Here is a 144,179-nt window from a genome sequence, read left to right on the forward strand (position 1 = left end):
TGGGAGCAAGCCTGTCAGATAATGGCTCCTGCAGGAGCTGCATGACAAGAAATATCGGACCTAACCTCCGAATTTTCCAACTAAATATTGAAGGACTAAGCAGATCCAAATGCGAAACTCTGTCTCGAATTCTCAGTGAGAGGAACATTGATGCTAAAACTTCCTGGCAGATCAAAACTGTGTGCCGGACCGAGACTCGAACTCGGGACCTTTGCCTTTCGCGGGCAAGTGCTCTACCAACTGAGCTACCCAAGCACGACTAACGCCCCGTCCTCACAGCTTTACTTCTGCCAGTACCTCGTCTCCTACCTTCCAAACTTTACAGAAGCTCTCCTGCGAACGTTGCAGAACTAGCACTCCTGAAAGAAAGGATATTGCGGAGACATGGCTTAGCCACAGCCTGGGGGATGTTCCCAGAATGAGATTTTCACTCTGCAGCGGAGTGTGCGCTGATATGAAACTTCCTGGCAGATCAAAACTGTGTGGTAGAGCACTTGCCCGCGAAAGGCAAAGGTCCCGAGTTCGAGTCTCGGTCCAGCACAGTTTTTTCGGGCGCAGGGTATTGTGCTTTAGTTTGGTCTAATAGTTGCCATACCAGCCTCATTAATGGGTATCTCAACAACACGATACGCATGATTACTGGGACATTCAGATCAACTCGTGCCTACTGGCTTCCCCTGCTAAGCAATATCTACCTATCACAGGTTCGCAGAACTGAGGTCCTGCTCAGAGATTAGCATAATATACAAGGGAATAAGGAACTATCCATTAATTACGAAAGGGGTTTCGTTAGAGACACCCGCCACTATTGTACGCTGAACAGCTAGCTACGAGTAACACCAAAGTAAGAGATCTCTGAAACAAGAACTATCAACACAGTGGAAATTACGAAGAATGGAAACAGTTCGAGAAATATAACTGTAATACTGTGGGTGTCGAATTTGAAAGTAAGCTTTGGGTCACAAACAATCTAACAGACATATAGGAGTGGAGTGCGTCAGACGATGCTATAAGGGAACATGAAATGATTTGATGAATGCCAATGTCACAGCGGTGGCTTGGATTAGAGACCTAGATATTAATATGTAGTAGGTTTATTTTCTATACAGTGGTGTTCATTACATAATATAAAAGTACTGGGTCATACAAATGATGATGATGTTGCCCCTGTACTCATTTGAGACCAGTGATAGTCTTTTGTTGTACTACGCCAGATTTTTGTAAGTTCACGTTGATTCTCAATGAATCATTTAAAAGATAGATAGGTATTACAAAGTACATTGGCTGAAAGGGTGGTTTCAGACTATATGCACAAATTTAATTCCATGATACGGCTTTTATTTGACTGAACGACGTATGTGATAGTACGGTGAACCTAAGTTGAAGCTATTGCAGTGTAAATTTCTTTTCTATTAATAAATATTAACGTTTTAAGAGACAGATAATTGTGCTTTGATTGTTATGATTACTCCTTTGAACTGATATTCGCTCCAAACGGTGGGACTTATTATTGTAGAACAAACGTAAGAACAGACAGTCAGATCCAAATCTGGGGACTCCTTACGACGTTATGTACTGGTTACTTTGAGTTAATCGGGGATTTGCATGTTACGCCTCTTTTAAGGGGCGATTTAGTCAAGCCAGAGTAGCAGAACTGATATTAAATAGGAAGTGAGCGCTCTGGAGAACCGCCACAAGGTGTATTTTGAGCCAACCGTTATTCTCTGTAGTCATTGCCACTCAAAAAGGCGTAACGAAAACCGAATGAAGATACCTCTTAAACTTATGAATAGTAGGAAGTGGCACAAATGTGGAAGTTAGATCAAGACTCTTTTCTTTAGAAGAACAGAATTGCAGCTATAAAATATGAGGGGAGGAGATGGGAGAGGAGTATACACGTAGTGTTTGCACTAAGTAAGAGGGGACCGATGAAGGATTTACTGGTACAGATGGATGTGTTTCCTTAACAGGTTCAGTCAAACGCTCATTTCTTTGGAACATTGGACAAGCGAATCTCATTACTTTATCAGGAGAGATAAAGAACGCGACAACAATATAACGTGTCCTTTGGAAGTAGGGACTCTCACAAACATGAGCTGCTAAAGTTTTCTGTGTCTACGTTTGTCAAAGCTCCCCTGATTCCATTATTCATGGCGGTAAAAGAGATGCTGGAAGAGAAAGAGTAAACAGATTCATAAATATTAATGGTTTCGGTAGTCTTTGTCCCTTGTCTCTAAGGCTCAGTGTAACGGGAGCTCTTGCTCTGTTTCTTTCGCTTTGTAGTGGCCGCTATCGCGAACTTAAGACGAGTATTTAATCTTATTCTATGTTTTGAGATTTCTCTGATGTTCACAGAACAGCAGTAAGTTTGTGTCGAACAGAGCACAGCCCGTGACGCACTTTCAGATCGGTTGTGTGGAGGCGGTAAGTGAAGAACTAGAAGACAGTAAAGTTGTTTCAAAAACCAGAATAATTGTTTGTCAGTTTGTTGCAAACTACAATGACTGTAATTTTATGATTGTGATTCCACGTAGAATTTTCTCGTATATATTTAATTTTTTGCTTCTAGAGCACAGTAGAATCGATCGTCGTTTTTCGTGACAATGGAACATCAGACCACTGAATCAACGGTATTTAGCACGGTGAACTACACTTTTCGGCTGATCTGCCTAAGCAGCAATAAGCATTTGTAATTTATATACTTGTGTTACAGTTAAACCGAGAAAAAGTTGAGTAAATACATCAGTTAGGTATTTAGCCTTATTGGAAAAATTATTTTATTATATGTGTTGTAATTGCTTTCCATTATGCACTTATAATGACTTCCATTAATTACTGAGAACTTTTTTACTTGTAACTGAGTGAATACGTGTTCCTGTATTTTATGATTTTATACCAAAGGTAAATTGATACTCTCTAGCTTTTCAGTAATAGTGGCATTTATAGCTTGACTTATTCGATGTCTTCTTTTAGTGGAATCCAGAAGAATGGGAGCCTCTGTATGTTTTTTTTGTGACAAATATCCGGAAAAGGCTTTATTGTAGACACAGGACCAGCGAAGGGTTAGGAATACATAATTCCTGAGAGCCGTATATCAGTTCCCACCCCCACATTGTTGTATGCAGTGTGAACGTATGAAAGTTGTGTAGTCGTGTGTACTGGTGGAACACATACCTCTAGGCACTGTGTTCCCACGAAGGTAGTGTGGTGTGTGTGTGTGTGTGTGTGTGTCTGTGTGTGTGTGTGAGTGTGTATGTGTGTGTGTGTGTGTGTGTTTGTGTGTGTAGCAGCACCGGCGGGAGAACGTTTGCCTAGAGACTGAATCGCTGTGTTTTCAGAGAGAGCGACAGACAGATCTTCAAATTGGTCTGTCATGTGTAAGACTTTTGTTACTGCTTTGTAGGTCGTACCTGCAATACTGACAACAAAGACTGTGCAGCTCCATGCTGCTCTTTTCGAAATGACTCATGCAAGAAGCAGAAGACTATAGTCCTGAGGCTCTAGGGATTTTCCACGTTCCAATGATTATAGTCTTATATCAGAAATATGACTCAGACTACCCTAAATGGCTTGTGACTCAAGCAAATAAATTTTATTGTGATGGCGTGGACTGCAGATAATAGATGCACTGGATTGAAATTATACACAGGGTTATTCTTAAAACCCTCCAGGGTTCTAGAGGTCGAATATGCAGAAACTACAGCCATATAGAAGTTAGACACATCAGTGAATAGAGCGTCTCTCCGATTTTCACTTACATTACAAGTGCTAGTACTGGCACCATTTGTGACGCAACAAACTTCAATATGTGCATGTAATACACACATATCATCAAAAAGGAGACGCACTCAGAAGGACCCGACTGATCCACTACAATCTGGGTTGGTGAGTTGCACGTCATTAGCTATGCCAATGATTACTTTTACTCGGGGAGTGTGTGTGGTGCTGTGACGTCATGCTCACCGGTTGACATAAAACCTGATTAAGAAGGTTAAAAATTATTCGTCGGCTGAGGGCCAGCAGAAATTTCAGATTAAACAAAGGCTGAAGGCCTGAATTATAAATGAGGAAGGCAGTTACATATTAAAAAATACTAAGATATTTTCTTCTTAATAATCAAAACGGTAACAAGCTATAGTAACGGCTGAAGGCCTTATTAAAAAAAATTGCAGATTATTGGTCGGCTGAAGGCCACAAAGAATGTTACACACAATCAACGGCTGCAGGTCTGATTAAGAAGGTTGAAAATTATTCGTGGGCTGAAGGCCACAAGCAATTTCAGAATACACAAGGGCTGAAGACCTGAATTACAAATAAGGTGGACAATTACATCTTAAAAATACTAAAACCCTTTCTAATAACCTTAATAACTTGTAACGAGCTATAGTGACAGCTGAAGGCCTCGCTAAAACAGGATTGAAAAGTATTTGTCGGCTGAAGGCCACAAGCAGTGTTACAAACAATTAACGGCTGAAGGCCGGAATTACAAGTTAAAAGTTAATTACATGTTAATTAGATGTTAATTATAAGTTAATTACATGTTAAAACATTAGAGTAAATTTTAAAAAATTATGACAACTTGTCCAAATAAGACGAATTGAATTGGGTTGACCTGAAGAAGGTGACTACAGCTGTGTAAGCGGTGAGACAGGCAACCAAGAGTTGTATTCACATAACAGGATGGTAACTCACACAAGGGATAGCTTAAGCGCCGACCGACTGACTAACTAATCCGTCTAACGTCCGATCACCGGTACAACGATGGAGTACTTTTAGGCGAGGGCGAACAGATGGATAGCACCCTGTCTTCAGAAACACACCCAAGGCCGAAGGAAAATCTAGAACCAAGGTAGACGTCCCAAAACCATATGCACAATACAATCCAAGAGGCTGTCAAACTACACGCTGTGTCGGTCAGCATCAACACGACGAGGAAAGGTACACTGGCGAAAAAGTACACTAATCTCCAGGGCAGGTAACTGGGGCGTTAGAGGCCACAAGGCAGAAAATACCACTGGTTGCACTTCACTAATAATAATATAATGGAATGTAGTCGAATTAAGTCGGGTGATGCTGAGGGAATTAGATTAGGAAATGAGACACTTAAAGTTGTAAAGGAGTTTTGCTATTTGGGGAGCAAAATAACTGATGATGGTCGAAGTAGAGAGGATATAAAATGGAGACTGGCAATGACAAGGAAAGTGTTTCGGAAGAAGAGAAATTTGTTAACATCGAGTATAGATTTAAGTGTCAGGAAGTCGTTTCGGAAAGTATTCGTATGGAGTGTAGCCATGTCTGGAAGTGAAACATGGACTATAAATAGTTTGGACAAGAAGAGAATAGAAGCTTTCGAAATGTGGTGCTACAGAAGAATGCTGAAGATTATATGGGTAGATCACATAACTAATGAGGTACTGAATAGAATTGGGGAGAAGAGGAGTCTGTGGCACAACCTGACAAGAAAAAGGGACCGGTTGGTAGGACATGTTCTGAGGCATCAAGGGATCACAAATTTAGCATTGGAGGGGAGCGTGAAGGGTAAAAATCGTAGAGGGAGACCAAGAGATGAATGCTCTAAGCAGATTCAGAAGGATATAGGTTGCAGTAAGTACTGGGAGATGAAGACGCTTGCAAAATATAGAGTAGCATGGAGAGCTGCATCAAACCAGTCTCAGGACTGAAGACCACAACAACAACAACAATAATAATAATAATAATAATAATAATATTACTAAACACAAACTAACATCAAGGAGTAGAAGGCAGCAATAGTTTCCGCCAACCTGACAGACTTCTCTTGTTGCAGTTGGTCTCACTGATCCTGGGAGCAGCAACACGCAAACAACAGCGAGACCTCAAACAGTGGAGGTTTCAGTACTGGACGCGGTTCACTCAACTTCAAATGTCCTGGGTTCAGTGGTCGGCTACAGCCCGTCAGTCCAACAATGCCTGCACGCCGACAACGGTCTTGACATGCCGTCGCGCTGCGGGCCTCCTCGCTGCTCCGTCCGAAGCCAAACTGCCTGACACACACGAGGACCCAGAATACTAGCCGTGCCACCAAAGATAGTACCACAGTACTGGCTATCGATAACTGCTGCTGCTGCCACTCGTGGACAAACAGTACTAGCAACTCAGCGGCACCATTATCACATGAAGGAATCGAGATGCCACTATCACTATTACACGACGTCTAGTTATGAACGGCAAGAACGTGAGCCGCACGTGGCTCAGTCGTACTGCGCGCCACACTGTTGTTGTTGTTGTGGTCTTCACTCCTGAGACTGGTTTGGTGCAGCTCTCCATGCTACTCTATACTGTGCAAGCATCTTCATCTCCCAGTTCCTCTTGCAACCTACATCCTTCTGAATCTGCTTGGTGTATTCATCTCTTGGTCTCCCTCTACGATTTTTACCCTCAACGCTGCCCTCCAATACTAAATTGGTGATCCCTTGAGGCCTAAGAACATGTCCTACCAATCGATCCCTTCTTCTAGCCAAGTTGTGCCATAAACTTCTCTTCTCCCCAATCCTATTCAATACCTCCTTATTAGTTATGTGATCTACCCATCTAATCTTCAGCATTCTTCTGTAGCACCACATTTCGAAAGCTTCTACTCTCTCCTTGTCCAAACTATTTATCGTCCATGTTTCAGAAACGACTTCCTGACATTTAAATCTATACTCGATGTTAAGAAATTTCTCTTCTTCAGAAACGCTTTCCTTGCCATTGCCAGTCTACATTTTATATCCTCTCTACTTCGACCAACATCAGTTATTTTGCTCCACAAATAGCAAAACTCCTTTACTACTTTAAGTGTCTCATTTCCTAATCTAACACCCTAGCATCACCCGACTTAATTCGACTACATTCCATTATCCTCGTTTTGCTTTTGTTGATGTTCATCTTATATCCTCCCTTCAAGACACTGTCCCTTCCGTTCAACTGCTCTTCGAAGTCCTTTACTGTCTCTGACAGAATTACAACGTCATCGGCGAACCTTAAAGTTTTTATTTCTACTCCATGGATTTTAATACCTACTCCGAATTTTTCTTTTGTTTCCTTCACTGCTTCCTCAATATATAGATTGAATAACATCGGGAAGAGGCTACAATCCTGTCTCAATCCCTTCCCAACCACAGCTTCCCTTTCAGGCCCCTCAACTCTTATAACTGCCATTTGGTTTCTATACAAATTGTAAATAGCCTTTCGCTCCCTGTACTTTATCCCTGCCACCTTCAGAATCTGAAAGAGAGTATTCCAGTCAACGCGCCACACTAGTCGTACGGAATCCACCATTGCCCGCTGTTCTTGGAAATGCACAGGCACAGACACAGGCGTACGAGCTGTGTGGTTTGGACGTCCGACACGCACCACGAGAAGAGACGACCTATGGATTGTCTGCCATCCACACACAGATCCAAAGGAAACGATAGGTGTCATTCAGTGGGCTGTACTGTGTCCTATGCAACATCACACAGGTGCTAGTGTCACGGGCTCGCAGTCGCACAACACAGGGCTCGCCACACGCCGACCGTTTCGACACCTACCACTCACAGCCCCGCAGGATCGCGCCCCACTCGCCTGGTGTCTGCAGGGATGGGTGTGCGGCCCTGCAGACCGGCAGCGGGTCATCTTTAGTGATGAGTCTTCTGCCTTGAGACCACGACAAACACGTCCATGTCTGAAGGCGCAGTGTAGATTGCTTTGTGACTCCCACCAGACATTCCGCCAGCCCAGTTTGACGGTGTGGGGACGATATCCTATGGTGCCCATTCACCATTTGTGTTTCCAACGGGCTCCGTGACTTTCGCACGGTACTCAGAGGATGTGACTCTGCAATTTGTGACTGCCCATGCCCTAGTTAACAGGACAACCCTCGTCCTCATACCACTGCCACCTACCGAGTGTGCCTTGCAGCTGTATATACTCGTCGATGGCCACCTGTATTGCCTGATTCCACCTCCACCCACTTCCACCTGCAGCAGCTGCATGCTCATGTGCAAGCGGCATGGCGTGCACTATCAGAGTACTACATCCGAGACCAGTACAACTTCAAGCAGTGATGTCTAGACCCTTGTATTCGCCACCATGTGGGCTGACGCTATACTAACACGTACAAAGGAAATTCAGTGAGTAATGCAACACATTTTTCTCTCCCAATTTCAGTTGAAGAAATGCAGAATTTGTTTTGGGATATCGTGTAATATTCCCTATAGAGCTACTGTAGTTTCATAACGTTGCAATAGATAGCGGTGCTGTATGTAGCCTTCAAAAAGCCATCTCTAATTGAGGTGCTGTACAAGCACAGAGTTGTCATTGAGTTTATTTTGGCCGAGAACCATAGCATTGCAGATATTCATAGGCGCTTGCAGAATGTCTACAGAGAACTGGCAGTGAACAAAAACACAGTGAGTCGTTGGGCGATTCGTTGGTCATCGTCGCAACAGGTCGCCCAAACCTATCCGACTGATCTCCCGCGTGCCGTGGGCTGCACATAGTTGTGACTCCTGCAATGCCGGAACATGCAGACCTTCTCATTAGAGGTGATTTACAGATCACAATAAGCCACCTCGCCGGCCACGGTGGCCGAGCGGTTCTAGGCGCTTCAGTTCGGAACAGCGTGACTGCTACGGTCGCAGGTTCGAATCCTGCCTTGGGCATGGATGTGTGGGATTTCCTTAGGTTAATTAGGTTTAAGTAGTTCTAAGTCTAGGGGACTGATGACCTTAGATGTTAAGTCCCATGATACTTACAGCCATTTGAACCATTTTTCAACCACCTCGCTGCTGAAATGGACGTCTGTTAGCAGTGCTGACACACTCGTCTACCAGTTGGGGCGCTTGTCTTCGTGCCTACTAAATCCTACCTTGGCCAGCAAAATCGCCGTATTTCTCCCTTGAGAACGTATCGATCCTCCAACCAGCAGGGAATTTTGACGATCTAACGCGCCAGTTGGGCAGAATTTGGCACGATATCCGTCACGAGGACATCCAACAACTCAATCAATCAATGCAAAGCTGAATAACTGCTTGCATAAGGCCCAGAGGTTGATCAACGCGTTATTGACCTGCTCAGTTTCCGACTCTCTTTATCTTGAATAACTCATCCATTCTTTCCGAAATTGTATACATTTGTGTGTCTGTACATGTACAACAAATCTTACGATTTCCGTCCCATTCGGATAATTTCTTCGTTCTGGGCTGATTTTTCTTTCTTCTTAAGCTGTAGATGGTATGCGGACGCTATTCGCTGATGAAGTGAGTCTTCCATTGTGGGTAGCATTCGTAGTTGTAGGATTTCTTATAAGGTGTCTTCGTGTTTGAATCTTCTCTCTTTCGAACATAGTTGTGAAATACTGTAATCGCTTTTCGATGTTTTCTGCACAATCCACATTGACATCTAATGAGCGATGTAGTATTCTTCGCTTATTATACGCTATACCAATCACTCAACGTACCCAACTGCTAAAGTTAGTTGATCGTTAAGTATCTTTTTTATTAGGTCAGCTGCTTTCTCAATAAATTTTCCATGAGCCCAAATGCTTCATTACCTTCGGACGCTTAAGACAGTGTCGTGTTTTCCTGATAATGATCATAGATATTTCCAAAAAAATTACGGTGAGTTTTCGATGTGAAATGGAATCTCTGAAAATTCCTGAGTTGCTGTCTTGTCTATTACCTTGATAAAGCGATAGTCAGAGAGACATAGCGCCAACGGCACTAAGAGATAAAAAATGTTCTAACTGAAATATGAGGAACTTGAATGTTCTGGATTTATTTATTCTGAAATGCAGCTCCGATGCAGTGACGGACCGTCGGGTACTGCTTAAACCGTTGAGATATTTCAATCCATTTCTAATTCATCTGATGTTGCGGTCACAATATCCTTTAGTTTCATTCAGATAACTTTGCATACTGATGAGTTATCCAAGATAAACCCTACATTTCAACTTTATATGCATAGTGTAACGGATATCTGATGACGCCCGCGTCAGAAGACAGCAGACCGATCTTAGCCGACGCCAACTGCGTAATGGTGAAGATGAACAAGAAGATGTGGGTGCAGGACGACGTAGGTCACTATCGCCGCAAGCTAGCAACTGGAGAGGACGCTCCCAACACGACGATCAAGTTCACCATCGCCGTTAAGAATCTCCAGCCGATCACCTAGCCGCCGCAACTTGGAAAACTTATGGGTGCGACCTTCCTTGGACGTGAGACCGCCGAAGAGAAAAATCCTCCGCCGTCGATCACTACAAAAATGATAGGAAACTACGTCGATATCCTCATGGATGACCGACCAGCCCAAGCTCTTGTGGTCTTTGGAGCATCAATTCAGTCAATTCGGAGAAGTACCGTCGCCAGTTGCAGAAAACCGTATTCGTCGACAGCAAAACACTCTGCTGAAGGTGGCAAATGGAATATATGTAAAACCTACATGAAGATGTACCATTCGTGTGGGTGTAAGTGGCCATACACAGCCCTTAGAATTCAATGTCTTACAAGAGTGTAATCATGACTTCATTCTCCGATGGGACTTTTTAAAAGCTTCTCAGGCAATTCTAGATTGTGATCTCTCGAAGATTATGCTAGACGCGATGAGACACTGTGGACAGGAAGATGCGTATCCGAGTGTGTGGAGACTATGTGTACTGGATGAAGTAATCATTCCTGCAGTCAGCGCTAGAAAGGTAGCTGTCATGTGTCGTGCCATGCGTCAACCCATGGATCTTGTAGTGGAATGTAAGATAAACATACCACTGAAGAATAACTTGGTCATCCCAGTCTCTGTCATCTCTTTTATGAACGGATTCGGCGAATTGTGGGTAGTTAACCGTCGCCGAGGTCCTCAGATCCTTCCAAGACGCATGTGCGTAGCAAACGCTGAGCCGTTAATTGCAGAACAGCTGAGCGTCATAGAAACCTCCCATGCCGAGTGTGTGGGCGAAATTAGCTCTACAACTACGAGAGAAGATCTTCTAGCTCGACTATCACCAGATCTCTCTAAGGAACAACAGAAGAAGCTACTTGCCATTCTTCAAGAGTTCTCTGAATGCTTCAAACTACAGGTGAAGAGCAAATTAGACAAATAGACGGCGATGCACCGGATTAGCACTGGAGACCATCAACCAATAAGCCAGAGAGCATACCATGTGTCAGCAACGGAACGTCGAATAATTCGCGACGAGGTACAGAAAATGATGAAGAATGACATCATTCAGCCTTCGCAGAGCTCATTGTCGTCAGGAAGAAAAATGGCAGTTGTCGCTTTTGTGTTGATTACAGGAAGCTTAATAAGATAAGAAAAAAGGACTTTTGCCCTCTTCTACGAATGGGCGACACACTAGATTGTCTGAAGGGGGCTAAGTTTTTCTCAACAATGGACATGTACTAGGGATACTGGGAAATCGAAGTAGACAGGCTGATCGTGAGAAAACTACATGCATCACCCCTGAGAGCCTGTGTAAGTTTAAGGTAATGCGTTTTGGTTTGTGTAATGCACCAGCAACTTTTGAACGGCTGATGGATAATCTTCTAAGGCACCTAAAGTGGACGATGTGTGTTTGTTATTTAGATGACATTACAGTGTTCTCAGAGACATTTCATGAACATTTAAAATGCCTGAAGGCCGTTCTTAAGTGTCTCCAACAAGGCGGACTGAAACTTAATCCTAGAAAGTGTCTCTTTGGAGCAAAAGAAATCAAAATGCCTGGACACCTTGTGTCACACGAAGTTGTGCGGCCAGACCCAGAAAAGGTGAGATCTATAACGGAATTTCCTATTCCTAAAAGTATTAGAGATGAGAGAAGCTTCCTCGGATTATGTTCTTATTAACGTCGTTTTATCAAAGACTTTTGTATCAAAGCCGGGCCACTCCAAGAATTGTTAAAAGCTGATGCTTAATTTATCTGGGCTGGTGCTCAACAAGATTATTTCAATGTTCTGTGAAAATCTCTGACAAATGACCCTTTACTTGGTCTGTATGATGAGAGAGCACCTACAGAACTATGCACAGATGCCAGCGGGTATGGGATCGGTGGTGTTCTGGTGCAAATTTCGGATGGAAAAGAGAAGGTTATAGCCTATGCTTCTAGGACACTTACAAAAGCCGAGAGAAACTACTCAACTACAGAAAGAGAATGTCTTGCTGTGATCTGGGCCATGTGTAAATTTCGACAGTATGTCTATGGAAGGCCATTCACAGTTGTTACAGACCATGATTCAGTTTGTTGGTTGACAGGTCTTAAAGATCCAACAGGACGATTCGCCAGGTGGCCACTAAGTCTTCAAGAGTATGACATTACCATATTATACACAACTGGAAGAAAACACCAAGATGGCGACTGTCTCTCAAGAAACCCTGTGCAAGACCATCAAGACTTTGATGAAGATAGTCTCGCTGCACTACAGGATCTCTCTGCTGAGCGGAAGAAGGACGCCAAGATATCTCAAATTATGCTTGCATGAAATCGGTCAGAGGATGCGGAAGGACAATTTAAGGTAGTTAATGGATTACTTTGCAAGAAAAACTTTGATCCGTTTGAAAAGAGGTGGCTACCAGTGATTCCTAAACACATGCGCTTAGATGTTCTACAGAAATTCCGTGACACACATGAGGCCAGACATTTAGGATTTATTAAGACATACGATAGGATCCGCAAGAGATTTTTCTTGCCATGATTATTTAGGAGTGTCGGTCACTATGTGTCGGACAGTCGAGAGTGCCAGAGGAGAAAGGCAGTTCCTCAGAAATCACTTGGCCGACTCATACCAATTCCACCAGCCAAAACGCCATTCCAGCGTGTTGGGATTGACCTGCTTGGACGATTTCCAACGTCTGCTAGTGGCAATAGATGGATTACTGTTTGCATTGATTCACTGACACGCTATGCCATTACAAAAACCGTGAAAACAGCCGAAGCATCCGAGGTAGCCAAATTCATTGTTGAAGACATTGTATTAAAACACGGTGCCCCAAGGTCGTTAATTACGAATCGAGGGAAAGTTTTTCAATCGAATCTTCCGACAGAGATAAACCGTCGGTGCAACATTGCCCATCACATGACGACTGCCTACCATCCGCAAAGTACTGATCGCCTTAATTGGCTGACATGCTATCAATGTTCGTCAGTGTTGAGCAGAGCAACTGGGATGAGGTGCTACCTTTCGTGACGTTTGCCTACAACACAGCCAAACCAGACACCACAGGATTGACGCCATTTTTCCTGGTGCATGGGGGTGAGGCGACTACGACGATGGACACCGTGTTTCCGTTACATCCTCATGACATGGACGGCGACTACATCGGCCAGGTGTTAACCAGAGCAGAGGAAGCTCGGCAGTTAGCTCGACTCCTCACGTTGCATGCTCAAGAAAACGATCGCCGAAGTTATGAGGCGAGCCACCGCCCTGTTCTCTAGCAGCCTGGTGATCTCGTCTGGATCTTCACTCCTGTTCAGAAGGTTGGTCTCTCTGAGAAGCTCTTGAAGCGCTACTTTGGACCTTATAAGGTTGTAAGACAATTGTCTGATGTTACTTATGAAGTTGAAGATTTCGACCCAGACACAAGACGACGATAGATCAGAGATACGGTCCACGTCCTTCGAATGAAACCTGCAACCAAGGGTAAATTCGAAGCTCCAGCGACAGGCAACAAGCGGAAAGGTGACGAAGAGCGTAGCGGCAAAAGAAATTCTAAAAAGATCACCGCCAGGGCGAGAATCAGTCATCAGGATTCGGAGTATGCAGGACTGACGACTCGTTATAGGACTAGGTGGACGTAACTCCGAGATGCTGTTCTCGTAAAGAGGGGGCAACGTAGCAGAAGATGCTGAGTAGTATAGTGGTGTAGTGGTTATAATACTAAAATGTTGTATGGCGGGTCGTGAGTTCAAAACTTACCTCGACTGTATGATATTAATTTCTATACTCGGTTCAAGTATATTTAGAAGTATCCACAAATGTCAAGAATCATTTTACTGTAATGTTCTGTAGCTGTGTATATGCTGTATGTGTTCTGGCCGAAGGCAGTTCGCTCCGCACTCTTGTATGTGCAAGTGCTGAATAAATCTTCATTAAGTGAAGTTAGTGTTCGTCGTTCATCTAATTACACCTTCTTTTACGTGACAATATATACACTGTAGATTAGTATTTACATTCTACATGTGCTTTGATACAAGCAAAATGGGAAAAAACATGAAGGATAATTTCACTAAAGCGACAAAGAAGGGAAAATGTGGGTCTGGTGCGTGCAAGAGCAGTTACATTCACATCAATAGACTCCTGTAGCTAAAGTCGTGCATACCGGCTAAAGAAAGGCATAATAATCTGAGCGCTGACATAGATGAAGCTGAGACAGGAGAAAATAATTGTGTGAAGGCTAATTATGGTCCACTGGCCCCGTCAGCCTCCTCGCCCACAAACCCAAATCCAAGGACAGCGATAAGAAACTCACTATTGTTTTAGAGAGGAGTATAGAACAGAGACATCTTGAGTTCACCGAATTAACGAAGAACAATGATATTGTGCTAGATGAAGGCAAATTATTTTGCTTATCTTCGGAGAACGAAATAAAGACAATCCCTGATCATAGCCGACTCAGAGGTGAGACAGACTTACACAATGTAATATTACAGCACCAAAGTGCTCACGATGACTTCAGCTCTCAAACAGCATGAGATTATTCACACGAAGACAGTTGTCCTTCTCAACAATATTCTTCTAGTTATGGCCACATAACAAGAGGACGGGATTTAGCACCAAGGACGTCTTCTCCAGTTGCCTCCAGCGAAAATTCGTAACCTCAGTTGTATCCCGATTGTTAAATGGCTAAGCTGGAAAAACTAAATAGATACTTACTTTAAAACAGTTAAGAGTTTTTCTTTTAGTGAAATGCAGTATCTGATGACATTCTGGACTGCTTGAATATCGTGAGAAGGAAGTCGCCAAACTATTTTATAGACATTCTGAACTAATTAAGAATTTAGACTTAATATCCCTCAGTTGTGGATGTAATGTAAGAAATTTGATCACGAGTTAGAGTGCGTCAACACGCGTTGCATCTGAAATTAGCCTTCATCGGAAACGTTTTTGGCAGATCCGGATTAATTGTCTACTGTGCGAATATAAGGATCGCCACTCTGGCATGCGAGACACTGTTATACTCAGGGCCATGTTGGAGGGGGAACACTTATTCCGAGAGTACACCGTCCACTTAATACTTTACATGGAGAACATTTCTTGCTACAGAAATTCGCTTTCATAGTCCCTCTTAATTACATTATTCTCAATGCTGAGTTACAACTCGTAGAACATATTAGCTGTGAAGTCAACTGAGCGTTAGTAATTGGCCCAGACAAACAACGCAAGAGAACAATCAACATTAGGACCGTGGGATCGGGCACCTGCGAGCTACTGGATATTGTCATTCCGATACCCACATCGTGTAACATGTTCTACGAAAATAATGTCTGACAACACGTAACTCCCTTCTTCCTCACGCTGATGCATTCTTTAACGATGCAAGCAAACACGCCTCCTGTCTGAAACGTAAGCTACGAGATTGGTAAAATAAAAACATTTCCCTCTTCCTTATGCTGATATTGAATTTTTCAATGATGCAACAACAAATTTTGTAATTAGACGTGACTGTCTTAAGGAGCACGACTAAATGTAATTTTTTTTTTAATTTGACTTCAGTACAGTAGTCAAGCCATAGTCGCAGCAAATTACAGAAAGTTTACATGACTAGTTTTCGTGAAGCTCAGTCATGATTATCAAATATAACAAATGTGAAACAAGTATGCTATTAATTATAAGAACGTGAAACATAAGTAACATCTAACCACAACGCCTTTGTCATAGGAAAGAATACTGAGAAATCATCATATCAAATTAAACCTCGTTATATAGTAATAGCAAAGAAGCAACATCGTTGCAAGTGATCACTGTGAAGCCTTTATCTATACGGAACATTCAAAGGTTAATGTCGTATATGCTGGATTAGGATCGGTGTTGACCAACTACACGCATAGCCAACAACTACTTGGTCAATGCTGATCCTAATCCAACATATACAATGTTAAACTTGTAATGTTCTGTATAGATAGAGGTTTCACAGCGATCAATTGCAGTGATGTTGTTTCTTGCCATTACTGCATAATGAGGTTTAATTTAATATGATAATTTCACAATATTGTTTCCTATGACAAAGGTGTTGTGGTTAGATGTTACTTACGTTTCAGGTTCTCATAATTAATACCAGACTTGTTTCATACTTTTTACATTTAATAAACTGGTCATGTAAACTTTCTGTAATTTACTGCGACTATGGCTTGACTACTGTACTGAAGTCAAATAAATCTGAAAAAACAACAAATATCGAATTTCGTCTATACATTCTATGAATGATATTATTTTTGCGAAGCGAACAGTCATCGTGACTTTCGTTTGTCCGATTGTTAATAGCTTTAATTGTTGGACGAGGCAAAGTCTGTATAGGTATTGCGGTTCAATTGTCTTCTTAGTGAAGTTTGTCAACTCCTAAGGCTCTAAGAATTACTTCGTTGTTTTAAAACCAGGCATAAGACATTATTAATTTTGAAGTGTATAAATTGCGCTGGTAATTGAAATATGTCATTTTTCAGTACGAAACGATGTGCAGTAGATTTAGTTCTGGGGTTTCAGCTACAGACAGTCCACGTTGTTCAAAAGAATGTGTAACTGATAACGGCCTACCTACGTCATATACGAATAGTAGCATCGGAATAATTGTTGTTGAGTATAAAAACCAATCATGTATAGTAATTCCTTGTTATTTGGAGTCCTAAAAAATACGTATAATTATCCTGTTTCTTGGAATGGCAGTACATGGAGAGAATTTAAGACAAAATACGAGTTGATGATATTTAGGGAAGGCAGGTTGTGGTGTTCAGTGTATAAAGGTGTGCAGAATATAGCAATGAATAAGTTACAAGTAGTGTACATTTCTAAAGAATGATTAGTATTTCGGTGAGTCCAGACTGAGAAAATAAACAAGCTTTGTTAACATCACCGAAAAAAAGATTCATAATTACAGGAATTACGAAACCAATTTAACTGCATGCAGATAGAGAAAAAAGGCTATATTCTAGAAAATCGCGTAGTTGAACAGCAAAAAGATATTTTTGAAAGTACAAGGAAAGTGTTTCACACAGCATATTTTGTATCGAAAAAGAACAATACGTATTTCAACCTTCACAAGCTTTTGAATGCACAAATACAAAATGGTCTCCACATGATAAAACACTGCATAGTAAACTCAGTTTGCCAACGTCATAGATTTCATTGCGGACACTATGAGGCAGAAGCTTTGTTCATCCATAATAACAAAGGATTCTAAGATCTCTGTATACATTCTAATCTACATCTGTGGCTTCACAGTCAGTTTTAACAGTGTATTTAAGGTCAGAAATTAGTAGTGTAATCTAAAAACCTTATTTGTGGATGTTATTGGACTTCAAAAAACGGATGCAGAAACAATATAGCTGAAGTTTAAAAAAGTCTCAGGAAGCATAGCTTTCCTCCAAGTTATTTGAATGGAAATTTGGTTGGAGCATGCAGTGATGGTGCTAGTGTAATACTAGGTAGGATTTCGGGTGTTTCAGGGTCAAATAAAAATGTGCAGCGAACTGTTCCCATGGCACTGTTTGTGCCACCGAGTTGAGTGAGAGGTTGCTGATGCAATTTGGAGAGGTTCCTGGTGTGACTCATATTATCATTTTTTAACAAGCTGTATGTATTGTACCATCAACCTCTAAAGAATCAACATGACCTGTCATCTGTTGCAGAAACCTTGGTGCTGACTTTAAGAAAGTCTGAGTGTGTTGGGTGGCTTTAGAGCAGTGCAAGCAATATGGAAGTCCTACCAGGCTTTGAGTGCTCATTGTAGTAGACATTGTAACAACAACAACTGTACATATAATAATTTTTCTTCTGATTTTCGATGAATTAATGTAAGCAATGTTTTGATTTCATTTCTTTTTCTTTTCGTGTCATTATGTTAAAGAAAATGTAAGCAACTTTTGATGTGAATATTAATATTTATGTCAAATTTCAAGAAATGCTATAACAGAAATGAAGTGTAACACATGTTGCATCTATTGTAACATGTTTAAAATTGTAATTGTGCGCCTGGTCCATACGTAGGCAATGTATTAGGATATGTGGAATGTAAAACCTTCGGTGAATACCCTATCTGTAGGGGAGCGGTAAAGGGTGGATGGCAGGCGAGCGCGGGAAAAATGCACACGGGCACGGCATAACGGGCTCAGCAATACAGTCGGAGTTGGGCATCGGTCTGAGGAACACGTTCCGGATCGAGGAGGCTATCCTGGAAAAAGTGGTTTCATTGAGCCTCGGATGTGCCGTTTCCGACGACTACACAGCATGGCTATCTTCTATGGGCACTGAATTGAAAAGGATTGCGACGCTAAGAAGAAGCAAAGTGCCGATACACTAAGAGCCATAGCTGTGATTGTATGTGTGCTGTGCGCCTCGCCATCTCGCCGCCCGCCAACCGCCGCATCGACACGAACAGGTTGAATCTTTAGAATTGTATTCGTGTGGACCAGTGTTAATTTTGTTTCTGACTGTTCAATAACAGCTTAACTTTTACCAGAATTGTCCTATCAATTAATTATCCTAGTCACTAACCTAGACAGGATCCTTTCCACATGTTGTGCAATCCGAGTGTCCCGATATGAAGATTTAAAGTTTATGTTAATAAGAATTATCTGCAGACCTATTTATGCTAGAAAGATGTTTAAGGAGCTTTATTGTTAATGAAAATATAAGCAAAGAACAAAGGTCTGACAAAATTGGAAGTTAATTTTGGAACTGGCTTAGTAATGAAGCTTAATTAATTTGAGACAAAAATAATGGTAGTTAAATGAGGAAGTAATAAGACTAAAAGAGTAGTAACTCATATTTTGTAAATCTTGAGTGCTTAATGTTTCCAGTAATTAATGGTTTCAACACAGTGATCATAACAGTTTCAGGAACCCCCCCCCCCTACCACTCTTTTCTTTTCTATTCATTTAAATTCTGGAGCGTACTGAACTGATTTGACCTGCAAAGTTAAAGTCAATATAAAACCTAAATTTATCAGTGTTTACTCTTATTGAAATTGACATTGTATGCGTGTTTCAAAAGTGCTATTTCTAGGGTAGTCTATGCCCGATTTCAGTCGGATCAATAGACAAAATGCAGTTTGTAGTAATCATTGTAGTGTAATGTTGTGTATTTACAGCTTGTCCAAATTAGTACAAAAAGGGAAAATATTAGTTCAGTAGATTTTTCTGGTTCTAAAATTTACCATATAATGCAGTATTACGACGTGTTGTTATGCTTGTACGTACACCCACTTGTACAAGGAAAAAACTCACTTAATGCCTAATTAGGCTGGCGACCGTATTATTAACAATTGGTAGCATCTGCTGTGCATATTCCTTGCCCGTCCTAAAGTGTAGTTGCACTTTATACTTGCTTGACGTATCATTGTTGTTACTGACTGGGTACAAGTCCGATTTTGCTTCCATTCAGGTACACGCGGTCAACATATGTACTAAAATCCTTTCTTAAAAAAGTGAAGCCCGTCAACTTATGATAGTACAGGCTTTAAAAAGTTCACGTACGCCTGAGCAGAGACGTTACAAGTGGCTTCCCGGTGACAGGACATCCAGTTGTTGTCGGTCACAAATTAAAGTGAATACCGAACAGTGGATGTTCAGTGGCTCGAATTGCAATAATTGTTAGTAATGTAAATAGCAGTGAACGTCAAGTACGATAGTGTGGTGTAATTTGCGATCAGTATGGACAAGAATGTAGAAACAGTAGATGTGCAGAGCGTAATGGAAAATGCGGCTCGCAGTAGCAGGAGTTTACGCGGCCAGATAACAGATGGCGTTAGCGGAAGACAATTGGCGTACATACAATATCATGAACACGTTAACGAACAGATTTGAAATGTCGAGATCGTCTCGAACACAGCAAGGGATAAAACAGGAAGTAGAGGGTGACTTTGTAGATGATAGTGGGTATGTGAATGAATCCACTGACATGTTTGATTCACCACAGATAAAGAAAGAAACGAAAGAAACTTCTGAAGTAGGATCGGAACACACCGATTCTGTAGAACAGAGTAGTGTGAAAATTTTAAGCATGAACGAATTATTTGAACGATTGACCAAACAAATTACAGGACAGAATGATCAGCTTAAAACACATGTTGATGAGCTCAAAACACAGAATGATCAGCTTCAAAAACAAGTCGGTAGTCAGGTTAGTCAGCTTAAAACCCACGTTGACGAGCAGCTTAAAACACAGAGCCGTCAGCTCAAAACACAGATCGAAGAACAAGGAATTAAAATTAGTAAACAAATAGAACAGGTAGAACAAAAAAGTGGGTAATTTAAGTTCTGTGGTAAATACTATGAAATTTGAAATTGACACCATTAACAAAAATATGGATACTATGCAGGGGGAAATTGGTAACATTAACAGTAGGTTCGATGTTGAAATTCTCAACATCCAAGAGAAAGTAGAGCCTCTGGTTGAAACAAAAGTAAACGAAAAAGTTTTCGGTCTTAAAACTGAAATCGTAAACAAATGTCAACACGGAATCTCACAGTTGAAAAAGGCAGTGTCAGACACTGAAAGAGATTTAGGTGAGAAAGTTACCGGATGTGTACAAAAATGTGAACAAAATACTTCGAAAATTCAAGGCAAAATTTTCGATCTTGAGAGTAAAATTAAAGATAGACCTGGTGTTGTCTGTAATGGCACACCTATTACGAAGCTGTTAGAAGGTGAGGAACGCTTCGATCCCGCCAAGAAACATAACGGAAGGCATCCGTTAGATTTTATCAAAAATTGCGAGAGAATGTTTCCTGAACTCTTGTCTGATCAGGAAAAGATAAACGTAGTAATTAGCGCCTTAGCAGGTGGCGCTAAGCGCTGGGGAATTAATTTGAATACCGAACGAATGACGTTCGAAGAATTCAAGCAAAGGTTTACGGAAGAATATTGGTCCGAACAAAAACAGGATCATTTATGGCGCGAGTTTATCATGGCCAAACATCATGATAACAGGGGCAGGAATTCTTTGAAAGATTTCTGCGAATATTGGTACCGAAAATTGACACATTTAAGAGGTAGAAGATCAGATTCAGAAATTATCTGGGAGCTATATAAAAAGCTTCCAGAAGATTCAAAGAGATACGTGGGAAGCAATCATCGCTGCTTCCTAGCATTTCTAGATAGGGTCGAAGACGAAGATCATTGGCGCGAAAGTCGTGCCAATTATCAAAATTTTGGTAATCGAAATAACCGTAATAATGACGAGAGAAATGACGGCGAAGGGTTTCGCGTCAACGTGATACAGAGAGGAAGAGGCAGAGGAAGAGGACGGGGAAGTTATCTAGGTCGCGGTAGAGGGTATACCGCGCAAGATAATAATGACGCGGGAAACTGATTTCCGCGAACGTTGCGGGCCAAACGGAAGCGGACAGTACATACCGGCCCCGATTTAAGAAATGTTACCGGACCGACAGTAAAGTTATGAGACAGGTTAGAGACAGGCGTGGAACGACGCAACGTGTTGTTGCAAAACAAGCGTCAGGTGCGAGCCAGAATGAGTCATCTCCGCCGCGCAGAGCGTTACATGTTAACAGGCGAGTGGAGCAGCAGAGGGCAACGGCCCAGCCTAGCAGAACAGCTGTTCAGAGAGAAGCCGCTAGCAATAAGGCAGCATTAGGTACGAACATAGCCGTAAGAGCTGATGAGTACATTACGTGTGATAATTCCGTGGCGAAGGAAATAATAGATGAAACTGGGAATACACAGAGAGGTGCGGATAGCAGTGTTAGCAATAAAGTAAATGGCGAGAATGAATTAGCGGAAGTAAGTAATTGGCATGTGCAGATCGACGATCTGTGCAAGGGCCTAAGGCAATGTGAGTGGGAGGATTTTAAGAAGGAGTATGAGGCAAGGAAGTTGATTAGTGAAAAAGGAGATAATAGGGACGTCGATAAGGTGACGTGGCCCAAAGTTGAAGAGGAGAGAGTAAATAGCGCCGCGCAAAGTACGCGTGCTGCCGATAGGACAATGATTAAAGATAGGAAGGAATTGGAGGATGAAATCCTAAGCATTGACGAGGAAGTAACTTCTGTTAACAATCCGCCAACAGTACGAGCTGCTACCGAAAAGCACCGTGAGGAAGGAGCAGGTAATTACCTGAAAGTAATTGAAGTCCACGAGGATTGCACGAAATATGAATTAACAGTAGATGTGAGTAAAGCTGATAATGAGGACGTTTTGCCGAAAGAGGATACTGAGTTAAAATCTAAACCTGACGAAAACGCAGAGGAAGAACTTAGTGCCTGTCTCAGAAAAGCTTTTATGTTAGAACCTGAAAGCGATCCAGAATGGTCGGATTCGGACGATAGTTCAGATGACGAATATTTCGGTGCTGGTGAAAATAATGGGGATGCAGCTAATTGCGATATTGTACCTAATGATGACGAAGTTTCAAAACAAAATCCAGATGTTGAGACCGAACTAAGAAAGAAAGAGCCACCTGACGACTCAGGGTCTATTTCATAAAGAGTTCAAGTAATTAATGACTTTGAACTCCCAGAACCAAAGAAACCGCCAGATATAGGTGAGGTGAATGTTAAAAGCATATCTTGGGACGATGTTATCGTCGACCCGGATTTGCTTAGGAAAGATCACAACAATGAAAAACATTCGACAGTAAAACAAACTGTAATACCAGTTGAAATTTATAATGTGACATTGCAAGTACTTCTTGATACCGGATCTCAGATAAGTGCAATCTCCCAGTCGTTTTTCGAACACATTTGTGATAAGCGTGGACTAGTAATTATGTCAGTGACGAGTGTAAAAATTGTTGGTGCTACGGGCAAGACTAGCAAGCCGGTAAAGAACCAGATTTTGGTTGAATTTAGTATAAAAGGACAAACATTTGAACACGAATTTTTGGTTGTGCCAGACTTGAGTACTGAAATGATTCTGGGAATAGATTGGTTGGATAAAGAAAAAGTTATTATTGATTGTAGCCAGGGAGTGATCAAAATTAATAATGCATCTAGGAATTTGGAATTAAAATTTGAGGAAAATGGGAAGGTGTTCGAAATTGATTCTTTATTGTTGGAGATCGACCAAGGGAATGATGGTTTGACAAACATGTATGAGGTGTACCATGTCCAGAGGTTATTAGAAGAGAGTGACAAGCAGGGGCATAATTTTAAAGAAATTGTAGAAAATTTGAAGAAGATATCTCCTGATCAGAAAACAGAATTGCTTGATATTTTAGAAAGTAGTAGTACCGTATTTTCGGACAAACCTGGCCTAGTTAAGAACTTCGAATACCAGATTGAGACAATAGAGCATAAACCTTTCTTTGTAAGACCGTTTTCGATACCCATATCAAAGAGGCAGGCTGTTCAAGTGGAAATAGATAAAATGATAGAATGGGGTGTAATCGAACGGAGTAGCAGCGAATATAATAGTCCCCTTATCAACGTGAACAAAAGGGTTGGGGGAGTGAGAGTAGTTATCGACGCCAGGACTTTGAACAAAATTGGAAAGAAGGAAATAGACAGACCTGAAAATCTGGACGAAATGCTCCAAAAATTTTATAACGTGAAGTATTTAACCAGTCTGGACATGACCGCTGGATACTGGCAAATCCCATTGAGTAAAGAATCCCGTAAATATACCGCTTTTCTATTCGCCAGGAAATGCTATCAATATAAAGTAGTGCCATTTGGGCTTAGCACTTCTGTGGCAGTATTTATTAGGGCACTGGACTTTGTATTAGGGAGAGAATTGAGTTCCCAGCTAACCATTTATGTAGATGATTTACTGATTGCTACAGAAGAATGGCAAGAGCATTGTGAATTATTGCGGAAAGTTTTTATTGCTCTACATGCAGGGGGCATGACGCTTAAGTGGAAGAAATGTGAATTTGTGAAATCGGAGATAAAGTTTCTGGGGCACATTATTACTACGACCAGTATTGGCAAGGACCCGGAAAAGTTAAGTGCAATAGCAGGGTGTCCGGCTCCTAGAAATAGAAAACAGTTGAAAGCCTTTTTAGGTTTATGTGGGTTCTATAGAAAATTCGTCAAGGGGCAAGTTTTTAATAGTCCTCATTTGAATAATCTACTTAAGAAAAATAGTGCTTTTGTGTGGACTGAAGGGTGCATGAGAGATTTTGAAAATTTAAAAAGGGAACTTTTGAATGACAATATTTTGCATCACCCCATACTGTCAAAACCTTTCCATATGAGTACTGACAGCAGTGCTTGTGGAATTGGTATAGAAGTTTTCCAAGAAATCTGTGATGGCAAAGAAATAGAACATAGGACTATCGCATTTGCAGGTAGGACTCTAACAAAATACGAGAGAAACTACACTATATCGGAAAAGGAAGCTTTAGCCATAATATGGGGTTAAAGAAGTTCAGAATTTATCTGTGGGGCCATAAGCTCATCATACATACTGACCACAAAGCTTTAACTTTTCTTAAAGATTGTCGTTTACTTAATGGCAGGCTAACTCGTTGGGCTTTGTACCTGCAACAATTTGATTATGAGATTTAATATGTTAAGGGTACTGAGAATTATGTGGCAGATGCTTTATCTCGATTGCCTAATGGTATGAGTGAAGTGCCCAATGAAAATGGTGAAGAGGGTACTTTTCAGATAAGGTATATGAAAGAGGTTTCAGGAAAAAGGAAAATTGAGCAAATATGTAAAAATATGGGATACCATCAGAATGAGGATCTGACATGGAAATCTGTGAAGGTAAATTTTGACAGTGTGCAGTATCCTAAAATTAAGAAATATTACAAAATTTTTAAAGGCATTTTATATAGGAGGAAGGATTTAGTCACTGAGGAATGGAGAGTATGTTGGCCACACCAGTTTGATACTGATGTCATAGATTATTTTCATTTAGCATTGGGGCATAGTGGGCCAAAGAAATGTTTGGATAAATTGAATAATGTAGTAGTGCCTGCTGGTAGTGTCAGTAAGAAGGTAAAGGAATGGGTTAAGTCGTGTGATGTCCGTCAAAAGGCCAAAGTACCGAACAAAACTAGTAGGGGTCCAATGCAAAGTACATTACCTGAAGACACCCTAGACTTATTATCGGTAGACTTATATGGTCCCCTCCCAAAGACTTCGGGAAATTGTGCATATATTTTAGTAATTTTGGAAGTATTCTCAAAATTTGGGAAACTATACCCCTTGAAAAAAGCAACAGCAAAAGCTGTATTTAGTAGGATGGTTGAATACTTCAGAACCATTGGCAAACCCAAGGCAGTACTATCTGACAATGGTCCCCAGTTCATATCCAAAATTTGGAAAGAAGGGATGGAGCAAAATGAAGTAGAGGTTAAATATATCGCAGCCTATCATCCTGCTAGCAACCCGGTTGAAAGGTACATGCGAGAAATCGGAAGATTATGTAGAACGTACTGCAGTCATAACCATAGGGCCTGGGGCAAGTTTATATCGGACTTTGAGACTGTCATGAACACATTACATCATGAAACTACTGGATTCCCACCGGAAGAAATTTTGTTAGGCAGCAGAAGTAAAAGTTTAATTGAGGAAAAACTAGAGTTTCCACCTTGTACAAGTTTGGGGTTGAGTCAAAAGAAAGAATTAGTCAGAAAAAGGGCAAAGCAAAAAGCTGGATCTAGATCTAAAAGACACGATAAAAATTTGAAGGTTTCAGAATTTAAAATTGGGGATTATGTTCTTTTAAAAACCCACGAAAAGTCTAGTGAACTGAACCATGAAATTTCCAAATTTAAATATATTTATAATGGGCCATACATAATACAGAACATTCCACACGATAATGCTTACTACCTGATCTACCCAAAATCCAAAAAACCTTTAGGTGTAAGAAATGTTGTGGACCTGAAACTGTATGTTTCTAGGAGTGAGTGACATAAGTACACTCAGAAAATAATTTGCAGTAAATGTGCTGTATCCTATGCTAAAACTATTTTATTCCAAATGTAACAAATCTTTGTAAATGTATGTATACCATTGACAGTGTGCTAATGTAGTTATGTGAGTTTCAGATTACCAAATGCACTATAAATGTAAGAATGTATGGAGAAAAGGACTGAAAAGGAAAGGGCAAATGACAAAAACCAAAGTGGACAGCATATGAGTCATAATATAAAGAACTGCCAAACACCAATGAGGGCAGGTAAATAATCAATGGAGAATTGTAAGTACGATACAAATGATGTGGTAAAATGAGGTGAAAAGGACTGCCCGAATCTGAATAATAGGCAGCAAATATGTGTAGTAAATTTTCTGAATATTATTGTGTGTGTTTGTTTTTTTTAGTATGTAAGGAAATGGACTGCCATTCAATGCAAGCAGCAATAAATTGTCTTATAGTGTATACATATATTTGCATTTGCTTTTGTAGTTAAATGTCTATTTTCCAGATTTTGAAATTATTTCTTTGAAAAAGTTAGTAAAAATGAGTAATTTCCTATTTTAATAATGTTGTGATGGGAGGTTGGACTGTGCAAAAGGCACTTAGGTAAATAACAAGTAAATGTTCTTAATATGTTAAAAAGTATAGACCTATATAATGTGAGTGAAAAGAAAGTATGTGGTATAAAATTTTTTTGGACATTCACATAAAGATTCAGAGCCACTGTATAAAGGTAAAATTTAGTGTTCCCATTAAATTTATACTTAGTAAAATTTACTGGAAACAGGGGCATGTGTAACAACAACAACTGTACATACAATAATTTTTCTTCTGATTTTCGATGAATTAATGTAAGCAATGTTTTGATTTCATTTCTTTTTCTTTTCGTGTCATTATGTTAAAGAAAATGTAAGCAACTTTCGATGTGAATATTAATATTTATGTCAAATTTCAAGAAATGCTATAACAGAAATGAAGTGTAACACATGTTGCATCTATTGTAACATGTTTAAAATTGTAATTGTGCGCCTGGTCCATACGTAGGCAATGTATTAGGATATGTGGAATGTAAAACCTTCGGTGAATACCCTATCTGTAGGGGAGCGGTAAAGGGTGGATGGCAGGCGAGCGCGGGAAAAATGCACACGGGCACGGCATAACGGGCTCAGCAATACAGTCGGAGTTGGGCATCGGTCTGAGGAACACGTTCCGGATTGAGGAGGCTATCCTGGAAAAAGTGGTTTCATTGAGCCTCGGATGTGCCGTTTCCGACGACTACACAGCATGGCTATCTTCTATGGGCACTGAATTGAAAAGGATTGCGACGCTAAGAAGAAGCAAAGTGCCGATACACTAAGAGCCATAGCTGTGATTGTATGTGTGCTGTGCGCCTCGCCATCTCGCCGCCCGCCAACCGCCGCATCGACACGAACAGGTTGAATCTTTAGAATTGTATTCGTGTGGACCAGTGTTAATTTTGTTTCTGACTGTTCAATAACAGCTTAACTTTTACCAGAATTGTCCTATCAATTAATTATCCTAGTCACTAACCTAGACAGGATCCTTTCCACATGTTGTGCAATCCGAGTGTCCCGATATGAAGATTTAAAGTTTATGTTAATAAGAATTATCTGCAGACCTATTTATGCTAGAAAGATGTTTAAGGAGCTTTATTGTTAATGAAAATATAAGCAAAGAACAAAGGTCTGACAAAATTGGAAGTTAATTTTGGAACTGGCTTAGTAATGAAGCTTAATTAATTTGAGACAAAAATAATGGTAGTTAAATGAGGAAGTAATAAGACTAAAAGAGTAGTAACTCATATTTTGTAAATCTTGAGTGCTTAATGTTTCCAGTAATTAATGGTTTCAACACAGTGATCATAACAGTTTCAGGAACCCCCCCCCCCCCCCTACCACTCTTTTCTTTTCTATTCATTTAAATTCTGGAGTGTACTGAACTGATTTGACCTGCAAAGTTAAAGTCAATATAAAACCTAAATTTATCAGTGTTTACTCTTATTGAAATTGACATTGTATGCGTGTTTCAAAAGTGCTATTTCTAGGGTAGTCTATGCCCGATTTCAGTCGGATCAATAGACAAAATGCAGTTTGTAGTAATCATTGTAGTGTAATGTTGTGTATTTACAGCTTGTCCAAATTAGTACAAAAAGGGAAAATATTAGTTCAGTAGATTTTTCTGGTTCTAAAATTTACCATATAATGCAGTATTACGACGTGTTGTTATGCTTGTACGTACACCCACTTGTACAAGGAAAAAACTCACTTAATGCCTAATTAGGCTGGCGACCGAATTATTAACAATTGGTAGCATCTGCTGTGCATATTCCTTGCCCGTCCTAAAGTGTAGTTGCACTTTATACTTGCTTGACGTATCATTGTTGTTACCGACTGGGTACAAGTCCGATTTTGCTTCCATTCAGGTACACGCGGTCAACATATGTACTAAAATCCTTTCTTAAAAAAGTGAAGCCCGTCAACTTATGATAGTACAGGCTTTAAAAAGTTAACGTACGCCCGAGCGGAGACGTTACAACAAGTCAACTAAATCAAATGTAAGGGAAGAATGCAAGGGACTGCAGAAATCATTATCAAACCCAGATTTTGTGTACAACATTGCACTGCTTTCTTGTGTTCTTGATGATATTAGTATCCCGTAACAGTATCTCTAAATGAACAGTGCTAATACTCTTTTATCTTATAGGGAAATTACGATGTTAGTGAACAAACAGAGTTTAAGAATAACATACACAAAATTGCAACGATGTTTTAACGGAATATTTTTGGTTTGGAGTCTATGTCCTGCATGTAAAACTGTCTAGTTTGACGTAATATGTTGGATTATTTTGCAATTTTATACCTTTTGTGTATTTCAACTATCAAGAACTGCAAGTTACATATACAGTAGGAATACATGTCACATATATAGATAAATATGATCTTAGAAATAACAGAAGAAAGGTAATGCAGACTCTTTGACCTGCCATTCCATGTTTATTCTGTATGACAGTTATGTCAAACATTTTCAAGAACTGCCACTGCCTAAAATTTGACTGCAATAACATGACGACCTGTACACTAAGTGATAGGACAGATTTCAGATCCTGTCGTATTAACTGACGTGCAAGTCATTGCTATACAGATGCATAATGTAAGTAGACTTACATTATTGCTACTGTATGTAGTTGTCTTTTTGTAGAAATCAATGTGCGTACAACTATTTGTTCCCGTGTATCAGATGTCACTGATGATGGGATATGAAACCGAAACCCGGGTTTGGGAAATAAAACATTTCTAGCGCGGCTCATGGAGTATAGAAGATGTCCTTTAATAAATATCTGGAAGCAGCGAAGCACCAAGCATTCAAGGTTTTTACGTCATTCTTGCTCACATTACTATCGCAAATTTAAGCTCTACTCTTAGGTTCCTGCCCAACTACACCCTCGGAAAATGCGAAATATTCGAATAAAATGAACAAATATTTCTGACACACTAGAATAAAAATTGCTGGTCATTTCATTCACATGAATTGCATCTTTCGTTTTTTAATCAGACTGAAGTAACAAAATCAAAGTAACTTATTCCTGAGAGAGAACGCTCTTATACGTAAATAACATCAAATATTGTAGAAGATATTTCTTTTAGGTGAATAATAAAGAAGCAGATTCTGTTACAAACTCGAAGAAGAAAAAAAGAAAAATTAGCGTGTACCAGGGCACGAACCTACTTCCTTCAACTCTGTAACTGCACGTCTGTAACCATAAGGCTACCAGAATATATACAACTGCCGTAATTATTATCTTTAACTGATATTTATTGTAATGTATCATACCAAGTGTGACTTTTTTATGATAAATCTTCAATGTCTATTGCTCTGAAACGGCATACTGTCATAGCATGAGAGTTATAATATAGAAAAAATAAAATACGATGAAATCCAGTATGGAGTCCTCAAAGTAGCGAGAGGGGGGCATCAGGTGACGCGAACGCCAGCCGAACACCGAATGCCGGTTGTGGCTTCCTATTTTGGCCCATCCTCGCCTCTGCTCATAGCACCTCCCTCCCGCCGCAGGATGGAGTGACGTCATGCGAGGTGACGGGCCGGCACCACGTTTGAAACTAACGCCGTATTTCCTTTCTCTCGATACCTTCTGCTCGCCCTCTGTAGTAAAGGAATCAACGATCAACTTGAACGGATGTCTTGTGACGTCCGCCCAGACCAAACGCAACGAACTATACCGAAAAAAAGAAAGATGGATAGAGCGTCTCCCATGTAAGCTGGAGATCTCGGGTTCGAGTCCCAGTCGCGGCACACATTTTCAACTTTCCCCGTTGATGTATATCAACGCCTGTCGATAGCTTAGGGTCCTGATTTACTTATGATTTAATGTTACTTTATTTGACTCAGTGCATAATATTACATGGCAAGGGTGGTAATACCAACAAGTAAAAAAGCGCGAATACGTCAAAGTGTTTTGATTGTAATGTCTTTAAAGATGCCCGGGACTTATTCGCGTTTTTTGTTCTATCAATAAAATGTCGAGTGGCGAAGGCCCCTCGGCGTGTGGACCTGATCGCTTGGTGCAAGTCTTTTTGAGGTGACGCAAATTCGGCGCCTTGCGCGTCGGTGAGGATGAAATAGTGATGACGAAGACGACACAAACACCCAGTCCATGAGCTGAGAAAATCTTCTACCCAGCCGGTAACCGAACCATGGTCTCTCGGCACGACAAGCCGGCGCGCTTTTGTGCAATTATAGGAACATTTCTCATTCTAGTTCACCATAGTGAAGAGATGCATGCAAGAAGTACGTCTGCGTAATCCACACATCATGCTAATTACTTTCTTTTGTGAAATGAATAGTTTTAAGTGAGGAGTTACCCAGAATATTTATGTACACATCTCTCTATCTCTATCTCTATCACTATCTCTCTCTCTCTTTATGTATGTGTGTGTGTTTGTGCTTTGGGGGGAGGGAGGAGTGGTTGCAGATGAAACGATTGGGGAAGAGAGGGAATGGGAGATGGGAACGCGGGAGGAGAAAGTGATAACGCGAGACTGTATTTCACTTTTTGAATTAATACCGTCACTTCCCTTCACCCCCTCCAGTTTTCACCCCACAAGACAAAATGAAATAAACAGTAATTAATGTTAAACAGACATGGCGTGATCGCAATGTGGTCATCTATAATACAGAATTATACAGGATGGCCCATTGATCGTGACCGGGCCAAATATCGCACGAAATAAGCGTCAAACGAAAAAACTACAAAGAACGAAACGTGTCTAGCTTGATGGGGGAAACCAGATGGCGCTATGACTGGCCCGCTAGATGGCGCTGTCATAGGTCAAACGGATATCAACTGCGTTTTTTAAATAGGAACCCCCATTTTTATTACATAATCGTGTAGTACGTAAAGAAATATGAATTTTTTAGTTGGAGCACTTTTTTCGCTTTGTGGTAGATGGCGTTGTAATAGTCACATACATATGACTCACACTTTTAGACGAACAGCTGGTAACAGGTAGGTTTTTTAAATTAAAATACAGAACGTATGTACGTTTGAAAATTTTATTGCTGGCCGGTGTGGCCGTGGAGTTCTAGGCGCTTGTCTGGAACCCCGTGACCGCTACGGTCGCAGGTTCGAATCCTACCTCGGGCATGGATGTGTGTGATGTCCTTAGGATAGTTAGGTTTAAGTAGTTCTAAGTTCTAGGGGACTGATGGCCACAGATGGTAAGTCCCATAGTGGTCAGAGCCATTAGAACCATTAGAACATTTTATTTCGGTTGTTCCAATGTGATACATGTACCTTTTTGAACTTATCATTTCTGAGAACGCATGCTGTTACAGCGTGATTATCTGTAAATACCACATTAATGCAATAAATGCTCAAAATGATGTCCGTCAACCTCAATGCATTTGACAATACGTGTAACGACATTCCTCTCAACAGTGAGTAGTTCGCCATCCGAAATGTTCGCACACGCATTGACAATGCGCTGACGAATGTTGTCAGGCGTTGTCGGTGGATCACGATAGCAAATACCCTTCAACTTTCCCCACAGAAAGAAATCCGGGGACGTCCGATCTGGTGAATGTGCGGGCCATGGTATGGTGCTTCGACGACCAATTCACCTGTCATGAAATATGCTTTTCAATACCGCTTCAACCGCACGCAATCTATGTGCCAGACATCCATCATGTTGGAAGTACATCGCCATTCTGTCAGGCGGTGAAACATCTTGTAGTAACATCGGTAGGACTTTACATAGGAAATTAGCATACATTGCACCATTTAGATTGCCATCGATAAAATGGGGGCCAATTATCCTTCCTCCCATAATGCCGCACCATACATTAACCCGCCAAGGTCGCTGATGTTCACCTGTCGCAGCCACCGTGGATTTTCCGTTGCCCAATAGTGCATATTATGCCGGTTTACGTTACCGCTGTCGGTGAATGACGCTTCGTCGCTAAATACAATGCGTGCAAAAAATCTGTCATCGTCCCGTAATTTCTCTTGTGCCCAGTGGAAGAACTGTACACGACCTTCAAAGTCGTCTCCATGCAATTCCTGGTGCATAGAAATATGGTACGGGTTCTCAACACCGACATTTTTGAGATTCCCGATTCTCGCGCAATTTGTCGACTACTGATGTGCGGATTAGCCGCGACAGCAGCTAAAACACCTACTTGGCCATCATCATTTGTTGCAGGTTGTGGTTGACGTTTCACATATGGCTGAACACTTCCTGTTTCCTTAAATAACGTAACTGTCCGTCGAACGGTCCGGACACTTGGATGATGTCGTCCAGGATATCGAGCAGCATACACAGCACACGCCCGATGGGCATTTTAATCCCAATAGCCATACATCAACACGATATCGACCTTTTCCGCAATTGGTAAACGGTCCATTTTAATATGGGTAATGAATCACGAAGCAAATACCGTCCGCACTGGCGGAATGTTACGTGATACCACGTACTTACACGTTTGTGACTATTACAGTGTCATCTATCACAAAGCGAAAAAAGTGGCCAACTAAAACATTCATATTTCTTTACGTACTACACGAATATGTAATAAAAATGCGGGTTCCTATCTAAAAAAACACAATTGATATCCGTTTAGTCCGGAACCGCGCGACTGCTACGGTCGCAGGTTCTAATCCTGTCTCGGGCATGGATGTGTGTGATGTCCTTAGGTTAGTTAGGTTTAAGTAGTTCTAAGTTCTAGGGGACTGATGACCACAGATGTTAAGTCCCATAGTGCTCAGAGCCATTTGAACCATTTTTATATCCGTTTGACCTATGGCAGCGCCATCTGGTTTCCCCTGTAAAGCTAGATGAGTTTCGTTCTCTGCAGTTTTTTCGTTTGATGCTTATTTCGTGAGATATTTGGCCCGGTCACTATCAATGGACCACCCTGTAGATGTTGGATTACTATACGACTTAAACGGTCACACAATCCCCGTTGCAGGTTGGTTATCTAATTGCTTTCAAAGGCGAGAAAAATTTGATTTTCAGTATTTTATATAATTACTGACCCAATCTACAAATTTTGAAAAGCTGTCTTAATCTACTTATTAAGACTTACATTCTTACATTATAGGTTGAACACAGCAAAGTCACGTCTGTGTGTCTGTCTTGAGTCAGCGCATTGGGTGGCGCTCAAATTATCAGGACTATATTCACCATGTGTTTGGTTAACGACTTGCAACTTACGTTAAATTTAATTTCAAACCATTTCGTAGTTTTGGTTTTGACTTTTCCGTTAATCCGTGTGTGAATAATCGGAAACTAATAAAACAAACATAAATATGATGTTTCGTCATCAACCATAAAGCTGTTACATGTTTAACGCCAAATGTTTAACACAGTAACTTCTCTGTAAAGTAAACAGCCGTTTGAAAGTGTTTTACCCACCGGATTTCGATTCTTGAAATAATTCGGCGCGTGGGTTACTGGTAGTTACTAAGTGGCGTACTAGTTCGTTAACATGGAGGACAAATACACTGCTTACTGAATACGAAATTCTTGTATTCGAAATATGAAACACCGTATCGTTTCATGACTCCGGTTTCGTTGTATTATCCCAGACAAAATGTGTTGTTAAGCAAAAACAAAGAAGTTCCAAAGAGGAGCGTGCTCTGCTGTTACTGCTGCTGTTGCTGTTACTTCGTTTCTCAACTAACAGCGCAGCTGCTATGGACTCTCCGTCAGTATGAAAGGCAGAAAAGCTGTGTCTTTCGAAAGCAAATATGTTTTCCTGCTGGCGCAATCTGTGGCACAGTCGCGGGTCAGAGACTCAACAGATGTACACCCGTAACTCTAAGTTGTGTCACATATGACAGCGGCCCTGTTTTCAACTGTTCTGCGCCACCCTCCCACCCCTCCCCCCTCCCGTTATCTGCGTCAGCCAATGAGACTCACTTTCCTTCCGAGCGCCTAGTCGCGAGCTGCTGTTACAAAACTGACACGGCGTTCTGCTGCAGCTGAGCATTCCGTCTGCTGTTGCCGCGACGACAGGACACGAGGTGTGTTGTCAGCTTGTTTCGAGGTAAGCCGGTGGACAGGGGTAGCTGCGAAACTATAAGAAAGCAGTTATAATGGATACGGACATCAGGCGTAATGCCGTAGGTTAGAGTTCTCTGCTGTCACATTCATCCCAGAGTCTTGGGTGTGCGTGGCTGTTCGAAACAATGCCGCTGCAATATAACTATGTGACAAACGCTGTTTACGTATAAGTAGCGGGCAAGGAAACTTGTTAATGTATTTGAATAAAAATATAAATGTTCGTTTGTTCAAAATCATAAATCTCCAGAGGTTTTTCGCAGATTGGTCTGAACTTTTGACACAAGGTTGCACTCCAATAAACCTTTTCCCAAATATGTGTAATATATAAATGACGTGTAATATATAAAGGGGAAACGTTATTACTAAAATATCGAAAAATTCTTAACCGATTTCTCCATAAAACGCTAATGAACATTTTTATGGACGTAGGCTATATATTGTAATGTACCGAATACATAAGTTGATATGTAATATATATAAAGGTGAAATATTGTCACCAAATATCTCAAACTACCCGACTGATTTCTTTCAGACTATTACAGTAACGTGTAAAAAAATCTGAAATAAACCGGTCGAGTACTTCGATATCAACACAGAAATGCTGCTGCGAAAGAGGAAAATTGTATTAATGGCTTATCAGCTTAAGTTTAGAGTACTGGCCGGCCGGGGTGGCCGAGCGGTTCTAGGCGCTACAGTCTGGAACCGCGCGACCGCTACGGTCGCAGGTTCGAAACCTGTCTCGGGCACAGATGTGTGTGATGTCCTTAGCTTAGTTATGTTTAAATAGTTCTAAGTTCTAGGGGACTGATGACCTTAGCAGTTAAGTCCCATAGTGCTCAGAGCCATTTTAGAGTACTGCTAGAGAGTCTGAGTTTGCAGTAACGATAAACAAGACTCAGGGTCAGAGGCAAGGGGAAAGAGATGGACGGAGGGTTAGGAGCAAACGGACTTAAAAAGTAGATAGGACGGCTTGGACAGAGAAAAGGTGGAGAAGATGGACAATGAAAGAGAAGATCGTCGTAGAAAGCGGGAAAGAGGAGGAAGAGGAGATGATGACAACGATGACGACGAGGATGATGGTGATAGGGAGAATGGTGATGATTATGCACGATGAGAGGGGGGAGGAGGTTTGAGAGAGAGTAGGAGAGAGAGAGAGAGAGAGAGTGGGGTGGGGGGGATGTTGAGGAGATAGACAGAGACCGGGTGCTCTCTTTTCTTCTTTCTTTTCCATTCAGACAGGCTAAGCCGCAGCAACACGTAGCTGGGAACAGGTAGTAATGAAAATAAATTTAGTAAATGAGTCTGTGATCATTGCGCATATTTTCTGAATGTGGCTGTCTACATTGATTAATATTTATCTTCATTTATAACGTTGTTTTGGCTACTGCCTTCAACGGATCAAAACGTAGAGCACGTAAAACAAGGTTGAGTGTCAGTATCACTAACATCCATCAGTAAGTTGGCACACCGATTGGGTGTTGGTTTTGGTGATACTGACAGTGAACTCTGTTTCACACGTTCTCAGTTTTGATCTGATGATGGCAGTAGCCAAAATGACTTCGTAAGTGAAGACAAATATTAAGTGATGCAGACAGCCGGCCGGTGTGGCCGAGCGGTTCTAGGCGCTTCAGTCTGGAACCGCGCGATCGCTACGGTCACAGGTTCGAATCCTGCCTCGGGCATGGATGTGTGTGATGTCCTTAGGTTGGTTAAGTTTAAGTAGTTCTAAGTTCTAGGGGACTGATGACCTCAGATGTTGAGTCCCATAGTGCTCAGAGCCATTTGAACCATTTTTTTGATGCAGACATTTTTATTCACAAAATAACAAAGTAGCTGACACTACTGTGAATCAGAGTCAAGAAGTAAATGAATTTTGTCGCACAATTGAGGAGTCTAGGAAGTCACGGTATGATCTGCTCAGATCGTGTCATAACGGTTATGGCCTATACAAACACTGCCATTAATATTCCTTGCATAAAGTTCTGAAACTAATACCGAGTATTATAAATACATTGTACCTTAATGGCCATGAATCCAAACTGAGATATGTGGGTCAGTCAAAGTAATGCCTACTATTATTCAAGAAAAGTAAATGCCATAAATGAGATATGTACAACGTTCACGTTTAGTTTGTCACTTTAAAAACAATAACCCCCTTTTTCTCTTGTTTTCTCTCTTTGAAACAAGTGCTCTGAAAATCGTGGTCTTGCTTCTTCAGCTAGGTTGAAAAATTTGTCTCCAGACATAATTTCCACCAAAAGTGCTCCCTTTCAAAACTAAAGCGCTGCAACAGATTGGATACAGTTGTGTGCCTTGCCTTTTGTTCTGATCGGTCAAGGTTTTCGTTACCTAGCGTGCACAAATCTTTACCTAGCCCAGTCTCTCCAATAACGGTCACCACACTGCCTTTACCGATGGAATATGGCGGGCACAAATCATCTGTTATCCTAAGGCAACGACTATTTAGGTTTTTTTTCGTAATTTTGCGTAAAAATATTTTTTCGGACAACTGTTGGGGAAACTGAAACCTTGCGGAAATTTTTGGGGATGAAAATTTCGATACCGGCGAAATTGGGGAAGTATTTTATCTGCCTAACCTTACTATTAATGCCATCTGATATTTTAGTTTAAACAAATCATACTCAATTTTCTAGATATTCACTAACTGTCGCTCTCTCTTCAGATCAATTGATATACCTTTCCATCTGTGTTGGACTTTGGGCTCACAGCGGTGATACCTCTCCATGAGGTCACTATGACGTGTATATGCCGAGTTTCAACCGTTTGGGACGTCTGTCGACTTGCGTGGTCTTATCGAATCCTGAGGAGACGACGTATTGTATGTAGTTGTTTTTGTTGAAGCTTGGAATTTATGGGTTTGGTATTATAAGGTATGTCCTATGAATATGTGTTATCTATTGAGGAGCTCTTGAAAAGACGTGGGTATTGGTGTGATTTATTATAATTAAATATGAGGTAATAACGTGCGGTTAAGAGCCATCTGGCACGGATCGATCTTGTGAGTTCACACTAGCGTAGTGGATAGATGTCAAGTTGTGAAGTGAGATATAGGTGGCTAATGCTAAATAAAGAGAACAATGAAAAAAAGCACGAGGTAAATAAATGTGACGCCCTAGTGAAGATTTTTTCTGCTCTGGATACTGATTTTATTTACAAATCGAAAATTTTAGTTTATGTACGGTAATTTTTTGATATGTACGGTAATTTTACTGCTCTGAACTCACAATTCCACGTCTTCAAGCAGCCAACACTGGTAACAAATAGTTGTTTAAAGGAATAGATAAGTTTGAGGTATTTGGGGAACAGATGCCGAAATATTTTGGGGCATTTTTTTCTGTTGCGCGGGAATTTCGAAAACCCTAACTGAATAATCTGTCCTGAGCTTAATTTGGCCGACACGCTGGATGTCGGGTGAAGTCCCTGCAGTCGCTAGCCGCTCTGCGTTGCGTCATCCGACTGTGTTTACCCTTCAAGGTTCTCTCTGGTGATGGAAGCCATCGTCTAACGTTGCTGAAGTCGGCCGTGGCAAATCCATACAGCGTCTTGAACATTTCATGAATGCGATTTGGTGTTTCATCTTCTGCTGTAAGGAGATTCAATTAGAGAGTGCTGTCTTATACGTACGTTAATGTGGGCCATTTTCTGTACTTAGACTGTCCTGTCATCTGGCGTAGGAAATGTCACTAGATTAACTGCAGAAGCACGCTAAACTGAGTACTACCATTTAACGAAGGAGAAAAAAGATGAGGTATTACTACGTGACTGGCCCTCGTACATGATCTCCTACCAAACGATTCCGTTGGTTACGTTAATAGTACAGAGCTAGGAATCAGTCGCAAGTAAAACAGATGATTAACTACAAAAAGGAAAATAAATTCATGTAACACAATGTAGGCATATGACTGCAAGATCTGATAGCTTGGATTTATTTTTCAAAGAATGAAAACTGAGATAAAAATTACTGCAGTTTGAAGACAATGCTTATGCTCAAACGGCTCGTGTCGTTGCTGAAATTGTGTCCGGTGTTTGTTGACTCCTCTGTGTAGTACTTTCGCTAGGGGATGGTGGTTGCCGCTGAAATAACCGAGTTTAGGTTATATCGATTTTTCCACGCCAGTTTAACCCAATTGTTAAAGCCACTCAAAATAATCGGCATCTGAAATAACCAATTTTCAGTTTTAATTTTTAATATTTTTGTGGGATCTAAAATTTAAAAACCTCTCACACCGGCCTGATTTAGCTTCACTGATCAGGATAGTAAAAGAACATGCGTATATTAAGGGAATTTTCATTCACAAAGCAGGCTTATCACATTCACACAGTTCAGTACTGTTCTATCCTGATTAAATTGAGCTTAACTTAAATTCCATAAGGCAGTGAAGCAATTTCGAAGTCTCGGTGCGACGAAAATTGTCAGTCGATCTCCTGGAAACATTTGTAATAATTATTAACTTTCGGTGATCACATGGGGAAGACCGGAGATCTGCTGGTAAGACCGTGTTAGCCTATTTAATGAAAGTAATAAGCTGGATATCTTGAGCATACAAAACGGCAGGTTCGACCAGTGTAAATCAGACGTTCCCCACTGATCCCGTGCAACACAGCGTAGCAAGCAGACACTGCCAATCATAATCAGTTAACTAATACGCGAATACACTTTAGTTCATGTATTAAATTCCTTCTCATACAGAATCTCATCAAGATGGCGACTAGCTCAACAATACATACATATACATCTTCGTTCTCTCACGGCTAATCGGCAAGATCTCCTTCATTCTTTTTATAAGAGAAAACATAGATAGCAGAGAAGCTATTCCATGGAGTAAATGCACGCTCCAAGGAATAATAGGGCTTGAAACTACTTTGCATTGATAATCATCGTATATTAAAGTTTAGGAATCGGTAAGATAAGAAGAGATATTTCGAGATATGTACTGAGTTATATAATTTATAAAAAAAATTCTGAAAATATCGCGGAGAGACCGCTGCAAGAGACATTACAATTTCCTATACCTATGATATACGTAGAAACCGAACAAAGACAACTGGTAAGTGGTTGAAGCTATAAAACGTCACCAACATTGATTTTAATTGTTTGAAACTTTGCTCGCAAATCATGTTGTCACAAGGGATCATATCAGTATCTGGGCCTCACGAATAGTCAGTGCTTAAGTGTGAAATCCGAGGTTGAAGAACTCTATTTTTCGTGTTAATTTGTCCGTTTTCAAGGGCTACAGGCAGATAAAGGCACATTATGTCAACACCGGTAGCAGATCAGCTACTTTCTATTTTTATTGCGTGTTCCTCTTCTTCTTCTTGTTTCGAATGGGCCTGCTTCGGACTACGCTTGTTCAACTGTTTGGTTTTGATCTTTGCCCAGTACTGTCGCATCCTCTGTAGGTGTAACTCCTTCCTTTCTTCTGTCCAGGGGGTCGCTTTTCTTCGAGGCTTTTCCTGAAATCCTCGGACGTCCTTCAGGGTGTGTGTCTCACAGACTGTCTGTTCTGGAGATCAGTTATTCCTAGTTCTTTAATGGCCTTCTCAGTTTCTGTCAGCCAAGCGGTGCGAACCTTCTTGTTTTTCCAGAAGGTGAGCAGACGGTTGGTCAATCTGTTTGGAGGCAATCTTGCAACATGGTCGTAGAAAGCTACCCTTCTTTTTCCTGCACAGTCAGAGAGCCTCTCGATATGTTCGTAGAGCTCCGAGTTATGCCGCCTTCTGAATTCCCCAGCTTCTTCTAACGGGCCTAGGATCTTCCTTAGCATTCTCCTCTCTCTCTGACTTCCAATTTCTCCATCAGACCTCTCCGGTTTATAGAAAGACATCCCATGGTATAGAGGACTTCTGGTCGTATGAGTGATGTATAGTGCTTAAGTTTCAGGTTGCGTGACAGACATTTCTTGTTGTAGGTGTTCATAGTGAGAGGATAGGCTAGTTCTAACTTGTTGACTCTCATGAATAAGACGTTTTTTCTGATAAGTTGGGTTCAATCTATTCGCTGTGATACTTAAATGTCTTAGTCCTTTTGATATTTACCTGGTCTAGTAACATCACTTTGTTAGCTTCTTTGATGTTGGTGAAGAACTGTTTCTTCAGCGACACTTGAAGATCCACTTTGGCTCCCTGTTTTCTGAGGAAGTTTACCTACATTGTTGCCATTTCAAGAGAATCAGTAATCAGTGCCTTGTCGTCTGCAAAAGCCAGGCAATCTATAATCAGTCCTTCGTTCTTACGGCCCAGGTAGGCACCGCTCTGGACACCCAAATTGAACAGTTCTTTGCACCATTCTCTCACAACGTTTTCGAGGACACAGTTGAAGAGAAGAGGGGAGAGTCCATCCCCTTGTCTCACTCCAGTTTTTATCTCGAAGCTTTCTGAGATCTCACCTCTAAATCTGACCATTGAACGGGTGTTTGTCAAGGTGTCTACAATGAGCCTGCGGGTTTTGTTGTCTAGTCCTAATTCCTGAAGTATTTTGTTAAGCGTTTCTCTATCAACAGAGTCGTAGGCCTTCTTGATATCAACAGATGTGACAACCACTTTGCGGTTTCTCAACTTGGAGTATGCAAGTACAGTTTTAAGGTTGTGGATCTGTTCAGCACAGGATCTGGTTTTCCTGAAGCCTCCCTGATATTCTCCTAGTTGACTTTCCAGTTGATCTTCTGCCCTTGTTAATAGTGCCTTCTAGAGAATCATGTATGTTGCCGGGACAAGAGAAATTCCACGGTAGTTGTTCAGATCAGTAACATCTTCCTTTTTGTGAAGGGGATGGATCAGAGCCGTATTCCAATCAGGTGGTAATTTCTTTGTTTCCCAGATGTTCTGGATGATCTCGGTGAGCTTGCCCATGGCATTACTTGCAGCACATTTCCAGAGTTTAGCAATGATGGAGTCCTCTCCAGCTGCCTTATTATTCTTGAGAAGTTGAATGATTTGTCGAACTTCTTCCAATGAAGGAGGCAGTGAGTCTGGGTTTGGTGTGGTTTGTTTGTAGTTGAAGTCTTTACTGGGTGGAGCACAGTTGAGTAGGTTTTTAAAGTACTGAGCTAAGAGGTGGCAGTTGTCCTTGTCGTTAAAAACTAGTTTGCCCTGTGAGTCTCTAAAGTGGAGGCTTCGTGGATTGTATTTTTTGAGTGTCTGCTAGAAGGTTCTACAGAAATCTCTTCAGTTATTCTTAGCAAAGTTCTCTTCGATTTGGGTTAGTTGGTTTTGTGTGAAGGTCCGTTTGGTTCCTCGAAGTATCTTAGCTGTTAGCCTTCTTTGTTTCAAAAAATTTTTCCCAATTTATCTTCGTTTTCTTACAATTCGACTTCCCCCAGAATGTCTGTCTTTGGGCTATTGCATTGTCACAGTCTTCATTCCACCACGATTGCTTCCTTCTTCTTGTGAAGGAGGCGAGTTCATTGGCCGTCTTCACAAGAGTCTCCTACAGTTGGTCCCAGGTGTTGAAATCTGTACTGTTCAGTCTCTGGCTTAATTTTTGACCTTTCTTAAGTCGCTCTATGTCAAATATCACAATCTTGGGGGTTTTGTGTACTCTAGTGTTTCTAGGCTGGAGTCCTATTTTGATCTTTGAGAGGTAGTGGTCTGAGTCCAGATTGGACTTCTCAATCTTCTCAATACCTCCACTTTTTGTATTTCCTTTTGAGATTTTCTTGAAATAGCTACATGATCTATCTGGAATTCACCGAAGTTGGTGTTAAGTGAAATCTAGGTCTTCTGTTTCCTTGGCAGGTGTTTGAAGGCTGTAGACTTCATGACCAACCCAAAAGTCCTACAGAGATCCACCAATCGTTCCCCATTGCGGTTAGTTCTCATATGTGCTGGATAGTTGCCCTCTATATTTCTGTATTTTTTCTCTCTTCCCAGTTGGGCATTGACGTCATCAGGCAGTATGACGGTGTGTGTCTGGAATTTTTTTATTGCGTGTTATGAATGAATAATTAAGTTTTTAATTTATTGCTGTTGCTATAATTTCCGTCCTCTTATTTCACAGAAATGAGAGACAAATCTTCAATCTTTCGAAGGAAATGAAGCATTGTAATTCATTGTTACGTCACTTCGTAAAAACATTTCTAGAGCAGGGTTGGTGCCATATTGCAATAAGTCTACGTCCGGCGACCACAGCAAGGAACTAACGTACACGCCAGGTGGGGCCAAGTCTTGCGCACTACACGTAGACTCGTACCTTACGTCACGACACACGAAAATGGGGACGTTGTCTCATCAGTAGTGTAGCCATTCTTATTTCACGTGTCTGTTGACCGTTTCTGTCGGCATTTTTATTAAAATATCACTGATCCCCTTTCCTCTTCTCTGTAACAGCACAATACTTCAAAATAGCGCAAATTTTACTAATAAAAATTCTTTATAAGAAAGGTATGTTTAAAAACAAATAGCACTTTTGATATTCCAGCTTTATACTCGGGTATTAGCCGTCCTGTGTGGCCGAGCGGTTCTAGGCGCTTCAGTCTGGAACCGTGCTCCCGCTACGGTCGCAGGTTCGAATCCTACCTCGGACATGGATGTGTGTGATGTCCTTAGGTTAGTCAGGTTTAAGTAGTTCTAAGTTCTAGGGGACTGATGACCTCAGATGTTATGTCCCATAGTGCTCAGAGCCATTTGAACCGTTTCTACTCGGTTATTTGCAAAAATAAAAACACCTCTTGTAATAGAGACCAAACAAGTACCAAAAAATCCTGGTTGTTCGGAACTAAAATACCATTCATAACCAACCTCTATCATGAGGAGCGCGTTTTGCGGTATAGAAAGCCATAACTGTGCAGGCATCAGAGTTCCATCATATTCTTGGAAGTGGCACCGATTGAGGCCAGTTTAAATCAACACTAGTGAACCATGCTGCTAAATTTTAAGTACGGTAACTGGAACGTTAATGATGTCAGTTCCTTTAGTGTTGGTGTACTGTAGTCCAATTCCGCGTCATTTTCGTCATCGTTTTGATTTTTTGTGGTTATTATTTTTCTTCCCATCATTCTTTTCTCGTTTGGAATCTACTCGTCTGTAATATGCAACCAAGTGCCATTCAGGAGTGCTCATCGGTGGTAACGCGACATCCCGTGTAGTCAGAGTGACGATCGTTTCAGGTAACCATGTCAGCGAAAAATTGGTTTGCTTTCACCGCTGAATTTTTGCTGCGGAGGATGGCTATACAGACAGGCATATTATGAAACCTTTCTGTCTTATTGGCTCGTATGCGTTAGCCCTAAACACTGTGAACAAAGTAATCGTGATTTTAATTCTGCTGAAGATTGTTGATAGCCATTTTCTGGAAAACATTGCATGTGACGAGGTTGTGATTAGGTCAGGACACGAGTTCAAATTCAGGGACACAAAACGCGTTTGCGTTTCGGTTATAACCGAACGGTAGCTGTCGGCGGATGTGGCAACACTGTAGCGGCAAGTGACTACATCAACTATCAAGTAACTTTAATCGGACTATAGGGCTAGTAGCCATGAGGGTGTTCTTTCGTGATTAACACGTGGGTGCCGTTGATTGTCTGACTCCGTAGGGAAATGTATAGCATTGTTGCTAAACTGATCTTGGCTGTTTTCAAGAGCAATTGTTGTTCTTAGAAATTTTTTCCATTCCGACGTCTTATTTTAATTATTGCAAACAATCTTATAAGCTGGGCATCCACAGCTAAGATAATTATACGTACCGAAAGGAATATTGAAACAAATTTAAATTACTGAGGTGCTGAAATGCTGATAAAATTCATCGAGAGTCCAATTTGCCGCTGTTACGACGCCAAGTCAGCGCCAGCACTCCCATAGGGAACAACAGAGAAGAGACGGCTGTGAGAAGAGATCAGCCAATCGTACGCTAACCGACCTACATAAGCGCCGCACCCAAATGGTGGCTGGCCACTTCGATAGCAGCTTCAACGTTCGCCAATTCGTTAGCTATCTCTATGTAACACAGACTTGTGTTTGTCTACTCTGAGCCGCGCGGGATTAGCCGAGCGGTCTCAGCGCTGCAGTCATGGACTGTGCGGCTGCTCCCGGCGGAGGTTCGAGTCCTCCCTCGGGCATGGGTATGTGTGTGTTTGTCCTTAGGATAATTTAGTTTAATTAGTGTGTAAGCTTAGGGACTGATGACCTTAGCAGTTAAGTCCCATAAGATAACACACTCATTTCTTTTGTCTATTCTGAAGATGACTGATTCTTTCGCAAGTCGCCCTTTGTTTGCAATACATATCAAAGTTAAGTAATTTTAATTGTCTTTTTGTAATAAAACTAATTAATACGAGTTGTTTGTTTGTCTAGCGAACGGAGTATGCAAGATTCCTAGACAAAATAGTCCCGGTTTCACTGTAGTCGCTCGGAGACTGGTACAACAGATTCAGGTACATCCTCAGGTGTATTTCTGGTTAAATATTTTTATACATAACTTTTAAAAACTGTACTACTGACTTGTTCAGGGATCTTAATACTAAAAATTAAAATTTTAGCTAGCGAATTAATAAAAAAAGGTTTGAGTCGCTATCATAAAATTACTTAAAAGATCTAATGTCCCATGTTATCTAAATGGCTTAATGCGTTCTTTTTAATATAATTGTAGGGTGGAGCCCCTCCACGCCTACACTGGCATGATGGACAACGCAAAAGGTCTACTGCCACCGCTGCATATTGGTTACTTTTCACGAGTTGAGGTCTCGCAGAATGTGGGTTCCGCGATGTTTGCGTACGTCTGGTTATGTTTAACCATTAATAAGCACGCATCTGGAGACAGATTAGGTCGAAATTTGAACGAACGGTAGCGGTTTGAACGGCAGAGGGAAAAAAGTTGCAAAGGAAGGGTCATGGGAAAGAAACCTCTGCGATAGTTGGGTCGGACTGTAAGAACAGTAGCGGTTTCCTTGGTGCCTGCGACAGGTCATGCAAGGGTGGGCTTTGTTAGTAGTGGGTTGATGCAGGCGGATACCTTTGACGTTGGGCAGCTGGGTGCCGGTGTTGGCTTGTAGATCAGCGTCAGCATACCTGTAATAGTTAGGTTCATCATTGTTTCGTGTCCGATAGGTCATGTAATGGATTCACAATGTTGGGTAGTGCTGGCGGTTTGTTTCTGAGTTAGTGTGCGAGCTTGTCGGCTTCCCTGCTGTAGCCTGTTGGTCGGCTTTAATAGCAGCTGGCATATCCAGTCAATGTTGCTAACTTGCAGGAGGAGGAGGAGGATATTAGTGTTTAACGTCCCGTCGACAACGAGGTCATTAGAGACGGAGCGCAAGCTCGGGTGAGGGAAGGATGGGGAAGGAAATCGGCCGTGCCCTTTCAAAGGAACCATCCCGGCATTTGCCTGAAGCGATTTAGGAAAATCACGGAAAACCTAAATCAGGATGGCCGGAGACGGGATTGAACCGTCGTCCTCCCGAATGCGAGTCCAGTGTGCTAACCACTGCGCCACCTCCCTCGGTGATTTGCAGGAGCTTGCCGGTATCGCTTGTGTGTTTATGACTACGTCTCCCATTGTGACAAAATGAGTGTATTATCAGAAATGGTGTGTTCCTTAAATGAAAGTATGTCAGGAGAAATTTCTCCCCTCCTAAATAATACGATGGAAACAAGATCTAAGGACGGCATTTAGGAAAGTACTCCTCTAAATGTGTGCACGGAATGAACATTCATCCCACATAATAGTAAGGTCCTCAGAACTAGCTTCGTGGCTAAAGGACTACTTAGCCACTGTCACGAAAGTGCGGAGACCAGCCATCAGCAGACCAATAATGACAGTAAACCGGAGTGGTGCACCGATGGCAACGAGACTGCGAGGCACGCGCGAGAAAACTGGCTTACAGAGTAGATGAAGTTTACTAATGTTACTGCTGCTTGTCTTCGTGTTTCACAAACCCAATCGTGGCGAGCGGGGTCCCCGAATCTCTCCCCGATCGAGAACGTTCGGAGCATTACGGGCAGGGCCCTTCAACCAGCCAGTTGGACATAATTTGGCATGATACCCTCAGGAGGAGATCCAACAACTGTGTCAATGCCAAGCCAAATAAAGCATAAAGGCCGGAAGTGGACCAGCGCGATGTTGACTTACTCAACCTGTCAAGGTATTTCTCTTCGACAAATCATGCAGATTTTCTGAAATTGTAATCATTTGTCTTGAAGGTGCACGGCACATCTACAGATTTCTGTCCCATTCGGATAATTCCTTCGTAGTGCGTCGTTTTTTCTTTTCTTTTTATTGGAGAAAATATAGGGTCGTATGAGTGAAACGGAGCACGTACTTTGTACTCGGAATTTCGGAGAATATTCTCAGGTTCACATGAATAAAGTGAGTCGGTGAATATACTTCACCCGACAACGTTCTCAGCGTGAGTAAAGAGGTGGGGGAAGTTGCTCAAAACAAGAATTCCTCTGATTTAGTATGAATAAATGGTTCAAATGGCTCTGAGCACTATGGGACTTAACATCTATGGTCATCAGTCCCCTATAACTTAGAACTACTTAAACCTAACTAACCTAAGGACATCACACAACACCCAGTCATCACGAGGCAGAGAAAATCCTTGACCACGCAGTTTAGTATGAATACAACTAGAGGAGCTTCTCACAAGCGGAGAATATTATCCGTTTTTTAAAGTGAGCTGTGTAGCTTACTTTGAGCCGAGGAACTCCTGTTGAAGTTGAGTTTTACCGAGTTATTTTAGTAAGAATGGGAGAATTTTTGTTGCTTGGAAGGCAAAACGGATACGTAGCCCAAAGAAGTACTGAAAAGATTAACTTCAGTTTATAAGGGTTTAAAAAGCGTTATTTCCCTCCTGAAAATCACGGCAACATTGGAAACGAAGTGAAAATCAAAACATTTTGTTGCTATTTAGTAGACCCCAAGTTTTCAGACTGATGAACGAGAAGACTGAAGTATTCACCAGACAACTCTCACTGACATTTTTAAATGTTCATTACCAGGTTTCTCGTAGCATAAATCTAATATTTTATTACGTTAGAAATAACTAGACGGATCAAAAATTCAGTAATTGGTTTATTACAAACCTAGCGGTCTGTTCCTAGTAACGAAACGCACGGGTGACCGCTTACGTACTCGAAGCGCGAGCGGACCACGCGTCACATTTAAGCTCAAATTAATCGTGTCATCTACTCTTAAGATTAAGTTCGCATAATGTGTTCACCTGACTTAATAAAAGTTTCCCGTATGTCGAAAATTAGACAACATCGCAAGAGAATGCTTTTTCGTAAACTGTCCATAATCACCTTAATTTGTTGGCGGACATAAAGGTAAAATCGAAACATTGTGCAACCCTTTCAGAACAAATTGATGTTTGTACACTGAACAGTTTGCCTGTTTGAGCGAGCTGAACGAAATGTAACATTACGTGTGTGTTCTGTGCCGGACACGGCAGACGAGCACACTCTGAACCTCCTCGAAGAGGAGAGGAGGTGGTGAGAAGGAACTCCCTCGTCAGAGAATATTCTTTGAATTTGTTATTCGTACGACATTGAGAACTTTCTCAGACAATGTTATTTTGCTCTGGGAAACTTCACCGGAGAAGATTCTTTTTTTATTTTATTATTATTTTTTTTTATTCTTAAGACCATTCTGTCCACTTCACTGTGTACATACAATATATAGAAAGGAAAGATAGAACTCTTTCAGGAACAAAAAGAATGTACGGCCTTGCAGTTATCACTTTGTTTGGCCTTCGCGATGTACCTGACTAATGTTCTCTTTGTTCAGGGCTGAAGGTCAACTGAAGACGCCATGGAGGACCCTCAGCTGTTCAGCGAGTACGGGGGCGCCTACAGGCGTCTGGCGGCGCAGCTGCTGGATGAGGTGTGGCCCAGCCTCAGCTGGCCCGACGCGCCGCAGCCAGTGCTCGAGGTCGGCTGCGGGCCGGGAATCCTCACCAGAGAGGTACGCTATGCAGCCGGGACAAAATGTCGTGCCATATGACTCAAGCAGAGGCCTGCGCCCTGTTGCAATCTAATTAATGATCCGACATCTCGTACCAGACCTAGTAGATCTACCAAACTGTGGGGATGTGGGTTGCTACATACCACCTGTTGCCCGAATAGTCAAACATATTTTTATGGAATTAAGATCAGACCAGTAGAGTTGCTGTAATGAGCCCGAGTGTCAGCCAAATCAGGAGCATAAGCGTGGAACCCTGTGAACATTACTTGGAAGACAAGTGTGCTAGTATACTGATTTGTGTACTTACAAGGGAACCTCCCCATCGCACCCCCCTCAGATTTAGTTATAAGTTGGCACAGTGGATAGGCCTTGAAAAACTGAACACAGATCAATCGAGAAAACAGGTAGAAGTTGTGTGGAACTATGAAAAAAATAAGCAAAATATACAAACTGAGTAGTCCATGCGCAAGATAGGCAACATCAAGGAAAGTCTGAGCTCAAGAGCGCTGTGTTCCCGTGGTTAGCGTGAGCAGCTGCGGAGCGAGAGGTCTTTGGTTAAAGTCCTGTTTCGAGTGTAAAGTTTACTTTCTTTATTTTCGCAAAGTTATGATCTGTCCGTCCGTTCATTGACGTTTCTGTTCACTGTAATAAGTTTAGTGTCTGTGTTTTGCGATCGCACCGCAAAACCGTTCTCCAATGGGAACCGAAAACATTTGATCGCAAGGTCATAGGTCAACCGATTCCTCAACAGGAAAACACGTCTGATATATTCTATACGACACTGGTGACGGCATGTGCGTCACATGACAGGAATATGTTGTCGACCCACCTAACTTGTACACTTGGCGAATGGGTAAAAAAATTCTTCTACCTTGCCCGATTTAGGTTTTCTTGTGGATGTGATAATCACTCCCAAAAAAGAGATGAAAACGTAACAGTTTGTCACATAAACTGCAACAAATGAATGCAACAGTTTCACAGTCGCACAGTTTTCCCTGTACTCTGTCAAAACATATGTTTGTTTAGGCGTAGCGTCCCCATACTGCGGCGCAGTTGCCTCGCATCGGACGGACGGACGGACAGATAATCATCATCATCATCTTGGACAGTTTCCAGCCACTGGCTGGGTCTGTCGGGAACACAAGCCTCTCCATCGTGTTCTGTCTTTCCACCATTCCCCCTCTTCCACCTTCGTCCAGTTCTCTCCTCTTCTCATCACACATTCCTTCACTCCCTTCACCCATCTATCTCTTGGTCTTCCTCTGGGCCTCTTCCCTTCCAGTTGCAGATCAAACATCCTCTTTGGAATTCTTCCCTCATCCATTCTCTTCATGTGTCCATACCACTGCAGTCTTGATTTTTCTATCCTGTCCTGTACTGGTTCCTCCTTTAGTCTTTCCCTCACATACACATTTCGCAATCTGTCTCGTCTTGTTACACTCAACCTGCTCCTCTGGAACTTCATTTCACTAGCCTGTATTCCACTTTTGTCGCTTTTGTGCATTACCCATGTCTCACTTCCGTATGCCAATATGGGGACAAAGTAGGTTCGGTATATAATGCCCTTGGATTTCTGTGGCACCTCCTTGCTCCAAATAAGCCCCCTAATGCATTTGTAGAACTGCCCTGCTTTTCTGCACCTTTCATTTATTTCCATCGCGTTTCCCCCCTTACTTTCAATCATGCTTCCCAGGTACTTGAAGTTCTCTACCACTTGTAGTTTTCCCCTCCACAAGTTATATCCACATTTGGCCTATTCTTCTTCCTTGTTGTGACAATTATTTCACTTTTCTTTGCAGAGAAATGCATTCCATATTGTGCTGCCGTTGCCTCCCATACATCTAACTGCTCTTGCACCTCCTTCTCGCAATTTCCCCATAACATCAGGTCATCGGCAAAAAGCGCTGCTTTCATTTTATGATCTCCAATTGCATCTGATACTTGCTGTAGGATTTCATCCATAACAATAATAAACAATAAAGGCGAAAGTGCACTTCCCTGTCGCAGCCCATTTTCCAGCTTGAACCATGCAGTACGTTCCCTCCCCACTTTCACACAACTCTCACTTCCCTCATACATTTTTCTGACTTTTCGTGTTATCTCTTCATCTATCCCTTTTGCGTTCAGCACATCCCAGAGCTTGTCCCTATAGATACTGTCATACGCCTTCTCAATATCTAAAAAGGCCATGATTAAGTCCTTCCTGTACTCATAGTGCCTTTCCTGCAGTTGCCTTACCGCAAATATGAGGTCCGTTGTTGATCTTCCCGGTCTGAAACCATACTGCTCCTCTTGCAGTCTACTTTCAATACTGCTTCTTATTCTCTTCTCCAGGATCTTTTCATAGGTTTTTCCACAGTGGCATAGCAGGGTGATTCCTCTGTAGTTCTCACATCTCCTTTTATCCCCTTTCTTGAAGATCGGGACTATAATTTCTTTCTTCCAATCCTCAGGAATTCTGTTCTCCTTCCACACCACCCTCAGCACTCTGTATAGCCACTGGGCTCCTACTTCTCCTGCTGCTCGTATCATATCCACTGTTACTTCGTCCCAACCTGGTGCCTTGCCCCCTTTCATCCTCTTTATGGCTTCTTCCACTTCATTCCAAGTTAGATCATCAGTTTCCCCACTATTATAATCGTCTGCTGCCTTAGGCTCTCCATCGCTGTTAGTTACCCGCTTGGCGGCATTCAACAGATCTTCAAAGTACTCCTTCCAAATCTTTTTGAGCTCATGCATTTCCTCCACAACTCTTCCATTATTATCCATGATCCTCAGGCACTCGCTTCTGTCATTCCTCTTATTTCTTACCATGGTGTAAAGTACTTTTTTGTTCCCTTCACTGTCCTCTTCTAACATTCTTGTCCATTTTTCCATCCACTTCTTCTTCTCCGCCCTTACTATGGTCTGTGCCGCTTTCTTGCTATCCTTATATTTTACCCTAGCTTCCTCTGTTCGGGTCTGGAACCATTCTCTGAAGGCTTTGTTCTTTCGAAGTACTGCCTCTTTACATATGTTGTTCCACCATGGAGTTTCCTTACTTCTCCTCTTTGTGCTAGTTCTTCCGCACACAGTCTCAGCTGCCTCAACTAGAGCCCTCTTAAAATCTCCCCATTCTTCTTCCACTGTTCTCTGATCTTCCTTTGGCAGCTTCTTCCTGATCAGTGTCTGGTACTGGGTCCTCCGTTCATCCTCTTTCAGCATCCATGTCTTCAACCTTTTCTCCTGTATATCTGTTGCCCTCCTATCTTTTTTCTCTCTCAGGGTGGCTACCAACAGCCGATGGTCACTGTCTAAGGCCTCAGATGGAATGACCTTAACATCTGTGAGGCTGCTCATCATCTGCCTATCCACTAGTACATAGTCTACTACTGAAGTTTGGGACCAGTCTCCACTGTACCAAGTTATTTTGTGGCTACTTCTCTTCTTGTACCAGGAATTTGCGATCGCCAGCCCATTCCTCTTGCAGAATTCCAGCAACAATTTTCCTTCTCTATTTCGGTTCCCCCAGCCCTCTGGTCCCATTACCTCCTCGAATCCTTTCCTGTCTGTGCCAACATGTGCATTGAGGACAGATAATAATTGTCTGAAAATAAAAAACTAAACTTTTCACTCGAGGGAATACTTGAACCAAGGACTGCTTGTTCCGCAGCCGCTCACGCTAACCACGGGACCACAGCGCTCTTGAGCTCAGACTTTCCTTGATGTTGCCTATCTTGCGCATGGACTACTCAGTTTGTATATTTTGCTTATTTTTTTTATAGTTCTACACAACTTCTTCCTGTTTTCTCGATTGATCTGTGTTCAGTTTTTCAGGGCCTATCCACTGTGCCAACTTATAACTAAATCTGAGGGGGGTGCGATGGGAAGGTTCCCTTGTTAAAGCCTTCACAAAGTAATTTACATTCGTTATTACACGCTAAGACCATTGCGCAACAAGAATGGAGCATTGTCAGAAGAGAGTACATGTTATGGATTTGTTACTGCAAGGCCGGCCGGTGTGGCCGAGCGGTTCTAGGAGCTTCAGTCTGGAACCGCGCGACCGCTACGGTCGCAGGCTCGAATCCTGCCTCGGGCATGCATGTGTGTGGTGTCCTTAGGTTAGTTCGGTTTAAGTAGTTCTAAGTTATAGGGGACTGATGACCTCAGAAGTTAAGTTCTATAGTGCTCAGAGCCATTTGAACCATTGTGTTACTGCAAAGAGAAAAAGCTACTACAGAAGTTTGAGCCAGAGGTGGAGAGCCAGGGCAGTAATCAGGCCACTGGTCAGTGACCCACTTAATGAGAGGCACAGCTTACCAGGTGACGAAAACAGGTCAGTCACCAGGAAGTACTACAGCCCAACCGACTGCCGTCATTTGCTTATTTGAGGCATGTTGCCACGGGACGGTAGGTCCGCAATTGTTCGATACTGAGGAAATTGGATACTTTATTTCGTTCGATTCAGTTGCACTGATGTTGAGCTTTTGTTGCAGTGATTGCTGATTTCGGGCTGCCACACCCATTCTCAAACCACACACTATTTTATTAACATTAACTAGTCGTACAGTATGGTGCCAAAACACGAATACTTCTGTACAGGAAGGTACACTATGGGCAACAAGCACTGTCATTGATATTAAGCTGTGTGTATGTTGCACCTAACACTTTTGTACAGTGCTTTTGGCATCATACTGTAAGACCAGTTACGGTTATTAACAAGGTGTGTGGTTCCAGCATGCGCACGGCAGCGCAAAACCGGTAACCACTGCAGCAAAAAAAAAAAAAAAATATATATATCAATGCAACTGAAACAGACGAATTAAATTATCCAATTTCTTCGCTGGCCATTGCCTCTGTTCCAGACAAATTGCCGTGACACATAAACGACGCCACTACCGCAAGATCGGCGGGGCACAACACGTCTTGGGATGGAACACTTTCCCCACTACCTGGCCTGTACTAAGATGGACAGGGACACATTGACCGCCACAAAACCGTTGTTTTTTGTGGAGGATATCAAGGACAAGTGTGGTGAAGTGGAGTCTCTCAGATGCATTCGGGCTCCCTATTGATCAAAGCTTCTTCTGCCGCACGTTCCGCGGCTTCTCGTGCTTGTGATCGTCTTAGCGATGTCCCGGTGTCTATTACACTTCACCAGTCTGGGAATATAGCCCAAGTAGTGATTCTCATAGGAACCTCATCCTACAAACTGATGAGAAACGCTGGTCTAGTCTGGAGGGAGGGGTGTTCATTTTATTTAACTTTTGCAGAGGGCTCGTAAAAACTGCTGCACCTATAACGGAACATTTATTCTGGCATTCGAGGGAGATATCCTCTCAGAGAAGGTGAAGGTTGTGTGTTACCGATGTGACTGTGACATGAAGTAGCACGTTCCGCCACCCATGAGGTGCTTTCAGTGTTTGCATTCTGGGCATGTCTTCCTGCTGTACAGCAGACCCTCTGTGTGGTGACTGGACACTCACTCCATGAGGGAGCACCAGTGTTCCACCACCTGTGTGTGTGAATTGTGATGACCGCCACTCTCTGTCCTCCCCAGATTGCCCAGCTTACATGAGAGAAAAGAAGATCCAAGACCCTATCTTATGCTGAGGCTCGCCAAAAATATGAGCTGCTCGACCTTGTGTCAATTTCTTCTACATTTGCCTCAGTTACATCCTTTCTCCTCCCTACCTCTTACTTACCCCAGCCCCTTCCCCCTCTCCCATCCCCTTCCCATGCAGTTCCTGTGCCCTCCCCTATGGGTGCTGCTCCCACTCTCTGGCCAAAGACGTGCCCCTCTTCTTGGGCGCCCACTGGTGATGGGGATCCCCCCAGCACCACTCCCTCAGCGTCACTCAGGCTGTAAGCCATCTACTACAGCTCGACCACGGAACACACTTGACCACGGGACACACCATCTGAGCGCCCTAAGGTCGGCTTTTCTCGTTCGGTTCCGGACCTTGTAGAAGCCTGCCCTCCCTCTGTGTCCTGTCCTCACCAACCTCTGAATGAGCAGAAGAAGAAGAAGAAATCCAAGCCTTAGGATAAGGCCTCTCTGGTGGCCCCCGGAGGCGCCATCTCTCCCATCACAACTCGAGTCTGCCTGACGTCTTATTTATGGACATCATCCCATCCCTCTCAGTGACGACCACCGACCCTGATGACATGACCACTCCTTAGTTCAACACACGATAATCCATTGGAACGGCAATAGATAATTACTGTCGCCTATGGGAAATAAAACATGTTTTCTCTTATTCTGTATTCTGTCTTTCTCTTTAAGAAACGCAATTCCATGATGACCACTCTCCAACGGTTAGTGGTTATCGGCCATTCTGTCGGAATAGTGCCAGCCCTGGGATAGCATCTGGAGAAGTCTGCACTTTCGTTCGCACCTATGCCATTAGTGGCTGGATCCCCCTTCATACCAGCCTGGAAACAATAGCAGAAAGAGTGTGAACGACTCTAGAAATCACCATTTGCAATGTTTACCTCCCTTCAGGCAGGCCACTTCCTTATGTTGATCTGCCTAACTTAATGCAGCAACTCTTGCTTCCATAGCTCCTTCTCAGGGACTTTAATGCACTCGACCTCTTGTGGGGAGTGCCACTTCGACAGCTAGGGTCTTCTAATTGGCCAACTTACTAGAGACTACAGTTCCATCTGGCCTAATATATATATATATATATATATATATATATATATATATATATATATATATATATATATATATATATATATATAATGTGCCAGTTGGATATATATATAGGCCAGTTGGAAGTGTAGAATGCCCAATGTGGGTGTGTCTGCGTGGTGGCGACGGGGAAACGATAAGATCACTGGAAAGTGGTCAGTCACAAAGATCATCAGGCCATGAGAGGCACTGAAGTGGGTAGGGGAACTTTCTCTAGTCGTCGTCGTTGTCGTCGTCGTGGTCTTCAGTCCTGAGACTGGTTTGATGCAGCTCTCCATGCTACTCTATCCTGTGCAAGCTTCTTCATCTCCCAGTACCTACTGCAACCTACATCCTTCTGAATCTGTTTAGTGTATTCATCTCTTGGTCTCCCTCTACGACTTTTACCCTCAACGCTGCCCTCCAATACTAAACTGCTGATTCCTCGATGCCTCAGAACATGTCCTACCAACCGATCCCTTCTTCTAGTCAAGTTGTGTCACAAGCTCCTCTTCTCCCCAATTCTATTCAATACCTCATTAGTTATGTGGTCTACCCATATAATCTTCAGCATTCTTCTGTAGCACCACATTTCGAAAGCTTCTATTCTCTTCTTGTCTAAACTATTTATTGTCCACGTTTCACTTCCATACATGGCTACACTCCATACAAATACTTTCAGAAACGACTTTTTGACACTTAAATCTATACTCGATGTTAACAAATTTCTCTTCTTCAGAAACGCTTTCCTTGCCAATGACAGTCTACATTTTATATCCCCTCTACTTCGACCATCATCAGTTATCTTGTTCCCCAAATAGCAAAACTCCTTTACTACTTTAAGGGTCTCATTTCCTAATCTAATTCCCTCAGCATCACCTGACTTAATTCGACTACATTCCATTATCCTCGTTTTGCCTTTGTTAATGTTCATCTTATATCGTCCTTTCAAGATACTGTCCATTCCGTTCAACTGCTCTTCCAAGTCCTTTGCTGTCTCTGACAGAATTACAATGGCATCGGTGAACCTCAAGGTTTTTATGTCTTCTCCATGGATTTTAATACCTACTCCGAATTTTTCCTTTGTTTCCTTTACTGCTTGCTCAATATACAGATTGAACAACATCGAGGAGATGCCACAAGCCTGTCTTACTCCCTTTCCAACCACTGCTTCCCTTTCATGCCCCCCGACTCTTATAACTGCCATCTGGTTTCTGTACAAATTGTAAATAGCCTTTCGCTCCCTGTATTTTACCCCTGCCACCTTCAGAATTTGGAAGAGAGTATTCCAGTCAACATTGTCAAAAGCTTTCTCTAAGTCTACAAATGCTAGAAACGTAGGTTTGCCTTTCCGTAATCTTTCTTCTAAGATAAGTCGTAGAGTCAGTGTTGCCTCACGTGTTCCAACATTTCTACGGAATCCAAACTGATCTTCCCTGAGGTCGGGTTCTAAGAGTTTTTTCATTCGTCTGTAAAGAATTCGCGTTAGTATTTTACAGCTGTGACTTATTAAACTGATAGTTCGGTAATTTTCACATCTGTCAACACCTGCTTTCTTTGGGATTGGAATTATTGCATTCTTCTTGAAGTCTGAGGGTATTTCGCCTGTCTCGTACATCTTGCTCACCAGATGGTAGAGTTTTGTCAGGGCTGGCTCTCCCAAGGCTATATATATATATATATAATCTGGTGTACACTTCGACTCTTCTATCTCTGACTGCATTGCTGCAATGGTGCTAGAATTCTCCGCCACTGTTCTTCATACCGTTGGCACTGCTATCCTCCTATCCACAAGTCTCCCTCGTCGTCTACCGGTACCGTGGTGAATCCAGGACGTAGCAATCTCTATCCAGGACCGCCAATGGGTGCTAAAACACTCGAAACGACACCCTTCAGAGACTAACCTCATAGATTTTAATCATCTCCATGCGAAGATTCGCTACCTTATTAAGCAGAGTAAAAAGGAATACTGGGATTGCTATGTTTGCTCCTTCGAGATGTAAGTCTTCCTGTCGCAGGTTTGCTCCAAGCTCTGTATACTTTTGGATCGTCTGCGACGATCAACTGTCCAGGTTCTCATCCTACAGGGTTCTCGGTGTACTGATCCATCTGTACTTGCAGAACACCTCACGACACACTTTGACAGCATCAGTGTCCTCTTCCTATTCTGTTACATTTTTACAGCAGAATCGATGAGTTAAAGAAAATCTCCCCCGTTTCAACCCCCACCGAGCTGAATCCTATAATGAACCCTTTACTGAATGGTAATTATTCCTGGCTCTTACGATCTGACATGATATGGCCGCAGGTCCACATTCCATCCACACTCAGATGATACAACGCTTGGACATTACTCATAGGGAACATCTCAGTGACTTCAATGCATTTGGGTCACAGGTGCATTCCTCTCGCAATGGCGAGACAATCTAGTTATCCCCACCCTTAATCCTGGGAAGAAGCCATTGTGACTCAACAGCTACCGATTGATTAGCCTGCGGGCTTTCAAAAACTAAATGAAATGTGATGGCCCTCAACTACGTACCCTCTGACTCAGAGTTGATATATTAAAAGTTTTGGCTGGTTTCGTTGTCTAGGGGCCGGGATACGCAGTTGCCGCATTACTAGCCAAATACTGCTGAGTCTACATTATACAAAATGAATATACACATGAATCAAATGGTCTAAGGTTTCTATCACTTGGCAATTGCGAATTTTGAATGTTGTATAGAAATTTATAAATGAAAGATTGCAATTAAATAAATTCTGCAGGTACTATTTTAACGACTTTAAATGATGGGTACGATAGATGAAGTAACTTTAAGAATGACCTTTATTACTGTAAAAATCTTATTGGTGTTGATGTTCCAGCAATTAAATAAAATATAAGTTGAATAACACGGAAACAATGGATTCGTACTTCACGTAATTCGTTATGAACAACAAAGTAGCTCGCGAGATAATCACTTCTAAACGCATACTACGTCTTCAGTGCAGAAGCCACGGAAATCTCACCAGTGCACAAGTCGGCGCTACGAAATATTTGTGTGTCCCACGACCACGTGCAAACTGCTCCCCTCTGCAAGTCTTTCCCGCGACTGTGCGTCCGTCGCGCCGTACTGTCCAGGACTCCCCTGCCCTCTCTCGAAACGATGCTCCTCCCCCACTTCCATACAGTCTCTCCACGTGTCCTTTTTGGAAAGATCGCTGTGATTGGCTAGAGCGCTCCCGCCCTGTCTCCAAGCTAACGCACACTCACAAACATAATGAAACGCATTCGAAATACTGGATTTACATGTAAAAAACTTGAAATTAAATAAATATTCCTATGGCTGCATCATAAACACGCTCTAACACACATTATTAAATACATAAACAAATTAAATAAACATATATCAAAGGAATATAACAGAAGTAGGCCAGTAGCATAACGTCTCTGTGCTTTCTAAAACACAGTAAATAATTGACCAATTTCGTCATGAATAATATATATCGGATATAAACAAAGACGTAATATATTTATAAGCATGCTGCTTCCGTTTTTTTCGAGTAACTGTGGGGTACTTTAGGCCTGACGCGATCAATAGTAATCGGCCACTTTGACCTCCAATAACTCATGTACTGTTCAAGTTACATTCCTGAAATTCATACCAATTTTGGTTTACACTAATAGCTTTACAGAGACACGTCGATCGACAAAACCGGATGAACAGTTTAGGTTTTGGAAATTCGTTGCTGGGTGTTACTTGCATAATTTACATTCAGATACTAAACTTTAAACTAATAGAGAGATTGAAAATCTGATTACACCATTAGAATCGTTGTGCAAATAATGGTAATGTACGTGTTTCTTTTTGAGGTATCATGATTCCTCTGGCTACTATTAATATCTATATGATCGGTGAAATGTCTGCCATTATGGTTTCACAAAGACCGCCATATTTGGCACTCCCTGCATATCTCCTTCATCGACACAACGTCACCATGATATTCCCAACCACGCAATCGGCTGGACCACGTGGTCCGGCCTTTGTGCAGCATCACGTGGTTGCTAACAAGCCGCGGCTTGTCGAGCGGCCCGAACGGTGGCCGCCAACTCTGAACTTAAATTATTTCCGGGACGCCACAACTCACCCGTTACCCTACAAGCCTCACCGATTACTTTTTAAACTTCTTGAGAGGATGATTAGTTTATGTTTATGTTGGGTATTTGGATCTCAGGACCTTTTGGCCCTGTACCAGTGTGGCTTCAGATCTACAACCGACTACTCAAACTGGAAACAGCAGTCCGACAGGCTTCTACTAACCGCCAACATCTTGTCGCGGTCTCCTTTGACCTACATAAGGCATACGACACGGCTTTGCACCGCCACATTTTAGTTGCCCTTTATTACTGGGGCTTTCGAGGCCCCCTTTCTATTTTTATCCGAGTTTTTATCCCACCAACTCCTCTTGGTTTGAGTTGGAACTTCAGCCAGTACTCCTCAGATCCAGGAGAATGGTACCCCGTAGGATTCAGTGTTAAGTGTCACACTCTTCCTCATCGCCATCAGTGGACTTGTAACTCTGATGGGCCCCTGGCTGCCCCAGCGTTTTACGAAGACAGATTTTTGCATCTGTGCAGCTCCCACTCGGTAGCATCTGCTGAATGCCAACTCCAAGGCTCCATCAGATGGACCTCTGCGTTGGACCTTTCCCATGGCTTACAATTTTGTCCCTTCAAGAACGCAGGTTACGCCTTTTTGCCATCGACCCACAGTACACCCCGATCCAGTCTTTTTTTCGACAAGAAGCTGACGTGTCTGCCCCATATTCTCTACTTGAAAACTATATGCCCCATATTCGCCACTTGAAAACTACATCATCGCTGAAGCTTAAAGCTCTCCACCACATGGCCCACACATAATGGGTTGCAGAATGTGCTACTCTTCTCCATCTTTACAATGCTCTGGTTTTGTCCAGACTACATTGTGGTTGTCAAATTTATGGCTCAGCAGCACCTTCTACTCTGAAACTACCTGACCCTGTTCATCCTTATGGGGTGCTTCTGACTATTGGTGCCTTCCGCACTAGTCCTGTCGAAAGTCTCCTCGCGGAAGAGGGGATTCCCACTCTAAAATACAATGGAGCCAGCTCTTCGTTTCTTCGTCATTCGACGATTCCCTGCCATCCTGTGTTCCCCATCCTCTTTGCAAACGAGGGATGTCTCCCTCCTTATACCTGCTCTTGGGTGGAATTGGCGGTTGGAATGCATCTCACTTCTCTCTGTTGGATCTCCACATACTGGAAAGTGCTCCGTGTATTTCCTCGTGAACCCTCCCTCCGATGGTGCCTCTTCAGCGGATAAGGACCGGCCTATTCCAGGGTTCTAAGGTCTCTGTCACGCCTAGGATATTCCGAAATCTTCCACATTCCACCCTTGAAGAGTTACAATGTGATACCATCCTCTAAACTGATGATGCTAAAACGGTAGATAAGGCGGGATATGCTTTTACGTCTCTTATTGGAATGGAGCACCACTTACTGTTGGGATCATGTAGTGTGTTCGCGACAGAGCTGCTAGCCATTAAGTAGGTCCTCCATTTTGTTACTCAGGCCTCCTTCGACAGTGTTTTAATATGTACCAATCCAGTGAGCAGCTTAAAGGCCACAGACTGATGCTACTCTTGGCAGCCTTTGGTCCTTGCTCATCTCTGTCCGTTGCCATGCCGCCTGCTCAGCTGTCCCCTGGGTCCCAAGTCATGTGGGAATCCCAGGGAATGAACTAGCTGGCCATTTGGCTAGAGGGGTAGACTTTTATCATTACAAGTGCAGATATGCGGGTACACATTAAATCTCTCTTCGCCCAAAATTGGAGTGACATCTGGTGCGCTACTTCTCTCCGTAATGAGCAATCAAGGAGACTACTGCAGTTTGGAGCTCTTTCTTCCGCTCCTCGCGGAAGATGCCCACTGTCTTACGCTGTCTACACATCAGTCATATTAGGCTCGCCCAGTTTTCACTTGTGTAACTAGCCACCCCCACAATGTTGTTGTGGAGCCGGGCTGTCGGTATCCCATACAGTGGTAAAAAGTCCCCTTCTTTTAGCCCTTCATACTAAGTATAGCTGTCCAGATTTGTTGTCTTCAACGTTAGCAGAGGATTCACAGATGGTTTAACTGATCCTCAGTTTCCTTCGTGAAACTGGTTTTTATTTTCAGTTACAGGGTTCTGCTGTACTCCTGGAGCAGGGGCAGGACAGTTACGATATTGAGGGGGGGGAGGGGGGGGTTGGGGAAGGAGACTAGACAGCGAGGTCATCGGTCTCATCGGATTAGGGAAGGATGGGGAAGGAAGTCGGCCGTGCCCTTTCAGTGGAACCATCCCGGCATTTGCCTGGAGCGATTTAGGGAAATCACGGAAAACCTAAATCAGGATGGCCGAACGCGGGATTGAACCGTCGTCCTCCCGAATGCGAGTCCAGTGTCTAACCACTGCGCCACCTCGCTCGGTCTAGTTACGATCTCTTCGTGTTTTCTGGATGTGGGACCCGTGAACAACCCCCCTCCCCCCCCCCCCCCCCCCCCGCCCCTCTCCCGTGCAAAGACCTCTCTTTCGTCCGTCTATTTTTTCAGTTTTTAGATTTGGCCTACTCTTTTAGGCCTTCTACTGTGTGTGGTTTTAGCTACCTATCTTTGTGGTTTGACTTCTGACTGGATTCGCCTACTTGCAGCTGATGCCGCTATTTTCTGCTGATCGGGAAGACGTTGCTCCATGCAATTTTTATGTTTTCGATAAGCTGAAAGAATATCTGAACAGAAGCAGATATTCCAGCTATAAAGACGTTCACACAGCGTTCTAGAATGGTTCCTTGACCAAGGAGTGGATTTCTGTCATCGGCTAATTCAAGGATCGGTAGAACATTCCGACAGTGGTTTGCAGAGACTTGGTGACAGTGTTGAGAAACACTACCACGTACGTCGCTTTCAAGTGTAGCTCAGCATTCAAAAAATGTTTCTTGTTGCACCATAATAACGGGTAACTTCTTGAAATCCCCCTCGTAGAAGGAAGGGCAACACATGGTCACACAGAATGCCGAAATGAGCATCCTGGTTCATGTCGACGTTAACCTGAAAGACGCGGCTCAAGCCATGCTACGGAAAGAAAACAGAAACACCGCCGAGCCACCTCCACCCTAAAGTACACCCTCGATATATTGCAGCTTACGGGGCTCAGTGGCCTGATGCAGCGTCATTTGAAAAGAGTCAAAGTAGCGACTCTTGCGGTTACTACGTACACCTTCAGCTTGAGCCCAGCTGCTGTGTTTGGCCCGTTGTATACATGCAGCTTTGTGCCGCTGCGAGCAATGACCTTCCGTGAGATACCCGACTCCAGGTGCCCAATGCATGCGTTTCGCATTGCAATGTTCATTTGGAAAATGGGAAAGATGGACCTGCATTAAATGACAGCAGCAGTACGTCTCGAATTAGAAACCTGTTTTCATTGACAAGGCCTCATTATAGTCACCTTTTCTGTCACTTGGAATATCTTTACGACCACTGTTACAACGTCGTTAATAATAACGAGATTCAGAATCTGCTGAGGAAGCAGAGAACGCGCAAATGACAAGCCAGGGTTAGTAGAGATTCGTGCATCTGTGAAAATATCTGCAAGAAAAGTTTTGCATCACCTCGGATCCGGGAGTTCCGGAACCTGTGCAGAAAATAAGATCAGAGATCAACATAAACATCATTTCCGCCCTTTTTATTGTTCATCAGAACCACACATTGCATGTTGTACCACCATACAGCGAGAATTTCAGTAGTGGTGCCCGCATCTCGTGGTCGTGCGGTAGCGTTCTCGCTTACCACGCCCGGGTTCCCGGGTTCGATTCCCGGCGGGGTCAGGGATTTTCTCTGCCTCGTGATGGCTGGGTGTTGTGTGATGTCCTTAGGTTAGTTAGGTTTAAGTAGTTCTAAGTTCTAGGGGACTGATGACCACAGATGTTAAGTCCCATAGTGCTCAGAGCCATTTGAACCATTTTTTTTCAGTAGTGGTGGTCCAGATTGCTGTACACACCGGTAGCTCTAATACCCAGTAGGGCGTCCTCTCGCGTTGATATGCATGTCTGTCGTCGTCGTGTCATACTATCCACAATTTCATTAAGGCACCGTTGGTTCAGTGTGTCCCACTCCTCAACAGCGATTCGGCGTAGATCCCTCAGAGTGATTGATGGGTCACGTCGTCCGTAAACAACCATTTTCAATCTATCCCAGGCATGTTCGATAGGGAGATGGAGAACATACTGACCACTCTAATAGAGCGATGTCGTTATCCTGAAGGAAGGCATTCATAAGATATGTACGATGGGGGCGCGAATTGTCCTCCATGAAGATGAGTGCCTCGCCAATATGCTGCAGATATGGTTGCACTATCGGTCGGAGGATGGAATTCACGTATCGTACAGACGTTACGGCGCCTTCCATGACCACCAGCGGCGTACATTGGCCCCACATAATGCCACTCCAAAACAGCAGGGAACCTCCACCTTGCTGCACTCGCTGGACAGTGTGTGTCTAAAGCGTTCAGTCTGACCGTGTTGCCTCCAGACCAGTCTCCGACGATTGTCTCATCTATGAAAAGAACGTGATGCCAATCCTGAGCGGTCCATTCGGCATGTTGTTGGGCCCGTGCTGCGTGGTTGCAAAGATGGACCTCGCTATGGACGTCGGGAGTGAAGTTGCGCATCATGCAGCCTACTGCGCACAGTTTGAGTCGTCACACGACCTCCTGTGGCTCCACGAAAAGCACTATTCAACATGGTGGCGTTGGTTTCAGGGTCACTCCGAGCCATAATTCGGAGATAGCGATCACACACTACAGCAGTAGCCCTTGGGCGGCCTAAGCGAGGCATGTCATCGACAGTTCCTGTCTCTCTGTATCTCCTCCATGTCAGAACAACATCGCTTTGGTTCTTTCCGAGACGCCTAGACACTTCCCTTGTTGAGAGCCCTTCCTGGCACAAAGTAACAATGAGGACTCTATCGATCAAACCGCGATATTGACCGTCTCGGCATGGTTAACTACAGACAACACGAGCCGTGCACCTCCTCCCTGGTGGAATGACTGGGACTGATCGGCCGTCGGACCTCCTCCGTCTAATGGGCGTTTTCATGCATGGTTGTTTACATCTTTGGGCGGGTTTAGTGACATCTTTGAAGAGTCAAAGGGACTCTGTCTGTGATAAAATATCCACAATCAACGCCTATCTTCAGGAGTCCTGGGAACCGGGGTGATGCAAAACTTTTTTTGATGTGTGTGTATCATATGCATACGACTGCTATCGTTGTCATACCTTAGTAAAAGATCTGACAGAGAACCGGAAAAGAAATCTAATCCTATATAAAATCGCTAAGTGAATCTAAGGCTTCCATCCAGTCACTTGTTGATCAGTCTGGTGTGGCGTTTGAAGATAGCAAAACGGAAGCAGAAGTTTCAAATTTAACTTTCAAGAAATCGTTCACGCAGGAGAATCGTACAGACGTACAATCGTTTGACCATATAACAGATTTCCATATGAACGACATAATAATAAGCACCCCTGGCGTAGAGAACAACTGGAAGAGGTCCAGATAGAATCCCAATTCGGCTTTCCAAAGAGTAATCTATGGCAGTGGACCTTACGTAGCTTGCGTTTATCGCCAATCTCTCGCCCAGCGAAAGTCCCATCGCAGGTGACTCCTGTGTATAAGAAGAGCAAACGAGCGGACCCGAAAGCTTATAGACCAATATTCCTAACATAGGTTTGCTGCAGAATCCGTGAACATATCTGTTCCAATGTAATAAATTTTCTTGATATCGAGAAGCCTATATCTACGAATCAGCACGGTTTTAGAAAGCATCCCCCGTGCAAAATTCAGTTTGCCCTTTTCTTACATGATATACTGTGAACTATGGGAGGAGGGCATATTTCTAGATTTCCGAAAAGTGTTATACACTTTGCCCCATTGCAGGCTGTTAAAGAAGGTACGAGCATAGGAAATAGGTTCACAGATATGTGATTGACTCTAAGACTTAAGTTGTAGAACCCAATATTTGTCCTCGATGGCGAGTGTTCATCAGAGACAACGGTATCGTCAGGAGTGGCCCAGGGGAGTTTGATAGGACGGCTGTTATTTGCTGTATACAAGAATGAGTTGGCAGACAGGGAGAGCAACAATCTGCGGTAATTTTCCGATGATGTCGAGTACGGTAAGGTGTCGAAGTTAAGTGACTGTAGGAGGATACAAGATGACTTAGACAAAATTTCTAGTTTGTGATGAATGACAGCTAGTTCTCAATGTGAAAAAATGTAAGTTAGTGCGTATGAGTAGGAGAAACAAACCTGTAATGTTCAGATACAGCATTTGTGATGTCCTGCTTGATACAGTCGTGTTGTTTATATCTAGGCGTGACATTGCAAAGCGATATGAAGTGGGACGAGCTTGTGAGGATTGTGGTAGGAAAGGCAGATGATCGACTTCGATTTATTAGGAGAATTCAAAAAAAGTGTGGTTCTCCTGCAAATGAGACCGCATGTAGGACGCTAGTATGACCTATTCTTGAGTACTGCTAGAGTGTTTGGGATCTGTACAAGGTTAGATTAAAGGAAGAAATCGAAGCAATTCATAGGCGGGCAGCTAGATTTGTTACTGGTAGGTTCGAACAACACGCAAGTGTTACAAGCATGCTTCGGGAACCCAAATGGGAATCCTTGGATGGAGGGCGACAATCTTTTCGAGGAACACTTTTGAGAAAATTTAGAGAATCTGCATTTGAGGCTGACTGCAGAACGATTCTGTTGCTTCCCACACACACTGCGCGTAAGGATCCCGAAGATACGAGAAATTAGGGCTCATGCGGAGGCAAATAGCAGTCGTTTTTTCTCCCTTTTTCTTTTTGCTAGTGGATCGGGAAAGGAAATGGCTAGTAGTGGTACAAGTACCATCCTCCCCGCGCCGTAAGGTGGATTGCGGAGTTTGTGTAGATGTAGATGGTACATCATTTCTTGCGGTTACATTGGGCTGTTTGCATTGGTACAGCAACAAATCAGGCAACTTCATTCACTTCACTACACTGTGTGCCGTTCTATCAAGTGGACCAGTTTTACTGCGCAGATTTCGTACAACCAACTGGCAGTACTCAACGTCATGGCTTGAGTCAGTGGTGGAAGGCCACGGGACTGCTCTGTCGCATTTCTCCTCCATCGATAGCGCTAAAAGGTCGCCAGTAAGAAACATTTTCTCCGGTGAGCATAGCACAGCTGCAGTAGGTGAGACGTAGTTACTTGCACTGTGCATTTTTTCTTGTCAGACGTGTTGAAGGCACAGCATACGTACATTTATTCATCAACGAATGTCATAGCTGCAAATACATGTTCGGCATAAGCAACTCGAAACCCAAACAAAAAACGTCGGGAGAAATGTTGAACAGAAGAATGGACAAGTGTTTCTACTTAGGGGTTCTACCATCAGCATTGCTGCCTGCGAAAAATTATTTTGATTTTGATGAAAAAGATCCATTTCAGGTGCATAAGACAACTGCTTCCTACTTGCCAGTATTGACGTTGCAGTGACTTGTTTGACTTGTGCTTAGAACGCAGCACAATGTGTGCAGGATCCCAGAGAGTGAGTCCGAAGTGACAGCTCACCTATCATAAGCCAGCAACTGATGAAGTGCTGTACGATCAACGTGTCGTTGTGCTAATTGCGACAGTGTTTCAACGCTGGGGTCGTCATCCCACTTTACAAAGACAATGGCGTATGCAAATGCTGTTTTGCTATTTAAATATCCTAAATTGCCCGGCGTTGATGTATAGTCATATATGGCTTTATTATGCTTAAGTCGCTGTCCAACTGTTGCTATTAATATCTCTTAACCAGCGTCCTTCTTTCCCGCGCAATATCAGCACTATACAACAGCAAGAACTTACCATTAAGATATTTTTAAAAATTTAAGATACCTCAAAAGTCTTACATTTAATATATCATATTATATGTGACTCTTAGAGTTAGGTAGGATATCATTTTGTTAGAACATTTACGAAATAAATTACGGTTTAATTGTCCAAAGGTTGCCAAAACATTCAGCCATCAAGTAGCAAGTGCTCCACATTAAACATTCACAAAGTTAGCATTAGATAGCATACCTATTATCTCAATGTATAGTGATGAAATAAAGGGAATACGTTTGTCTAGGTAACATATTTAAGTGTTTAACAGTGCAAGATCACAACTTAACGTAAGTGCGATTTAAGCCATTACAAATATGAAATGCTGTTACATTAATAACCGGTGTAACGTCCAAAATGTTGGCTGCATGCATTGAGTTGTGCAGATGCTGGATGTCAGTTTATGGGATAGAGTTCCATGCCTGTTGCACTTGGTCAGTATGGGGACGGTTTATGCTGACTGAGCGACGCTGGAGTTGTCGTCCGATGATGTCCTATATGTACTCGATTGCAGATGGATATGGTGATCGAGGAAGCCAAGGTAACATGTCGACACATTGTAGAGCTTGTTGGGTATGTAGGCGAGCGTTATCCTGTTGCAAAACACCCTCTGGAATGCTGTTCATGAATGACAGCACAACAGGTCGAATCACCAGACTTCTGCGCAAATTTGCAGCCAGGGTGTCTGGGATAACCAAGAGAGTGCTCCTACTGTTGTATGACATCGCAGTCCTTCACCCAGACCATAATTCCAGGTGTAGGTCCATTGGCTCTAGCACACAGACAAGTTGGTTGTAGGACGTAAACTGATCGCCTCCTAACCAACACGCGGTCATCACTATCAATGAGGCAGAACCAACTTTCATCCAATGAGCTCTCGCTTAACATCACTGAAGTCGCAAAGGCGGTGGTTTGGGTGGAATGTACGCTACAGGGCGTCAGGCTAGGAGCTGTCCTTGAAGTAACAATTTTTAACAGTTCGTTGTGTCACTGTGGAGCCAACCACTGCTCAAGTTGCCATTCACCGAACACTATGGTCTTCCCTCTCGCTGTTGCCACGCGCCTGTCTGACACCCAGTCTTGTTGCGACCGTACATTCTCGTGACCTATGATGCCAGCAGTCATGCACAGTGGCTATACTCCTGCAGTATCGCAGAAGGGACATCCAGCTTCACGTAGCTGTATTACAGGACCTCGTTCAAAAGCAGCGAGGTGTTGATAATGGCGTCTTCATCACCTTAAACTCTTAAAGCGTTGCTGCTTCTGGATCAAGGGATCCCGGGTTCGATTCCTGGCCAGGTTGGGGATTTTCTCTGCCTGGTGACTGGGTGTTTGTGTCATCATCTTCATTCGTGACAGTGGCTCGATTGGGCTGTGTAAAAATTGGACTGTCTAAAGTAAAAATTGGACTGTCTAAAGTAAAAATTGGACTGTCTAAAGTAAAAATTGGACTGTCTAAAGTAAAAATTGGACTGTCTAAAGTAAAAATTGGACTGTCTAAAGTAAAAATTGGACTGTCTAAAGTAAAAATTGGACTGTCTAAAGTAAAAATTGGACTGTCTAAAGTAAAAATTGGACTGTCCAAAGTAAAAATTGGACTGTCCAAAGTAAAAATTGGACTGTCCAAAGTAAAAATTGGACTGTCCAAAGTAAAAATTGGACTGTCCAAAGTAAAAATTGGACTGTCCAAAGTAAAAATTGGACTGTCCAAAGTAAAAATTGGACTGTCCAAAGTTAAAATTGGACTGTCCAAAGTTAAAATTGGATCTTTGAACGAGCGCTGATGACCACGCAGCTGAGCTCCCCACAAACCAAACATCACCACCACCTTAAAGGCATTCTTGTCTAACTCATTGCTGACCAACTCACCACATACAATCTCAGAGGTACTCTCTGCCATTACAGTGGTATACAATGCAAACCTGATTTGCATCCCCTCATAGTGACACTCCTAGCGCCTCTCTCATGCGACTGGCAAGATATCTGAACGGACATCTTTCAGATGTAGAAATACATCTACCAACTTTCATTATGTTGCACAACTTCTTCTTAGTGTTCCAGTGTTTCATCGGTGGAATCAAATTGACATAACTACATAGGCCAGTGTAATGATTAATTCTTCTGGACACAGTGCCGCATCACGATATGAAACACTTAAATTGCAATATGTAAAATTTAAGTTCAGTCCGTATTACAATGGCTTTCCTAGGGCCAAGACTGGTTTTGGCGGACGAAAGGTGCCTCTATTGCAGACGATCGGTATCAATATGTCATCTTTGTGAAAGTTTATTCGCGCTACAACATAACAGGCTAGTCATGGGTAAAGGGAGAGTATAGGAAAGAACCTATTCGTGAACTGTTCAGCTTGCCTGTGATTGGCGACACTCTGCAAATCAACATCGTGGTAGTTTTCTGCTGGCCATGTTCTCTCCCTGGAGTGCACATAAATGCACTGACAGTCCTCCTACGGCTGTTAAGATTGTCATATCCATGACCAGAGAGGCATCTGCCCTGCAATAGCTCCCAGCCAGTCGGACAGGGATGGTCAGAAGGACTCTGAAAGTTAGTAGCCATCATCTCTATTGCTTAATGATTTGTCACCTTTCGTATTTTTCGGTGGCGCATCCAAGACTTGAGCCAGCTCAAGGGCTTTGTGGGACAAGATAGGTTTTCCAGTCACGATAGGGTAACTCAAAGGAGGTATTTGTGTAGTTTCCATGTCCAAAAATGGTAACGCACCGTTGTTCTCAGTTTCCTGAGTGAACTGTGTTGATATGTAGGCTGTTTACACTGAGGTGACAAGTGATGGGATACTCCCTAATATTGTGTCGGACCTTCATTTGCCCATCGTACAGCAGCAACTCTACGTGGCATGGACTCACGTCACTGGAAGTCCTCTGGAGAAATAGTGAGCCATTGTGCCTCTATGGGCCGTCCATAAGAGTTGGAGCGTCAGGAGTTCCTGCACGAGCTGACCTCTCGATTATTTCCCATAAATATTCAATAGAATTTACGTCGGGCAATCTGGGTGGTCAAATCATTGTCTCGAACTGTTCAGAGTGCTCTTCAAACCATTCGTGAACAATTGTGGCCCACTGACATGGCGCATTGTCATCCATAAAAATCCCACCGTTGTTTGGTAACATGAAGTCCATGGATGGCTGCAAATGGCCCCAGAATGGCCAAATGCAACCATTTACAGTCATTGATGGGTTAAGTTGTACCAGAGGACCCAGTATATTCCATAGAAATACAGCCCACACCATTACAGAGCCATCACCGACTTGTACCATGCCTTGTGATGACTTGGGCCCGTGGCTTCGTGAGGCCAGCACCACACTGGAGCCCTATCATTGTCTCTTACCAACTGAAATAAGAACTCATCTGACCAGACAATGGTTCTCCAGTAATCTAGGGTCCAATCAATATGGTTCACGAACCTAGGAGAGGTGCTGTAGGCTGTAGAAAAGGCACTCGCGTCAGTCGTCTGATGACATAATTAATTAACCCCGAATTTAGCCACACTGTCCTAATGGATACGTTCTTCGCTTGTCTGTTAGCATTAGCTATACGCAAACGTCGCTGCTCTCGGTAGTTAAGTGAAGGCCATCGACCACTGCATTGTGTGTGGTGAAAGGTAAAGCCTGAAATTTGATATTCTCGGCACACACTTGACACTGTGAATCTCGCAGTACTGAATTCCCTAACAGCTTCCGAAATGGAATGTCCCATGCATCTAGCTCCAACTACTATTCTGCATTCAGAGTCTAGCAATCCTAATCACTTTGGAAATCCCATTGCCCCTCCATCTAATTGCTCTTAGTATTTTACTGTCAGGTGAAGCACATTGATGACAGATATAAGTGCACCAAACGTACTTCATTTGTGTCGTCCAGGCTCCTGATTTACTGAAGTCGGTTGTATATGAAAGCTTTTTATGTTCATGTCATATGTGATATAAAACGTTTGCGTGTGTAGGTACTGGTTCCACGGTTGCCTCCGTCAACCGTCATCGTCGCGAGTGACGTGAATCCAGCCATGGTGAAGCACGCAAAGGAGCAGAACGCCGTGCCGGCTGTCAAGGCGTACGAGGTGCTGGACGTGATGGACGCCGACGTGACTAAGACGGCCGTGTGGCAGCACGGGCCCTACGGCAAGGTGTTCGGCGTGATGGTGCTGCACTGGGTCCCAGACAACAGGTGAGGCTGCTTCAGTAGGGTAGCAGTGACAGATCGAGCCCAAAGAATGCTGATGTCAGCGCTGATAAGGCAATATTGTTGCGAAAACCCACAGCAAATCTCGTTTCACCTACTATCGATGGCCCTTAAAAATTACATTGTTTCATTGCTTAACAAACCACATGAAACTAACTGTTACAGTTAAAATAGATCATAAGGATATATGATCTACCTTTAATACATTAAGAAATAGTTAAGGGAGACAAGTTTACCACTTCCATTCAAATGGGGATGGGAACAGAAATATGGTACACTAATTGCTGCGAATTATTTTCATACTTCCCAGATGGAAACAGGGGGAAAATCCTTAGGTAATTTTCCATTTCAGTTGTTCCATAGTAAAAATACAGTAGGTTACAGGATTCTGCAAATATTACAACAGAATTGGCGATTTATTTTTGTTGCAGTTGTTAACCATTTTTCATTTGAAGAATCTTCATCCATTATAAGGAATGGCTACACTTCTATTGTTGACAATTTTGAATTTTTTGCTGAAGCACAGTACAAATTGCTCAGACTCGTCTTCAAATACCTATTGAAGCACGATTTTTAAGTGTTTTATTAAACGAGCAAAAGGCTACTAGTGTGGTCAATACGTTATGAAAAACCTCATTGTATCGGTTTGCTGAAATATAAAAAATTTCACGTTTATGTTCATACTAGTAAATTCTCTTTTTAGTAACTGTCGAAGAATCTTAAAAAATTACAGTAACGGATTGAAAAAAGTAATAAATAAAAACTATGGCTTTGGCTATACTGACAGATAAAAAAGTTCTATATGTTGTAAGTAGGCTGTTTAGGTTTTTTTATTGGTAACGCCACCTCTGTGTGAAAGTCACTGGCTGTGCTGTGTGCAGTCTGTGTCTAGTTTACATTGTTGTCTGCCATTGTAGTGTTGGGCAGCGGCAGCTGGATGTGAACAGCGCGTAGTGTTGCGCAGTTGGAGGTGAGCCGCCAGCAGAGGTGGATGTGGGGAGAGAGATGGCGGAGTTTTGTAATTTGTCATGAACTGCTATATATATTATGACTATTAAGGTAAATACATTGTTTGTTCTCTATTAATATCTTTCATTTGCTAACTATCCCTATCAGTAGTTAGTGCCTTCCGTAGTTTGAATCTTTTATTTAGCTGGCAGTAGTGGCGCTCGCTGTATTGCAGTAGTTAGAGTGACCAAGATTTTTGTGAGGTAAGTGATTTCTGAAAGGTATAGTTTAATGTTACTCAGGGCCATTCTTTTGCAGGGATCTTTGAAAGTCAGATTGCGTTGCGCTAAAAATATTGTGTGTCAGTTTAAGCACAGTCTCATGTATAAATTGTTCAAAGGGGACGTTTCAATGTTAACCATGTGACAAATGCTTCCTCATTGTGTGCTATCATTTGCCAAAATCTCGTTCCGATGCCCCAAACAGTTTGCGCTATGAAATATGTTGTAAACATTTCATACTCAGATGCGAGTCATGGGAAGTGAATGTGCTACACAATTTCCATTTTTGAGAGTTTGAAGACAGATCTCCTCCCAAGTCTAAAGAAAAATTCAACATCTTAGCTAAATTTCATTTGCAGCAACATACGTACCAAATGCAAAATCATAGCAACCCATATTTTTCATTACAAACTTTTTCGAATTTCGCGCAGCGTCTTATTTAAACGAGAATATCACAGTAATTATGACCACTAGGGAGATCATGGCCAGTTAAGCATGAAGCTGACATATAAAGCTATATGTAGCGTAAAAATTAATTTGATGAATAGTTTCTGTAAAATCGTCTGAGAAAGACAGCAGAGCTAGTGGAGCATTCATGACCTTTTATTCATACTGCTGCTGCTACAGCTTGATTAGGAGGCTAACCAGGACAGTCTTTGTGCACCCATATACGCGCATAGCTCCACTGGACAGTGCGGAGAGTCAGTATGCAGACTACTGGCCTTCTTTCTGTTTACACTTAGAATGGTGTCCAAAATTAAAGCAGCAGATTGCTATTTATCTATCATGTGTCTAATTAATTCACGATATAATCATACAAACTGTCAACAGATGTCGTTACAATCGTGTTCTGCATGGAAGACAGCATTCCAATCAACGAAAAACCATGCCCACAATGACGTCAGAGCACTTCTCAAGTGGGATTGTGTTTGCAGGAGAGTCCCACATCCACAATAACTCTGTACACAGTCACAGATGGTGCAGTGTGGCACAGAGAAGATGCCTACAAACTTTCGGCTGCGCAGAAGAGTTGCAAACTGATGTGGCCCGACGACTTAATGTGACTTGTTCTGTTGTTTCTCATATGACGCGACAGTGTATAGAAACTGAAACTATATCCCAGAGACGAGGACAGGGTCGACCACGAACGACACCAGAAAGAGTGGACCGTTATTTGGCTGTAAGGGCACAATGGTACGGCCTTACTACTGCACTGCAAATGTCATCTGACATCGCAGCATCCACTGATCGTGTTGTCACGCCAAACAGCGTACAGAAGTCTTTGATAGCGTGCCCTTTACTGCCGGATACCTGCCGTATTTCTATCCCTGACGTGTCTTCACAGAAGGGAATGTCTAGTCTGGAGTCGTCAACATGCCATCTGGACGGTCGAACATTGAGCCGATATTCGTTTCACATAGAAATCCCGATTTTGTCTGGAGAGTGATTCTCAACGAATTCGCACCTCGAGGGCGCGTGGTACACAATTTCGGAACCCTAACATTATGGAAAGAGAACGATATCGAGGAGGATCCCTAATGGTGCGGACAGCAATTATGTTGAGCACTCGAATACCTCTTCATGAAACTGTACGGATGAATCAGCAACATTTAATTGCTGTCAAATACCGTAAGATCTTGGGATCTGATGCACGGTTGTCGCGAGGTGCTGTGGTCCCAGACTTCGTATTGATGGACGATGATGCTCGACCTCATAGAGCACGAGTGGTTGATGTTTTTGTGGAAACAGAAGATATTGAGAGACCTGAGTTTCTCCTGGCGTAAACAATTTTCAAACAACTTACTGGAATTCAGCCAGGTAGTATAAACAGCGACCGCAAATATTTCGGAGGGACCACACCCCGCCATTTTCAAGGGAAACTGCAACGGGCAGGCAATGTACAGGCAAATTTAAAACCTCGATTCTCGGACTAATGCAGGAAAGATAACACACACACACACACACACACACACACACACACACACACACACACACACACACACACACTGAACACCAGTGCCATCAAAGGTGACCAAAGTCAGAGATATCGATAGTGAGACTACGAACTAGCAGGTGAGGTAACGTTGACTCTGTCCCTCTGTTTTTTGACAAGGGAGAGAGCAGGATTCCAAACAGAGCTTAAACAAATACCTCCATCCCTGTTTACAACGTTGCTCGCTAATTTAATCTCAACTGCGTCCTTAATAACACTGTCCCAATAACTGGACGTGCATGCCAATATCTCGGTGTTGTTGTATAACATAGAGTGACCAGTATCCAAGCAATGTTCGGCAATAGCAGATCTACTTGGCTGCTGTAATCGTGTGTGCCGTTTATGCTCAGTACGTCGGTCCTCCACGGTTCTGATAGTCTGACCAATATACGCCATGTCATAGCTACAAGGAATGCGATATACATCCGCCTTACGCAAACCAAGATCATCCTTAACGGAACCCAAAAGCACTCTAATTTTAGAGCTAGTTCGTAGTCTCTCTATCGATATCTCTGCCTTTGGTCACCTTTGGTGGCACTGGTGTTCAGTGTGTTTGTGCCCAACGGTACCGATCGGCCGCCGTGTCATCCTCAGCCCACAGGCGTCACTGGTTGTGGATTCGGAGGGGCATGTGGTGAGCACACTGCTCTCCCGGACGTATGTCAGTTTCAGAGACCGGAGCCGCTACTTCTCAATCAAGTAGCTCCTCAGATTGCCTCACAAAGGCTGAGTGCACCCTGCTTGCCAACAGGGCTCAGCAGACCGGGTGGTCACCCATCCAAGTGCTAGCCCAGCCCGACAGCTCTTAACTTCGGTGATCTGACGGGAACCTGTGTTACCACTGCGGCAAGGCCGTTGGCATTTAAGGAACTATGTTAAATGAAAAACAGCCTGAGAGCTGTCACTGGAAATGTGATAGTACTGACGATTGTTAAAATCATTTAATCTGAGCATGACCAGTTACTTTTGTAAAATACTTTAATAGTCTTTTCAAGAAATTAAGGTTATTACCTTTGGGTTTCAGAAAAACTTTGATCACACTGTCATTAATATTTAATTTGTTCAATTGTGAGCGGTTAACACAAAGCATTATCAAAGTTTCGACTGTTTCAAACTTATCACAAAAAATGTCGGACTAATATTCACTCATGCAAATAAAGTTCTCTTTTAATACAACTCGGAATTTCTCTTAAGAAAAGGAAGGAGCCTATCATGGAAAATATTTGGGCTGAAATATAACAAATATCACAATGAAAAACTGTGTCAATAATATCAGTTCTAAACACTGGTATGCCTGTACAAACTCGTACGATAAACTGGTTAGATCTTACTTTGGGCTGAATTTTCTTAGGTGCTTCGGCGGATAACATTACGTAGCAATAAATGGTACTGGCTCTTCATGGCGTCGATTTACAGTATGCAGCATTGGGCCCACAGCACGTTTTGTTGACAGTTAACATCTTGAAATCTTGTTCTGTGCTCACATAATTCCAAATACTGCCTGTCCATACAAAGTCTTCTTACTGCAGCGTAGCGACGAGCATTTCGACACCATTATAAGCGCACACAAATCTCAGCACAATTCGACTGTAATATGTTTCGAACTATCCTGAACGCTGAATACTTTTACAAGAAATACACGGGCATTTAGTTCATCCCCTATCTTTAAGATCACAATAAATTTAACAAGATTTTCATAGTCAGAGTTCTTTCTCTATTAGTTAACTATCAAATATTAAGTCCTTATTCTTGAGGAGTGGAGCACATTGGAACAGATTAGCACTTAAGTTACGGTCTGTACAGTTTCACAGTTTATGCAGTCTTGCCAAGTGAGTCTGGCAGAATGCCCACAGGCTGGCGAACCGGTTCAGAGTTCCCTTGGCGCCGGCGACGGCGGCGTGCTGTCTGCGGTGCTGGATCCGGAGCAGACTTCCTCTCTTGGCTGGCTTGCCGTGACTGTCGCGGACGGGATCCTAATTACCCTCACCGGGAGGTACACTTCTTCCTGATTGGCTGCCAGTGAGACTGGCGGATGCAGAAATAGGTTCATGGGACGAGCGACCCCTCTCGCTGATTTACACGCTCTCTGTACTATGGTCTGGGGGACGCGAATGCCCTCTGTAGGTCGCGCTGCAAATGGCGGAGTCGGAATGTCTTGTAGTCTTAGGAGCTCAGCTGGCAACCAACCCGGCAGCGGTGTGTTGCCGTGTTGCGTCGGCGGTTGACGGCGTTTGCGATACGCCACATTTTACGTCTGAACGAGAAGCAGTCTAGTAAAGCAATGCAGTGGCTGCCTCTCCAACTATTTCGCGAGCAGTCGCATCCAAAGACATTAATGAAGCCTACCGATCGACACTCTTGCAGATGTTACCCCCTTGACTATTCCAGTCTATCTACGTACAGTACTTTTAAACATTTATTATTAATGTATTGACACATAGATCACTGAATTAAATAACATTTATAAACATATTCACCGCATAAACATTACAGAAAAATACACACAATCCTAACCAAACATTAAAGTAAGAAATCGATAGTCCACTGTCTTGTGATGTTACAAACTGGTCTGAGAATTGTTGCACAGATGTTTCCATTGCAGTCTGTGTTCTCTTTAACTCACCAACTTCAAAAGTCAATTGCTTTATTGTTCCGAGTGTACCTCCATCTGCTTTTTCTAATTATTTATTTCGGAACTTATTCCCGTATGACTGACTTTAGTCTGATCTTCGTGTTCTTGGCTACTTTATCAAAATTCTTTCATGCATATATCCAGAATTTTTGCTAAATGTTCGGGATTGGGTTTCTTTTTGTCGCCTTGTCTCTTATCTCGATCATTTAGCTTCACATCAAGATCTCGCAAAAGATGTTGAAAACTATTCGTCATATTTTCTAATCTGACATTCATGAATGGATCTGTTACTGGAGGTGGTTGTTGAACTGACGTATCTGTGTTTGTCACAATGGCAACTGTAATTTCGAAGTTGCTTCAAATGGTTCAAATGGCGCTGAGCGCTATGGGACTTAACTTCTGAACCGGCCCTGTGGCCGAGCGGTTCTGGGCGCTTTATTCTGGAACCGCGCGACCGCTACGGTCGCAGGTTCTAATCCTGCCTCGGGCATGGATGTATGTGATGTTCTTAGGTTAGTTAGGTTTAAGTAGTTCTAAGTTCTAGGGGACTGATGACCTCAGATGTTAAGTCCCATGGTGCTCAGAGCCATTTGAACCATTATGAACTTAACTTCTGAGGTCATCAGTCCCCCTAGAACTTAGAACTACTTAAACCTAACTAACCTAAGGACATCACACACATCCATGCCCGAGGCAGGATTCGAACCTGCGACCGTAGTGGTCGCACGGTTCCAGACTGTAGCGCCTAGAACTGCTCAGCCACCACTGCCAGCTTGGAAGATGGGTTCCACCATGTTGCCACTTTAGACATTTTCCTGGGGAGTTGTTTCTTCTACATGCCCAATTTCATTCATTTTACCAATGCTCGTTATAACAAAATTAGATATTTATAAACTTAATGTCAACTGCTTTGCAAAAATTGGGGTGCGTAGGAGCATTGCTATTATTGATGAAATTACTCACAGAAAATTCCAGCAAAAACTAGAGAAAAGTTGCGCCGACATTTTAACAACGTGCACAGCAAAAGCGGCCACCTTAGGACCACTACCTTGAGTATACAACAGTTTGTATAAAATTTTTCTTTAAATTTTAAATTGAAATGAAAAATTCCTTACAGATTATCATACGTATACAGTAAAATCTCAGGGTTCGTAAAATTAAAAGGCAAGCTGCAGATCAAAAATGCTCTCACCCGGTATTTTTGCAGGTCGTTTGGATGGCAGCAATCTCATATTTTGATATCTGATCTTTTTCTCTTTAAATCCAAGTACGTTCAGATTGCGGTTTATTATGGTTTCCCTTATTGATTTTTGTTTTTGTCCTCGCATTCGTCTTTATGCCTTCTCATCAGGCTTTGTTTGCAAGACAATACATGTAACAGGAAAAATATTTGAAAAATATGTACATAGAATGCCTCCAGTCATGCGTTGCCAATTTTAATGAAACTTTTCGTTATCGGAAGAATAAGATTTGAGAAAAATATCTGGACATGATAAAAAGTATGCAGTCAATTTAAGAGTTATTTGCCTCGGGAAAAGTACGTCAGAAGTGTATTGGTATGATGCAGTTATCAATGTCACATAAATCACATACAAGTTGAATTACTGTATTTAACGTCGCTTGATTACACTTTACCATAATATTGACATTTGTCATGTATCAGACCCTGGCGGTTATTGTAGTTCTTCATTGTTTAAAAACATTGTTTGACCATGAGTATAATATATTAATTTACATGTAAAAAGTGTGATGACAAGTATATGTTTGGACTTAAAATGTGTGCAGCTTTGACTTTGTATGTAAGCAACATTTAAACGACAAAATGCGATATAGCTTTCGGTTGTTCCGTTCTCCAACAATGGATGCACATACATATGGATTCCTCTGAAACATAAAGAAACTAACATAAGTGATTAATGTGACGAACTAAAGGATGCTACAAATGATTTGCAAAACACCTTTTAAGTATGAAGTTAGCAGTTATCATTCAATAAAAATTACAAATTGAACAGAGCGGTTACACATAGCTCTGTTCAGTAAGAAAACGCAAGAAGTAGTGAATCGCAGAAGAGAAAGACCACGCTTCCTTTTGTTTAAAAAAAAATCAATAAAAAAGGTGAAAAATTACATTCTCTTTATAAGATATGCTTCAATTAGTTAGTTAAACGAGTACATTTATCAGTCAAACTGTCCCTTCATAATGGAAAAGCAGTCAGTGTCAATGACAATCGGATTGAAAATGAGGGAGAATAGTTTCACACGGGGCTACCTGTATCGCTACCTACGATTTTATATTTCATTTGCACTGAGAGTTTAGGGCTAGAAATAAGATCTACTAACTATTAGAGTGCATGTGTACATAAAGACTTCGCTTCATGTTGTTCTTTCATGCAGAGCATGGCGTGCACCAAGTAGCGCTCCCTTATCTCACAGTATACATATTAGATGCTGACTGCGTACCGTGTGTAGAGAGATGCTTGTATTGGCCTCTGGACATATGCAATCGCAGATATGGAGAGTCCCACAGAGAAGTTATCGGAAATTATCCAACCAGTTCTCCATGAGAAGCATAGACAAGATATGTTAAATACTCATCTTAAGCTTGTTAATGGTGAAATGAAATTATGAAACGAATGAAAAGTTCTTTTTAAAGTAAAAGGCAATTAATTTAGCAACAAACCAATGCAGTAGTAATTCTACATTTTATGAGCTGAGCATAAATTCAGGTTGTGCTCATTCCATCAGCTGTTCGAGGACAGGACATCCCTGTCTTTCGAGGTTCTGAATAGACGCATTTTCGAATATTTCTTGAAACTAGGACATCTTCTCACTACCTTTTACATAAACTACGTTGCCTTTATGGTAATATGCCCGATGTGCCGACACCATCTCTTTATATTTCAGTCCCTCATCATCCCACTGTTTTGCATGGTGAAATCTACCTCATATATAAACTACATCATATTCGGAAGGTACTTTCGGTTAACCATTTAACGTTTTTCTGGTGTTAGCACACTTACATAATAATTGTGAACTGACGGTTGTAGAATTCCTCGTTAATACATACCCAACATTGGAGAATGCGATCAATGTGACATTTTTAAACATGAAATGCCCAAACTCATCATAAAACCCCTTTGCACCTGCAATGATGTTTGCATTCTGAGACGCCATCGTAAAATACCTCATATGTTGTGTCAAACCTCAACATTTATGCCACACATTTCTGTGACTGGTGAATAATTCACAAGCCGATCATGAATTAACACCATGTTTGCGGCAGTAACTGAAGGGAAATTTTCTGATGATTCGAATACACTATGTATGTACACAGTTGGTTTACACCAGCCCTCGTATTGCTTTGAAAAGGCCTCACCACTTGGGATGATAAATCCTTAAACTTCTGTGGGCTGAGTGTGCATATGAACCCATCGTACTCGTAGTAGTGAGTAAAACCGTGCATAACTGTCATACAGTAGCCCATACACGTTGTCCTGCCGGTCTAGCTGCCTTGACGTTTGATTTTCTTGCGCGCATAGCCATATAAGTGAGTCAAATTCGTCCATGGTATGACCAGCGACCTAGAGCGTCACACGCTGGAATCTAAGATTTCAGGGCTCCATAATAGAATAATTGCGATCCATCTAACAAACTGCCACCTACAATTCTGCATACACTATGTGATCAAAAGTATCTGGACACCTAGCTGAAAATGGCTCACAAGTTCCTGGCAGCTCCATAATTCTGTAATTCAATATGGTTTTGGCCCACCCTTAGCCTTGATGACAGCTTCCACTCTCACAGGCATACGTTCAATCAGGTGCTGGAAGGTTTGTTGCGGAATGGCAGCCCATTCTTCACCGAGTGCTGCACAGAGGAGAGGTATCATGTCGGTCGGTGAGGCCTGGCACGAAGTTGGCGTTCCAAAACCACCCAAAGGTATTGTGTAGGTTTCAGGTCAGAGCTCTGTGCAGGCCAGCCAATTACAGGGATGTTATTGTCTTGTAGCCACTCCACCTCAGAGTGTGCATTGTGAACAGGTGATCGATCGTGTTGAAAAATGCAGTCGCCATCCCCGAATTGCTCTTTAACAGTGGGAAGCAAGAAGGTGCTTAAAACATCGATGTAGGCCTGTGCTGTGATAGTGCCACACAAAACAATAACGGGAGCAAGCCCTCTCAATGAAAAACACGATCGCACCATAACACCACCACCTCCGAATTTTACTGTTGGCTCTCCACACGCTGGCACATGACATTCACCTAGTAGATAGTGTCGGAAGTCCCATGCGGCTTTTCGCGGATGATGCTGTAGTATACAGAGAAGTTGCAGCATTAGAAAATTGTAGCGAAATGCAGGAAGATCTGCAGCGGATAGGCACTTGGTGCAGGGAGTGGCAACTGACCCTTAACATAGACAAATGTAATGTATTGCGAATACATAGAAAGAAGGATCCTTTATTGTATGATTATATGATAGCGGAACAAACACTGGTAGCAGTTACTTCTGTAAAATATCTGGGAGTATGCGTGCGGAACGATTTGAAGTGGAATGATCATATTAAATTAATTGTTGGTAAGGCGGGTACCAGGTTGAGATTCATTGGGAGAGTGCTTAGAAAATGTGGTCCATCAACAAAGGAGGTGGCTTACAAAACACTCGTTCGGCCTATACTTGAGTATTGCTCATCAGTGTGGGATCCGTACCAGATCGGGTTGACGGAGGAGATAGAGAAGATCCAAAGAAGAGCGGCGCGTTTCGTCACAGGGTTATTTGGTAACCGTGATAGCGTTACGGAGATGTTTAACAAACTGAAGTGGCAGACTCTGCGAGAGAGGCGCTCTGCATCGCGGTGTAGCTTGCTCGCCAGGTTTCGAGAGGGTGCGTTTCTGGATGAGGTATCGAATATATTGCTTCCCCCTACTTATACCTCCCGAGGAGATCACGAATGTAAAATTAGAGAGATTAGAGCGCGCACGGAGGCTTTCAGACAGTCGTTCTTCCCGCGAACCATACGCGACTGGAACAGGAAAGGGAGGTAATGACAGTAGCACGTAAAGTGCCCTCCGCCACACACCGTTGGGTGGCTTGCGGAGTATAAATGTAGATGTAGGTAGATTCGCCATACCCACACCCTGCTATCGGATCGCCACACTGCGTACCGTGATTCGTCATTCCAGACAACGCTGTTCCACTTTTCAGTCGTCCAATGTCTACGCTCCTTACACCAAGCAAGGCGTCGTTTGGCATATACCGGCGTGATGTGTAGCTTATGAGCAGCCGCTCGACCATTAAATCAAGATTCTCACTTCCCGCCTAACTGTCATAGTCCTTGCAGTGGATCCTAATGCAGTTTGGAATTCCTGTGTGATAGTCTGGATAGATGTCTGCTTGTTACACATTACGACCCTCTACAACTGTTTGCGGTCTCTTTGTCAACAGACGAGGTCTGCCTGTACACTTTTGTGCTGTACCTGTCCCTTCACGTTTCCAATTCAATATCAAATCGGAAACAGTCGATCTAGGGATGTTTAGGAGAGTGAAAATCTCGCGTACAGACGTATGACACAAGTGACACCGAATCACCTGACCACGTTCGAAGTCCGTGAGTTCCGCGGAGCGCCCCATGCTGCTCTCACGGTGTCTAATGACTACTGAGATCTCTGATATGGCGTACCTCGCAGTAGATGGCAGCACAATGCACACGATATGAAAAACTTATGTTTTTGGGGGTGTCCGGATACTTTAGATCACATAGTGTATTTCGTGTCTGCGGTTGGGAATTACAGGCGCCGCACATTGCTGCTCTGCAGATATGTGAACCACGACGGTCACCTGAGACAGCATTACACATCGAGAAGGAGTGCAGTATCGCTGCTCCGGCTTGTTACGGCAAACAGGATCACAATCTTGCCACTTGTTCTCAGCTGCACCAACGTAGTAGAATAGATCCATCAAACTTGATTCAGTCTTAGATAATTTCAGATTGCGTTATCCAAGTTTTGAGCCAGTCATTTGTTGAATCAGACTAACTTTAGTCCTTGCCAACTAGTCGCCAACCAATGGAGTGTTAACTATTCGTTGTATCTACTTGTGTTGCCAACAGATCATGTTTTGTCATCACGCTAACATGTTTTACTTTTCCTATTAATTTAGTCAATAAGTTTGTACCATAACTTTTATAAAAGATCAGTCCTGCATTGGTATATTAATCACCCATCAACAATTGACCATTTAATTAATATTATTTCAGCACTCAAGCTCATTTAGATTCTAATGAATGTGATAACCACCGAGTGGGGTAGCGCGGCAGTTAGCACACTGGAATCACATTCGAGAGTACGACGGTTCAACCCACGTCCGGCAAGCTTGATTTAGATTACCCCTGATTCCAGTAAGTCGCTTAAGGCAAATGCCAGGATGGTTCCTTTGAAAGAGCACGGCCAGTTCCCTTCTCCATCCGCCCGTAATCCGAGCATGTGCTACATCTCAGTGACCTCGTTGTCGACGTTACGTTAAACATTAACCTACTCCTTCGCAGAGCAGAGTTTCCAACACATGCAAACTTCTATCTGATAACGTCACATGCTGGCTGTCAACTACAAACACAGTCACAGGGAAATATCAGTTTATCAGATGCATGAGCCAGGTAGTGAAGTGGAAGGCTTACTAGTTAAAGTGATTGCGATCCCGGAGTAAACTCCTAATCGCCAGTAGCCTTTCACAACATAAAAGTCCAGTGTGGTCTTGCACCAATATGGACATCAATAGATCTTGCCCTAATTGTACGATGAGTATTTTCATTATATTCATCAATTTATTTATTTATTGTTCCGTGGGACCAAATTAAGGAGAAGTCTCAATGGTCACGGAACGAGTCAATACATGAAATTATAACACGATATTAGAAACAGATAAAATGAAATATAAAAAAAAAACATATTCAGGTGACAAGTCGTAAGTTTAAATGAAGAAAATCAACAATGTAGTACTGGAATTTGCTTAATTTTTTAGCTCTTCCAGGAGCTCCTCGACAGAATAGAAGGAGTGAGCCATGAGGAAACTCTTCAGTTTAGACTTAAAAGCGTTTGGGCTACTGCTAAGATTTTTGAGTTCTTGTGGTAGCTTATTGAAAATGGATGCAGCAGAATACTGCACTTCTTTCTGCACAAGAGTCACGGAAGTGCATTCTACATGCAGATTTGACTTCTGCCTAGTATTAACTGAGTGAAAGCTGCTAACTCTTGGGAATAGGCTAATATTGCTAACAACAAACGACATTAAAGAAAATATATACTGTGAGGGCAATGTCAGAATTCCCAGATTTTTGAATAGGGGTCGACAAGACGTTCTCGAACTTACACCACATATAGCTCGAACAGCCCGTTTTTGAGCCAAAAATACCCTTTTTGAATCAGAAGAATTACCCCAAAAAATTATACCATACAACATAAGCGTATGAAAATATGCGAAGTAGACTACTTTTCGTGTTGAAGTGTCACTTATTTCAGATACTGTTCTAATGGTAAATAAAGCAGCATTTAGCTTCTGAATAAGATCCTGGACATGGACCTTCCACAACAGCTTACTATCTATCCGAACGCTAGGAACTTGAACTGTTCCGTCTCGCTTATAATATGCCTATTCTGTCGGATCAAAATATCGGTTCTTGTTGAATTGTGAGTTAGAAACTGTAAAAACTGAGTCTTACTGTGATTTAGCATCAAATTATTTTCCACAGGCCACAAACTTATTTCATGAACTACATTATTTGTTACTGTTTCAATATTACACACAAGATCCTTCACTATCAAGCTTGTGCCATCAGCAAACAGAAATATTTTTGTATCACCTGTAATACTAGAATGCATATCATTTATATAAATAAGAAACAGCAGTGGCCCCAGCACCGACCCTTGGGGAACGCCCCACTTAACAGTGCCCCATTGGGACTGAACATCACTACCACTCTCAATATTGCGGAGAATTACCCTCTGCTTTCTGTTCTTAAAGTAAGAATACTCCATAATGGTCCAACTTCTGCAGTAATATTTTGTGGTCAACACAGTCAAAAGCCTTGGTTAAATCAAAGAAAACACCTCACAGAGAAAAGAGAATATAGCATTTTCAGTTGTTAAGCCATTTCTAAAACCAAACTGAACATTTGACAGCAAATTATGTGAATTTAAATGCTCCAGTAACCTTGTATATACAACCCTCTCGATAACTTTAGCAAACACTGATGGCATAGAAATAGGTCTAAAATTGTCAACATTATCAATGTCTCCCTTTTTATAAAGTGGCTTCACTATCGAGTACTCTGATCGGTCAGGGAACCGACCACTCCTAAAGGAAAAGTTACGGATATGGCTGAGAACTGGGCTAACATACATAGAACAACACTTCAGTATTCTGCTAGATACCCCGTCATATCCATGAGAGTTCTTGGTCTTTAGTGATTTAATTATTAACTCAATCTCCCTCTTGTCAGTATCATGGAGGAGCATTTCAGGTAACAGTCTCGGAACACTTTTTTCTAAGAGCGCTATACGATTCCCTGCTGGGACTAGGTTTCTATTTAGTTCACCTGCTATATTCAGAAAGTGATTATTAAATACTGTACATATATGCGACTTATCAGTAACACGGACATTCCCGCTACGCACTGATTCTATATCCTCGACCTGTCTCTGCAGACCAGCAACTTCCTTTACGACTGACCATATGGTTTTAATTTTATCCTGAGACTTAGCTATTCTATCTGCATACCACATACTTTTTGCCTTCCTAATAACATTTTTAAGCACCTTACAATACTGTTTGTAATGGGCTGCTGCATTTAGATGTTGACTGTTTCTAACGTTTTGATATAATTGCCACTTTGTTCTACAAGATATTCTTATCCCTCTAGTCAGCCACCCAGGCTGCCTGTTTCTGCTAGTACCCTGTTTTAAACGTTCTAACGGAAAGCAACTTTCAAAGAGCATGAGAAAAGTCTTGAGAGAAGCATTATATTTATCGTCTGCTGTATCAGAGCTATAAACATCTTGCCACTCTTGTTCCTTTATAAGGTTTACGAAGGTGTCTACAGCAACTGGATCAGCTTTCCTGAACAGCTGATGACTATATTTAACACGTGTTGCAGCACAAAAATCTTTTAAAGTTAAAATTTGTGCATCATGATCTGAAAGGCCATTCACCTTTTTGCTAACAGAATGCCCTTCTAGTAATGAGGGATGAACAAAAATGTTGTCTATGGTTGTTCTACTGTTCCCTTGCACTCTCGTTGGAAAGAATACGGTTTGCATAAGATTATATGAATTAAAGAGGTCTACCAGCATCCTCTTCCTTGCACAATCACTTATACAATTAATATTGAAGTCACCACATATAACTAGCTTTTTGTATTTCCTATAAAGTGAACCAAGAACCTCCTCTAGCTTTAACAAAAATGTTGTGAAATCGGAGTCTGGGGATCCATAAACAACAACAGTTAGAAGTTTAGCTCCGTTAAATTTAACCACACCTGCACAACATTCAAACACCTTTTCAGTGCAGTACTTTGAAACATCAATTGACTCAAATGGGATGCCGTTTTTCACGTACATGGCTACTCCCCCACGCCGCAAAGAGCTCCTCGAAAAGCTGCCAGCCAACCTGTATCCTGGTAAAGGAAGCCTCTAAATTATCTCCTTATTTAAGAAGTACTCAGATATACCAATAATTTCAGAGTCAACATCTATAAGCAGTTCACTAACTTTATCTCTAATACCTTGTATATTTTGATGAAACATACTAATTCCCTCATTACTCGGATACCTAAGCTTTGTCAAAAGTGATTCCTTTGTTAGAGAGACTTCCCTTAAGCAGGAATACCTATCAGCTGACTTCAATCTAAAAAAGGTGCAGCTCTAACATCCACTACTGCAGGAATTTTCCCATGAGTGATCCCACCAACCCCACCTATGCTGTCACCTATAAGCTTTGCCAACCTCCGCTTCCCATACCTGTTGAGGTGCAGGCGATGTCTAGTGAAACCCGTCCTGCTGATAGACTCCACCGACACCACTGAAATGTGACCCATGCTTTCTGTCATCAGCGCACCCCCAAGTCTCATGTTATTACGCCTGACGGCTGTATTAAGATGAGGCAGATCGTGACGCTGAAACAGTTCCACGAAATGCACATTCGTGTTGCCAGTCTAGCTATTTGCATGGTACTAAGGGATTAAATTGCTTCCATATCCGAGTTTTGATTTTTCTGTTAATGTGTCCAACAGAATTAGTTTTCAAATAGGAGTTTTTGTGCAATTACTACCTCGAAATGTGTGTTGCAGATTCGCCTCCATTATCGGTGTGATGATTGTCAGGACACTGATTCATTGCAGTTTGCAGCAATTGTACAAACACCTGTGCAGTTTTGTTCTCTGCCTTCAACTTCACGGGGAGGGCCCATATAAATTTGGAATATGCATCTACGTCCATTAAAACGTGCTTGAAATCTTTATTCAGTTGTGAATATTCCTGCATGTCTACTAGATCAGCCTGCCATAGATCATCCAGTCCTTGTATTATGACATGGCTGTGCATGAATGTTTTGTAGCCTGGTCTGTTCACAAATAACGGTCTCCATAACTACTCGATGATATGTCTTTCCTAAGCTCTGATATTATTGATATGTTTTAATTTGTGTGACCTGTATTCTCCACAACTGCTGATGCTGTGGGTATTTGTTTGTTCCACGATTTCGTTTAGGTCATAGTAATATGTATATAATATGTATTCCAGAGGTAGAATTTTTAATCCTTTAAGCTGAACTTCATTGCCTTTGCCTGCATTGTGTGTAGCTTCTAATGTTAGTTTAGTTATATTCTTGCATTTTATATTCGTCTTTTAGGTGTCTTGGCTTTTCTATGTGCCTTAGTCATATGTAATATTTTACCATGTGCTTTATTCTCTGGGAATACACTTCGGCGTTCGAAGTTTTTAAGAATATTAGTCAATAAACCAGGTGTTCTTTCAAATTCATTATTCCCAACTGGTATTGCATTCTCGGTTAAAAGTATAGTGTGATTACCAAACATATATGGCTTCTTAGTACTGACTCCGAAAGTTGTCTAACTCATCATCACTGGGACTTTTAATGAAATCTGTAATAGCACATTCTTCTTCTTTTTCTTCTTCCTCCTCCTCCTCTTTTCTACCTCCATCCATAGTGTGTGACAATCTTTGCAGATTTTGTTACTGATTTAAACTTTTCTAAGAGACTGACTTGTTTGTGACTGCCCTAATTTTAGCAATCGTAATTTCCACTGAATGTCGTTATGCGCTTCAATAACCTTACACTTTGTCGTTTACATGGTATTGTATGCTAAACTGGTTTTGTGTTAGCATGCAACTTCCATATACTCTGAGACTACTGGTGGTGATGGGATGCATGTTCCATAGCTAATGTCTGAACAAAGCTGAGTATATTCAATAGCTTTGCATTGATTTCTTCAATTTGTTGCTGGGTTCTGGCTACTGTTTCGATAAGATCATCATGTTCCATTAATTTCGTGTTGTCTACATGTACGACCTGTGCTAGCACCCCTAGATGAGTGCACTGTATTTGCATGAGCCTATCCATAGCCCACAGTATACTGATAGTCAGGTATTTTTGTTCTGTCTCTTAAACAGGAACTTGTGGAAGCTCCGTCTATACCGACCATCATTCAGTTTCTTCATTTTATCTGTAACCGGGAAGCCATACTGCAAGTGACTCCCCAAATCCATGCATATGTCAAGGATGACACAAAAAATGTTTTTTTGTTTAATAAAATTATGTGATTCTTCCTGATATTGAAAATATATACCTTATGTACAGTACCTCACCATTGTCGTGTTTAAATGCCTTTCTAAAGCAGGTGCGGAGCACGAATGCCTGTCACACTACTGTCGTACACAAAACATTACCTACAACGTCTTGTTATTTAATTTTGGTGCAGATATTTCCATAACAACTTGTTTGTGTAATATCCTTGAACATGCCGACTGTGCTATGAGCAGGGGTTTATTGCACTCGAGCTTTCTGTTGATACAAGTAGATTACTTGAGTTCAAGTTTTCCAAGTGCTTTTGTGTTGCAAACTATTTGTTGTGAATGTGTATTTCAACTATTTTACATCGTAAAATACGAAAAACGAAGAAGTTTAATTGCGGTCGTAAATTTTGCGGTAGTCAACATAAGTGTATTATTGGAAATCGTAAAAATGAAGAAATTGTTACGCTACAACAAAGTCAGTTTCGTCAAAAACTTCGCCAGGCAGTGCTTCAGAACGCAAGTTGAAACATCTTACCAAAAATGAACAACATGTTGGTGTTGAAAATATAAAAATAACCGTTACATTTTGATTAGTAAGAGCAAGCTTTCAGAATTGTTTTTGTGTGTTGCTAAATATAAACACTGTAATAGTGAAAAGCCCATTATGGTTAGTGATCATATAAGAGAACAGGCTTATCCAGAAAGATCGTAAAGGAATATCAAGTGTGTAAAATAACGAAATGCACAGTGTCATGTAAGATGCACAAAATATAACCAATTGAATATTCGCCTTACTTATTCCATGAGGTGTATTGAGAATATAAAAAAAGAAGTCCCACCAACACCTGTCAAACTCGAAAGATATGATAAGCGTTTGCATAATACCACAACAGAGTGAAGCATCTAAGCAGAGGGCAGCGAAAGAAACTATTTAGATATTAGACAGTCTACTGGTATTCTTGCTGCTTTGGACGGTTCCTGAAGAGAGGCTATGTATCACTGCATGTTATTCTCACAATTGCTTCCGTAGATATATGCAATGTGTTGGATTGTGATTGACAAAACATTGGCAAGGTTGTGCCACTAAGGTAAATGAACAGAAATGTGACAAGAACTTCGACAATTTCAATGGTGGTGTGGAAAGCAAAGAGGCAGTCTCTATTTTTAGTAAGTAAATTGCTAGATGTGGTGCATGCGAGCTAACACCCCAAAGATGTTAGGGCTCACATGCGGCTCGTCTTCGTCGTAGTGTCTTGACTCAAACTCGTCTAGGGGTTGAATCGGACGTGCCGCATTACACGCCCTAAACTAGACACCTGTGGCCTTTTGGTTAAATTGCCTGGCTGATGGCAAGTTTGCGAAATACAAAGTTAAATAACATATAATAACAATAATAATAATAATATTGGGAACTAAATTAACGACCCATAAATGATATAGGCCACACAGTTGCGATTTGGTTAGAATAATGTTTATTCAGAAAGCAGAATAAAATTGAAAGTGGTCGTATTTAGAGATACTGCTACACTCGAGCGCATATCCATTTGACACAGTTCGATCATTCACAATGTAATGCAAGTTAGAGTTCACACCAGGCGCGCGGCTGCTCACCGCTCAGCCTAAGTCCCGCGATACCACACAACGCGAAATTTTCTAAGTCGTTTCATTTCGTAGCTGCCTAAAGACCGACTGTCCACTTTCGCATCTGGTGTCTCCAGCCGTACTGTCCGCTTTCGCGTCTGCACCCGCACTGACCCTCTGCCCGTTCCCGTCCGCGTTTCCCGCGCGCCGAATATCGCTCAACGGACTAGGGCAGTTCTTTCCTGAAGCCGTCCATCTTATTGGCTACAGCTTATTCTACATTATTTTACATTTTAACATATTTAAATAATCAAATCTTGACCCATTGTTAAATTCTTTTACATAAAACCAACAAAATTTCCTTCTTAACTTTGAATGTCGCAGCCAGTAGCCTTGCGCCAAGGTGCTTTCTGATAAATAAATAAAGAACAAAATTAACTATTATGCACTAAACTTAACAATAAATATTCTGTTACCTAATGATTCAATAATGTGTCGTGCTATCGTCGTTCAGTGTGTTTTGTGTGGAGGAAATGATGATCTAATGCTTAACTGAACATAATGATAATTTAAATTTACCATATCTTTTAAACAAATGAAGTTCCAAGAGTTGATATTTACAACATTTGTCATTTTAATTATGTACTTCTGTATGAAATGTCGATCGTTAAGATCGACTAAAGCGTTCAGAGTTTAGCATTCAGGTCTCTGTCACAAAAGTTGTGAATTTCGCTTTAACAGTAAATCCTAAACTCTTATAGATATCATCAATATTCAGGTTTTATTGGGATCACCATGATAATTTATGAAGGATGGTAGATTAAAATAACTGTTGATTAATTCCCTGAATTACTACAGAATTTAATAGTTTCCATAAATGTTTCCCTTTACGGCCTATCTTAGGTCCGCCATATTGAACACTGCTACGTCTCCTTTGCCACAAAAGCCTTCTACTGGGTTTCCCTATGACATACGTTCTCTTTTGCCTCACTCGCACGCTACAGCACTTAGGCATCAATAGACGCCTGTGAGTTTCCCCATCTCGTGATGAAACTGCGCCCTTTGTGGCACGCGGTCCCAGACGACGGAGTTCGTTTCACAATTCCTCTTTCGGCCATAAATGAGAGGGCAATGCTCGGTAACTCACATGCATGATACTACCTTCATGATGGTGACTCGATGGACTTGACTAATGTTCTGGCTGCTAAACCATATGATTAAACTGAAAAAAAAAAAAAAAAACTAGAATGCATAGGACGTGAGCTGAAGAGAACTGGGGAAAGTCAGGAAACTCTGCAAGGACATGACAGGACAAAAACTCTGATGACAAAGCAAATGGTGGACAAGGAAACTTACCGAATCAGAAATAAAAAACCTCATCGAATATTATGCTCTAGCCGTCACGAGAAACAGCGAAAATGTCAGTGAGTTAACAAAAGCAGTTTGGGCAAGTCTGTTTCACAACATATCTATTGATAAGCAACTAGAACATCGCCTCTAGCCAGAAGGAAACATTACATGCTACACGTATTGAAACGTCCCATTTGGAAAATTAGAAATGACTGTGCTGGTAAACCTATTACGTTATTTGATTTTCAAACAGCTGAGCAAAACTGAACGTACTCAGACATTTCGCTCTTTACTTAGTCTGATCAACAGTAAACTGACACACAATATATTTTTTGCGCAACGCAATCTGACTTTCAATAATACCTACAAAAGGATGGCCCTGGCTAACAATGGCCTATATCTTCATGAATCACCTAACAATAACCTATATCTTTCATGAATCACTTACCTCACAAAAATCTTCGTTACTCGAACTACTGTAATACAGCGAGCGCCAATACTACCAGCTAAATAATAGATTCTAACTACTGAAAGCACTAACTATTGATAGGCATAGTTAGCAAATGAAAGATTTTGATAGAGAACAAACAATATAATTACCTTAATAATGTTCAGAAGTCATCATACATATATCAGTTCATAATATCCAGTATTACAGATTTACACTTTCTGATGGACACACGTCCAAGATCGTCCGCTCTCAAAATTCTGCCATCTCTCTCCCCAAATCCTCCACTGTTGGCGGCTCACATCCAACTGCGCAACACTACGCGCTGTTCACATCCAACTGCCCAACACTACAATAGCAAATATTCCAACAATGCAAACCAGCCACAGACTGCACGCAGCACAGTCAGTGATTTTCATACAGAGCGCTACGTGGCGTTACCAACATGAAAACCTAAACAGCCTACTTACAGTATAATAGGTGTGAAGCAAATGGACATAAACACATATATGCACACTCGACCAAAGAAGATGAAAAGGACACTTAGAATCAACAAAATTATGGAGTTGGAATGTTTTGACATGCTATCACTGAGAAGAAAATGGCATCAAATCTTTAGTTTCAATTTACTCTAATTAAAGTTTTTGCATTTGTGGGTATCAGCATCTCATCCAATATTAAAGCTAGAAAAACAAAATTTTACGTAAATAATAATGTAATGCTTGCCTATACGATGAACTGCATTATTCAGCAACGTATTAAATATTTTAAGCTGGAGAATGGGATATGCACTTAAATTATTAGGTAAAAAATTGACTTCTAAAAACATTTTCAAAAATACAGGAAACAACAAATTGGTAAATATTCCGTGTTTACTGTTTCAACAGGGTAATGATTAAAAAAAATTGTTTTGACCTATTTTGAGTAGTGTGTAAAAATTACACGTAATTCTTCATGTAAGACAAAAACAAGTGTTCACTGCTTGATATATTTCACAGTTTTTAAATTTCTTCATATAGACTTTTTTATGGTTAAAGTTTCATTATCTATTAAAGTCTTGTGTTATTAAATTTCGAAATACCATTAAACAGTACAGGTCTCGACGTCCAGGTTCCCTTAACAAATTCGTTAGATGGCATGTCAGCCGCAACATGTTCTGGGTAAATGTATTTTACATTCACATTTTCCTGTTTTAATAATAATAATAATAATAATAAGGTTGACTTTATCTCCCCCACCTGCTGAGGAGTCTTGGAATACATATGGCTTAAATAAATGACGTCGACTTTCATATGATGGCCGAAACAAAAATATCTTTGTATCTTGTCTTTGCTCTCCACTATGACATCATCAAATACGAACATATTTTATGGCTTTACTTTCTCTGTTGGTGGAATATCACTGCTTCCACCAAATGTCTGGTAGGCTACTCTGTGCAAAATTTCTTGTAAAAATTGATATTTTTGCTGAAAAGTAGTCTTTGAAAATATATACGTTCGCAACGTACGCCTCATGTTGTGTCAACAGTAAAAATGAAATGGAAATGTCGTGTGGCTAGGGCCTCCCGTCGGGTAGACCGTTCGCCTGGTGCAGGTCTTTCGATTTGACGCCACTTCGGCAACCTGCGCGTCGATGGGGATGAAATAATGATGATTAGGACAACACAACACCCAGTCCCTGAGCGGAGAAAATCTCCGACCCAGCCGGGAATCGAACCCGGGCCCTTAGGATTGACAGTCTGTCACGTCAACAGTGAAAGAACGAGATTCTTCTTTACACAGCCAGAAGGCCCAGAAGTCAAGCAGCGCATTTCTTTGGGAAGTAGTGAAGCATTTTTATTCTCCTCACAGCCTCCAGTGTTATTGGAGGACAAGGTTGGTTACGATAAGACATTTGTGGTGAGTGTATTTCGTCCACTTGGTCATAACCAGCAACTAGGTTCAAATGGCACTGAGCACTATGGGAGTTAACATCTGAGATCATTAGTCCCCTAGAACTTAGAACTACTTAAACCTACCTAACCTGAGGACATCACACACATCCATGTCCGAGGCAGGATTCGAACCTGCGACCATAGCGGTCACGCGGTTCCAGACTGAAGTGCCTAGAACTGCTCGGCCACACTGGCCGACCAGCATCTACGTGGTTACATTAGTATGCAAGAGGCCTTATAGAAAAAACACACGTATAGCTGTTTATAAACAAACATATACATATAGATACTAAGATGATATCTGTTCTTTCGGACATGTCCGACAGAACAGATACCATCGGTGACCATGCAGCTCGTTAGAGTGAAATTACAATCAAATGAACACCCTTAGCTGCTTACAGGAGTTGACATACGTCAACGGGGACAGATGTCCGAAAGAACAGATACCATCTTAGTATATTTACAGTTAAAGCTCACCGGCCACTTGACCATCTTCTTCTTCTGTGCGAATGCACAAACAATGCCCGAACTCTTACGGGAATCGGCAACGCGCCGCGAGTAATGAGTATAATGGGCGGGGCCACTACGAATGTAGCGCGGGACAATATGTTGAGAATGTGGGTTTCGCGGGAGGCATGCCAGAGATAAATCCCTACAGTCGCGCTATCCTGTGTGTCCTCGGTGGCTCAGATGGATAGAGGGTCTGCCATGTAAGCAGGAGATCCCGGATTCGAGTCCCGGTCAGGGCACACATTTTCATGTGTCCCCGTTGACGTATGTCAACGCCTGTAAGCTGCTAAGGGTGTTCATTTGATTGTAATTTATATACATATAGCTGGGTACAAAACAAACATGGATGCTGTTGGCCCAGTGCTCTCTGTGGGGGCACTCAAAGCCGGGAGCATGACACAACTGTGGCAAGGACGCCGGGTGGCCCTCACTGGTCGCTGGACAAACACTGTGACTTGATGCTCATAAGAAGATGTGCTATCTGTCTCTCTGCTTCCCAGGCTCTGCAGACGTTACCAGAAATTTAGGGATACCGGCACAGAATATCGGAAACAGACGTGCCTATAAGGCGGCTGAAGTATCGCAATATCGTAATCGCAGAATTCGATGGATGTAAGTGGTGGTAAAAGCCACATGTCGGAAATCTGTGTACTATAACACCTGATAACGGTATCAGAATTCCACATACAGATGTGCATATCACTGCTATGTGCTATATCAGTACTCTTTGTGCTGGTTCTCTCACTGTCACTCTACTTGCTTCTCCTGGAATTAAAACAAGCAGCAACTCTAATGACGAAACAGACTTCACCTCGGCCATATTTGCACCGATATTCTTATGCACTGTCGCGGTATACGAGCACCGCCTTGATGTCATTGTATTTTATTTAATGCCTAAGTGTTCTTTCTTTACTAGAAATTTAATTGGTGATTTTGTATCTGTTTCTACACCGCTGCCGTCAGTTTTACAATATTAAACAGTAAATTAATCGTCTAAAATTAACGCCAAAAATTTATATCAACCTGTAAGTGTTTCTTAAATCAGTTTCGGATAATGTTCCGAGTTACAAGAAAATACCTAATACCCAAGGGGAAGTTCTAAGTGTAGGTCTACGTTTCTCTTATAAATGCTGATGAGGTTGAAAGAAATTCAGTCTGAAAATTATAATTAATATCGTCATACAATTGACATTCACTGGTGGATATTTTTGTACATCTGCATCCATATTGTGCAAATCACTGAGTTGCGTGGCAGAGAGTAAGTCCCATTGTAACAGTTTGGTAGCTTGCTCTTCTATTTATGTATGGAGAGCGGGATTAAAGCTTACTTCAGAACCTCTGTGTGCATACACTAATCTTTGTGATCCCTATGGGAGCGATACGTGGAATGTTGTAGCATGATTATTGAAACTTTTAATAGGTTTTACGTCATAATGTCCGTCTGTCTTCAAGCGTCTGGCAGATTTTTTTTTTAGCATCTCTGTGATGTTCACCGGAGGGTCAGACAACTATTCTTTCTGAGTATTTATCCATTCAGTATCCCCTTCGAGTCCTATTTGGTATTAGTCCCATGCAGATGAACAATGTTCTAGGATGGCTCACAAGAGTATTTTAAGCAACTGCTTTTGTAAACTTGATTGCATTTCCCTAGCACTCTGCAATGAACAGCAGTCTGCACTATACATTCCACTAGCAGGCACTCTTTCGTTTCCCCAGTTCTAAAATATCAACATATCCTCTAGGTCTGCTGAGCGCTACATGGAATGTCAGTGCTGTCTGTGGAAAGAAAACCATCAAACTTCGTAGTGGGCGTTAGTCGTCGAACTTAGTTATAAATAGTACTGTATTGACAGCTTAGCCGACTTTCATATGAGTTTTTCTTTTTTACGAGGTAATGGCATTTTAGTTCGTTTCCTTGATTTATGAAAAACCACTGAAGACTGCAGAATGGAACTGTTCTATCAAACCGAAAGAAAATGGACGAGGTTTACAGGTTCTGTTAACAAAATTGGGTTATTCTGAATTTGTGATCCATTATTGTTTTGTAAGGTTGCATTTCGATGTTCTCAGAAAAATATTTATTTCCGCTCAGCTTATTTGCCTAATATAATATTCTCCTCGATGAAGTTGCTAGGAGTTTCAAGTTTTAAGATTTGAGGTACTCTCATATTATGTTGCCTCAACACTTGGGTTCATTGAGGGCGTACCTTCGGGTGCTCACCGGAGTCATTTCCATTTTCTGCCCCCCTAGAACATTTCGAAACAGGTGAAAAAGGTTAAATCAGTCGCCAAAATATCGTGCAGATAAATAGAAACAACGATGCTGAACACCCTCGTACAGAGTTACAGTCGCGCCGAGAAAACCAAAGAAATCACTCAGCTAAATATTTACTGTGAATTTTGATAATTGTTTTACAAAAACACCTTACACTTTGACGTGCAATTTTTGCAGGCGGGCCCTCCATAATATATACAAACTTCTGGCACCGGGTGGTGAAGCGGTGTTTACTCTGAAGGCTTATTGTACGATGTTCGACGTCTACCGATACATGGCAAAGAACTCCCGGTGGAGTAAGTATATGAAGGTAAGGTTGACGTCGCATTCTTTGTCAGTAAAATTTAAGCTACTGATGTCAAACCACTTCCCTTCGTTAGAATGCAAATCCTCTGATTTTCGTGTGGTTAATTGTATTGGCTGACCAGCACAGCACAGCACAGCACAGCACAGCACAGCACAGCACAGCACAGCGGTTCCTAACCCTTTTAGAGTCGCGATCCCTTATACAACGATCTGAGTTGGGTGAACCACTGGCTTTTAAATATAACATACAGCAGACATGCATAAAATTTAATTCCAAGCAAAACGTTTTATAACATTAAATTAACTTAATCCTTAATGATTCAAACCTAAAGTTACTCTACTTACGGCTTAAAAGTTGCACAACATGCGGACCTAGTTGCAATGCTTAAATACAAGTTTTCATTGAAATTACTCACCGCTTCCTTGGAATTCAGTGAGAATGTTGCGCCTGCTTTGCATGGCAAAGAGCCTTGAAGTCAGGAACCACAGATGTTAAATAAAGCCTCAAATCACTTTCAGCACGAAGTCTGTTTCTGTATTTATTTTTTAAATAGGGGTACGAAGAAAGCGACTTTTCGCACAAATATGTGGATGAAAAGGTTAATAAATCCGTTATGCCTTTATTCGCTAACACTCATAACTCATTTAAACTTAACGGAAAACCAATTAATGACAAGACTTATAAATTTTCTGTAACTGAAAATCTGTGGAAATTTAAATAAAACGCTCGTTTTCATTTACGCTAAAATTGATGACTCTTCAGTGACGATGTTTGGTTTGTGGGGCAATCGCAGAGGGTGGGCTTATTGGTAGTTGGGAGCTCCAATGTTAGGCGCGTAATGGGGCCCCTTAGGGATATGGCGGCTAAGGAGGGGAAGAAATCCAGTGTGCACTCCGTGTGCATTCCGGGTGGAGTCATTCCAGATGTGGAAAGGGTCCTTCCGGATGCCATGAAGAGCACAGGGTGCAGCCATCTGCAGGTGGTGGCACACGTCGGCACTAACGACGTATGTCGCTTTGGATCTGAGGAAAGTCTCTCTGGATTCCAGCGGCTATCTGATTGGGTGAAGGCTGCTGGTCTTGCTTACCAGGTGAAGGCAGAGCTCACCATCTGCAGCATCGTTGACAGAACCGACTGCGGACCTTCGGTGCAGAGCCGGGTGGAGGGTGTGAATCAGAGGCTCAGACGGTTTTGCGACCGTGTTGGCTGCAAATTCCTTGACTTGCGCCATAGGGTCGTGGGGTTTCGGGTTCTGCTGAATAGGTCAGGAGTTCACTACACTCAGCTGGCGGCTACACTGGTAGCGGAGGCTGTGTGGCGTGGACTGGGGTTTTTTTTAGGTTAGAAGGCCTCGGGAAAGTACGGGGTGGGCTGCAATCTCAAAGGGTGCATGGCAAATACAGGACGTGCTGGAACAGGGAACATTCGGAATTGTAGTTGTAAATTGTTGTAGTTGTGCTGGGAAAGTCCCTGAGCTTCAAGCTCTAATAGAAAGCATAGAAGCTGAAATCGGTTATAGGTACAGAAAGCTGGCTAAAGCCTGAAATAAGTTCAGCAGAAATTTTTACGAAGTCTCAGACGGTGTTCAGGAAAGATAGATTAGGCAGAATTGGTGGTGGAGTGTTTGTGTCTGTCAGTAGTGGTTTATCTTGTAGTGAAGTCGAAGTAGATACTCCGTGGGAATTGGTATGTGTGGAGGTTATACTTAACAGCCGAACTAAGTTAGTAATTGGCTCCTTATACCGACCGACCCCCAGACTCCGATGATGTAGTTGCTGAACAGTTCAGAGAAAATTTGAGTTTCGTAACAAATAAATACCCCTCTCACACGGTTGTAGTTGGTGGGGACTTCAACCTTCCCTCGATATGTTGGGAAAAATACTTGTTCAAAACCGGTGGTAGGCAGAAAACAATGTTCCGAGATTGTCCTAAATGCTTTCTCCGAAATTTATTTCGAGTAGTTAGTCCACGAACCCACGCGAATTGTAAATGGTTGCGAGAACTCACTTGACCTCTTAGCCACAAACAATGCAGAGCTAATAGAGAGCATCATGACTGATACAGGGATTAGTGATCACAAGGTCGTTGTAGCTAGGCTCAATACCGTTTCTTCCAAATCCACCAGTCACAAACGCAAAATAATTTTATTTAGAAAAGCGGATAAAGTGTCACTAGAAGCCTTCCTAAGTAACAATCTCCATTTCTTCCGATCTGACTATGCAAATGTAGACAAGATGTGCCTCAAATTCAAAGACATAGTAGCAACAGCAATTGGGAGATTCATACCTCATAAACTGGTAAGAGATGGAACGGATCCCCCACGGTACACAAAAAAGGTCCGAACGCTATTGCAAAGGCAACGGAAAAAGCATGCAAATTTCAGAAGAACGCGAAATCCCAGAGATTGGCTAAATTTTACAGACGCGCAAAATTTGGCACGGACTTCAATGCGAGATGCCTTTAATAGGTTCCACAACGAAACGTTGTCTCGAAATTTGGTAGAAAATCCGAAGAAATTCTGGTCGTATGTAAAGTACACAAGCGGCAAGACGCAGTCAGTACCTTCGCTGCGCAGTGCCGATGGTACTGTTACCGACGACTGTGCCGCTAAAGCGACAGTTGACGCTAAATAACGAAAAGTGTGAGGTGATCCACATGAGTTCCAAAAGAAATGCGTTTGAATTCGATTACTCGATAAATAGTGCAATTAGCAAGGCTCTCAATTGAACTAAGTACCTGGGTGTTAAAATTACGAACAACTTCAGTTGGAAAGACCACATAGATAATATTGTGGGGAAGGCGAGCCAAAGGTTGCGTTTCATTGGCAGGACACTTAGAAGATGCAACAAGTCCACTAAAGAGACAGCTTACACTACACTCGTTCGTCCTCTGTTAGAATATTGCTGCGCGGTGTGGGATCCTTACCAGGTGGGATTGACGGAGGACATCGAAAGGGTGCAAAAAAGGGCAGCTCGTTTTGTATTATCACGTAATAGGGGAGAGAGTGTGGCAGATATGATACGCGGGTTGGGATGGAAGTCATTAAAGCAAAGACGTTTTTCGTCGCGGCGAGATCTATTTACGAAATTTCAGTCACCAACTTTCTCTTCCGAATGCGAAAATATTTTGTTGAACCCAACCTACATGGGTAGGAATGATCATCAAAATAAAATAAGAGAAATCAGAGCTCGAACAGAAAGATTTAGGTGATCGTTTTTTCCGCGCGCTGTTCGGGAGTGGAATGGTAGACACATAGTGTGATTGTGGTTCGATGAACCCTCTGCCAAGCACTAAAATGTGAATTGCAGAGTAATCATGTAGATGTAGGTTATAAAGTCCTAATCTTTACAATATCCAATCTAGCCACTGTCGCGAATGATGATGATAACACAAACAGTCCCCGGGCAGAGAAAATCCCAAACCCTGCCGCGCATCGAACCCGGGACCCAGTGATTCAGAGGCAGCACTAGACCATGGGCTGCGAACAGTTGACTCTTCGAGGGAATTGCTAATCCAGTTGTTATTTTTGGACGTAGCAGTTCTCTGAAAGTTTCTCAAAGTCCCTTGAAATGTTCTTTAACTATATTCTTGACATTTTCGTCAAAAGAAAGATAGTTTTCCAGCAGGAAGTCGAGGAGGGTATCAAAGCACTCGGTATGATTCCTGTTGAAGAACGTCTACCAAAAATTGAGTTTTTTAAAGACTGATTCGATAGGGTCTTGCACACTATAAACAATTACCTTTGGCCCCCGGAGAAATAAGTTTAAACTGTTAATTTTTGAGAAAATGTTTGCCAAATAAGCTAAATCTGAAACCAGATTTCATCTTCCATGCACTTTGCTTTGTGAGAAAAACGTGAACTTCCTTCTTTAAGCTCATACAGTCTAGAAAGAGTTTTACCTCGAGTTAGCCACCCGACCTCAGTGTGAGTCAATAAACACTTATAAATGCTTCCTATTTCCTCAAAAAGCACTGCAAGAATGACGGAATCTGTAGCACAAGCCTTAATAAAATTATTTTCACTGCATCGTCCAGCACAGGTTTGAGTCCATCGAGAACGTGTTTAGAAACAAGAGTCTGTCTATGAACGCAATAATGTGTCCAAGAAGCGTTCGGCGCTACCGATTTCACTTTGGCGACAAACCCAGCATACCACACTGTCATAGATTTCGCACCATCTGAACCAATACATACACAGCTAGTCGAGTCTATTGAATTTTCGCGAAAGCATTCGATGTTCATTTACATATATATCATCTCATCGTTCTCTCTTTTAAGGGTCTGCAACATAGTAGCTCCTCTGCTACACTTCCCATCAATATAACGGCCGACACGTAACAAATTGGCGACCTCCGTCGATTCATCAAGTTGAATCCCAAAAGGATTGGCACGAACTGTTTCCAGAATTTCGTTTTCGACATAACTTAACATGCTTTTAATGTGGCGGTTGACCGTATTATCCGATAGTGGTACCATATTGACTTCGTTTGTGAAAGGTTCTCCAAGCATGCACTACACTACATCATTGATACATGCCCGCACTAAACTTAAGATATTGAATGAGATTTTGTAATTTTAACAGTTCTGTAGCTAACGCAATAAGACGCTTCAAGAGCATTTTCATCGTCACCGTTTGTAGCGGATACACAAGTAGTTAAATCATTTTCCACTCGGTAGCTAACCAGATGGCAGTTATAAGAGTCGAGGGGCATGAAAGGGAAGCAGCGGTTGGGAAGGGAGTGAGACAGGGTTGTAGCCTGTCCCCGACGTTATTCAATCTGTAGATTGAGCAAGCAGTAAAGGAAACAAAAGAAAAATTCGGAGTAGGTATTAAAATCCATGGAGAAGAAAGAACTTTGAGGTTCGCCGATGACATTGTAATTCTGTCAGAGACAGCAAAGGACTTGGAAGAGCAGTTGAACGGAATGGACAGTGTCTTGAAAGGAGGATATAAGATGAACATCAACAAAAGCAAAACGAGGATCATGGAATGTAGTCGAGTTAAGTCGGGTGATGCTGAGGGAATTAGATTACAAAACGAGACACTTGATGTAGTGAAGGAGTTTTGCTATTGGGGAGCAAAATAACTGATGATGGTCGAAGTAGAGAGGATATAATATGTAGACTGGCAATGGCAAGGAAAGTGTTTCTGAAGACGAGAAATTTGTTAACATCGACTATAGATTTAAGTGTCAGGAAGTCGTTTCTGAAAGTATTTGTATGGAGTGTAGCCATGTATGGAAGTGAAACATGGACGATAAATACTTTGGACAAGAAGAGAATAGAACCCTTCGAAATGTGGTGCTACGGAAGAATTCTGAAGATTTGATGGGTGGATCACATAACTAATGAGGAGGTATTGAATAGAATTGGGGAGAAGAGAAGTTTGTGGCAAAACTTGACAAGAAGAAGGGATCGGTTGGTAGGACATGTTCTGAGGCATCAAAGGATCACAAATTTAGCGTTGGAGGGCAGCGTGGAGGGTAAAAATAGTAAAGGGGGACCAAGAGATGAATACACTAAGCAGATTCAGAAGAATGTAGGTTGCAGTAAGTACTGGGAGATGAAGAAGCTCGCACAGGATAGAGTAGCATGGAGAGCTGCATCCAACCAGTCTCAGGACTGAAGACAACAACAACAACAACAACAGCTTTTCTTGTAAGAGAAAATGAAAAATTATAAAAAAAATGTTGTTTACGTGGGTGGAGTGATCAGTTTCTAAATGGCTTTTAAGTGGGAAAGGTTCAGACTACTGTTAACAAGCATATCTCTACAAACGGCATTCTGTGGTCACAGACAGTCCTTGTCACTTCTATACGAAAATCCAAACCTAATGCAATTATCACTGCTCTTTTTCGTTACATACAGTTCAGTTTTTTCGGACTGACACGCGTCTCTAGTAGCTGAATCACAAGCTGTCACAGCACTAACTTGCGATTTTGTTAAACCATGTTTCCCTTTAGAACTTCAAGTTTATCCATTTGAATGTGAATGGGAACGATTATGATACACAACTGACGACTTGCTGCACTTGACAAAAGGAAGGAATTAGTGGGCTATTGTTGAAAATCAATGGCCTGACCGCCATGTCAGCGTTCCTCAGCGGGATTGTGGTACTGTTGTTAGTATTGTTAGAACATCAAGAAGCTGGCAGACTAAATTTCCATTGTAGTGAAATCAAATACGTTCCTAACGTTGTTACATAACTGTAAGTCAAGCATTCCCGGTAAATGTTAATTTATTGTGGAAATAATGTGAAAAATTCCCGATGTTACATATGTGTGACAAGGAGAAATACAGAGTTAATTTAATTTTAAAATAATAATAATAATAATAATAATAATAATAATAATAACAGTGCTGCAGACGCTAAGGAAACAGTACTGGGTCTAACTTCGAAACCTGACCTTATGAAAAAGTGTTTTGACGAACACCTTTAAATATTTTACGAACCCCCAGGGGGTTCGTGGACCACAGGCTTGGAAACGATAGCCTAGGGTTATAGATATTTACTGTCATTCTTTGGTGACAAACAGAAGTAGTAATAACTGTAGGAAATCGTTTCTTCGTCTAAATAAAAAAATTTACTTCTCCTTCGTACAACCTGTGCGATGGTGACCGCTGCATGTGTGCCTTTGGTTCGAGAGTTTTTAACAATAATGATAGTGTTCTAGAGTAGTACGGTAGAGAACTAAGATGGTAACGTAGGATAGAAATTCTATTTGCTTCGCTGTAATTTCTTCTGTTGGGTATCACGAGTGGCAACGAATTGTAATGAGAAAAACCAACAGGCCGCAGCATCGAGGGTGTAAGTCCTTTATTCCAGACATCTGGGAGCTGGCTCGGTCCCAGGTAAGTTCAGCGTTGCACATTCACGACACGGTAGATCTCACATAGATGACGGTGTAGATCTCATTGTACGAGTAGAATTCGTCACCGGGTCTGACGGAAGTAATTACGTGTCAAAATATGATCTCTAAGGAAGTCCCTGCCGGAATACGAAACAAACAAAAAAATGTCAATGTAGGAATTATGCTTCGTTTGATCGCCGACGAACTACTAGAGAAGCAACTCGGGCCTGTTCATAGTGGATGAAACCTATCGGTAGAACACTGATGACCTTTTAATCACTATCGCTCGCGACAAACAGGTTAACATTACTGACATCGACAGAAGCCAGCGTGTTGGACGCAGAGGACCTAGTGCCACGAAACACAGGGGTATAATTACATTTGCTTCCTACCGGGAATGAAGGGAAATATTCAGCCAGAAGAGAAAAATCGCGAAGACTGAAACCAATGTCAGGAAAGGTCTCACACACGAAAGAGAAGTTGTTGAAGGTCACCATATCAGAATTTAGTATAAACAGTGTGTGATATGACTGCAGGATCACACTAAAGAAAGTAGAAAGTGAAGGATCAAAAACAAACATATCTCAACTGAAAGACATGAAGTGGAATCTCACAATACACACTAACACTTCCGTCTTTTGTTCATTATATTTTTTGTTTCAAGAACTACTTTAGTTCGTTGTTACTATTTATTTTCTTCGTTTTTTATGTACTCGTATCTTCATGTGTCAGTCTGGTTGCTATAGATATTCTATGCTCGAAATAATTACCTCAATCTACCTTTTTAAAACCAAATTTTTGATTTTTCTCACTGCTATTGTCTAATTAAATTGTTTCAGTGCTCAACAGGTGTAAGTGGCTTCGTTTATCACAACTTGATTTATACTTCCATCTTCTGGCAGCATCGTAGAATTATAGTAATCACTTGTTTCTGAATCTTACAATTAATTGTAGTTAAACGTTTTACTCTGCAATATCCCAATTGCATCTTACGACACACTTAGAGGGGACTCGATTATCCCGTATTGTTGAAACTACTCCGTATCCACTCCTCCTTAGAAATTTGTCTGTCTGTGTGTCTGTCGGTCGGTCCCCGCAGCCTACAGACGATCGTGACAACCCTAACTCTGGTCGATCAAAAATGACTGTAAGCACTAGAGGACTTAACATCTGAGGTCATCAGTTCCGTAGACTAAGAACTACTTAAACCTAACAAACCTAAGGATATCACAAACCTCCATGCCCGAGGCAGGATACGAACCTGCGACCGTAGCAGCCACGTGGTTCCGGACTGAAGCGCCTAGAATCGCTCCGTCACAGCGGCCAGCTAACTCTGGTCGCCCCCTGAAGAGTGTGTACCTCAGCAACTACCGAACTCTGTGTGCCTTCCGTCTGTGACATAATATCTAGTCAAAAGTATCCGAACAGCCCTATGTAATGCGGAACTCATCGGTAGAGGTCACGCGAGGCGGACCCGCCACTGTGAAAGGAGGGAATGGGGGTTACTGTGTTGTCAATAGAGAAGGAGTAGCACCACAGAGCGTCGGGCAGGAGAGCTCAGTGACGTCGGACGTGGAATAGTCATGAGGTGTCACCTGAGTAATAAATCTGGGACATTTCAGCAATTCTGAAGCTGCTAAAGTCTACTGTTGGTGATGTGATTGCGAAGTGGAAACATGAACGAACAACCACAGCTAAACCAGGCAGACGTTAAATACCGAAAGACAGGAGTTTTGAGCATTGCGGAGGGTGACTGTAAAAAATCTGGTGAAAACGACAGTAATCACTTGTCGGCTCTAAAATACTACCATCAGTCCAGCTAACACAGTGACTTACGAATGAAAAAGAGAACTGGACACAATGGTCGAGCAGCTCCACACAAGCCACACACCTCTGAAGTCATTGCCTGAACAATGCTTGAGGTGGCGTAAAGAGCAACGTCACTGTGTACTGGATGGCTGGAAACGAGTGATTCAAAGTAATGTAAAACTCTGTATGCACACCAATCCGATGGAAGGGTGTGGGTTGTCGACGTGTGTGGTGCCAACAGTGAAGTACGAATGAGGTGACGGTTACAGGATTGGGTGTTCCATAATGGTTAGGGCGTGGTTGCCTTATTGCGCTTAAGAAAATTCCAAATGCGGAAGGATATGAACAGAAATTCCTTTCGTGCCTAAATGTAATCCAGATTTAGAAAAGTTATTTCACCTTAAATGAAACTAAAATTAGTCAACTGTTTTGTCGTACCAAATCTGAACTACTGTGATGTAGTTCAAAATGGCACAAATAACTAAAACTACTGATGACGCAAGCTGGGGTGAATGCTTGCGTAAGACAGGTGTGCAAAATTTGCTTATTTGGTCATATCCGTCCTTTCTACATTCAGTTACGTTAGATTCACCTAATAGGTGGCGTAATTTTCACATAACACACTTACTTCATGGGTTCCTTAGTCACTGGTCTTCTCAGTATCTCACCTCACATACCAGATACCTATCATTATTCCACAACTGCAGTACCAGACGAGATACGTCCAGCACGTTGGATATATCTTTACTCACCACTAAATCTTTTTTTATCTTTTTCTTCCTTTGACCCATACATGACATTTCTTGAATTCCATGTTTCATTACTATATATTACTATTATTATTATTATAATTATTATAATTATTTTAATTTGTACTAACTTAGGAAGTTTGGTTACACTGTAGAGAGCAACTGAAGTTCCAAATCTTGCCAGATGAAATAAATGTACAAATAAAAATCTGTATAACTGATGAGTATCATATTGTAGAAGAAATTTAAATGAAACGATTTTGTTATAAAAATTCACTATGTAATTTCATGACAAAAAAATTAAATGCTGTTGTTTTTAAATGAGAATTTCTATGCAACTAGGCAATATACACAATTTTTTCATATACTAGAGTTGTCCAGAAAGTAAGTTCCGATCGGTCGCTAAATGGAAACCACAGTGAAAATCAAACATTTTATTTGCAAGAGTTAGCTGCACTTTCCAGATACTTCCCTACATATTCACTGCTCTGACATAATTTGTTGGAGCGTTATACCGAATTTCCAACACCATTGTCATAGAAGGCAGCCACCTGTGCTTCCCGATAATTCTTGTGCTGGTCTATAGCGCGTAGCCTGCGCCCAAGTGGTTTCTTCGTATCCAGCGTTTCATGATACTCACGACGAGACAATTAGGGCTGTGTTGTGGGTGATCGAACACTTCCCATCGAAAAGGCTGCAGGAGCATCTTCACTGCCCTTGCAGAGTGCGGCTGAGAATTGTCATGAAGGAAGTGCGTGGCAGTTGTGTTAGGCGGGCTGCATTCATTAAGGCGAAGCCTCTCAGCGGGCCCTCCTCCTTGGCAGGAGACAGCCATGTTCTAGGCACCTTTACTCGCTCATAGTGCGCTCAGAAATGAAAAGACCATCTTGATGCAGTCGACGGTCATACTAGAGACACTGCCAAACACATCTGCGCAAAGCTTCAACGGGTTTTCATTGTGGTGTCCATTTCACGACCGATCGGAACTTACTTCCTGGACAAGACTCGTATAACTAAATTACATAAAATTTAAAGTACATGGTGCCTAAACCGTTCACGTTTACTTTCTTCATTTGTTTATTGTGAATGATCACAGGATAAATAATCACTTTCTATATGAGTCATTCAGCAGGTTCTGAGATAAATGCTAGTGTCAGCTAGCTTATTCTGTTACAATGCCTGAAATTTTATAGAGCAATGTACATGAAAAGTTTTATCGGCATAGGATTATCAATGTGTGGTGACCATTCCCTTAAATCTATTTATTTGAAATAATTAGTATAGTGTCATGAGCTGCTGGAAGTTTCTGGGGCCTGACAGATCTGCGCCAGCCCACTTTGTTTCTTGTGTTTTTTCTGCTCTACTGCATGAATTTGTTCTAAAATAATTATCAGTAAAATGTATTATGATTTGTAATTTTAGGATTTCGACAAATACATTACTCCATATCAGAATTCGAAGGATCCTGCCTGTGATCTTCGTAACATGTTGATTGAAGAGGGATTTGAACCAGTGATAGTCAAGGCGGAGCCTCGAACTTACGTATTTCATTCTGATTCTGAAACCAGAGGTGAGTAGCATCTAATGAACGTGTCCTTCCTTGTGAACGTGTTTTAATGTGGGTGCTTTTCTCAAAAGCACTGTTATAATATGGTAGGCAGTGAATTCATGTCGCTTCGTTTATGGTTCGTAAATCTGACAACTGAATGAATCAACAACTCATGTTATAGAAAATTGCTCCACCTTGATGCAACTGGGAAGATGGGATTTAGAAATTGCAATGATGTAAAGGTTACACAGCTGTAGAGTTAACATTTGTAACGGATGTGTTGTAAATTTGCAGTCTGAAGCATTTCGTAAACTGCCAGGATGGAATTGGTAGTTCTGGTTTGGCTTGGAACAACAGCTACAAAAGACATCCACAAAGGCTTCAGTATGAAACGTCAGCGTTATGAATAGAATGCTCTAGTAGAGAACCTAAAAACGGTAGACTTCACATGGTAATATTTCATTCTTGTATTGCTCTCATACCTATCTTGTTCATAGTCTGTGATATAGATCTGCATTACGATATCCACAAGTCTTCTGACAAGAAAAGACTTCTCATAAGAATTTCCCTTCTGTTGTTGGTTCAGGGACCTCGTGCTGGTTGCACAATATCCTCACATTGTGACACTTGAGGAGATATCAAATAAATCAATACACATTAGTATTTGCAGAAAGTGAAAACGACCGCTACTGATTGTGGTTTGAGTAAATGATATTTCAAGTTTTAATAGAAATCCTTGTTAGTGCAAATGGGGTTGTACGTTGTAGAAAGTGGTTTCAGAATCTGATTTAATCTTCTTGAAGCAAAACGTGATGCATCTTTTATTTATATTCATCTGCTTGCCACTTTACTTACAAAAGCAATTATAAATGGTTTGTATCATCTCTGTTTCGTAACCTAGTAGTTACTTACAGTTAATACAGGAACGCTACTATATGCAAGAATCATAAGCACAGCTCAGACAATTGACAGAGAGTTTCAAGACAGTAGATTGGGATGACGTTCATCAGATAGTTACAGCAGCTGAGAAACTTGTTTACATCTTCAATGTAATCCTACAGGGCTTTGTCATCATCAACTCTAAGACATCTAAGAACTAGAATTGGAAAGTAATGAGGAACAACGGTGATAAACATCTGACATCAAAATATCTTCTGCCAGGAATGCGAAGTCGTGCTGAATGTGAGGTATTGATTGTAACAGCCGAAACTAAATTAATAATGTGTACATCCTATAGATGTAAAAGCAGTTCACTGCTAACCAAATAAAAATGCCTGAAATATTAAAGCGAGGTTTGAGAACCACTATAGAGAAAACCAAATTTGTTGCTAACATAAAAACACTAAAATTTATTCAGAAAGAAATTTCTCTAAGCTAAAGAAGTTACGAAAGGGAATTAACGCAAATAGGGTTCAAAAATTAGGAGTCAATGGTAAAATATGTGAAAATATAGAACACATGACCGAAACAATAACAGCCACTTTTTCGTATTTATTCATTTTGAAATGCCCATCAAAGTTTCTTGGGAAGTGAGAAACATGAGATTTCTATACAAGAGACCAGAGGTAAATTGCCCAATGATGATGGGAAATAGCTGCTAGGCGTTGTTCTGCCAGACTTCAGAACCAGCACACAAAACGAAAACTACCGGAATTCAAGGAACCACGAAGACAATAGAGCGTAAATTCAACTCTGCAGTTTATTTCAGAAAGACCCTTTAAAGTCGACAAAACTGAATAATGTTCCAAGACAGAGTTAAAAATTGTGGTCATATAAATTAATATTCGTGGAAAACTGTTGATGTAATGAGAAATGAAGAAACATTACTGTATTAATGGCTTGTGGGAAGAATATTAGATCTTCTGTCGCCTGTAAAACAGATGTGAAAATTTGATTGGTGTAAGTTGCACTAACCGTCTGAAAAACTAGAAATACAGCAGATGACTGGGAAAGGAATAGTAAAAGTACAGCTATCAGCAACCACATTTTATCTCGGTTTGGTAAATTTTCAGTCTTTTTAGATTGATGGTAGTACCTCACGAATGGATTGTTGTGCAATTCATGGTTAAATGTTAGGTCCAGCTCCAGCCCTTCTATTTAGTTTCATTTATTTCAGCAGGAAGAAGTTGCTCTCATGTGAGTATAGTTTAACAAAATGCCTCCTTAAAATCTCATTGTCTCTGAATTTCTTCTATACAAAACACGTTTGAATTTTTGTTAGTGATATTTCTGGCATGAGTTCTGTACAGATTTTTACTTCCAGTACCAGCTGCTCAGATTTCATATCGCATTCGGGAGGACGACGGTTCAGTCCTGCGTCCGGCCATCCTGATGTAGGTTTTCCGTGATTTCCCTAAATCGCTCCAGGCAAATTCCGGGATGGTTCCTTTGAAAGGGCATGGCCGACTTCCTTCCCCATCCTTAGCTAATCTGATGAGACCGATGACCTCGCTGTCTGGTCTCGTCCCCCAACTCAGATAAATCTTTCAACTTCTTCTATATTCCATTATCTTCCCTTGTACTCTCAGGAAACCTCTCAATCTTTACTTTGTCGTATTCTGTAGAGGCTTCCCATTGTAACAAGTGCTTCACTTTCTCTTCCACATTTCTCATTTTATATGAGGGCTGCGGTAACAGTTGAGTACTTTGTTCATTATTTCCTTTCTATAGTTCAGACAGCCATTTATGGGCCTCTCCTGACATTCTCTGACATCAGAGTTCAGTTACGTAATTGCTGTGAGATTTCAAATCAGTTCTGCAAGGAATCTGGTTTTAAATATAATCGTAAGTCCTGGAAAAACAGGCTGGATATCAGAACATTAAGAGCTGTAATTCTCTTGTTTCAGGTGCAGTGAAATCTGTGAACGCGTTCGTCAGTCGCATTCCAGACGACGAAAAGGAATCGTACATTGATGATTTTTTAGAGGACTGCTACAAAGTGAAGATGCTGACAAAAGAAAAGGACGAAAAGTCAGGACAGATAACGGTCTTCTACCATTACATTTCTATGGTAGCTGTGGCGAGAAAACCACAGCATTAAATATTTTTATAAATTTGATACGTAGGTTAATTGTGTAATTTCTTTCACAGTGATCTGTAGTTTTAATACAATAAAGAAGACACAACTTTTCTAGAGGAGGGGTTTACCGTACTTACACTAATTTCAGTATGTTATTACCATACGTACACTAATTACAGTACTTTATTAAAAAAGTAGCATTTTGCCCGTGGCTTCGCCGACGTACAATTCTGCCTCTGCAAAAGTATAAAAGTTGTGAACAATGGTTCGACCTCTTTAGATGTTAAAATGAAAAATAAAACACTTTTAAATTTATAACAGTGTCATTATTTCATCTCATTTCCTCATATTCACTCACATTCCTTCGTTTTATTAACTTTCGTTTGTCGTAGGAGTTCGAAATTAAATGAAAGGTCGAGGTTTGAAAGCAACATTTATTGGAACTTAAACAGTGTGTCAAAAAAATTTACTCATTGTTTTCGCGAAACATTAGTTGAAAGTTCAGTACATAGCGCCTTACTCCTACTACAAAGCAATGTCTTCGATGATTCTCCAGTCCTTCATCTCCCAGCTGTAGCAGCTTTGCGTTTTCATTTGCTAGGGAGGGCACTGACCCACAGTGTGATATTTTTTATCCTGAACCTTGAAAGTTTTTGCAAGCCAACGTTGGTCTAAAACAAATTGCGCTCCAAGTGAAGTTATTTGAAAGCTTGAATTACGCTGATCAGCCAGAACATTATGACCATCGACGTACTATCGATATGCACCCTCCCAGGCTATAGCAGCGTTACTTGGCAAGGAAGGACTGCTAGTCAGACACACACAGTGCATGTAGCCTCTGTGAGTGTGCTCTGTCCTTGAGCGGAATGGGCAAGGTGTATGATGTATGTGAGTTTGACCATGGGCAGATTGTGATGGTCCGGAGGCTCGGCACTAGCATTTAGGAAATCACACCTCTTGTTGGGTGTTTGTGGAGTGCTGTGGTGTCTGCAACACGCAGCGAAACCGAGGTGAAACCACTTCCAGACGTCGTGGGGTTGGGTTGTCACCCTCATTACAGATCGCGGACGTAGGAGGCTGGGCAGGCTGGTAAAACTCGACAGGCTTCGATCTGCGGCGGAACTAACATCAGAATTTTATGCTGGATAGCGTACAAGTGTGTCTGAACACACATTACACCGGACACTCTTAACGATGGGTCTTCTCAGCCAACGACCCATCCCATCCATGTTCCAATGTTAACACCACGACATTGCAAACTACGACTGAAACAAGCGCGTGATTACCGGCATTGGACGTTGGAGCAGTAGCAGAGACTAGCATTGTCTCATAAATCCCGATACCTTCTTCATCATGCCAGTGGGAGGGCACAAATCCGTCATTTTCCAGGTGAACAGCTCCTTGACACCTGTACTCCTGGATGGGGACAAGCTGGCTGTGGCTCCATTATGCTCTGGGGAACATTCACTTGCGCATCCTTGGGTCAAAGGGAGCTGGTGGAAGGCACAGTGACGACCAAGGGGTATCGTACACTGGTTGCATATCACTTTCACCCCTTATTGATGATCATATTTCCCGACGGCAGTAGAATTTTTCAACAAGATAATGCGCCATGTCACAAGGCCAGGAGTGTGATAGTGGTTCGAGGAACAAAGTGACGAGCTGCAGTTGATGCGCTGGCCTCCCAACTCTCCAGATCTGAACCCTATCGAATTCATCCGGGATGTAATTAGATGTGGCGTCAGAGCTTATCGCCTTCCTCCCTGGAATTTAAGGGAATTAGGTGACTTGTGTGTGCAAATGTGGTACTAACTCCCTCCAGCCACTTATCAAGGATTCATTGTTTCCATGCCATGAACATTTATCACTGTTATCCGTGCCAGAAGTAGACATGCCGGCTACCAGGCAGGTGGTCATAGTGTTCCCGCTGATCAGTGGGAATGTCCTTGAATTGTTGAGGAAGTTCTCGTAATCTGATGTAGTCCCAGGCCTGTAAGAGAGAAACAGTTCTGGATTTGCAATGAGTGATGGTAGTGATGGTAGACACTTTACCAGTGAAACGACACTTATCTCGAGATTCTTCTTTATGCAGGATTTCGTATGAAGACAGTACTTACATACTTGATCCATTCCACCAATCACTACACTTCTGTATCAATACAGATGTGTATGAACTCAAACTTTAAGTTCAACAATATTATTTGCAGTATCTATATCATAATATCATGGTTTGTGCAAAATGAGATATGGAGTTTTTGGAGCAGGAAAAGTATCGAAAATATCCAGTTCCTCAGCTGATTGAATCGGAGGTGTCGAAGTTTGTTAGTCATATTTAAATATTATTTACGTTCGTTGCAGAAGTTCACAGGTGTTTGCGAGGAGCCTCCTTAATTAAAGGCTCGAAACAACTCATTTCCTTTTTTAAAGTAACCTGAATTCAATAGCACACCTTCTGACTCACTCAGTCTGATTCTCATACTGACACGCTCGTATTCTCAACGATCATTTTTATATTTTCTGTGTTCTCTCAAATTTTCTTACACAATAATTAGTGTAAATTAAAAATAGACATGATGATAAATATATAACAAAAAATGTAATAAAATTACGTCCAAAAGACGGAGAGGTCCTTTGTCCGAGTTAGACACTGGACTCGCATTCGGGAGGACGACGGTTCAATCCCACGTCCGGCCATCCTGATTTAGGTTTTCCGTGATTTCCCTAAATCACTCCAGGCAAATGCCGGGATGATTCCTCTGAAAGGGCACGGCCGACTTCCTTCCCAATCCTTCCCTAATCCGATGAGATCGATGACCACGCTGTCTGGTCTCCTTCCCCAAACCAACCAACCAACCAACCAACCTTTGTCCGAAGAGCATGAACAGCCACTCCTTGAGAGGCTCAGAAGATGCTGGCAGGAAGTCAAAGCTGGAACAAGACCTAGACACTAAAATTAAATTGGATGTTACCACGCAGTCCATAGAGGCTCAACACGATAAAGAAAAAAAATTACAGTGGATCACGATGTCTAGTAATCGGACGTATTGTATACTACACACGTCATGCAGTTAGGCTGTCCATGAGCTTGGTTATTTGTTTTGGCAAAAATTAGTCTAACCGCAATAGAAACCTTGTGAAAGCTAAGGGAAAATTGGAATTTGGTACTGGTATTCGTTGACTGACTAACCTTTCTCTTCCATTGTATAACTAAATGGTTTAAAGCTAATTCACTGTCATTAAACTTTGAACAGATCCACTACATGCAATTCAAAACCTGTAAGAGATTCCCTTCCAGAATTTGTATAACAAATGAAGAGATGCAGATCAAAGAGGTTGACAATGTTAAATTTCTAGGATCACAGATTGATAGAGCGCCTGAACAGGTCAGTATTCGCAGTGTGAATGACGTCAGATGTGTGAGGTATAGATATAAAAAAAGCTTGCATACTTCGCTTACTTTCATTCTATTACGTCGTGTGGGATCATATTCTGCTGTATCTCGTCAAACCGAGCAAAAATTTTTAGAGAGCAAGCCCCATTTGCAGTGTAAATTCAAGACCATATTATAGAAACCTGTTCAAGGAACTGGTTTTATAACCGTTGCCTCTCAATATATTTATTCTGTAATGAAATTTGTCGCTAGTAAAATGTCCCCATTTCCCAAAAAAAAAAAAAAAAGGTTCAAATGGCTCTGAGCACTATGGGACTCAACTTCTGAGGTTATTAGTCCCCTAGAACTTAGAACTAGTTAAACCTAACTAACCTAAGGACAACACACACATCCATGCTCGAGGCAGGATTCGAACCTGCGACCGTAGTGGTCTCGCGGTTCCAGACTGCAGCGCCTAGAACCGCACGGCCACTTCGGCCGGCTCCTATATCCAGTCAGTGGGTCAATACATAGTATCAGTACGAGGAATAAGGAAAATTTACATAAAGATCTAAAATAATTTATGTTGCTCCAAAAAGGCCTCCAATATTCAGGAACAAACAATTTCAATAAATTGCCAGCAACCATTAAAAACTTGGTTTCAGATAAAGCACAGTTTAAACAGTTTGAAAGACTTTTTGATAGGCAACTCTTTCTATTCTATGGATGAATATCTTAACAGGGATTGTTAGATCAGCTTCAGTAAAAATGTCTGTTAGATTTCGGCTTTGTCAGCACGTGGTCACAACAGTGAAGATTAGGTGCTTTTTGTATACAAATTTATTAAGAGTATAACTACGGATCTTTCTGACAGTGTGTTAATTCTGTAAATATTAGCAGTTCCAGTTTACTGCAATGTATTCAGCTATTTTGATAATCTTGTGACGAACGATCAGAGTAGTTAATGTTATATTCATTTTTTTCTGTTTTTATATTATACTTTCTGGCTTGCTCCACACCCACGAGAATCATCACATTTTTGGATCTGTGGACCGAAAACTGAGTCTAATCTAATCCAATTATTCATGTTGGTACTGAAGTTTCTATGCCATTAGCAACAATCTCTCTAGCGTTAACTTCGCACCATAGCAAAACATTGGCAGATCTTAATTTTATGAGAGCACCGTTATTGACCCCATTTTCTTTTTACCGACCTGCTCACGTGGTCGGGCTTCCAAAAGCGGTCATAGTGTCAAACATTTCAAACAAACTGCCATTTCTCATTATACGTACAGCTTTTACGAACTTTCATTTTTGGAAAAGAAAAGATAGTTCAAATTGCACTGAGCACTATGGGACTTAACATCTGTGGTCGGTAACGCCTGAATAAGACAAGCGTCTGGAGCAGTTGTTAGATCGGTTACTGCTGTAACAATGGCAGGTTATCAAGATTTAAGTGAGTCTGAACATGGTGTTACAGTCGGCGCTCGAGCAATGGGACACAGCATCTCCGACGTAGCGATTAAGTGGGGATTTTCCTGTACGACCATTTCACGAGTGTACTGTGAATATCAGGAATCCGGTAAAACACCAAATCTCTGCTATCACTGCGGCCGGAAAAAGATCCTGCAAGAAACGGACCAACAACGAGTGAAGAGAATCGTTCAATGTGACAGGAGCGCAAACCTTCCGAAAATTTATGCAGATTTCAATGACGAACCATCAGCAAATGTCAGCGTTCATACCATTCAATTAAACTATATCTATATGGGTGATGACTGCACGACACAAAGCGTCGCACCTCGCCTGGGCCCGCCAACACTGACATTGGACTGTTGATGGTTGCAAACATGTTGCCTGGTCGGAACGAGTCTCGTTTCAAATTGTATCGAGCGGATGGAAGTGTAGGGGTATGAAGACAACCTCTTGAATTCATGGACCCTACATGTCAATAGGGGACTTATCATGCTGGTGGAGACTCTGTAATGGTGTAGGGCGTGTGCCGTTGCAGTGATATGCGACCTCTGATTCGTCTAGATACGACTCTGACAGGTGACACGTACGTATACTTTGGCTACGAAAGGTTGTGTTATTAGTAGAGCACAAGCGATTGAGAGAGAGAGAGAGAGAGAGAGAGAGAGAGAGAGAGAGAGGGAGGGAGGGGGGGGGGAAGGGAGAGATGGAGATGGAGAGCGGTAATGTTCGTCTCACAACAGTTTTCGCAAACGTGACATATTTTTGACATTAGACGCAATATCGACGACCGCATGATCGGCTATCGACTTTTGTTAGCTTTAAATACGGATCTCTCACAAGGCGTAATGTACGGGTACCGGAGTTTTGTAGAAAATTTTAGTTATTCTTGGAATGATTTATCATAATTATTGCTGCAATAAACGTTACACAGTGATTTATCGACGGTTTGTGCCTTGATATAAGAGTGCTCTGTCAACAGTGAGTTACTCGTCCCCCTCCCCTCCTCCGCCCCTCTCCTGAGCGTCAGCAAAAATGCCATTTATTTCACTGTCAACTTTCTCCACCAATGTCAACTTTCTCCACCAAGCCATCACAAGCCTTCAATTGATGACCCATCAACAGTCGTTTGTTCAATCCTGCAGTTTTTCATTTGTAATTTTTTCCGCGGAGAAGATTTGAGTCGAAGGCTTTTCTTTTCGACGGCCTGAGTGGCCGAGCGGTTCTAGGCGCTTCAGTCCGGAATCGTGCGACTGCTACGGTCGCAGGTTGGAATCCTGCCTCGGGCATGGATGTGTGTGATGTCCTTAGGTTAGTTAGGTCTAGTAGTTCTAAGTTCTAGGGGACTTATGACCACAGCGCCGTATTCTGCCCGTTTACATGTCTCTGTATTTGAAAAAGCATGCATATACCTGTTTCTTTGGCGCTTCAGCGTGTAATGGATCTAATGGCAACAAATATACCTGACTTCTTTGAGGACGTCGACATCGAAACTGGTATCAGTCACCATGACATGGTTGTGACAACAGTGATTAGTAAAGTACAAAGGACAACAAGCAGAAAGATATATATGGTCAATAAACTAGATAGAAAAATCAGTAGTGTGATATCTCAATGAGGAACTTGAAACTTTCAGCACAGAACGGGAGCATGTAAAGGAACTCTGGCTTAAGTTTAAAATAATAGTTGACCATGCACTGGACTGAGCCGGCCAGGGTGGCTCTAGGCTCTACAGTCTGGAACCGCGTGACCGCTACGGTCGCAGGTTCGAATCCTGCCTCGGGCATGGATGTGTGTGATGTCCTTAGGTTAGTTAGGTTTATGGGTTTAAGTAGTTCTAAGTTCTAGGGGACGGATGACCTCAGATGTTAAGTTGGTTGGTTGGTTGGTTTTGGGGAAGGAGACCAGACAGCGTGGTCATCGGTCTCATCGGATTAGGGAAGGATGGGGAAGGAAGTCGGCCGTGCCCTTTCAGAGGAACCATCCCGGCATTTGCCTGGAGCGATTTAGGGAAATCACGGAAAACCTAAATCAGGATGGCCGGACGCGGGATTGAACCGTCGTCCTCCCGAATGCGAGTCCAGTGTAGATGTTAAGTCCCATAGTGCTCAGAGCCATTAAAAAAAAAAAAAAAACACAAGCCACTGGACTGATATTTACCCAGTAGAACTGTTCATAATGGCAGGAAACCTCCACGGTATACAGTCACTGTAAAGAAACTTCTAAAGAAACAGAGATTGCTGCGTAATAGGTGTAGGGCTGTAGGTAGCAAGATGCTGAATGAAATGCGTTTGGCTGTCAAGAGAGCAACACATGATGCCTTCAATGAGTACCGTAACAGAATATTATCACTGACCTTTCGCAGAACTCAAAGAAATTCTGATTATATGTGAAGGCTGTTAGCGGCACCAATGTTAGTGTCCACTCCCTAGCGAATGAGGAAGAAACGGAAATGGAGAGTAGCAAAGCAAAAGCTGTAATGCTTAATTCCGTTTTCCAATGTTCCTTTACAAAACGAAAATGCAAATGAATTGTCCCAATTTAATCCTCGTACCAGGGAAAAGAGGAATGAAATAAGTGTTAGTGTCAGTGTTAGGGTGTTGAGAAACGGTCTTAATCGTTAAAACTGAACAAAGCTCCAGATCCCGAAGGAATCAGTGTCAGACTGTAAACTGTACTTGCTGCTGAGTTATCCTCTCTTTCAGATATAATCTGTCGCAGATAGCTCTAATAAAAAACCGGGGCCGGTTCTTGAAAAAAGGCACGGGTCACATCCGACTGCAAGAAGAGTAGTAGAGGTGATCCATAAAACTACCGTCCAATATCCTTGACATCGATTCGTTGTAGAATCTTCTAATCTGAACGCGAACTTAATGAGATATTTAGAACAGAATGACTTCCTCAATGCCAACTAGCATGGTTTTCGGAAACATCGATCATGTGAAACCCATCATACTTCTCTCACATGACATACTGAAAGCTTTGGCTCAAGGGAACCAGGTAGACGTAATATTTCTTGATTTCCGTAAAGCATTTGACTCAGTACCACACCTATGCTTATTGTCAAAAGAACGATCATATGGGGTATCAAGTGAAATTTGTGACTGGATTGAGGACATTTTGGTAGGGAGGACACAGCATGTTATCTTGGATGGAGAGTCATCGTCAGACGTAGAAGTAGCTTTGTGTGTGCCCACGGGATGTGCGCTGGGACCCTTGCTGTTCATATTGTATATTAATGACCTTGCAGACAATATTAATAGTAAAATCAGGCTTTTTGCACATGATGCAGTTATCTATAGTGAAGTACTATCTCAAATAAATATTGTCAGGTCTCGATAAAATTTCAGCGTGGTCCTGAGATTGGCAACTTGCTCTCAATGTTCAGAAATGTAAAATTTTGCACTTCACGAAACGAAGAAATGTAGTGTCCTATGACTATAATATCAATGAGTCATTGGTGGAAGCGGCCAACTCATATAAATACTTGGATGTAATACATTTTAGGGGGAATAATCACACAGGTTCAGTCGTGGGTAAAGCCGGTTTATTAGTAAAATACTGGGGAAGGGGAATCAGTCTGTAAAGGAGATTGCTTACAGATCACTCGTGCGACCGGTTCTAGAATATTGCTCAAGTGTGTGGGACCCATACCAGGTAGGACTAACAAGGGATATTGAATGTATACAGAGAAGGGCAGCTTGATCCGTGGAAGAGTGTCTCAGAGATACTGGAGGAACTTAACTGGAAGGCTTCTGAAGATAGACTAAACTATCCCGAAAAAGTCTATCAACAAAGTGTCAAGAACCGGCTTTCCGGCTTTAAATGGCTACTCTAGAAATATACTATAACCCCGTACGTATCGCACACGTAGGGAGCATGAGGTTAAGATTATAAATAATTACTGCACGCACAAAGGCATTCAAACAATCATTCTTCGCCCGCTCGTGAATAGAACAGGAAGAAACCCTAATAACTGGTACAGTGGGACATACACTCTGCCATGCATCTCACGGTGGTTTGCAGAGTATAGACGTAGATGTAGATGTAGGGTAGCTAAGGGCGTTACAGATCTGAGTAAATGGGCGACACTGTAATCGGAATGTAAAAGTACTTGCTTTCATATTGCTAGCAAGAGATTTTGACACACACTGTTTACAATTACCAAGTTTAAGCTTTAAAAGTTATATTCTAATGAATCCATTTAATTTTTGTGGTGATGGTTTCGCATGCCGCGATGATCTTGTCTTGAACTGTCTTTACCAGGTGTGTGGGTCAGTGTGGAAGCCAAGCTGTGTGACTTAAATACCTATAAATCGATATTTCCAGAGCGTGGCAACTATTTCCTGATAAGTATTGGGTTATTTAGAGATTCCGGAGGTATTTTTTTTTCAAACTGAATTTTTTACAACTTATGTCAAAGATTTGGTACGGTTCAAGAACGTTCAAAGTTCTGTACGTTTTCCCAAGTCAAATAAAAAATACAAAATGTCATCATGGACGTGTTATTAGTTCCTTTTCCACCCACTGCTTATTCTTTATCGATCTCTCCAAAAGTCTTGTGTGTTAAAATGCTGCTATCATTTTCAGTCTTATAAACATTGCAGACAATGGTAGGGGTTACATTATACTGTATTAAAAACGTCTGTTTCGGAATAATGCCTTGAGATGCTGGTAGAGCCAAGTGTGACAAAAAAATTTAAATCCTCGCTCACTGGATCAGTTAAAGACACGGAAATACAAGCATTGAGTGAAATATAGAGAGTAGCTACTGTAAGGACCGTAACACTTTTAGAAGGTAAATATAATATTTAAAATACCATACTCAACGTGTTCGTAAAGTTTGTAGTTTATCTTGATATTCTCCTCAGTTTCTGGATTAAAACTGAACCTCTCCACTTCCTTAAAACTGTATTTAGAGGACTATTTCTCCGCAAATCAGCGAAATTCAATGCTTTATTTGGATTTAGAGCGTTACGTACCCACTTCTTAATATGAAATCCTGGAACATCTCGTCTAATCGACCACCTGTTAAATAATAATACACTCTTCAGTGACACTGTGATCACCTGTCAAGAGCCTGAATAACCACCGTTTGCAGCCCGGGCAACAGCGAGACGTGCAGTGAGGTAGTGGGAGGTACCGACAGGGATGTAGAGCCACGCCCACTCCAGCACCGTGGCCAGCTGCGCTAGGTCTCTCGGTTGAGGATCCAAGGCGCGAAAAGCCCAACTGATGTGATCGAAGAGATTCTGGATTGTGTTTAAATCTGAGGAGTTTGGTGACCAAGGGAGTACGGTAGAGTCATCCTGGTGCTCTTCCAGGTGGTGCACGCACACTGCGAGTTGTGTGACAAGTTGCGTTGTCCTACTGGTAGACACCACCTGGACGAGGAAAAACAAACCGCATGTAAGGCTAGAAATAGCCCCCTAGGATAGGTGTATCATTGCAGTTGATACATTGTGGCTTCCAGAATGACGAGATTACCCATGGACCGCCCTCAGGCATAGACCTCTCTGACAATGATTGCGGGGTGTTTGCTTTCTGACGTCTCACGGCTTACCCACCAGTGGCCAACAGTACAATGGAGCGTAAAACGTGATTCGTATGGAAAGGAGTGGACGTCCAGTTGCGATACTGGAATGTATATTGCAGACTTCGTCGTCGATGAACAGCAGTCAGCGTGGGTGCGTGAACCAGGCGCCTGTTGCGGAAGCCCATAAGCATCAACGTTCGCTCAACGGTCGTTGAGGAGACATTGCTGGTAGCCCCTTGATTCATCCGGGCGGACAGCCGCTCAACCGTTGCACGTTTATTCGCCCGTACACATTTCTACAGCCATCTTTCACTTCCGTCATCTGTGGCGCATGATGCTCCGAAGTTGACCCGGCGCCAGGTTTAGATATGGCCATTATTCCAAGCACGGTAGACTCTAACATTAGCGCATTGTCTGCGGGCAGATGCTGGACTCGGCTAAACTAGCGGTAGCTGCAACAATGCAACACTTAATCTGCGATGAAGCAAATCAATGGACATGGAAATGCCGTGTGGCTAGGGCCTCCCGTCGGGTAGACCGTTCGCCTGGTGCAAGTCTTTCGAGTTGACGCCTCTTCAGCGACAACACAACACCCAGTCCCTGAGCGGAGATAATCTCCGACCCAGCCGGGGATCGTACCCGGGCCGTTAGGTATGACATTCCGTCGCGCTGACTACTCGGCTACCAGGGGCGAACACCATCAGAGATTGGACGGTGATAGTGTTCGCACGGATACCCAGTGGATCCCATGATGCGCGCCGCTGAGCCATGCCTTCAGCAGCTCTGACTACGAGCGCCCTCCGCCGCCGCGATACAGGACGGCCTGCGGCAGCTACTCGGCCCAGCCTTCTGCCTTAGTCAGCGTTCGACAGTATGCTCGTGCATTGGTGGCAGCCTCAGACTGCGCGACGCTCTTTTGCAATAGGTGGACTTTCCTGCTCTTTGTTCTTTTGTAAGGTTTCTTTGCAACACTTGGAGAAAGCTACAAGTTAAATGAAACTTCTATTTACTGTATTTATGTATTCGCTAATTAGTTGAGCTCCTATCCAGATTCCTACGACGATAGCTGCCACACTACTCTGTAGCCCACCTGTCTTTACCGCTGTATACCAGGCAGTACAACCGGCCGAGCGGTTCTAGGCGCTACGGTCTGGAACCGCGCGACCGCTACGGACGCAGGTTCGAATCCTGCCTAGGGCATGGATGTGTGTGATGTCCTTACGTTAGTTAGGTTTAAGTAGTTCTAAGTTCTAGGGGACTGATGACCTCAGCAGTTCAGTCTCATAGTGCTCAGAGCCATTTGAACCATTTGAACCAGGCAGTACACAACACAAACTACTTTTAAAAGCGACTTTCTAAAACAGAAACGTCATGCATTATCTTCCTCTACATACAGACAGTTGGCGCTGCTCCTACTTCCTTCATGGAGTTGCGCCGAAATGCTAATCATTTGCACATCCAAACACGCAGTACACTTTAGGCCAGTTTGACGTTGATACCTGCCGTCTCCATGGTGTTGACGATTTAATGGTCAGCAGTGTACATACACTGCCTAACGAAAATTTGAAGCACCCAGAACACAAGGTTGAATTCAAAGTAACTTCGTACACGTACACGTCATCGGTGGGCATGTAAATGATTAGAGTTGCAATTCCCTGTGAGATATCGGACGGCCACCAGAGTGCATTAGTTTTCTTCGTGTTTAGTGTTTTTAACAATCAAGGTCACAAAAAATGACAAATATGTCAACGTGGTAGGATAAAGGATCCTCGCAAGGAAAACAAACACTCTTTGAAATTCTGAAGGTAGGGAGGTTACTATGTAAGGAACAAAGACTCTCTAAAACTAGTTTAGAAACCACAGTGCCACTATGAGTAGAAAGACGTGACAGGCAGGCAGTAGTTGACAGGAGTGAGACACGGCTGTAGGCTATCCCCGAAATTGTACAATCTGTGCAGCGAGCAAGCTGTGAAGGAAAAGGCCAGGATAAATTTGAGAAGAGAATTGAGGTTCAGTGACAAGGCCAGCTCGCACTAAACAGAACTGCAGTGCAGCAGGGCGGCGCGTCACGATGCGACCAAATATTGTTTATACGAAATCGTACGAGACAGAACGCACTACGCGGCGGTGGAACTGCGTGTCGCGGCAGTGCGAGGCAAAGTTGACCAACTGGCCGACTGTGGCGACCCGTGTGGTTTCGCGTTCCGTTATCGCTAGAGCGTTGTAGCAAAGTACTGCGACACTGCGCGTCTTGCAAATAGTTGCTGCTTCGGTGTGCGAAAAGAAAGTTTCTTTAGCTAATTGGCGCCAGACGAGGGAAAAATAATTAATTGTATGTATGAATGGATATCCAGAGGTCTAGGACCTCCAAAATGAACATTGCCACAAAAAGCAATATCTGTAAAAAAAATTTCAAGGAAATGGGAGTAAACAAAATGTGCAAATACTTACAAAAACTTTTTGTTTTTGTTTGGTGAAACGGATCTGGCTCTGAGCACTATGGGACTTAACAGCTGCGGTCATCAGTCCCCTAGAACGTAGAACTACTTAAACCTAACTAACCTAAGGACATCACACACATCCATGCCCGAGGCAGGATTCGAACCTGCGACCGTAGCAGTCGCGCGGTTCCGGACTGAGCGCCTAGACCCGTGAGACCACCGCGGTGAAACAGACCATTAGGTCTTTGCTTTTTATGGCTACTTGCTTTTATTACATTATTTTTACGTCTTATTTTCTCTTCGACGACATCCCCCGTTTACCACGTCGTTTTGCCAGACCAAACTAACCTACGGGCAACTGAAATATTCGTTGAATCTATCCTGCATCTCGAATGCATTATTTACGAAATTGGTTGCTACGTGAGGTAGGTCTCGTAATTGTATCTCTTCAGTCACTTGCCGGCCGAGTTGGCCGAGCGGTTCTAGGCGCTCAGTCCAGAACCGTGCGACTGCTACGGTCGCAGGTTCGAATCATGTGTGTGATGTCCTTAGGTTAGTTAGGTTTAAGAGTTCTAAGTCTAGGGGACTGATGACCACAGATGTTAAGTCCCACAGTGCTGAGAGCCATTTAAACCATTTTTTCTTCAGTCACTTCTTTGTCGAACAGCACTGTATTGTGTGTGAGAAAACTGTGCGAGACAGAGACAGATCTTGCGACAGTAAATCTTAAATTTTTGGCACAATATTCTAAAATGTTTTCTGAAACTCTTCGGGCTCTGTTACGTCTGTAACCCTACACTTTTTTCGATTGGTCATCTGACTGTGTACCACGATGCCTCATCAAATATGTTTTAATGGAAAAGTTAAGTTTCAAACAATCACCTGAAACAGTCGAATTCTCGTTCGTGATAATTATTTAGGGCAAGGTATATTCAAGGTACTTGTTTCCAGTGTTGTTACTAAATATGTACGTGAAAACATTCCAGAGTAGCTTGTCTTTCCAAGGTCAACCTCGTTCACACACACAAATTTACAGTCTTCTTCGTCACATAACAAAGAAATAATTATCACATCCATGTCACTTTCGTCCTTCTTCCTCGGAGACCGCAAAACGACTTACATACAAAATAAAGAATATAAGGTCGCACCGCTGCGTTTAAATTGCGGTGTGCTAGATAGAGCCGTGTCGTGCGGCGCCGCTTTGCTACGGAGCAGTTCCAGTTAGTGCCGCCTTTCTTGAACAGTACTGGATGTTTCGTTTTTGGATTGCAAAATAAGTGAACCTGCGGGCAGTAGAGGTGACATGAAATGGTGACCGCCAGCAGCACGAAAAGCACCTTGAACAATCGGGTTTCTGCCGGTTATTCGCGTCTTTCTTGCACGATATTTCAACTGCGTGATTCGCAGTGTTCTTCAGGTGCTGTATGATACTGAGTCCAGTGTGGAACCAGTCCTCTCCCCCTTGATTTCTGAAGGTCTCTGGACCTCGTTTCGCGTAGCTTGATCAGTCATAATGCCTAGCCTACGTGTAATCTTGGGTTGGGAAGTTCAAACCTCGCGCTTGTTTGTTTGTCTTCTCTTGTTGTCATCCAGTTTTGTGCAACTGCTCTTGCTACTTGCCAAAGTGTTGCTGTTCAAGTAGCGCGTCCGGCCAGCCCCTGGTCGGTAGACAGTGGAACTGGTTGCCCAGGTTGGCGATGAAACTATTCTCTGACCGCTGCGCCAATGTGTAAAATTGGCGAGCAGTCTGTTTAAATCTGTGTCGTAGAAGTGGTACGCCTGCCATCTCATGCACTTCTCTGGTGCTCGGTTCTCACCTTGGGAGATGTAGTGCAAGGTTCAAAAATGTTCAAATGTGTGTCAAATCTTTTGGGACTTAACTGCTAAGGTCATCAGTCCCTAAGCTTACACACTAATTAACCTAAATTATCCTAAGGACAAACACACACACCCATGCCCGAGGGAGGACTCGAACCTTCGCCGGGACCAGCCGCAGTGCAAGGCGTAAAGCTTTATTTTGTACCCACTGTATTGAGTCAATATGTTTATTAGTTGCATTGGCCCACACCACAGCGGTGTATTCTAGAAAGGCCATATAAGGGCCATATAAAATGTTACTCCACAGTGTGTGTGGGTAGAGTCGAAATTGAGTTTAGTAGGGGGTAGAGCGTTTCCATACGCCCCAATGCTTTCTCCCTGACCTCTCTGACGTGCGGTCTCCACGTTATGTGTCCGTCGAAGGTCAAGTCTAGGTGCTCCCCGTTCGCGATCAAGGGATGGGTTCAAATGGCTCTGAGCACTATGGGACTTAACATCTATGGTCATCAGTCCCCTAGAACTTAGAACTACTTAAACCTAACTAACCTAAGGACAGCACATAACACCCAGCCATCACGAGGCAGAGAAAATCCCTGACCCTCAAGGGATGGGGCCTCCCATGATGCGAATCGGTACTAAGTCTGCTGGAAGCTTTTTTCTCGTTATGATTAAATCCTGGCTCTTCGTCAGGTTCATTTGGAGCTGCCACTTGGTGGCCCAAGCTCCAAGCGTGTCGCAAACTAGCTGTAAGCGACGTCTTATAATGTGTACACTTAAACTGCTCGCAAGCAGCACAGTGTCACCGTCACATAACGCCAGATCAACTCTCGGGGTTTTCAGAGTATTGGAGGAGTATACTGTACGGACCCCTCTGATACTCCCGCCCTCATTTTTCACGCTGTCGAGACGCCTCCATCGGCTCTGACGTGGAATGTTCTGTTACTGAGGTACGATTTGAGCAGGGACACATGTAACACCGATACCCCCTGGTCAAGAAGTTTGAACATGAGGTCGTTATGCCACACGCCATCGAAGACCTTCAAGACGTCTAATAATACTGCCCCAAGGTACTCACGACGGCCTGGTGCCCCCATGGCCTGCTATGCCTGTGTTGTGCTAGGCGCTTCGTTTGCGGTCCGCACCGCAGCAGGCGCTCTGTTCGTGGTGTGCGCCAACCAAGTGCAGCTGCCAGTGGTCGGCTTAGCACGACATAGACATAAATACGGGACTCGTTCCACACTGGAATCGGTACTCGTTCCACACTCGAATCAGTATCCGACAAGAAGACTGCGAGTCACGCAGTTGAAATGTCGTCCAACGAAGGCGCGAATAACCGGCAGAAACCCGATTGTTCAATATAACAACGCCTCGCCGGGAAAACCTGAATTACAGCACGAAAAGCGTTTCCGAAAAAGTGACCCGTTAACTTCGAATAAAAATTAATATATTGGGATGTCTTTCTGTGAAACTATCTCTGGTGTGCCCCATTGCATGGAAGAGAAACGTGGACGGTAAGCAGTACAGACAACTGCAGAATAGAAGCCTTTGAAAAATGAAATACGTTGGTACGGAATAATATGGAAGATAGTGTGGATATATCGCGGTACTAATGAAAGGCTATCGAATCGACCTGTAGGCAAATAATCGCTCCCAGTACGAGTAGTCAGCTGGCAGAGCACGAGATGGCGGAGAGCTGTCAGTGCGATGGGCGGCGCACTCACGTCCCTCCGTGGCGGGTCCGCACAGGCAGCGCCGAGATGTTCGAAGAAGACACAATGGCGATTGCAATGATCTTGGTAAAAGTAGATGTAGCACTTACATGGAAACTGGGATAAAGGCCCTGCAAAAATAACACGATAAATCCAAAATCACAGTTATAATTGCGGTGACGAGACGAGCTCATTACTACTGTCAGCATAATTCTACCGTAAGTACTAAGAAGTTACAATTGTTTTTAATCATGATTACATAGCAGAATAGAAATTATTAATAATTCAATCTTTGGACTACCACAGGTGAAAATACTCAACAAGCTACAGGTAGTACAAAGGCGGCAACAGCTATTTAGTTTCTCACCTAATCGTCCCATGTAATGACTACCCACAGTTACTTTAAATGATTATTTGAGTAAACGGTCAGGAATAAATTTTATTACATCGTTGGATGTAAGGTCCGCCAGTTACGCAAAACAACGTTTTTTTCAAAGTTTCCAAACATGTTTCAGCACCTCTGTGTCATCAACAGTGGGTTTCTGTTTTATTTAATCTGTAATGTGAACATTTTTACTAAATGATTACAAAATTACAGAAATATGTAGTTCAAACAACTATTTGTTTCTGTTAGTTAATACCTTTACATTCGGCTCGCATCGTTTTGCAGGACAACTTGTGTATTATGTCGTACTGATAGCTTGTCGCCCGCATCTCGTGGTCGTGCGGTAGCGTTCTCGCTTCCCACGCCCGGGTTCCCGGGTTCAATTCCCGGCGGGGTCAGGGATTTTCTCTGCCTCCTGATGGCTGGGTGTTGTGTGATGTCATTAGGTTAGTTAGGTTTAAGTAGTTCTAAGTTCTAGGGGACTGATGACCATCGATGTTAAGTCCCATAGTGCTCGGAGCCATTTTTGATAGCTTGTCATCTGCAACCAAACGATGTTTCTTGGGAGCCACCCTATAATTTTACGCTTTAAACGTAATTTAGTCTGTCGCGATATTTCCCGCATATATTCGTTTTTACCTACGTTTTCCTGTGGCAAATCCTTTTTTGTGTTGTGAAGTACACGTAAATATAACACATTTTTCAGAAAATTGGTCGTGAAGAGCAATTTACACTTCACCAAAACACACTATAATCGTGGTTGTTGCGTGTCCCAGCCCAGTCAGTATTCATTCGTTCACCAGTGAGTTTGGTGCCAAATTTGAATTTTGATGTATTCTTCAATTTCTCCAGGCGTATTTTATGACGAAATAAATCTCGGATGCACAGCCTGTTTTGAGTGTGCATAGGACACAATATTTCGGCAATCGACCACGTTGCAATTATCAGGTGCGCTGATGTACTGACCGGCGGTGGGCCGGCGCAATGTGTATATAGGACAATCCCCCTCCTGCTCCTCCCTCAGGCGCTTCCTATGAGTCGGTGCGGTCCGCGCCCCGCGCGCGTCCAGGTGCAGCGTCCGTTCTCCCGCCGTCTGGGCGCTGCGTCCTAGGTCTTCTCGTTCAGTCGCTCGGTGACAGTCGTACTGTGCAGTGAACAAAAGGGAGATAAAGATGGTTCTGGCTGTGCCTGTCACCACTGAACCGCTGCGCCGTAAGAACAAGACGGTGCAGTGCTTCAGGTGTCAGGGCCTTAACCACATCGCCGCCTACTGCACCATGCCAGTAAGGTGCAGGAAGTGCGCCGAGGCCCACGACACAAGAACATGCACACTTCTACACACGGACCCACAAATTAGGTGCGCACTGTGTGGCAAAAACCACACGGCGGGTTACCAATGTTGTGAGGTCCACAAACGACACACACAACAGGCAAAGGGCGCAAAGGCCGCCCCCCCCCCCCCACACACACACACAAACAAAACACCACAAACCCATCAAGATACACAAGAAAACAAACCATGGCAACACACACGGACAAGGCCTGGGTAAAACCAAGGCTGGACACACCGAGGGCGACTTATGCGGAAGTGGTTTCTCCTCCGAGGAACCATGAAAGCGTAGCCCAATCATCACAACACCAGACACTATCACGAGAACAACACCGGGAAACACACAGCAACAACGACCAGGTCCACCATGACGGAGGAAGCCCCAGGGAACCCCACACACACTCTCCCCCCCCCCCCCCCCCCCATGGATCAGTTGTTAGGCGTAATGGTGCAGACCATGAACCTCGTCATGGAAATGATGAAGGAATTCAGGGAAGCCCAGAAGCAGAACACACAGATCCTCGTCGCCCTTCAGGCAACAGTCCAGCAGTCGCTCCCCTCTGCGACTTCCTCAGCAGTATCAAAACGCCATCATGAATAGACGACCGAATATCCAAGGCCTGACAGTGTGCGTCTTTAACGCAGACGGCATTGTTAATCAAGAGGTCGAGTTCCGAGAACTCATGAAGGAGTTCTCCATCGACATATGCATGATGGGAGAAACCCACCTAAAACCGGGAGTAAAAGCGACAGTTCCCAACTACATTAGCTACCGTAAAGACAGGCCAACCCAAGGCGGAGGAGTGGCCATATATGTAAAAAGAGGGATCCCCCACCACCAGGTATTCTTACCAGCTACCAACAAAATCGAAGCAGTGGCGGCGGAAGTAACCACTGCCACTGGACCCCTAACAATTGTTGCAGTTTACCGACCCCCACATGACCAGATAGATGAGGGAGACATAGCTGCTCTAGGGCAAATTGAAGGCAAACTCATAATAGGGGGAGACTTCAGTGCCAAACATCCTGATTTGAATTCTAGAGTAACCTCCAGAGCAGGCACGAAACTGCAACAACTAGCGCGCACCCACCACTTCGAAACATGGGGTCCAGTCGAGCCCACACATTTTCCAAAAAATGGAGGCAGGCCCGACGTGATAGATATAGCTCTCACCAGGAGGATCGCAGGGTTCGTGGCCGCAAGGACAATCAACAGAATGTCCTCCGACCACAACCCAGTGATTCTGGAGGTCGATGTGGGAGAATGGGTAGCACTCCCACGGTACCAGACGTCGTACAAACGTACAGACTGGGAGCGATACCAAGAAACTGTCGCCTCTGATATCGCTCGCGCTCCGCCACCTACTGCCGAAACAGTAGAACAAGCGCTACAAGACCTAACAGGCACCATCTTGCAGGCAGCGGAAGAAGCCACCCCTCCACAAAGGGATGGCCCACCGCCGCAAATACAGCTCCCGGAACACTTGCTAGCTCAAAGCAAAAGAGTGGAAGATCACCAGAAATCAGGCCACCAGGAGGCTGCTCAATCGTCTACAGAGAGAACTGAAGGTAGCGCTCAATGAGCACAGAAACCAGCAATGGCAAAATCGCCTCAAAGCTCCCAAAGTAGACGATCATACACTATGGCAAGCGACAAAACAGTTTACAAAACGACGTGCTAGGATGCCGCCACTGCATGGCGAGCGGGGACTGGTCTACAGCCATGCTGGAAAGGCCAACGCCCTCGCCGACTCCTTCGAGAAGCAGTTCCAAGCGGCAGAACCCCAGGATGAAGAGCATGAAGAGGTAGTCAGTCGTCAACTGGCCGTCTTCCTCAATGCCGAGGAGGACCCAGAGGACGAACCCATACTTTTTGCCCCCGAGGACGTGGCAAGAGTAATCAGGTCCCTCCCTACAAAAAAGGCGCCAGGACACGACAGTATCACAAACCAGTTAGTCAAAAAACTCCCACCCACAGCGATCACACACCTCGCGAACGTCCTCAACGAGATTACTCGATCCCGTGTTTTCCCAGCTTGCTGGAAACATGCGGAAGTGGTCGCGATACACAAACCAGGGAAAGACCCTCTATTCCCGCAGCACTACAGGCCGATTATCCGCTTGCCAACTCTCAGCAAGATCTATGAGCGCCTCCTGCTAAGACCCATACAAGAACATATTACCAGAGAGCAAACTCTGCCGGATTTCCAATTTGGATTCCGGCAGAACCACTCTGCCCCACAACAGGTCATGAGAATGGTTGAGGCAGCCACAGAGGGCTTCAACCACAGAGGCTACTGCGGGATAGTGCTACTAGACGTAGCCAAAGCCTTTGATTCAGTATGGCATAGAGGGCTACTCTATAAGTTATACACACAAGGGTTTCCCGGGAGCATAGTTCAGCTGATCAAGAGCTACCTCACGAATAGGACTTTCTCCGTCAAAGTAGAAACTGCCACCTCCACCAGAAGGCGTATTCGTGCTGGGGTGCCACAGGGATCGGTCCTGGGGCCCGTATTGTACAGTTTGTACACTGCGGACACTCCAACGGCCCCCCTGGTGCACACCGCACAGTACGCCGACTATACAGCCTTCTACACGAGAAACGCGAACAAGGACCTGGTCATCCGTAGGCCACAAAAGATTTTAGGTGACACAGAAACTTGGGCACGTCGCTGGCGCATCACCATCAACTCTGAGAAGACGCAGGCGATGCTGATTACCCGCAGGCTCGGAAGGCGCGATCCTCCTCAACGTCCCCCCCTCCACCTTCACCTAAATGGAACCCAACTCCCCTGGCGCAGAACCGCCAAGTACCTTGGCGTAACCTTGGACTCTCGTCTTACGTGGAAACCCCACATAGACGAGGTCCACAAGAAGGCCTGCGCCAGAATGTCCATCCTATATCCTATCCTGAACACAACCAGCTCCCTTCCCTGCCCAGTAGCAGTAAATGTGTACCAGGCCCTGATCCGGCCAGTAATGGAGTATGCGTGCCCTGTCTGGGGATACGCGGCAAAGCAGCACCTGGACAAACTCCAGAGGCTGCAGAACCGCGCCCTCTTGGATTCCCTACAGACGACTTGCACGCCGCAGCCGAAATCCCACTCCTGAGAGAGCGTTTCCAGGATCTGGCAAGGGCCTTCTATGAGGGTTCTTCCAGATCCGGAAACGCGCTCATCCACTCCCTAGGTCGGTATGACATGTCCCGCGATAAGCATAAGCGCCCTATGACGATCTTCGACGATTAAGTCGAAGAGAAAATCCCAATACCCAATCCCTAATCCAGTTCCTTCCCATATAACATCAATCTTTTCGCCTACCTCAGGCAAGTACCAGACTCACTCACAACAGACATCACAAGTCACAGACACCAAAAAACTATAGAAAAATCACACACACACGTTCACAGGGGAGTAAAAGCCGAAAGGCTACAAACTCCCCCTCACACTTCCCCAAAGAGGGGAAAGTAACAGATGTGAGCAGCAGCAGCAGCAGCAGCAGCAGCAGCTTCTCGTTCAGGAGGGTCTGCCGGCAACGCTCTCGTTACTCCTCCCTCCTTCCCCGAAGTCGGAACACTCTGAGAAATATCCTTTTTCTTCTTAATCCACTCTTACCATGCTGTTCACCCGATATTTATTTCGTCATAAACTACGTCTGGAGAAATTGAAGAATCACATCATATACCTCTACGGGGAGGAGATGTATCGCAGTATGAAAAGGATCGACAAGCTGCGTCATCGGAGAAGTCGTCTACTGACCTCTTTTGTTTTTCTTATGAAGTGCCGAGAAGAACGTGTGGTGCCGAATTTTGCTAAGGTCAAGCATCACATCGGCTCAGCTGCGGCCAGAATAATCAAGAAACGTGCCAGCCTAGCTTTCGTACGACAGAGAGTTCGCTTCACGCGGTGGCGCTTGGACACCAAACAAACCAAAATAAAGCTGATGAAACCGAACATCTCCTACAGGGAGAGGGCCGCCATGCGGGAACTAAGAGAAGATCCAGACATCGTAATATTACCTGCAGACAAGGGCAACGCAACAGCGATCCTAGCCCGACAGGATTATGCGGAGAAGATGCGGGGCCTACTTGGTGACAGCGCATACCGCAAGATTGACACCGATCCTACAAAGAGGGTCGAGAGGAAGACTCTGGCGCTTCTCAAGGATTCAGGCTTCCCTAACGAGATCACCAAGAAGCTACGCCCGAGGGCTGCTATTCCTCCCAGACTTTACGGACTGCCGAAGGTGCACAAGGAATCGATTCCGCTACGTCCCATTGTCAGCAATATTGGTACCCCAACGTACCTTCTCACCAAGCACCTTAAACAACTGCTTAGCCCTTACGTTGGGAGATGTACACACCACATCCGTAACTCCGTGTATTTCCTACAACAACCTTGTGCTTAAGGAATCTGACATACTGTTGAGCTTCGACGTGGTATCTCTATTCACTAAATTTCTGTTACAAGAATCCTTGGAACTCATCAGCCAGAAATTTGACGAAGAGACCACCAACCTTTTCAGACATGCTTGGAATGACATGAGGTTTTATTAGAACCAAAAAAATACGAAAGTTCAAAAAATGTCCGACAGATGGCGCTTCATCTGATCAGAATAGCAATAATTAGCATAACAAAGTAAGACAAACCAAAGATGATGTTGTGAACAGCGCTGTAAAGCATTTTCGGAGTTATGGTGAGGGATTGGCGTCGGATGTTGTCTTTCAGCATCCCTAGGCATGTCGGTCGATCACGATACACTTGCGACTTCAGGTAACCCCAAAGCCAATAATCGCACAGACTGAGGTCTGGGGACCTGGGAGGCCAAGCATGACGAAAGTGGCGGCTGAGCACACGATCATCACCAAACGACGCGCGGAAGAGATCTTTCGGTAGATGTGGTAAATCCAACCCGTACCGTGACTTTCTCGTCGTGCAGTGGAGTTTCCACGACAGTTCTAGGATTTTCGGTAGCCCAAATTCTGCATTTGTGGGCGTTGACAGACCCTCGGAGCGTGAAATGCGCTTCGTCGGTCCACAAGACGTTACTCAACCAATCGTTATCTTCCGCCATCTTTTGAAACGCCCACACCGCAAATACCCTCCGCTTCACTAAATCGCCAGGTAACAGTTCATGATGCCGATGGATTTTGTACGGATAGCATCGGAGGGTACGCCTCAGTGCCAACCAAACAGTAGTGTATGGAATGCCGGTGCGACGTGCGACTGCACAAGTGCTGACTTCCTGGTGCATAGACGAACCCGCTACTGTCTCCATTTCTTCCTGAACTGTCTCAGCAGCATTACGCCTTGTGCTCGGTCGGCCACTACGGGGTCTATCATCTAAACAACCCATGGCTTCGAACTTCGAAATCATTCTCGCCACAGCTGCGTTTGTCAACGGACCCTTACCCGTTCGAATCCCCTTCCTATGGGGATAGGATCGTAACGCTGAACTAGCACATTCCCCATTCTGATAATACAGCTTTACTAAAAGCGCCTTTTCAGGTAACGTCAACATGCTGCGGCTTCTGGCGCATCTGATTCTCTCTCTCTTTTTTTTTTTTACGTTATTGTTATTTTAACACCTGAACAATCAGGTAGGCTGGCAGCGGCATGCCACGCCGCTCTTCAGCCATAGAGTTGACAATCACAGTACAGGCATGGAGAATGAAAATGAACATAGTGACGGGCAAAAAATAGTGGTCACAGTCACACAAAAAACACGGAGACGTTCACACTCGACGAAAAATACACTGAAAACACGTTGACAGGGCACACATAACACTGATGAATCCGATGGCACAAGTGAACGGAGAAGCGTGACGGCGGACACTAAAAACACTAAACGACGTCACACACACGAGACACAGATGGCGATGATCTCCGGCGCGTGAAAGTCCACGTAGCGTGTGCGAGTCCGGGGACCTGCCAAGAGGGGAAGAAGGGTGAGGGCGGGTGGAGAGGGTGGAAAGGGGAGAACAGAGATGCCAATGGCTGAGGGGAGGGGAGGAGGAGTAGGAGGACAGGGGAGGGGAGACCCGGGGGAGAAGTGGGGAGAAAGGGGGGGAGGGATGGAGGGTGCCCAAAGGAACAGATACAGGAAGAGGGAGGGAGGATCAAAGTTGGTAGGAGGGGTAGATGGAGGGGAGGAGGACATCATCAGGGAGGGGGAGCTGGCGGAAGCCACCTTGGGAGAGGGTAAGGAGGGTGGAGAGAGGGAGACCGGGTGGGACGTGGGAATACAGGTGCGGCAGCGGGCGGGGGTGGGAGAGGATCGGGGAGACGAGCGGGTGAGGAGGATCGAGTTTGCGGGAGGTGTACAGGATCCATATCCTTTGAAGGAAAAGGAGGAGGTGGGGGAAGGGGATGAGATCGTACAGGATCCGCGTGGGGGAGGGGAGACGGATGCGATAGGCGAGGCGGAGAGCATGACGTTCAAGGATTTGGAGGGATTTATAAAAGGTAGGGGGGGCGGAGATCCAAGTCGGATGGCCATAACAAAGGATAGGGCGGATGAGGGATTTATAGGTGTGGAGGATGGTGGAGGGGTCCAGACCCCACGTACGGCCGGAGAGGAGCTTGAGGAGACTGAGTCGGGAGTGTGCCTTGGCTTGGATTGTCTGGAGGTGGGGAGTCCAGGAGAGGCGACGGTCGAGGGTGACGCCAAGGTACTTAAGGGTGGGAGTGAGGGTGATAGGACGACCATAGATGGTGAGATAGAAATCAAGGAGGCGGAAGGATGGGGTGGTTTTGCCTATAATGATCGCCTGGGTTATGGAGGGATTGACCTTGAGCAACCACTGGTTGCACCAAGCGGTGAACCGGTCAGGATTCTCTCTCTCATTACAGCTCCTTTTATACACGATTGTCATGCGTAGTCACTGACGTTTTGCTGTCCAGCGCCATCTGTCGGACATTTTGTGAACTTTGTTTTTTGTGGTTCTAATAAAACCCCATGTCATTCCAAGCATGTGGTCAATTGTTACCTCTCTATCTACATTATTCCGTGGTATATTAAGTTTTCAAATTTATACTGACTTTTTGATCACCCGGTACATGGAACATTTCGAGGAGGAAGCCCTTGAATCAGCACATCTAAAACCCACCTGTTTCTTTAGATATGTGGATGATACCTTCGTTGTCTGGCCATATGGAAGAGATAAATTGGCAGACTTCTTCACACATCTCAACTCCAGACACGAGAATATTAAGTTCACCATGGAGATCGAAATGGGATGGGATGCTCCCTTTCCTAGATGTTTTGATTAGAAGACGAGCAGTCGGCACTTTGGGCCACAGCGTGTATCTACATCTACATCTACATTTATACTCCGCAAGCCACCCAACGGTGTGTGGCGGAGGGCACTTTATGTGCCACTGTCATTACCTCCCTTTTCTGTTCCAGTCGCGTATGGTTCGCGGGAAGAACGACTGTCTGAAAGCCTCCGTGCGCGCTCTAATCTCTCTAATTTTACATTCGTGATCTCCTCGGGAGGTATAAGTAGGGGGAAGCAATATATTCGATACCTCATCCAGAAACGCACCCTCTCGAAACCTGGCGAGCAAGCTACACCGCGATGCAGAAAGCCTCTCTTGCAGAGTCTGCCACTTGAGTTTGCTAAACATCTCCGCAACGCTTTCACGCTTACCAAATAACCCTGTGACGAAACGCGCCGCTCTTCTTTGGATCTTCTCTATCTCCTCCGTCAACCCGATCTGGTATGGATCCCACACTGATGAGCAATACTCAAGTATAGGTCGAACGAGTGTTTTGTAAGCCACCTCCTTTGTTGATGAACTACATTTTCTAAGGACTCTCCCAATGAATCTCAACCTGGTACCCGCTTTACCAACAATTAATTTTATATGATCATTCCAGTTCAAATCGTTCCGCACGCATACTGCCAGATATTTTACAGAAGTAACTGCTACCAGTGTTCGTTCCGCTGTCATATAATCATACAAGAAAGGATCCTTCTTTCTATGTATTCGCGATACATTACATTTGTCTATGTTAAGGGTCAGTTGCCATTCCCTGCACCAAGTGCCTATCCGCTGCAGATCTTCCTGCATTACGCTACAATTTCCTAATGCTGCAATTTCTCTGCGTACTACAGCATCATCCGCGAAAAGCCGCATGGAACTTCCGACACTATCTACTAGGTCACTTATATATATTGTGAAAAGCAATGGTCCCATAACACTCCCCTGTGGCACGCCAGAGGTTACCTTATCGTCTGTAGACGTCTCTCCATTGATAACAACATGCTGTGTTCTGTTTGCTAAAAACTCTTCAATCCAGCCACACAGCTGGTCTGATATTCCGTAGGTTCTTACTTTGTTTATCAGGCGACAGTGCGGAACTGTATCGAACGCCTTCCAGAAGTCAAGGAAAATCGTCTCACACGATCGCTGTTTCCGGAATCCATGTTGATTCCTACAGAGTAGATTCTGGGTTTCCAAAAACGCCATGATACGCGAGCAAAAAACATATTCTAAAATTCTACAACTGATCGACGTCAGAGATATAGGTCTATAGTTTTGCGCATCTGCTCGACGACCCTTCTTGAAGACTGGGAATACCTGCGCTCTTTTCCAATCATTTGGAACCTTCCTTTCCTCTAGAGACTTACGGTACACGGCTGTTAGAAGGGGGGCAAGTTCTTTTGCGTACTCTGTGTAGAATCGAATTGGTATCCCGTCAGGTCCGGTGGACTTTTCTCTGCTGAGTGATTCCAGTTACTTTTCTATTCCTTGGACACTTATTTCGATGTCAGCCATTTTTTCGTTTGTGCGAGGATTTAGAGAAGGAACTGCCGTGCGGTCTTCCTGTGTGAAACAGCTTTGGAAGAAGGTGTTTAGTATTTCAGCATTACGCGTGTCATCCTCTGTTTCAATGCCATCATCATCCCGGAGTGTCTGGATATGCTGTTTCGAGCCACTTACTGATTTAACGTAAGACCAGAACTTCCTAGGATTTTCTGTCAACTCGGTACATAGAATTTTACTTTCGAATTCACTGAACGCTTCACGCATAGCCCTCCTTACGCTAACCTTGACATCGTTTAGCATCTGTTTGTCTGAGAGGTTTTGGCTGCGTTTATACTTGGAGTGAAGCTCTCTTTGCTTTCGCAGTAGTTTCCTAACTTTGTTGTTGAACCACGGTGGGTTTTTGCCGTCCCTCACAGTTTTACTCGGCACGTACCTGTCTAAAATGCATTTTACGATTGCCTTGAACTTTTTCCATAAACACTCAACATTGTCAGTGACGGAACAGAAATTTTCATTTTGATCTGTTAGGTAGTCTGAAATCTGCCTTCTATTACTCTTGCTAAACGGATAAACCTTCCTCCCTTTTTTTATATTCGTATTAACTTTCATATTCAGGGATGCTGCAACGGCCTTATGATCACCGATTCCCTGTTCTGCACTTACAGAATTGAAAAGTTCGGGTCTGTTTGTTATCAGTAGGTCCAAGATGTTATCTCCACGAGTCGGTTCTCTGTTTAATTGCTCGAGGTAATTTTTGGATAGTGCACTCAGTATAATGTCATTCGATGCTCTGTCCCTACCACCCGTTCTAAACATCTGAGTGTCCCAGTCTATATCTGGTAAATTGAAATCTCCACCTAAGACTACAACATGCTGAGAAAATTTATGTGAAATGTATTCCAAATTTTCTCTCAGTTGTTCTGCTACTAATGCTGCTGAGTCGGGAGGTCGGTAAAAGGAGCCAACTATTAACCTAGCTCGGTTGTTGAGTGTAAACTCCACCCATAATAATTCACAGGAACTATCCACTTCTACCTCACTACAGGATAAACTACTACTAACAGCGACAAACACGCCACCACCGGTTGCATGCAATCTATCCTTTCTAAACAGCGTCTGTGCCTTTGTAAAAATTTCGGCAGAATTTATCTCTGGCTTCAGCCAGCTTTCTGTACCTATAACGATTTCAGCTTCGGTGCTTTCTATCAGCGCTTGAAGTTCCGGTACTTTACCAATGCAGCTTCGACAGTTTACAATTACAATACCGATTGCTGCTTGGTCCCCGCATGTCCTGATTTTGCCCCGCACCCTTTGGGGCTGTTGCTCTTTCTGTACTTGCCCGAGGCCATCTAACCTAAAAAAAACCGCCCAGTCAACGCCACACAACCCCTGCTACCCGTGTAGCCGCTTGCTGCGTGTAGTGGACTCCTGACCTATCCAGCGGAACCCGGAACTCCAGCACCCTTTGGCGCAAGTCGAGGAACCTGCAGCCCACACGATCGCAGAACCGTCTCAGCCTCTGATTCAGACCCTCCACTCGGCTCTGTACCAAAGGTCCGCAGCCAGTCCTGTCAACGATGCTGCAGATGGTGAGGTCTGCTTTCATCCCGCTAGCGAGACTGGCAGTCTTCACCAAATCAAATAGCCGCCGGAAGCCAGAGAGGATTTCCTCCGATGCATAGCGACACACATCATTGGTGCCGACATGAGCGACCACCTGCAGATGGTTGCACCCTGTATCCTTCATGGCATCCGGAAGGACCCTTTCCACATCTGGAATGACGCCCCCCGGTACGCACACAGAGTGCACATTGGTTTTCTTCCCCTCTCTTGCTGCCATATCCCTTAGGGGCCCCATTACGCACCTGACATTGGAGCTCCCAACTACCAGTAAGCCCACCCTCTGCGACCGCCCGGATCTTGCAGACTGAGGGGCAACCTCTGGAACAGGACATGCAGCCATGTCCGGCCGAAGATCAGTATCAGCCTGAGACAGAGCCTGAAACCAGTTCGTCAGACAAACTGGAGAGGCTTTCCGTTCAGCCCTCCGGAATGTCTTTCGCCCCCTGCCACACCTTGAGACGACCTCCCACTCTACCACTGGTGAGGGAACAGCCTCAATGCGGGCAGCGTCCCGGGCAACCACAGTCGTAGTCCGATCGGGGGATGCGTGGGACGAGCTGGCCGTCTCCGACAAACCCCCATCCGGACCCCCACAGTGATGCCCATTGGCAACAGCCTCAAGCTGTGTGACCGAAGCCAACACTGCCTGAAGCTGGGAGCGAAGGGATGCCAACTCATCCTGCATCCGAACTCAGCAGTTGCAGTCCGTATCCATGCTAAAAACTGTTGTGCAAAGAACGTCTGAACTAATCTACAGAGAGCACAAACAATTCGACACAAAATTTAAACGGTTATTAATATACAAGATTGCCTAATAGATGCAGTAATGCTGCTACTTGCGCACTGCTGACACACTGTTCTGCGGCGGAAGGAGACTACGGGATTTTACACTATTCAGGTACTAAAACGCGATGCTACATTCTCAAATACTATAATACGCCCGAAATTTAAAAATTAAACAATGCAAGTACCAAAAACACGCAAAGGAATTACGAATTAAACTATGTAACAAATAAGTGAGCTAAGAGTATACGACTTGCTGCTGCAGCTGCTTATCCAACGGCGGCAGGGAGCACACCGATTTGTACCTACATGCGGATAGCTGCCACCACCCGGCACAAAAGAATGGCGAGCTCAAAACTGTTGTACACAGAGCTAACATCATCTCCGATAGGGACAGTCTCCAACAAGAATTGGAAATTGGACCATCTGAAGACCGTGTTTCGGAGGAACGGTTACAAGGAAGGGCAAATTCGGAAGGCTCTACATCCCACACGTGCAGCACCGGCGGAAACTGAGGATGAACCTCAGGAGGAGGCGGCCTTGGCTATTATTCCGTTTTGTGGGGCCTTATGCTGAAAAATTGGACGCATTTTACGTAAACACCAAGTGAAAACCATCTTCCGTCCTCCAAGCAAAACCAAGAGCCTTCTTGGTAGTGTCAGGGACAACATCGGTCTACATAAATCAGGGGTTTATCAGAAACCTTGCCATTGCGGTAGTGTATACATAGGGCAGACCATTCGTACCATTGAGGAACGATGCCGAGAAAATCAACGGCATACTAGACTGCAACAGCCCAGTAAGTCGGCAATGGCTTAGCATTGCCTGTCGGAACACCACAGCATGGATTATGACCAAACCAAAGTCCTGACACAGTCTTCCAAATACTGGGACTGTGTCATCAAAGAAGCCATAGAGATCAGAGTAAGGGAGCCACAACTAAATTGTGACAGCGGTTACATCATTAGCAAGGCGTGGGAACCCACGATCACCCGGATTAAGAAGAAAAAGGATATTTCCCAGAGTGTACCGACATCGGGGAGGAGGGAAGAATAACGAGAGCGGCGCCGGCAGACCCTCCTGAACGAGAAGACGTAGGACGCAGCGCCCAGACGGCGGGAGAACGGACGCCGGTCAGTACATCAGCGCACCTGATAATGGCAACGTGGTCGATGCCGAAATATTGTGTCCTATGCACACTCATACCAGGCTGTTCAGCAGAGATTTATTTCGGCAATTTGAATTTTGTTTACATTTTATCTGTGTGTGTATGTGTGTGTGTGTGTGTGTGTGTGTGTGTGTGTGTGTGTTTGTTCTGTACGCTTCTTAGCTGCTAGTTTTGTCTGTTAAGTGGTGTTCCCTTAGTGTGGAAAATTGATGAGCCTTCTCAGAGCATAGTGTATTCATTTGTTATATATATATATATATATATATATATATATATATATATATATATATATATGACAAATGAATACACTATATATCCTACCCCCATGAACCATGGACCTTGCCGTTGATGGGGAGGCTTGCGTGCCTCAGTGATACAGATGGCCGTACCGTAGGTGCAACCACAACGGAGGGGTATCTGTTGAGAGGCCAGACAAAAGTGTGGTTCCTGAAGAGAGGCAGCAGCCTTTTCAGTAGTTGCAGGGGCAACAGTCTGGATGATTGACTGATCTGGCCTTGCAACACTAACCAAAACGGCCTTGCTGTGCTGGTACTGCAAACAGCTGAAAGCAACGGGAAACTACAGCTGTAATTTTTCCCGAGGGCATGCAGCTTTAATGTATGGTTAAATGATGATAGCGTCCTCTTGGGTAAATTATTCCGGAGGTAAAATAGTCCCCCATTCGGATCTCCGGGCGGGGACAACTCAAGAGGACGTCGTTATCAGGAGAAAGAAAACGGGCGTTCTACGGATCGGAGACTGGAATGTCAGATCCCTCAATCGGGCAGGTAGGTTAGAAAATTTAAAAAGGGAAATGGATAGGTTGAAGTTAGATATAGTGGGAATTAGTGAAGTTCGATGGCAGGATGATCAAGACTTTTTGTCAGGTGAATACAGGGTTATAAATACAAAATCAAATAGGGGTAATGCAGGAGTAGGTTTAATAACGAATAAAAAAATAGGAGTGCGGGTAAGCTATTACCAACAGCATAGTGAACGCATTATTGTGGCAAAGATAGACACAAAGCCCATGCCTACTACAGTAGTTCAAGTTTATATGCCAACTAGCTCTGCAGATGTTGAAGAAATTGATGAAATGTACGATAAGATAAAAGAAGTTATTCAGGTAGTGAAGGGAGACGAAAATTTAATATTCATGGGTGATTGGAATTCGGGAGTAGGAAAAAGGACAGAAGGAAACAGTGGGTGAATATGGATTGAGGGAGAGAAATGAAAGAGGAAGGCCCGCATCTGGTGGTCGTGCGGTAGCGTTCTCGCTTCCCACGCCAGGTTTCCCGGGTTCGATTCCCGGCGGAGTCAGGTATTTTCTCTGCCTCGTGATGGCTGGGTGTTGTGTGCTGTCCTTAGGTTAGTTAGGTTCAAGTAGTTCTAAGTTATAGGGGACTTATTACCACAGCAGTTGAGTCCCATAGTGCTCAGAGCCATTTTTGAAAGAGGAAGCCGTCTGGTGGAATTTTGCACATAGGTAACACTTGGTTCAAGAATCATAAAAGAAGGTTGTATATATGGAAGAATGCTGGAGATACTACAAGGTATCAGATAGATTATATAATGGTAAGACAGAGATTTAGAAACCAGGTTTTAAATTGTAAGACATTTCCAGGGGCAGATGTGGACTCTGACCACAATCTATTGGTTATGAACTGTAAATTAAAACTGAAGAAACTGCGAAAACGGTGGTAATTTAAGGAGATAGGACCTGGATAAACTGAAGGAACTAGAGGTTGTACAGAGTTTCAAAGAGAGCATAAGGGAACAACTGACAGGAATGGGGGAAAGAAATACAGTAGAAGAACAATGGGTAGCTCTGAGGGATGAAGTAGTGAAGGCAGCAGAGGATCAAGTAGGTAAAAAGACGAGGGCTAGTAGAAATCCTTGGGTAACAGAAGAAATATTGAATTTAGTTGATGAAAGGAGAAAATATAATAATGCAGTAAATGAAGCAGGCAAAAAGGAATACAAATGTCTCAAAAATGAGATCGACAGGAAGTGCAAAATGGCTAAGCAGGGATGGCTAGAGGACAAATGTAAGGATGTAGAGGCTTATCTCACTAGGGGTAAGATAGATACTGCCTACAGGAAAATTAAAGAGACCTTTGGAGATAAGAGAACAACTTGTATGAATATCAAGAGCTCAGATGGACACCCAGTTCCAAGCAAAGAAGGGAAAGCAGAAAGGTGGAAGGAGTATATAGAGGGTCTATACAAGGGCGATGTACTCTAGGACAGTATTATGGAAATGGAAGAGAATGTAGATGAAGACGAAATGGGACATACGATACTGCGTGAAGAGTTTGACAGAGCACTGAAAGACCTGAGTC

At 42.9% G+C, this 144,179-nt stretch overlaps 1 protein-coding gene across 4 annotated transcripts; it reads left to right on the forward strand.

The window, feature by feature from the left end:
- The first annotated feature begins 34,479 nt into the window (after window positions 1–34,479).
- On the forward strand, window positions 34,480–111,742 carry LOC126458275 (juvenile hormone acid O-methyltransferase-like). Of its 4 annotated transcripts, XM_050095204.1 has the most exons (7): window positions 34,564–34,619; window positions 44,945–45,024; window positions 48,378–48,554; window positions 71,153–71,373; window positions 97,318–97,450; window positions 108,279–108,426; window positions 111,252–111,742. In XM_050095204.1, exons 3-7 carry the CDS (start codon window positions 48,402–48,404, stop codon window positions 111,443–111,445), a joined length of 849 nt encoding a protein of 282 aa, XP_049951161.1. In that variant the 5' UTR covers window positions 34,564–34,619; window positions 44,945–45,024; window positions 48,378–48,401; the 3' UTR covers window positions 111,446–111,742. The 4 variants fall into 4 exon arrangements, with proteins under 4 accessions (XP_049951163.1, XP_049951162.1, XP_049951161.1 ...); XM_050095206.1 differs by lacking the exon at window positions 44,945–45,024 and having other exon boundaries at window positions 34,480–34,596; XM_050095205.1 differs by lacking the exon at window positions 44,945–45,024 and having other exon boundaries at window positions 34,507–34,619.
- The last annotated feature ends 32,437 nt before the right edge of the window (window positions 111,743–144,179 follow it).

The sequence above is a fragment of the Schistocerca serialis genome, chromosome 2 (genome assembly GCF_023864345.2).
Source record: "Schistocerca serialis cubense isolate TAMUIC-IGC-003099 chromosome 2, iqSchSeri2.2, whole genome shotgun sequence".
Classification (NCBI taxonomy): domain Eukaryota; kingdom Metazoa; phylum Arthropoda; class Insecta; order Orthoptera; family Acrididae; genus Schistocerca; species Schistocerca serialis.

Bases quoted from the DNA above. Each gene is read 5' to 3' on its own strand.
- LOC126458275 (XM_050095206.1), top strand. From the start codon at position 48,402: ATGGAGGACCCTCAGCTGTTCAGCGAGTACGGGGGCGCCTACAGGCGT. The intron at 97,451-108,278 runs GTAAGGTTGACG...TTGTAATTTTAG, and splicing joins GGTGGAGTAAGTATATGAAG to GATTTCGACAAATACATTAC. The intron at 108,427-111,251 runs GTGAGTAGCATC...CTCTTGTTTCAG, and splicing joins TTCTGATTCTGAAACCAGAG to GTGCAGTGAAATCTGTGAAC.